Here is a 144,179-nt window from a genome sequence, read left to right as displayed (position 1 = left end):
GCCAACAAGGTTCCCTGGCTTACGCCACCCAATAAAGTTATTCTCCTGTGCCACTGACGAGCAGAGACACAGAAGTGATCTCCGGGGTGTATTTCCTATTTCCCATCCACTCATCAAGATTTTTCTTGAAGAGTGCTAATGAAGAACTTTGCTTGACATAGATGGGTAGCCTGTTCCAGAGTATGGGAAGTCTCTGGGATGGGAATCTATTCCTCCAACATGATCTGTTTATTGTGGTGACAAGGTTTAGGTCCCTAGAGCATGTAGCTCGGAGGGATTGGGATTTCTTTAGGTGTAGCATGTCCAACAACTCTGGGTTTGACATAGCTTTATATGTTAGGCAGAGATCACCTTGGGGTAGGTGGTATGCTACAGAATACAGCTGGAGTTTCAGTGTAGGGCATTTGTTTGAGTCCAGTAATCCTCTTTGTGAGGTACTTCTGTGGCCTTTCCAGCTGCTGCAGATGTCTTGTGAGGTACATTCCAAAAGGGGCGTTGTACTCTATAATGGATCTAATGAATGATGAGTAGAGGGGAACAATGACCTCTTTTTTCCTGGATGAGAACCCTTTTATGATGAGGTGTGCCACATAGAAGGACTTCCTGACTACTGTGGCGATGTGACTATCAAAGGAGAGACTACTGTCCACCTGGGTCCCAAGGTCTCTTATCACGCATTCGGTGTTAAGTAGATTGCTGCCTATGTGGTAGTTCATGGGTACAGAGTTTTTACCAAAGGGGATGACACTGAATGTTTAGGCATTGAGCTTGAGGCCATGGCTCTGACACCAGGCATCTGTCTCAGAGAGGCCCTTCTGTAGGATGTTCACATCATTTGGGGACTTGACTATGGCTCCTAGTTTGCAGTCATCTGCGAACTTCATTAGCCAGAGGCCTTCTGAGTTAGCCTGTACTTCAGAGAAGTAGATACCAAACAGGAGCGGTCCCAGGATGGAACCCTGTGGTACTCCACTTGTCACTGGTTTGAGGTCAGATTTAGAGTCTGCAACTTTTACAGTGTGGGTTCTGTCAGTGAGCCAGTTGGCAACCCATCTTGTGACGTAGGGATTTATGCCTAGTTTATTGAGTTTAGCTATAATTCCAGAATGGGGGATGGTGTTGAAAGCCTTGGCGAGGTCAAGATTGGCTGTATGAACCACTTTACCCTCATCTACGGCTTTGGTGACTGCCTCAAAGAAGTCGATCAGGTTCAGGAGGCATGATCTGCCTTTCACAAACCCGAACTGGGTGGGCTCCAGAGTTTGGAGGTTACCAATGTCTTTGTTTATGAGTTCCATGATGATACGTTCCATTGCTTTGCAGACCAGGCTCATCAGGCTAATAGGTCTATAGTTCCCGGGATCAGTGATGGCTCCCCCTTTGTGGAGTGGGATAACTGTTGCTGTGTGCCATTCAGTGGGCACAAAGCCTGATGCGAGGCTATTATTGAACATGGTGCTTAAGTGGGGAGCCAGTTCATTCTGAAGTTCGTGTAAAACGCAGCCTGGGATGTTGTCCTGTCCCATGGATGCTGTGTTTTTGGCTTTAGAGAGTGCAGCTTTCACCTGCGTAGTTGTGATTACAGGGACTCTGCATTCTTCCTGTATAGATATGGGCCCTTTAGGGGGTGGGGGTGGAGGGTAAAGTTAGCACTGAACCTATCTGCCAGGATGTTGACAATATCAGTTGGTTCTGTAATTTTCATGCCTTTGTGCTATAACTCAGAGCAGAGCTGGGTGTTGCCATTGAGATTCTTGACATAGCTATAGAATGCTTTGTGGTTGTCCTTGGAATTAGTGGCAATTTTATTTTCGTAGCTTGCTTTGGAGGATCTTATAAGGGATCTCAGCTTCTTACTGAGGCTAACCAGGGAGCACCTCCACTCATGGGATTTTACTCTCTTTTGCAACAGTTTCTTCCTTCTGTGGTGCAGTTTATTTATGGCAGGGGACCACCAGATTGGCTTCCTTTTTTTGGAGGATAGCGTCTTGGTTCTGTTAGGGATAGCACGATCCATGCACTCATGTAGGTGCTTATAGAGTGCATTTGTGTAGGATTCAGCAGTTGTAACTGTATTGTCCATCTGCATGGGTGTCATGAAGTTCACTACTTCTGTCTTAAGAATATGAAGTTGGCTTTGGAGAAATTTCTTACTGTGGTTTCCTTAATGTGGGGTGGGGGTGGGATGTGGATATCAAGGGTGATTAGCTTATGGTCGGATTGGACCAATGAGGAGTTGAGTTCAGATGTGGAACACTGGTCACTCATGTTGGTAATGACTAGGTCTAGGATATTGTTGCCCCTGGTGGGGGTGTGGATAAGTTGATCTAGGGCATTGGAGTTTATGAATTCCAGAAAGCGTTGCGCTAAGGAGTTGGTACATGAGTAGTTTTCCCAGTTAATGGTGGGGTAGTTGAAGTCGTCCATTATTAGGGTGTTTGGTTGACCCTAATATTTTCCAGTACATCAAGAAAAGAGGAGTGGGAATCCTGGGGCATGGTGGGGGATCTGTAGCAAGCTACAATTTGGATTGCAGTTTTGCCAAGAGTTAGTTGCACTTGGATAACCTCGGATGCATTATGCTGAGCAACTAGCCTGGAGGTGTGGATATCCTTAATGAATATGGACACACCCCCACCTTTGGTGTTTCGGTCCAGGTTAGATGGCCGAAAAGTGTGGTATGAGTTATAGCCTGGTAGTGCAGGGGTGCTCTCTGGAGCCTTGAACCAGGTCTCAGTCACTGCACAGATATCGATGTTCTCCATTTTAAGGAGTGCCTCGAGTGAGTGCATTTTGAAATTTAGACTTCTAGCATTGAGTAGCATTGCCCTCGGTTTTTGCTTGCCTGTTCCTGTTATGGTGGTGAATTTGTTACTTGAAATTTTGGTGATCTAATGAGGCTTCATTGCACACAAATCTGTGTAAGTCACGAAAACTGATATCAAGTTTGAGGGGGGATTTATGAGGTAGGTGCAAGGGTATTTTTCTTTTCCAAAGAGTAATATGCAACAGTTTTAGCCCTGGGTGTGAGTTTGCAAATGCAGCTCAATGCTAGAAGTCAAAATTTCAAGATGCACTTGCTCTAAGCACTCCTCAAAATGGAGACCATCGACATCTGTGCTGTAACAGATGATCTGGTTTAAAGCAGCAGAAAGCACCCCTGTGCTACCAGGCTATAACTCATTCCACACCTTTCAGCCCCAGAACATGGACCAAAGCTCCAAAGGCAGTGCTGTCTCCATACTCATAAATGATATGCACACCTCCAGACTAGTAGCCCAGCATAATGCATCTGAGATATGTCAGGTACAACTAACATTGGGTAAAACGGTGATTCAGGTCATAGCTGCTATAGGTCCCCAACCATGTCCCAAGACTCCCACTTCATGTTCCTAACCACCCTGGAAACTATTAGGGTCCAACCCAACACTCTCTTACTAGGTGATTTCAACTACCCCTCCATCAATTGGGAAAACTACTCATGCACTAATACACAGGCCCAACGCTTCCTGGAATTCATCAGTTCCAGTGCCCTGGGCCATCTCATTCTTACCTCCACTAGAGGACGCAACATCCTTGACCTGGTTATTACCAACATGGGCAACCATTGCTCTACACCAATACTCAATTCCTCCCTAGTTAGATCTGACCACAAACTAATCACCTTGGAAATCCACATCTCACCCATGCCCCCCTGCAAATATAACCACCATGAAAAACTTCTACAAAGTTGACTTTGAGCTCCAAAAAACAGAGGTGGCTAACTTCACGGCACCCATGCAAATGGGGAATAGTTGCATGACCGCCGAATCATACAGCAATGGACTGTACGAACACGTACACAAATGCATGGATCTCGCCATACCCAATAGAACCAAGACGCTCTCCTCCAAAAAAAGGAAGTCAATCTGGTGGTCCCCTGCCATAAACAAACTCTACAACAGAAGGAGGAAACTGATGTGGAATAAGGTGAAGTCCCAAGACTGGAAAAACTCCCTTATCAGCTTCAACAAAAAGTTGAGATCCCTCATCAAAACCTCTAAAGCCAGCTATGAAGGCAGAATTGCGACAGATACTAAAGACAACCACAAAGCCTTCTATAGTTATATCAAGAATCTCCATGGCAATACCCAGGTTTGCTGAGTTACTGCACAATGGTGCCACCTATACTGAGCCAACAGATATTGCCAATATACTGGCGGAAAGATTCAGTGCCAACGTTACCCCTCCCCCCCCCAAAAGACCAATCACAATACTGGAGGAATACCAGGCACCCAGCATTACTGCAGTACAGGTTAAAGCTGCATTGTCCAAGGCCAAGAATACAGCTTCCATGGGGGACTCAACACTATCCTTGGATGTGTTCTACGTGAACTACAAAGTAAACTGGCACCACATCTGTGTACCCTTTTCAATAACAGCCTCACCTCAGGCTTTGTCCCTACTGAATGTCGCACTGCTACAGTCCTCCCTCTCCATAAAGGGGGAGTGACTACAGATCCTGGGAATTATCGCCCCATTAGCCTGACAACTGACAAGTCTGATATGTAAGGCTATGGAGCGCATCATTGTGGACTTAATTAACAAGGATATAGGGAATCTCCAAACTCTAGATCCCGCGCAATTTGGTTTTGTGAAAGGTAGATCATGCCTGCTCAACCTGGTTGACTTTTTTGAGTCAGTCACTAGAGCTGTGGATGAGGGGAAGGCAGTTCATACAGCCTACCTCGATCTGGCCTAGGCCTTTGATACCATTACCGACTCAGGAATTATTGGTAAACTCACCAAACTAGGCATCAACCCCTATATCACTAAGTGGGTTGCAAACTGGCTCACAGATAGAGCCCATAGTGTGAAAGTAGGGGACTCCAAGTCAGACTGCTGACCAGTCACGAGTGGAGTCCCACAGGGATCATTCATGGGTCCTCTCCTGTTTGGCATCTACTTCTCAGAAACAGGCCAACACGGTGGGACTCTGGCTGACCAAGTTCACAGATGACTGCAAGCTGTGAGCCATTATTATCTCCCCAAGTGATGCAGACATCCTACAGAAAGGCCTCACTGAGACCAATGACTGCTGTCAAAACCATGGCCTTAAGCTTAATGCCAAAACATGTGTTGTCAGCCCCTTTGGAAAAAAACTCAGTTCCCACTAATTACCACATCGATGGGATCCCACTGAACACTGAAGGCGTTATAAGAGATCTGGGAACACAGGTTGACAGCAACCTCTTCTTCAACCACCACATTACCACTGTGGTCAAAAAGTCCTTCTATGTGGCACATCTCATTACTAAGGGTTTTGCATCCAGGAAGAAAGAGGTCATTGTCTCCCTCTACTCTTCCCTCATTAGGCCAATCATTGAGTACAATGCCCCATTTGGTATGTACCTCACTAGACACATGCAACAGCTGGAAAGGCCACAAAAGTACCTCACGAAGAGGATCCTAGGCTTTAAACACATGCCCTACATGGACAGACTCAAAAAAACGCAGCTGTTCTCTGTCTCATATCGTCTACTAAGAGGCGATCTCTGCTTGACTTACAAAGCCATGTCTGACCCAGCTCAGTTAGAAATGCTACATCTAACAAAATCCCAATCCTTCCTTACCACACGCTCCAGATACCTCAGCCTCATTACCACAATCAACAGAACATGCTGGAGGGACAGGTTCATAACCCAGAGACTGCCCATGCTATGGAATAGACTTCCCATACATGTCAAGCAGAGCACCTCACTGGCTGTCTTCAAGAGAAATCTTAATGAGTGGATGGGAAATAGAAAGTTCACCCCGAGGATCACTCCAGTGGCTCTACTTGATAGAGGCACTGGGAACTAATATCGGGCGGCATAATGTCAGGGCACTTCTATGGGCTAGGCTTGTAAAGGCTCCAGGACCATTAGCCTAGCACAAACCTATGAAACTGTGAACCTATGACACAGGGAACTACTGCAGTTTAGACCTCCTTACAGGTTATGAGGATCAGTCGGAAAGTTAATGACACCACTGAGTTTTCAGTCATCAGGCTCTTGATATTAGCTTGTACATGACAGAAGAATATGCCAAAGGGGAGGAGTCACAATACAGAGTTCTGTGGGATGCCACTAATTACACATATTTTCAGAAAAGTATAACACTGAGGGGTGGGTATTCAGGTGGGTGAGCTTTTTAATAGTGTGGGATAGTATCAAAGGCCTTAGCTAGATCCATTTAGGCAGCATGCACTGTTTGGCCATTATCCAAAGCTTCACTCACGTACCCAAAAGACTTTCACCAGATTCAGTACACAGGACCTACCCTTTACAACACACTACATGACCTACAAATAATATTGGTAAAGCAAATTGGCCTGTAGTTCACAGGGTCAGTAGGCCAGCCTTGTGTAGGTTCACCACAGTGGCTGTTCTCCAAACTTTGGGCACGTACCCAGTGGATAGGCTAAGAATGAACAGATTAGAAGGGAATATGTGACACTATGTTTAGTGTTAACAGATACCCTGGTATATCTATCAACTGTCGAGATGTTCCCAGAATATCCAGATTTTTTTCCTCTGTTACTCATAAAATTTGTAGTTTTCTGGCAAATCATTGAGGATTGAAGTAACTAAATAATAACAGACATTTTGAGTTTCAGAGTTCATACCCTTCAGAAAATGCATGCTAACACAAAACATGTCATTCTAGCAACTGTTTAAAAAAACAATATTTAAAATCTGTCCTTGATTTTGGACCTTCCCCACTAGGGGATGGCAAAGTTGTCATAATAGTTAGGGTGTTTACCTCACAGACACAAGGTACAGGGTTTGATTCTCACCCTGGCTTGACTTAAAATAGTCCACAAGGGCAGCTAGCCTAGTATGACCTATGAACCTATATTATTTTTGAACGTATGAGCACACAACAAACTGGAAAGTGGAACTCAGACCAAAAGCTGTAGATGGAATGAAGGAGCCCCGTCATTCCATCTACAGCTATATTATTTTTGGTTTTGTCCAGTTTCTTGCACTTAGAGGCTGAGCGGTATGCACTGTGGAATGTTGTCAAACCCTATGCAGCTAGTGTATTCAGTTTTGAAGAAAGCATTTAAGATCTGCTCAAAGGCAGTTATGGAGGGAAGTACAGAGGCTGAAATTAAGGAGGAATTTAGACTAAATTGGTCTGCAATTTTATAAGATATCTTCTGGGTCATAGTAGGTTGTGTCATTTGAAATCAGTTCTGGGAAATATAGGGTATTACTTCTGATTATTCTAACATAGCTAAAGAAAGTCTTATGATATTAGGAGTTACCAAACCCAATGAGAACTTGAGAACTCAGGGAATCTTATGACAGGATTAACAAATAAGAATGTGACTCGCCACACACATTTTCTCGCCATCCAGTTATTATGACCCCTTTATTAACACATGCTCTGACATATGAAGAAAGGACATCACACATACACTCCTCACTATCTTCACAGCTGCAGCTGTCATATACGCAGTTCTGGAAAGGAAGCATATGCATTACCATTATTATAATGTGTACCATTTTGTGCTTTTAATATTTATTTTTCAAACAAGCTTTTGAACAACTTGCCTTGTATTCAGTTTCATATTTACTAGGCCTGAAGCAAGCAATTTAGAGTGAAATCCTGTCTCCCCACATGATAATGACCCTAGTGTCCCATAGAATGGACACACAGCTAATTGATATTCCAAAAATAAAATAAATAAAACTTCATCAGTAACATTTTTATATTTTCATGTGAAACATTCTTTTTTGTTTAATAGGCCACTGTCTGTATAACAATAAGCTTCTTCTGTTCCCACATTTTTTAAGAAATTATACTTTAAGTCAGTTCTGTAACATGAAGAGATGAAGATCTGACTCTGACACAGAGGGTTGTGGATCAGCTAGTGACAGAGGCCCTGGAGAAGCCATCAAGGGATTGTGTTTATGAGTGGCTGATGCTGGTTTGCCCATCTCAGGTGAGAGAGGCCACTAGACTCAATGTTCCACTGACACCTAACAGAGGCTGAATGGACAATAGATATGCCAGAAGCAATTGGGCCACGAGGAGTGGGTCATGCATGGCAAACAGTATATGCTGAGCTGGATTCAGGCATGTCCACGTGTACTCAGGTCCAGTGGCCAGTACTGAAAGCTGAGCCCATCAGCTGCTGTGGGGGACAGGGCAGTTCTGGCTTTATAGAAAAACTCAAATGGCTGCCTTGATACTAGCTCACTGGGATAACTTCTCAGCAAAAGGGGAAGGAATGAATAAAAATATATTTAAAAAACGAACATGCATTACGTTATGTGACTTTTCTTGGAAAAGTAAGACTTTATATATATATTATAAATGTCAAATTCTATGATCGCAAAATTTAATAGAAACTTCCAGACTAAAATCACCATTTTACACAGATTATAACTACAATTGAATGTGCTAAGACTCAATGGTCAAAAATTCCAAGCTACACAAATTAAAGAAAATATTTTTAAAGAAAACCTTGGCGTTAAGACATACTAATAGTAGCCAAGATAGGAGATTTAGCAGTATCAAGCCAAATGGTTCAAAAGCAGATGGTAAGCATATGAACTGCCAAGACTCATAATACTGATTCCCAGAATGTGAACACTGAATGATTGGAAATCTGGACTCGTATATAAGTCTGTGATGCCATTTCTCAGAGCATTCCCTTTTCTCAGAGGTATGGTGATCTTGGAGTGGGTATGTATATGGTTCTACTTTCGAGTCTCGAAATACTGAAATATCAAATTTCAGTATCTTGAGATGAGAATAACAAAAATCCACTACAATGAGAAATTAAACAATGAATCTCGCTATACTGAAAGTTCATAATACCGAATTTTCAGTATGTGACCTTCTTTTAATGTACCCTTCACCACACAACAAAAACACAAACATGACCTTCCTCACTACACCATCACAAACCAAAACAACACACACACCAACAAAACCTAAACAATAAATGGTTAAGCAGGGATAAAAGTCCCCCTGCATCTCCATCTGAGGGTCTGCGCCCCCACAACCCCACTACTTATATATACCAACTCCAAGATCACACTACCACAAAAAAACAACAAACCTACTATAACGCACCCTACACTTCCATTTCACACTGTCAAGCTTATATCCACAAGAAACACACACACACTACATATGTAATAAAATCACCACTTTCAACACACACACACACACACACACACACACACACACACACACACACACACACACACACACACACACACACCTACCCACCCCCCCACACACTCACCTACCTACCCCAACCTACTCCTAAAACTTTGCAACAAATTAAAACACATTTTTATCCAAAACCCTTACACACTACAAACCTGCCCGAATCTCCAAACATAACCACACATCGGCTGCCATGTTTACAACCCAGAAACCATTAAACCTTAAACGGACAGCATACTATGCATTACAGACCACACCACAACTACTTTGGATTTGGCAACCTCAGATTCATCATTATGCAGTTTCAAACAACTGCATTTTATTCTCATCTCGGGATACTGAAATCCAATATTTCACTATTTCAAGATTCAAAAGTAGAACTATATATATATATATATATATATATATATATATATATATATATATATATATATATATATATATATATATGTTTGGTGATGCGGTGCAGGGGAGCTTGTACCCCTGAAAAAACAAGTTTAAAGGAGAAAAGCAATGTTTGTTATTGACTCTTCTCCTGTATATTCATTTTTTTTTAATTTTATTTTCACATTTTATGACTAAGGATTGCAAGTCTGGACATTTTAAATGGAGCCAGAGGAGCTCCAGGATATCTCCAGACATGGCCAGAGGAGTTCCAGGATGGCTCCAAACATGGCTTTCTACCATATCCAGGAGCTGATAGTGGACCTGGGAGGTACTGGAACAAGACAACTATCCACTTCGCACACACTGGGTGTGTTAATGCATCATCAGGGCGAATGGTTTAGCAAAAATACTACTGAACAGCTGGAAGAGAAGAATTTACTGCACATACTGACATCACATCTCATGGTAGCACCTCAGCATAAATTATATCCCTAAATATGAACAAGTACCCATTCATACCTTACACTTCCTTACTCTCCCATCTTTACTCACTTCCTTATATCAATAAATTTCTCTCCCTTAAAACTCTTTTTAAATATGCCATAACCTTTGTTGTTTTTCTCCCACTTAATATTGCAATTCCTATTTATATTATACTAACTTACCCTTCATCATCATCATCTTCTTTTGGCTGTTCCCATTAGGGGTCACCACAGCGGATCACCTGTTTCCATTTCTTCCTGTCCTCTGCATCTTGCTCTGTCACACCAACCACCTGCATGTCCTCACTCACCACATCCATAAACCTTATCTTAGGCCTTCCTCTTTTCCTGTTACCTGGTAGCTTCATCCTTAGCATCTTTTTCCCAATATACTCAGCATCCCTCCTCAGCACATGTCCAAACCAACATAATCGTGCCTCTCTGGCTTTGTTTCCAAACCTTCCAACCTGGGCTGACCCTCTAATATACTTATTCCTAATCCTGTCCACCCTCGTCACACCCAGTGCAAATCTTAACATCTTTAATTCTGTCACATCCAGCTCAAACTCCTGCCTTTTTGTCAGTGCCACTGTCTCCAACACATATAACATAGCTGGTCTCACTACCCTCTTGTAGACCTTCCCTTTCACTCTTACAGGTACTCGTCTGTCACAAATCACTCCTGACACTCTTCTCCACCCACTCCAGCCTGCCTGTACTCTCTTCTTCACCTCTCTTCCACACTCACCGTTACTCTGAACTATTGACCCCAAGTATTTAAACTCATCCACCTTCACCACCTCTACTCCTTGCATCCTCACCATTCCTCGATCCTCCCTTTCATTCACACACATATATTCCATCTTAGTCTGGCTGACCTTTATTCCATCTCCTCTCTAGAGCATATCTCCACCTCTCCAGGGTCTCCTCCACCTCTTCTCTACTCTCACTACAGATCACAATGTCATCTGCAAACATCATAGTCCACGGGGACTCCTGTCTGATCTCGTCTGTCAACCTGTCCATCACCATTGCAAATAAGAAAGGGCTCAGAGCTGATCCTTGATGTAACCCCACCTCCACCTTAAACGCATCTGTCACTCCCACCGCAGACCTCACCACTGTCACACTACCCTCGTACATATCCTGTACCACTCTTACATACTTTTCTGACACTCCTGACTTCCTCATACAATACCACAACTCCTCTTTAGGCACCCTGTCATATGCTTTCTCTAAGTCTACAAAAACACAATGTAACTCCTTCCGACATTCTCTGTACTTCTCCATCAACACTCTCAGAGCAAAGATCACATCTGTAGTGCTCTTTCCTGGCATGAAACCATACTGCTGATCACTAATCATCATGTCCCTTCTTAACCTTGCTTCCACTACTCTTTCCCATAACTTCATGCTGTGACTGATCAATTTTATCCCTCTGTAGTTACTACAGCTCTGCACATCACCTTTATTCTTAAAAATCGGTACCAAAACACTTTTTCTCCATTGCTCAGGCATCCTCTCACTTTCCAAGATTTCATTAAACAATCTGGTTAAAAACTCCACTGCCATTTCACCTAAACACCTCCATGCTTCCACAGGTATGTCATCTGGGCCAACAGCCTTTCCATTCTTCATCCTGTTCATAGCTATCCTTACTTCCTCCTTGCTAATCCATTGCACTTCATGATTCACTATCCCCACATCATCCAACCTTCTCTCCCTCTCATTCTCTTCATTCATCAACCCCTCAAAGTACTCTTTCCATCTCCTCAACACACTCTCCTCACTTGTAAGTATGTTTCCCTCATTATCCTTTATCACCTTCACCTGCTGCACATCTTTACTAGCTCGGTCCCTCTGTCTAGCCAATCGGTACAGGTCCTTTTCTCCCTCCTTAGTGTCCAACCTTTCATACAACTCTTCATATGCCTTATCCTTAGCCTTCGCCACCTCTCTCTTTGCCATGCACCTCATCTCCTTATACTCCTGTCTACTTTCTTCATCTCTCTGACAATCCCACTTCTTCTTTGCCAACCTCTTTCTCTGTATACTCTCCTGTACTTCCTCATTCCACCACCATGTCTCCTTGTCATCCTTCCTCTGTCCAGATGTGATACCAAGCACCTTTCTAGCCGTCTCCCTTACTAGCTCTGCTGTAGTTACCCAACTATTTGGTAACTCTTCACTGCCACCCAGTGCCTGCCTTAACTCATTCCTGAACTCCACCTCACAATTACCCTTTTTCAATTTCCACCACTTGATTCTTTGTGCTGCCCTCACACTCCTCCTCCTCTTCTTGATAACCAACGTCATCCTACAAACCACTATCCTATGCTGCCTAACTACACTTTACCCGGTCACCACTTTACAGTCTTCAATCTCCTTCAAACTGGCCCTTCTACATAAGATATAATCCACCTGTGTGCATCTTCCTCCACTCTTGTATGTCACCCTATGCTCCTCCCTCTTGTTAAAATATGTATTCACCACAGCCATGTCCATTCTTTTCGCAAAATCCACTACCATCTGACCTTCTGCATTCCTTTGTTTAACACCATACCAACCCATCACTTCCTCATCCCCTCTGTTCCCTTCACCAACATTATGTAACATCATGCCCATTGAAATCTGCTCCAATCACCACTCTCTCACCCTTGGGAACAGTCATCACCACTTCATCCAATTAACTCCAAAATTTTTCTTTCTCATCCATTGCACACCCAACTTGTGGAGCATACGCACTAACAACATTCATCATTACACCATCAATTTCCAGCTTCATAAACATCACTCTATCCAACACTCTTTTCACCTCCAAAACACTCTCAGCATACTGTTCCTTCAGAATAACTCCTACGCCATTTCTCCTCCCATCCACACCATGATAAAACAATTTGAACCCACCTCCGATACACCTAGCCTTACTCCCCTTCCATCTGGTTTCTTGCACACAAAATATACCAACCTTCCTTCTGTCCATCATATGAGCTAGCTCTCTCCCTATACCAGTCATACTGCCAACATTCAAAGTTCCGACCCTCACTACCACAGTCCTAGCCTTTCTCCTCTCCTCCTGCCTTCGGGCATGTCTTCCACCTCTTCTCCTCCTTCAGCCAACAGTAGCCCAATTTCTGCCAGCACCCTGTAGGCTAACAGTACTGGTGGTGGTCGTTGTTAACCCGGGCCTCGACCGATCCGGTATAAAAATTTTTCTTGGTGACTGCATGAAATGTTTTGGTGAAGTTTTACGCCGGATGCCCTTCCTGACGCAACCCTCCCCATTTATCTGGGCTTGGGACCGGCACAAAGAAATGCACTGGCTTGTGCATATACTAACTTACCCTTAATCTCTCTAAACTGGCTAAAATTTCTCTAAATATTAAATAATTTTCATATAAATTTTATCTGTTCTTAATGTATTTACACAATGTCTAATTTGTAATAAATATTTGGACTGGTTAAAGGGGTTATTCAATGCATACGAAAAGGTATTAGAGGGGGAGACCTGGTTAATGAAAGTGAGTTTCAGGAATCCAAATAGATAATTGAACTTACAGCTCATAGGCCACCAGGCCTTAATGATGTCATCCTTTTAAAACCAGCCTTAAAAAAGAGGAGGGTAAATTATTGATTTTGATTGATTACATACATCTTATAAAAAAGGTTTTGTTTTGTTAACAAACTATCTGAAGAAGGGTTTTAGCCCGAACGAGCTCATCACAGTTTGTTTTTGTTTTATCAGTGTTTTATGCATTAGAAATAAAACATTGGATTTTATATCTAGTGGTGGTTGTAGCCCTTTTTTCATTTTGTACAGACCAGATAAATATTCGGCTTAATCAACATCAAAGCCTGACGAGAGGTACTGGTGAGCTTTGTCTATCTTATCAAATTCAGCAAGATCCGGATGCTTCTCACTGGCAAATGACTGCCAGCATTCTATATGGATGTTCAAGGTACAGAGTATTGAGTTTCCAAATGGAGATCAGGCTAGGATATACTATCATCCCAGCCTCGCTCCCTATTCCCTTTGTTTTACAAAAGAATACCATGTCAGGGGTAGCCACTTGGCTGCATAAATAATGGCCCTAGGTGGTTTGGTCACACTGACTAATGTTGATGTGACACCCCAACCCCATGTAAAAATGGGGAAAAGCAGATTGAGGATAGTGACCTGCTCATTTGGACTGATGCAGAATACAGATTACATGGAAAACTCTTCAGCAATAGTCATCAACTTTCAAAGATAAGTGTTTCCATGGTATTGATCTTTGCCCTGTCATCTGCTGAAGGCGTCATTGTTACCTAATCTGGGAACTGACTCAGCCTGCGCTAGATATATTATCAAAAATCTTACCAAAGGCTGGAACTCTGTTTCAACCTCAGAAAGACTAAAGTGTTCTAGCAGACTGTTCAGGATATTGTAAATGCCCATCACATTTTACCGTAAAGGGAAAGACCCTGAAGAAAGAAAAGCATCTCCCTCTGTCTCAGTAACTAATTTTCCTTATCAACAATAGGACAGTGACATTTAGATTAGAATCCAGTGAGTGAGCACCTCCTTTTTGGGGGCACTTTGAAGTATCTTCTCCATCTGTGACTTGTGAAAGGACACCAAGAAACAGCTATAAACTTCAGTTATCATCAGAACCCTTCCTTATGGATATGAAATCTGAGTGGCTTACATATATTATTTAAAGAGCATGGAAAGGTGCCAGTGATCAGACTCCCAGGAAACATTCTACTTTAAGGGAAAAGACCTTTGCACTAACACCAGTGCTCTTACAGAGGCCAATATCACCAGTGACAAGGCAATGATCCACAGATATCAGTACTACTAGAATAATGGCATGTTTGGATATCTGAGTCTTCTTCTTTTGGCTTTTCCCGGTTAGGGGTCACCACAGCAGAACTCCGGTACACTAATGATTGGCAGTAGATTTTTTTACGGGTGCCGAGGTGCTAGCTCGATGCCCAACCTTCAGTGAAGGCACGCCCATTCTACCCATGTCTTTCGAATGCCACTCGACTGTGGAGAGGACATGCAGACTCCACATAGAAGGTGCTCCAGCCGAGAATCGAATGGGAGAACCTTTTGCTGTGAGGCAACAATGCTACCACTGTACCATCTGATTCTACATTCAGATATGGACTGCATACTCCTATCTTGTTGCTACCAAAGGAAACACCAAAGCATATACTAGAGGCATCCTAAAGAAAGCATATAGACATCAAGAGCTGGGAAAAGACTGGTCAGAAACCAGTTTCATTTGTGCCACAATCTCCATCAACCACTGCCTTACTCCAAAGAGAAATGTTATGATTTCAAGACTAAAACGAAAAGGAAAGGAAACTCCAAAAAGGCAGCTCTCAAACATGGGTACCTATGCAGTTTTTGTGAGCACATGTGAGTGGTTGACATAATGGTTAAGGTTTTAACCTCAGACATATAAGGTAAAGGGTGTGATTCTGACCTCTGGTCATTGGCTAGGCTTGTAGTAGTCCTTATATCCTAGTATGAACCTATGAGTCCAAGCTGAAATGATTGCATCATTTCAGGACTCACTAGTAAATCCTGGCAGAGACGATTTTCATACTGTAAAACTTTCAGTAAAAGTATGTACTATGGCCCACTTTGAATATCTTGCCTTATAAAAAGGCACTGTATAGCATGGCTCTATTCTGATTTACAAATAATCCAAAAATAGGCACTGGAGACCAGCAGTTCCAACACACAAATAGTTTAATGCTCAAACACAGCAAAATGAACACACAAGTACATATTAGCATTAACACAGATAAAAAACACTTCCCCTTACTATTTGTCTCATAGAACTTCAAATTCAGTTACAATGGTTTTAATATATTTAATTACACTAGTACTGTCATTACCAAAGGGCATTTTAATTTATTTTTAAAATGATTCACCTTTATACCCAGGGTAAAAACAAATTTGGTGAATTTATTAGTTGATTTTAAATTATTTATCAGACAAAAAAATTTAGAATTATTTTTTAATGGACAAGAGAAAAGGAATATTCACAATAGACTAGTGAAGAAAAGCACTTTTAACCCCCACTGCACCCCCAACTTAGAAATGTTGAACTGGTGGTAGAAAAAGAATTAAGGGAACTGCTTAAACATAATAGAGTGGCTCCAAATGTAACCAATGAGGAGAAGGACATTTTATATGATTTTAAGGAAAATAAAAATCTTAGAACCATGAAGCCTGACAAAGGTGGAGGGGTTGTTTTAATGGATCGCATCAGCTATGAAAGTAAAATGTTTGACCTGCTTAGTGATGATGAGATATATGCAAGAGTTTCTTTAAACTAAATTAATATTGCATATAAAAAGATTTCCATGTGCCTTAATGATCTAGTGATAGAGGGGCTCATAGATATTGAGACCTATCATTTTTTTAAATGTTGATAAGCCCAGAGTCCCCTCTATCTTTGGTATACCTAAGGTCCACAAAAGTACTACTGACCCACCCCTCAGGCCTATTGTCTCAGCTGAAGGATCAGTAGCTACACCTATGGCAAGATACATATATTATAATTTAAAAAATACAGTACTTAAGAATGTAAACATTCTGAAGGATTCATGGGATATTTTAAGATGCATAGACAATGCACAACAATCCAACACAAGTACTTTTATTACACTTGATGTAGTGGATTTGTTTACATGTATTCTACATGATGTGGCGCTTGGTTAGTTTGAATAATTTTTAGCTGATTGTGGGGATATTTCCTTTCTTGTATTTCGCACTTGTCTAATTTTAATGGACCTAGTTCTCAAGAATAATTTTATATTCTTTCAGGGAGAATATTACAAACAATTGAAAGGTGTGGCAATGGGGGGACATTGTGCCCCTACTTATGCCAACATTATTCTCCTATATTAGGAAAACATATATGTATTTACTTCAGAGTATAAGCAACATTGGAATCTGTATGGGCGCTTTTTAGATGACATCTGTCTTTTTTGGACCAGTACTGATAATCATTTTTTAGAATTTTTTTAATACATTTCTAAAGACTACTAAATTTTTAAAATTTACATATCAACTCAATAACAAGGAGTTGAATTATCTTGATGTAAATATTCAAAGGGTTGGTAATGGCTTTAAATCTAAAATACATAGAAAACAGACATTCTCAAACTCTTATCTTCACCACACCAGTGCTCACCCTCCACACCAGAAAAGTGGGGTGATAAAAGGTTAACTGGTCCGGGCTAGCAGAATGACATCTGATGACCAGGATTTCAAAAGAGAATGTGATTTTATAATAGAGATGTTTAAAGCCAGGGGGTACCTTTTAATCTTATTGAATGATGCACTGGCAGAAGTCATTGATAGTAGAAAATCCAGGTTTGCCCCTATTTTGGGTAAAAATCAGCCTTCTGAATGTGTAAGTCAAGGCAAGAGTCTAGATGGGGACCCCTATCAATCTGCTTTAACTATCACATATGATGGTGAAGCCAATCTGGTTAAACAAGTTATAGAAAATGAGTGGAAAAAATTTGCAGCTTTATCAGATTTAAATTGTATATTTGATAAACCACTCAAATGCATGTACGAAAAAGGACAAAATATCAAAAATATTCTGGAAGGAGGTTCACATTATAACAATTATGGAATTTTTACCAGTAACAAAAAAGGTACGCACAAATGTGGAAATTGCACCCAATGTATGTACATATGGATTGGGGACATTTTACAGTTAAAATGTAGAAACAAGTATATAACAACCAGAGGGTATGCAAACTGTAACATCACAGGTGTGGTATACATTGCTTTGTGTGGGGCATGTGACTCCTTCTACGTGGGTAAGACAGAAAGTTAATACAAAGAATGTATGAACACAGATACGATATAAGGAAGAAGAATGAGAACAACGCCCTGTACAAACATTTCCAGACATGTGAAAAAGCAGATTATTAATTATTGTGATAGAGGTGATCCCTATAGACCCTAGGGGTGGGCCATAGGAGACTAGACTCGAATACAGGGAATTATATTGGCAACTACTCCTGGATGCTTGTAATAACCCAGGACTAAATGACATGGTGTCTTTAAAACCTGTACTAAAGCTCAGGTCTGCAAAATTCTAATACCCTGATGTATTTATTTTATTTTACTTCATCCTTGTCCATTCATTAAGTGATTTTTCTGATTTTATTCTTCATGTGGCCTTCCATGGTGGTGCAACGGTAGCATTGTTGTCTCACAGCAAGAGGTTCTCTTGTTTGATTCTCAGCTGGAGTGCGGGGAGTGCCTTCTGTGTGGAGTCTGCATGTCCTCCCCGTGGTTGGGTGGGCGTTCGAAAGACATATGTAAATGGGCGTGCCTTCGTTGAAGGTTGAACATCGAGCTGGCACCTTGACATTCGTGAAAATCTACTGCCAATCATTAGCGGATCGGAGTTCCGCTGTGTGGCGACCCCTAATGTGAAAAGCCGAAAGACAGCATTCTTCATGTGGTTCATTATTTTCTCCACTAGATGGTGCCAGACCACTATTTTATGTCATTTTATGTGATATTCTATACACCTTTTAAATTAGATATTTAATAAGTATTATGTATTTGTAGTTTTTACATTTACATATTGTACATTTTTACTTCTAACATGAACAGTTTTAAAATGAACATTTTAATGTATTTTATTCAACACTGTTGTTGTGTCTTTCGGCTTTTCCCGGTTAGGGGTCGCCACAGCGGAACTCCGGTCCACTAATACTGTAAGACTTATATATGTAATTTAAAATCTAGTCTTTCTGCATCTTGGAAATAAATTGATTCACCCATTTCATTGGTCTATTCAAATAGGAAAAGATATTTAATGAGGTAATCATGATCATGATGTATTGGCCCATCTGATGAAGTTCTATGAGACGAAAACGTAAGGGGATGTGTTTTTATCTGTGTTAATGCTATATGTACTTGTGTGTTCATTTTGCTGTGTGTGAGCATTAAACTACTTGTGTGTTGGAAGTGCTGGCCTCCGGTGCCTATTTTTGGATTATTTGTTATGTTTTGGGCACTTTTACCACATTTCTACAGTTTATGTATTCTGATTTACCTCACAGGGTGTATCAGCCCTGTACTAGATATGCCTTGGTTGGATTTACAAAGTCAGTACAGTTGCCATTATGCTATCCTAGCAGCATAGTCGGTACCACCAGACATGAATGAAGTGGACCAGTGCACTACTCCATGCCAGTGTTTGTAACTTTCATTTTATAAATATCTGCATTTTTGACAAAATTGACTAAAGTATTTCTAGAAATGAAATAAGCACAGGATGGGATATCATATATTTATTTTCATTTGATATCATAAAGATTTTACCACTTAGTCAAAATTACCGTTTGGTGAAAACATATTTAAAGAAACATAAATTAGATTTTTGGTGTTCAGTATTTTAACTTCAGCATACTGCGGCGGTGGTGCTGCGGTAGCGTTGTCGCCTCACAGTAAGATGTTGTCCTGTTTGATTCTCAGCTAGAGCATCTTCTGTGTGGAGACATGCGTGAATGGGCGTACCTTCATTGAAGGTTGTGCATCAGGGCTGGCAACTTGGCACGTAAAAATCTACTGCCAATCATTAGCGGACCAGAGTTCCACTGTGGCGACCCCTAACCAGGAAAAGCCGAAAGACACAACAACATCAACAAAAGTATTTTAACTTTAGCATCAAAATCAGCTAAAATAATTTCTCATTAAAGCAAATTCTCCCACATTTAATTATGTGATCTGCATGAAAGAATGCAATCCCCCAGATTCGGCAAGCCCTGCACGGTGTGGAGGACTAGTGCAGGAGCTCCAGCAGGCAATATGTCTGCTGTGCGATCCAGGAATAAGGATGTGCACGAGTGCTGTTGCACTAGTTCTGCACGGACTCAGCCCCTGTATGCAAATTACCTCATTTGCAGGTGAAATCCATGCAAATGAAGTGAATTTGCAATCCAGGAAGCTGGAAGCCGGCCCTGCAGGACTAGTGTAATCTGCAGGAATGTACTCCACCAGTAACGGAGTACATTTCTGCAAACTACAAAACGGAGCCATGACAACTCCACATAAAGAGTGGATATTATGTAGAAAGCATGCCAATGGCCAGGTATAAGGCCATTGGCATGGAAAACAGTTGCAAAAATAAAAAAATCAACTTTTATTTTTTTTAGCCAATCTCCGCTGTTTAAGCATAGGGCAGCAGTGTGCAAATGGGATTGGGTGAAAAATAAGAACAAAAAAACTAAAATAAGCATTCTAATCAAAATCACTATTTTGCCATTATACTCAATAACAGGCAGAAGACAACATGGCCAGTTAACAGTGGTTGCTAAGGGGAGAGGCTCAGTGCAGGACCTGTAACTATGCATCAGCAGGCAATCCTATGCAAATGAGGGGAATGATACTGAATCCCTGATTTCCCCTGCATGCTAGTCAGCACCCAACAGTGTAAGAGCAGGAATAGCTTGGTGCAAGCCTAGGAGTTAGCTGACATCATAGGGGTATGTGTCAGGCATACTGTTAGTGGAATGGAGCCCTGTGGCTCAGGTTTTCCCTTAGCTTAGCAGAGCTAAGCAAGGGGATGTGTCTGAGGCTCCCTAGCACTCTTTACATTGTCTAAGCGGGTGTGCATGCCGCACCGGGTTTTAAAGGAAAAAAAAAGTAAACCAGGAAATAGCAGCTCTGTGCACATTTGAGCACTGTGTTTGCACGGCACACTCCCTCGCTTAAACAGGAAGGCAATGGGAAGGGAAAACAGCAGTAGGAAGGTAATCTAGGAGAACTAGCATAGCTGGTAGGTGAAATGTATCAGATTCAGCCAATTAAACAGGCAGCAGCACAGCCCAGCTCAGAACACAACTATAAACTATGCAAACACCTTTCCCTCTGGTTTTTCCCACATACTCTACACCACTGGTGTATACAAGCAGGGAACTTTTAACAAACAAAAACAAATAAATGATAGGGGCTGCAGCAGCTATCAGACATCAACATGTGGAAGAGGCTGAGGGTGGTGAGGATGAGAATGCTGTCAACCAACCCACAGTGAGAGACAGAGAAGGTTGTACAGACCCAGAATAATGTACCAGGGGCTACATGAGCTGGAGATAGTCGAGCACTATAGGGTGGACAGGGACCTCCTACAGCAAATTGTTGATCTGTGCTGGCCACGCCTCATGCACAGAACTAACAGAGGGGAACCCATCCCAGTGGATACCAAGGTATGTGTAGGCTAGGAATACTAGCCACAGGTACCTCCCAAAGCATAACTGGGGATATCATGGGGATCTCACAGGCATCAGCATCCAGGGTATTCCACCAGTTCCTGGATGCCATGTCAGCACATGCCGTTGAGCATGTATATTTCCTCAACACCGTGAGGTGTTGGCCAGCAATATGCATCTCTTCCACCAAATAGCAGAATACGCTGAGGTGGTGGGTGCTATAGACTGCACGCACATACACATCAAAGCACTACAAAGTGAGCAGGGTAGGGTCTACATCAACCGCAAGGGCTTCCCCTCCATCAACTTCCAGGTCATGTGTGATACCCAGGACATTATAATGAATGTGTGTGCTGGCTGCCCTCGAAGCTATCACGATTCCCACATCTGGCATCTGACGCAGCTGTATCAGAGATTTGCCAATGGGGACATCCCTTACGGTCACCCAGTGGGGGATGCTGGTTACGCACTGGAGCCGTGGCTGATGACACCCATCAGAAATGCACACACACCCGAACAAGAACTCCATAATGAGGCACACGCACAGACCAGAATCATAACAGAATGTGTGTTTGGGATGCTCAAGTCATGGTTCCGGTGCCTGGACACATCCGGTGGAGCATTGCAGTACTCACCAGCTACATGTACCCAAATTGTTATCGTATGTGCCATGCTACACAATATGATTCTGTGGAAACAGCTGCAACAGGAACAGCATGAGGCAGGGCCACACAGCCCCTCACCAATGCCAAGGCCTGCACAGGCACAGAGTGACTCGGAGGAATAACAACCCCGAGCCTGTCCCAGTAGGCAGATGGAGGCATGCCCAGTAGGCCCTGGCCTTGGCAAAGTGGCAATGCATAGCACATACACTGGCACAGTAGGGACCCAGGGAATGACACTCTCTCTGACTCGCACATACAGTAAAAGGGATGCCAAACATGACACTACCTGTGCTCAACCATGTATAGGGAGTGTACTATGTGCATCCAACATAGGCAGCCCTCCAGCACCATCCTCAATACTGGCACACCCACAAGGTAAGTCACTCTCCTTACCAATTGTGGATTGGAGTAGTATGTGTGTTACTTGTATCTACAGTATGGATGTGAGCATGCAAGGGAATCAGCTGGCTGAATGGGATGCCAACAGATAGTAGACACCTATAGGGGCAGCATGAGACCTGTAACAAATACTGGTGTCACCATAGTAGCCAGCACTACACATGGTGACAAAACCCACTGCAGGAAATGTGCTGGGCCACATGAGTGTCCATATGACACACAAATGCCAGTCAGGAAGTCTCAGCCAGCAGGACAGGTGTAGACAAACTCAAACAAAGGCTGTGCCAAGGCCTCTGAATGATGCCTATGGGTAACCTCCCACCCCCAGGCCTAAACAGACATACTACATCAGGTTAGGCAGTGGGATGTTAGTTCTGAAGGGTAGGAAGTCCGAAACTAATATGTAGGTCAATCAAACCTTAGACCTGTAATACACTGATATGCCTGTAGTCAGCATGATAGGTTAGAACACAGAATGAAATTGAGTACCTGACATAGCAAATGTGTACATGTGTCAGGTGTGCCCCCCCCCAATCCTATGTAGAAATGTAGAAACACTCAGGTGTGTCCCCCTTCTCCTGTGTAGAAATGTAGAAACAGTCAGGTGTGCCCCCTCCCCCAATCCTGTGTAGAAATGTAGTAACAGTCAGGTGTGCCCTCCAACCCTACTTAGAAATGTAGTAACAGTCAGGTGTGCCCCCAATCCTATTTAGAAATGTAGTAATGGTCTGGTGTGCCCTTTCCAATCTGATGTACACATGTTGTAATAGTCAGGTGTGCCCCCCAATCCAGTGTAGCAATGTAGAAACAGTCAGGTGTGCCCCCCATATCCTATGTAGACATGTAGTAATTGTCAGGTGTGCCCCCCCACTCCTATGTAGACATGTAGTAACAGTCAGGTGTGCCCCCCAATCCTATGTAGAAATGTAGTAACATGTATGTGTAGGTATAATACCAGTGGAGCACAGATGACCAGAGGTGGCCAAGGTAGCAGGATAGATTATAGCATTTGTACAATATGCAGGTATGTGTGTATTAGGTTGGTGTGTTTCATATTGTGTAAGAGTGGTCAGTATGTATGCATGTTGAGGTATGACCTGGTGGCCATTGCCCACTACTGCTGATGACAGGGCCAAGTCCTCACAACTGCAGTGCCAAAGGCATTTCTCACCAGTATAACACATGCTAGCAGTAAGCCATTGTAAATGTATGGTGATAATATGTGCCACCATCTGAAAGATTGACATGGCATGGCTGTTGGGCTAGATATACAAGCAGTGCACAGGGAAATGTACCCCAGACATACAGTATATAATGCGTAACTGTGAAATGGGCACACCCTTGGAATTGTACATACAGATATGCATCACATTATCTGGACCTGTAGTAGGGAATACCAGTGTCGTCTGCCTGAACACTTGCAGATCACAAAAGTGATAGGACTGATGTATTGGGAAACAGCTGATGTACCTGCACATGCTAGCATAACTGGAATGCCCCATGCATGTCTGTGCATCAGATGCAAGTAGTGTCCATAGCACTCATGCACCCAGTTCACCCAAACACCACCCACAGGTACCTCTCTGGTTGCATCCCTGCTGTTGGGAATGGGTACAATATGACCCCCACCTGTATATGGAAATAGCAAAAAAATGCAGGATGCAGTGCAGGTGTCCCATGCAGATGTGTCCCTAGCTGTATGTAGCACCCTGCCAGCATCCACACCACCTGATCAATACTGATAGAAAGTATTGTCATGAACACCTAGCACACCTACCCTGTCACCCTAGGGGAATATACTGTATGGTGGTCTGGGGCTGTAGGATTGACAGAATGCAATGGCCTGCCACAGCTAGTCCGCATCACCCCCAAATGGCCTACAGGCCTCTGCCAAAGGCCTGTGTCTCACATGTACTGCCAATGCATGTTATCTCATGGACACCCAAATGACAACATAACACACTCCACATAAGCCATATGCAAGGCCATATGGACAAACCACAGTAACACGTCCACCATGTCCCACTGCATGAACTGTGGACCAACATCAAAACACAGCTGTGATGAGGTGATAACCGTAGGGAAGGTATCAGAGAATGTATGCATAATGTATGGAAGAGGATAGAATAATAGAGGGGGTGAGAGCATAGGCAGCATGGAATGTGCAAGGTCCGACACACAGCTGTGTGCACACACTATCCCTGGCTGCAAACACATAAATGGGTGGCTACAAACCTGCCCGTACACCACAATAGGGGTAATGTCCTAACTTATGACCCCTGTCTCTGGGTAACCTGTGTGAATCTGTACAGCTGTTAGGTATTGCCAGAGCAAGATAAGGCCATATTGTCTTGTTGATGGATGTACAAATATGGGATCCTCTGCCAGCACTGTACCAAGGTGCTGAACCAGATACACAGACCCAGCAGCAAGTGTCTGCAGCTCCCTCTGCAGAATGACATAACTTTCCATGAATATGTAGGCATTTGCCCACAATACCGGATACAGCTGCATTCACCCTTGTTCCCCAGGACATCACTGTGAGCAAGAATGTCCATCTGACAGTACTTGAGGACATAAAACATCACAGTGTATAACAGTACACATGTCTGAATATCTCTGCTAACAACAGTACCATGTAGCAGAAGCAGCACAGACACAATCATATACAGTACACACTATCCTTTGCACAGTTTGACCCCATATTGTCAAATGATCTACAGATACCCTGCAGAAACAGTTTGCTACCTGTAGGTGTACAACACAAAGGTCTGCATTGGAGTACAAACTACCTGGAATGGATCCACACATTCAATACAGAAGGGCATACTGGGCATGCTCACACACTTAAACAAATGAAGCCTATGTCTGCAAACAACAGTGGACCATACATATCTGACAGTTGCAGATGTTAGTGAATACACTCCTCAGTATGCACCAGTCATGCTTTGCACACACATTGGATAGGAATACAGACATATATCTAAGGACAACACACTATAATATGCCAAAAGTAGACATACATAGATGTGTGGAAGAACGTGACTGTGACAAAGAGCCATCCATTATGAGGCCTGTCCCACCCAGCACACAGCCAAATGGCTACAACCACATGATGTGTAAATGTCACACACTGTAGAAATTAGCCACTGGTATCCATCAGCATTACAGACTATGTGGTGCAAGTGGTGGCTGTGCAACATGACTGTACAAGGCAGTAGTCATCTAGCACCTGTATACACATACCTGCAGAATATAACCCTTTGTGTTCCTGCATGTGGTGTGTCAACCACTAGATGAATGGGTTATGGCCCATGCACACACACACTCTGCCCTCCCCTTAGCCCTACTATGACAAGCCTGCTGATGTCATCCACTTTGAAATACACATTTGGGAATAGAGTAGCCCAGTAATCTCTGTGGCATGTCCTAAAACTGTGCAATGCTGTAGTGTGATAAACTAGTTAGGTAGGAGTTCTAATCCCAGACATGGCAACTGTGTGTTTGTGTGTGTGTCTTTGTCTGTGTAGGAAGCAATACTTTTTAGGCTATTCATACTCACTATAATACAAATGCCCTTCTTTGGCAAGGCTGCTGATGTCATTCACTGCGAAATACACCTTTGGGAAAGAAGTAGCCCAGTAATTTCTGTGGCGCATCCTATAACTGCGTAATGCTATAGTGTGATAAATTAGTTAGGTAGGAGTTCTAACCCAGACATGGCAACTGTGTGTGTGTCTCTGTGTAGGAAGCAATGCTTTTTAGGCTAGTCACACTCAACACAATTCAAATACCCTACTTTGGCAGGGCTGTTGATGTCATTCACTGTGAAATACACCTTTGGGAAAGGTGTAGCCCAGTAATCTCCATGGTGCATCCTATAACTGCGTAATGCTGTAGTGTGACAAACTAGTTAGGTAGGAGTTCTAATCCCAGACATGGCAACTGTGTGTGTGTGTGTGTGTGTGTGTGTGTGTGTGTGTGTGTGTGTGTGTGTGTGTGTGTGTGTGTGTGTGTGTGTGTGTGTGTCTGTCTGTGTAGGAAGCAATGCTTTTTAAGCTAGTCACACTCACTACAATTCAAATGGCCTACTTTGGCAGGGCTGCTGATGTCATTCACTGTGAAATACACCTTTGGGAAAAGTGTAGCCCAGTAATCTCTGTGGCGTGTCTTATAACTGTGTAATGCTGTAGTTTCATAAATTAGTTAGGTAGGAGTTCTAATCCCAGACAGAGCAACTGTGTGTATCTCTGTCTGTGTAGGGAGCAGTTCTTTTTAGGCTAGTGACACTCACTACAATACAAATGCCCTACTTTGGCAAGGCTGCTGATGCCATTCACTGTGAAATGCATCTTTGGGAAAGGTGTAGCCCAGTAATCTCTGTGGTGCACCCTATAACAGCGTAATGCTGTAGTGTGATATGGTACTTTGGTAGGGGTTCTATTCTCACACATGCCAAGTGTGTGTGTTACTTTGTTTGTGTAGGGAGCAATGCTTTTTAGGCTAGTCACACTCACTAAAATTCAAATGCCCTACTTTGGCAAGCCTGCTGATGTCATTCACTGTGAAATACACCTTTGGGGAAGGAGTACTCCAGTAATCTCCATGACGCGTCCTATAACTGTGTAATGCTGTAGTATAATAAACTAGTTAGGTAGTAGTTCTAATCCCAGACATGGCAACTGTGTGTGTGTGTGTGTGTGTGTGTGTCTGTCAGTGTAGGGAGCAATGTTTTTTAGGCTAATCACACTCAACACAATTCAAATACCCTACTTTAGCAGGGCTGCTGATGTCATTCACTGTGAAATACACCTTTGGGAAAGGTGTAGCCCAATAATCTCTGTGGTGCATCCTATAACTGCGTAATGCTGTAGTGTGACAAACTAGTTAGGTAGGAGTTCTAATCCCAGACATGGCAACTGTGTGCATTTGTGTGTGTGTGTGTGTGTGTGTGTGTGTGTGTGTGTGTGTGTGTGTGTGTGTGTGTGTCTCTGTCTGTGTAGGGAGCAATGCTTTTTAGGCTAGTCACACTCACTACAATTCAAATGCCCTACTTTGGCAGGGCTGCTGATGTCATTCACTTTGAAGTACACCTTTGGGGAAAAAGTAGCCCAGAAATCTCTGTGGTGCATCCTATAACTGTGTATTGTTTTAGTTTGATAGACTAGTTAGGTAGGAGTTCTATTCACAGACATGGTAAGTGTGTGCATGTGTGTGTGTGTGTGTGTGTGTGTGTATGTGTGTGTGTGTGTGTGTGTGTGTGTGTGTGTGTGTGTGTGTGTGTGTGTGTGTGTGTGTGTGTGTGTCTGTCAGTGTAGGGAGCAATGCTTTTTAGGCTAGTCACACTCACTACAATTCAAATGCCCTACTTTGGCAGGGCTGCTGATGTCATGCACTGTGAAATACACCTTTGGGAAAGGTGTAGCCCAGTAATCTCAAAGGCACATCCTTTAACAGCGTAATGCGGTAGTGTGATATAGTACTTTGGAAGGGGTTCTATTCCCACACATGGTAAGTGTATATATTTGTGTGTGTGTTTTCTATGTCTGTGTAGGGAGCAATGATTTTTAGGCTAGTCACACTCACTACAATTCAAATGCCCTACTTTGGCAAGCCTGCTGATGTCATTCACTGTGAAATACACCTTTGGGGAAGGAGTACTCCAGTAATCTCTGTGGCACATCCTATAACTGCATAATGCTGTAGTGCAATAAACTAGTTAGGTAGGAGTTCTAATCCCAGACATGGCAGGTGTGTGTGTGTGTGTGTGTGTGTGTGTGTGTGTGTGTGTGTGTGTGTGTGTGTGTGTGTGTGTGTGTGTGTGTGTGTGTGTGTGTGTGTGTGTGTGCGTGTGTGTGTGCGTGTGTCTGAGTTTGTCATTTGTATCCTGTATGGAGGAGATGGGTGGGAACTACATCTGGGCTTGCTGGCGATTTGTGGTTTTGAGTACTTTCAGCAGTTCCTTTCAGTTTATTTGTCATTTGTATCCTGTATGGAAGTGGCTGTGAGTGTGTAATAACTGGACTCATTGTGGAGCAGGTTTTGCAAATTTCTTATATGGTGGCCCTATTATATGTCACAATGTCCACCTTACAAGGATAACAGATGTGAAATAGCTGAGAGGCTGGGGTGGCAATCCATACCCCTACATGTGACATCAAGACCTTGTGAACAAAGTTAGCACAACTTGTATTAAACAGAGAACACTCTCAACCCATGTCACATACACAAACACACTTGCCTAGGCAACAACTGCTATGTTGGTAGTACCCTGCATATAGCCCACAGATAGTAACCATGGTATGATTGCAGAGAATGACACAGGGCATGGCACTCTGTCCATCAGTAAACTATGCACGTACATGCAGCCAATGTGCCTTCACTATGCTCCCCACTGGATGCCTGCAACACCTGTGGTACCATCAAATGTGACCCACAAAGGACATACCATGCCTTATACACATGCCCTGTATGGACAGATGCCACTGACACCAGGGAATACCTGTATCATGCTATCAATGTAGGTGCAGGGTCAACCTGCTGTCCATTACCTGTTCCTAGCACATGAGGCTAGGACAGGCACATCTGATTATAACATTCTGTGTACACAACATGGGCCAGACACCCCAGGTGCAGTTCCACATGTCACTGTACATGCATGTGGGACATGTGCACATCCCAGACAGCGTCCATGTCATGGACGAAAGAGCACACACATGGCAAGCATTGAACAGCAATGGCCACATACAGTAGTTACCCAGCTGACTGGATGGTGAATACAATACCCACCTGTGTGGGCCAATCCAGACACTACACCCCTAAGCCACACTGCAGACTATTGTCATGTGGCCTGATGCCAAGGTATACCCTTTATCTAGCCTTGTATAGCTTTCTGGCACAGTCAACCACTACACACCCATGAAGCAATGCATGCATGCATGTCAGTAGTGGCAACATGTGTCTGTCTGTGTGGTGTATGATACTTTTGACTACAGTCACACTCACTACAACCCCCGTTGGCATACTGAAGCATGTTGTCTGATGTCAGACTCCTCCACATACCCTTTGCCCATATAACCTCCACATAACCCCTGTGGTGCATGTGATACCTGCACAGCACTGTATTGTGGCAAACTAACTAGTGAGGAAGTGTATTCCTGATCCTGCCAAGTGTGTCAATGTGTGTGAGTCCCTGAGAGAGTGTGGCTGTGTTGATGCTGACACCTGTTCATGCAGACAGGCACGTATACTACACCTACCGTATCACTACCATATCACTGTTGCAGATGTCACTCACCATCACATATACATTTGGAGAGCTCCTCAACATGTAAGCTATGTGGCACATCCAATATCTGCATAGACAATAGCAATACATAGTCAGGGGTTTAATATTCTGTACTGGTGAGTGTGTGACACAAACATGCTTAGGTTTTACTCTCCCATCCCCTCCCTGACTTATCAGTACCTCTGTCTGCCTCTCTCACTCCCTCTGTGGTGGATGTGGAGAACTACACCTGCTTTGCTTAGGCAGCAGCATGTGTTTTGTAAGTGATGCTCATGATCAGCTGATGGCCTCGTCATGAATTGCAGCCCTCCTCTAGCTGATTGCATGTGGAACAGCTATGGTAACATTCCCATAGCCAATTGCATGGAAACACACTCCAATATCTAGGAACATCATGTTGGTATTGGGCCTTTTCATTTATTGTGAGCAGGACCTAGATCTGGTGTTTGGCAAACAGCATCACAGATGGATTGGGGATTTACCTCTAACAACACACATTGTGGAAACCAGCCAACACACAGGAGTAGGATGTGCCTGACATGACTACAGAATGTAAGTGTTGCTATTCTGCATTTGGAGTAATGATGGTTTAACAGGGTGTGTGTGGATATGGCTGATCTACATGTTTTAATAGTTGTCATGACAGTGCTGTGTTTCTGAGGAAACCCCCATCTGTAGGGTCATCTGCAGACTGGGCAATGTGTGGTGCCTTTTGTTTCTTGTGATACTCACAGGGCACCTATCTGTGAACTGTAGAAGCATAGTGTGAGGATTGTAGTCAGTACATGGTGACAGCCATGAGAGTTACTGACTTCATATCCCTCGTAGGACATATGTCACAACAAACCCTGTTACAACAGTAAATGTATGAGGTTATCACAGCAACATGTCAATATTGGCCCTGTGTTTGTGCCTCCAGCCACAACTCTGTCAACCTTTGTACATATGTCATGCAGTAAGAGGTGCATATGTTCTGTACACCGTAATTTATTGACATCATATCTGATAACAAGTCAGTGAGATATCAGACTGCTACACATGTTATGTATAGTAGGGGTTATATTTGAGGACATAACCTAGGCATTCTGTGGTTGTGTGTACAGTACTGAGGTTTGTGTACTTATGGTGATTGTTGACATTGTGTGTATTGTGAATATGTACATTGGCCTGTGTACAGACTGTGGTAGATGTCATTGTTCTTGGTCCTGTTCTATCTGATGTTACATGCTGCTCCACTGTATGCTACCCTATCGGCTTACATGTTTGTAGGGCCAAACACACACATGTCCCATACCACAGACAGGCATCAGACCACACTGTGTAATGGCCCAGTATATCTAGGGTTAGTGTGTGAGTGGCACATATGAGGATGGTGTTGATCAGATAGTCCATATACTGTAATATTACGCTAGCTTACCATATGTGGATGTGGCTGTGTTCACATTGGTTGTGGTTATGCACTTTCACACAGGTGTCTGTTACTATGTGCTGTGACATGCCTGTAGAGCCTGCTATATATGCAGGTACATGTGTATTCCCCCATAATAAATGCAGGCCAATGTTGTGGCAGTCTGCCTGTAGCCTGCACAGTCCTTTGTTACATGCCTAGTAGCTTAGTGTACTTACCCAGTGTGATGTTATGTCCAGATACTTGCCAGATGTACTGCTGCCAGGCCACCATAACAGTCATGTATGTCAGACAAAGCAGTGGGATGCTGTACAGATGTATGTCACTAACTAGTGGGTAGTATGTGGCCATGGAACCTCTGTACCAGCAGTTATTATGTGTCAGGACAGACAGGGGTGTGTGAATGCATAACCTATAGGGGCAAATGTATACCAGTATTTATGTGATATACCCATCTACATGGCTGTTAACATCCACATTGTCAGGCTTGGTCCACATGTATTGCACTAAGGGGTTCTGCATATACCTCTCGACTGACCAGAGTGTGTCAGACTGTCCACATTTATTGGCCATATCTTTGCTGTAGTCCACAGGATCATTACTGTGCTAGCAGTGGTACTGTACTATGATGTCCTTAGGATGTCTGTCAGTAGCCAATGGCACACTTGTTAAAAGCAGATGTGACCTCCCACACACATGTCTGTGAAAACAACCCCTATTTCAGTAGCAATAGTCTGCATATATACCTGCAATACATACCTGACATCCCCTTGCACTAAGAGGTTTGGACTATTGGGGCTGAGGTAGGGCTCCACTCCATGTTCAGGACATATGGTGAACATATATGTATATATAATTATCCAAATATCTATATAGATATATACACATATACATATCGACATACATAGATGGATATGTATATGTACACATATATATATATATATATATATATATATATATATATATATATATATACATATAAACACTCAGATATATACATATACACAGCAATATATGTCAGATAGAGATACATATGCATATACTTATGGATATCTACATATATATTGACAGTAATAGGTATATCAGAATAGATATGTATGCACATATAGTTATAGATATCTACATATATATCTACATAAATAGACATATCTGTACGCATAGGATGTGCGTACAGATATGTCTATTTATGTAGATAGACATATCTGTACGCATAGGATGTGCATACATATATAGCTATATATACATATAGCTATATATACATATAGCCACATAACGCAAGCACTCAGGTCTCTCAACAGCAGGTACAAATACGACTCAGTCATTGTCCACGCTGGTGTAAACGACCTGAGATGTACCTCCTTGGACTACATGAAAAGAGACATTGAGGAGCTCTCTGATTATGTAGCCCAGGCAGGTATGACCCTGACCTTGAGCAGTATCCTACCTTCACCAAGAATGATGCCACAATACAGAGATAAGATGATCAGCTTTAACAATTGGCTTAAACTCTGGTGTCATTCAAAGGGGATCCAATGTCTGTCTGCCTGGGATGACATGCTGGACAAGCCACGCTGCTTCGCAAGGATATTGGCAAAGGCTCTTGCCACCCCCATAGTGCCTTTTTTAGGCAAGGCTCTAATTCTAAACCTACCACCCTAGAACACAAAAAGGAAAAAATCTAAGGGTAATGCTGCTCAATGCCAGAAGTCTAAATCTCAAAATGCACGCACTCGAGGCCCTTCTCAGTATGGAGAACATCGATGTCTGTGCAGTGACAGAAACCTGGTTCAAGGCTCCTGAGAGCACCCCAGCACTATCAGGTTTTACCTCTTATCATGCGTTCTGGCCCCAAAATCCGGACAATACCAAGAAAGGAGGGGTGTATCCATATTCATCAAGGACACCCATACCTCAAGACTGGTGGCAACGCGATGCATCGGAGACCATCCAGGTGCAATTAACCATAGGCAAGACTGCTCTGCAAATTGTAGCATGTTACAGGCCACTCACAAACTCAGGAACCTCACATGGCCTTCCTGAAAACACTAGAGGGATAAATGTATCACCAAACACCATCATACTAGGTGACTTCAATTACCCTAATATAGACTGGGAACACTACTCAAGCCCAAACACCCTAGCCCAAAAGTTCCTGGAATTCATAAACTCAAATGCCATGGAACAACTAGTCACCATCCCCACAAGAGGAGAAAACATACTTGATCTCATCATCACGAACATGGGAGCACAATGTTCAACAACGGAAGTATACTCCTCACTGGTGACTTCAGATCACAACTAATCTCGCTGGAGGTCCTCATCCCACCCCACCTGAAATAAAAAGACCATAGTAAAGAACTTCTCGAAAGCCGACTTCACACTTCTAAAGACTAGTGTGGTCTCCTTTAAGGCCCCGAGCCGGCGGAAAACAGTACTCAAGCCGCTGAATCACTTACAAATGCCTTCTACCAGCACCTGCAGGACTGCATGGATAAGGCAATCCCAAGCAAAACAAAGACTCTTTGTACCAAAGGCAAGCGCCCAGTCTGGTGGACCCCAGCCATAAACAAACTCTACAACAAAAGGAGGAAGCTACTACAAGATAGAGCAAAATCCTTAAAGGTAAGACACCCTTGATCACTATAAGTACAAAACTAAGAGCTCTCATAAAATCATCCAAAGCAAATTTTGAGAGAAAAATAGCTAAAGACTCAAAAGACAATCATAAGGCCTTCTTTAGCTATGTTAGAAACCTGGGAGGAAACTCCCAGATATGCTCAGAACTAGTTCAAAATGATGTGAAGATTACTGATCCTACAGACATTGCCAACATACTGGCTGACAGGTTCAGTGCAAACTTCTCTCCCCCCTCCCCCCCAAAAGGAGAGATATCTATACCTAGCGATTGCAGCCCCCCAAACATCTCCAACGCCCAAGTGAGAACTGCTCTAGCCAAAGCATAAACCACATCATCCGTGGGACCTGATGGTGTCCCGGCTGTGTGCTCCACGAACTCAACGAGGAATTAAACCCACAGCTAGGACAGCTGTTTAATCATAGTCTTACCTCTGGATACGCACCCAGGAGTGGCGCACTGCAACTGTGGTCCCACTTCACAAAGGCGGTGCCTCCACCGACCCTGGAAATTACCGCCTATTAGCTTGACAAGCCTTATCTGCAAAGCCATGGAGAGGATCATAATGGACCTCATAAATAAAGACATAGGAATTTGCAGACTTTGGATCCATCCCAGTTTGGCTTTGTCAAAGGCAGATCATGCCTTCTAAACTTGGTTGACTTTTTCAAACAGTCACCAAAGCCATTGATGAGGAAAGGCAGTCCATACAGCCTACCTCGATCTGGCTAAGGCCTTCGATACAATACCCACTCGGGTATCATTGAAAAACTCATCAGCTTAAATGTTAACCCATATATCACAAGATGGGTTGCAAACTGGCTGAGTGACAGAACCCACAGGGTCAGAGTTGCTGGCGCCATGTCAGACTCAAAGCCTGTCACAAGTGGTGTACCACAGGGCTCACTCCTGGGCCCACTCTTGTTTGGCATCTACTTTTCAAGTACAAGCAAACACAGGAGGGTTATGGCTGACAAAGTTTGCAGATGACTGCAAACTGGGCGCCATAGTAGAAAACACATCTGACACAGATATCCTTCAGAAGGGTCTCACAGAAACGGATAACTGGTGCCAGAGCCATGGCCTAAAGTTAAATGCCAAAAATGCATAGTCATACCTTCGAAAAACAAGGTTACCTAGCTACCAAATAGGTGGCAATCCACTGAGCACAGAAGAAGTTATCAGGACCTGGGGACCCAGGTTGATAGTAGTCTGTCATTCGACACCCATGTAGCTAAAGTAGTTAGGAAGACCTTCTACATTGCCCACCTTATCATGAAGGGATTCTCATCTAGATCAAGGGAGGTCATAGTCTCCTATACTCATCACTCATCAGACCAATGATTGAGTACAATGCCCCATTTGGAATGTATCTGACCCGACACTTGCAGCAGCTGGAGAGGCCACAAAGTTCCTCACCAAAAGGATAAAGGGTCTCAAACATCTGTCCTATGCTGCCCGACTGAAAGAACTCCAGCTCTATTCAGTCGCCACCGCTGCTCAGAGGTGACCTTTGCCTAACATACAAGGCCATGTCAAACCCAGATTTGATGAATATGCTTCACCTCAAAAATCTAGATCCGTCAGAGCCACAAGGGCGGAGACTTAAACCTCGACACGGCTATTAATAGGACGTGCTGGAGGATAGATTCATCACCCAAAGACTCCCTATGCTGTGGAATAAAATCCCGTATATGTGAGGCAGAGCACTGGCCTTGTTCAAGAGAAATCTTGACCAATGGATGGGAGATCGCAGATATACCCCAGGGATTACCTCAGTGTCACTGCTTGACAGAGGCACAGCAAAATAATGGGTATAGTTCCCCATACTAAAGGGGTGGCGTAAGCCACAAAACTATGGGCTAGGCTTGTAAATGCCCTCGGGCAGATAGCCTAGTATGAACCTACAGAACAGCAAATTTTTTCCCTAGGGAAAGAATTCGCTATTCCAAAACACATACACACAACACAAGTTCACCAAAGAAACAGCAATCCACACACACATGCACCTAAACTCTTACACCTAACCCTACACTAAACTATACATACACCACTACGTATCCACTTACCTTACCTTAACCCAAACCCTAACCTTAAGGTCCGTCACTATCACACAGTCACCTGTCCCGTGCCCTAACCCTAACTCACCTACCACGTCCTAACCCTCACGTCCACACAATCGCACACTTACCTGACCCGCGCCCTAACCCTAACTCACCTAACCCACAATAACCCTCACGTCCACACAATTGCACATTTACCTGAACCCGACCCGTAACTTTCCACCACAGTGTTGAACATACCGAAGTAACAGAAACGGAGAACCAAATTCTTTCCCTAGGAAAAAATTTGGTTTTCTGTTTCTTCGATATTTTCAGCCTTTGCTGAAAACGGGTCGATATTAGAACACTCAAAATTTTGAAAGTTCGGTGTTCTAATATAGACCATATATATATATATATATATATATATATATATATATATATATATATATATATACACATTATATATATATATATATATATATATATATATATATACATATATATATATATATATATATATATATATATATATATATAGATATATATATGTGTACATACAAAGAGATGTACACATGGCCATATGTATGTTGCACTATACAGATGTGTATACAGGCATATGTATGAATATACATGTGTATGTACATGTAGACATATATCAACCTATTATATGTATATATATCCATATTCCTGTCATGTGTAAACCTCACGGTTTTATATACCCTCCCCAATGTATCTCACCATATGTATCTGCTATGGGTACATTATGATAAAACAACATATGTGATGAAACAGTCATATTTATAACAAGTACTACACAATTGTGGAAGTAAAGGCAATTGTTCAATACTAATCAATATGTGTATTGACAGATATATTGGAAAAACAACAGCTGTCTTCACAGTGGTCATGGCGTAGTGGTTCATGACCTGCAAGGGCTGTTTATTTTGTTGCTGGGCAGAACAAGGGCTGTCGGATACAGAGTGGTTAAGGCAGTTTTGAGCAGCTTTAAGTGGGTTTGTGTGAAGCTAAGCAGTGCTAAGCTACTGGTAAAGATACGGACGCGTACACAGTGTAGATTTCACTTACCAGTGTGTAAATCAGCTTAGCTATTATATTGCAGCAATGTTGATACCTGCTAAGCATGTCTTAGCCCTGGTAACCAGTTCACACCACCCAGTCTGATAACATAGCAGGGTAATGACATCTGTAATAAGTGTATGTAATGCCATGTACAATACATATGCCTATGTGCTGTCATTACAGCAGCAAGGGTTGTGAGTGTAATGTGTGGGACACATGTATCTGAGGCCTGTACAGCACTGTTATCCATGTGAATGTGTTACATACAGGGATAGTAGCCCAGGGTATGTGCTGTCACATTGGCATATAGTGTATCATGGCGGTACTACTGTTGACAGTGCTTACCCAGGCAAGAGTAGAGTGCTAAATGTAGTGCTGACAACAGGCACACCTGCAGGCATAGCTGGACTCTGAGGCCTCCCTGTTGTATCCCTGGTGTGTGAGCTGTGTCACAGTATATAACCCCTACTGAATAATGATCTGACATGTGGAATGTTAACTGTGGACTACCGTCTGTATCGCACATGTTAGTGAGGGCTTCTGACGTGTAGTTATGGCATACATATTGTTGTCAAACATCTGTCTGTCAACCCATTCATCCTACTGCACAGCTACTTGCCAAGATGATGACTGTCAGTCCCTGTACAGATGTTCAGATGGCAGGTATCCAGCTGGGATATGTGCAGGCAACCTAAGCTTGATTCACACTGACATGTCTGCCCAGCTGTGTAAGAACTGGCACATATAGGAGATAACACCCTGTAAGCATGACATGCCACAGGTACCTCCACTACACTATCACAGTCAACATAACATGCTTGGGTACAGATCTCCATCACAGACACTAACCATGTGTTGTAATGCATGTTGCATACATGTCAACTTGATCACCTCAGTGGCCATGTGCAGGAGGCACCCGAAGGATTGGCTGATGCATGTCACTCTCACCCTGAGGGTCACCACAGTAGTGTCTGTCAATAGATTTCCTGCTGCCATATGGCAGGTGGCAGGATACCACTGTACACACAACCCCTACATAACCCATCTCTCCTTGGAGAATAGCTAGGTACACAGCTATGACCACCTGCAGCGATGCACCCCAGTACTGACACATGTGTACATGTGCATGACTGAGTATAGCAGTGTCCATGTGTTAGCACACCTGTGCTTGGGAATTCCATGAGGGCCTTCACAACCACCGCAACACCCATTGCCATAGTCAGTTGTGGCTGCTGCTGTATGGGACATTACATGTACCCTGTTAAGCTCTTGTCCATACCGGCTACATGAGCCTTGCAGTACCAGCACAACAGTGTTGTACAAATGGGTTGATAGGCATGGGATACCCATTGTGTTCTGGCAAGTGTGTGTATGTGTGCATGTCCGTATATCTGTAGGGTACAGCATTCTGAGGCCACATACTCCTATTACAATACCCATTGCCACACAGTAGTACAGATAGTGTTGTTGCTACCCATAGGTGAGGCATGACAATGCAACACCCTACTATGCATGTGGCATGTGCAGTAGTACCACTGTTGGGATATACAATGGGTTGTATCACAGTCATGGCCAATGTGTGATGGTGGGTATGTCAGAGTGTCATCATGGGTTTCAGGGAGTACAATATCCACTGTCATTACACCAAGGTACACACGCTATATGTCCCATGTACCACGTTATGGTTACCACTGTCACCATCAACCATACAGGTAACTGATACCACAATCCAGGCCAGTTATGCATGTGCTGTGTGCAGCCTACCTGTAACACATTGGACACATGGTCAATTTAGTTAGCAGCGATAGGCCCAGGTCTCCCAGATGTTTGTCTGCCTGTTATGTGTCTGTTAATGTGTATATGAAGGTATGTCACACTATGTATTGTCTATATACACTCTTTACATCCCCCATTAGCATACTGTACATGTCTGGGGATGTTCTGCATGTAACATGTAACCTGGAACACACCTCACCCTAAACACTGTGTGGTGTGTGCAATGAAAGCCACACACTTCAGTATCACTAGTATCACTACATACCTAGGTATGGGTCTAGTCCCAGTGTTGCCAAGTAAGACTATACATGTATATGGATGGGTCTACATCAGGTTGCAGATTATAAGCATCCCAGAGGGTCACCTGTCCATGTGGCACATGCAATAACTGTTATACAAACCTGTGACATGTGTTCAACTGTACCCCAGATATGTCACAGCCATGGTGTCACCACAGTGCCATACGCCATTGTGGAATATGACTGAAGACCATTCTCCTGCTGACAAATGTACACCTACAACACAAATGGATAACATTATAAAGACAAGAATTAACCAGTGTTACTAACAGCTATAATGCATCATTGCTGGATGGCTACACTACCTGACATATATGCATTACACTTTACTCCTTACAACATGTTACACTGCAGTACTGTGGTACACTGTAGTACAGTCACTGTGTGCATCAGAACCATATTAGCCTGTCCCTGCATCAATGGTATGGATGACAGGGATGTGGCACAGGTATCATCATATGCACAGGGTGTATTGTTGGTTTGCCAGAGGCAGAGGGTGGGCCATACATTTGACAACATGTGTGTGGGTGAGGGGTGTAATGAGGTGAACTGGGAATGGTGATGTGGTGTGTGAAGGTATGGGAATGCACCTAGATGTGTTTGTATATTGTGTAGGTATCCATGCATGCAGTTCTGCTATGTGGCTACCCTACACAGATGTTTATGGACAGCTGCAGACCATACCTGGCAGAGTGTGCAGTTCATTGCCTCTGACCACGGACACATGGACTGTGCCTGCCAGGGGTTCCATGGGCTTGTCCAGGTACAGGCCTTGATGTGCTACTCTCACCTGATGATGACAAATGTCTGCTGGAACCAGGTCCCTCCTGGGACTGGCCAGGATCACATGCTCATGGTCTGCTCTAGTGTGGTGTGGACAGTACCCCCCCCCACAGTGCTGGGGCTGTACTGCCACTACGGGAGCCCCTTGGTATCCTAGCACATCCATGTTGACTGTCAGCTGTTGGCATTGCTAGCCTACGTCCACAAGGCCATCGCCGTACTCCCACCACATGTTCAATAATGGACAGACCATGGTCGATGAGGGCCATCATCTCACCAGACCGTCTATCCATGAGCTAAGTTAATGCACGGATGGCACCAGACAGTTCACAGGAGTTGTCACTTGCAGATGTGAGAGCAGCCCTCTGCAGCTTCAGGCCCTGTCTGGTGTAACATTCAATATGTACCTGTGCCATCATGACAGCCTGAAACATGCACCTGCTGGTACCAGCTGTGCTGCATCTGCCAGGAGCATGATGACCAGTGGCCCTACCACAAGCACCCTGGGACATCTGCCTATGTGGTGCCCTGCCAGACATCCAGCTATGCCTGCTGTGACCAGACACAGTAGGCATGGTTACCACACTTTCCTGTGCACTGCCACCAAATGCCAGCTCTCCCTCCGCTATGGCCATTGGTGATGGGGTATATATAGGCACTGAAACTATGTGCAGGGTTGGGGTGGCTAAAAGGGGGATGTCAAATGATGGTGCTGTTTCAGCCCCTGACAACCCCACCTGTGCCTCAACAGTACTATCATCATCTTCTGTGTCTGTATGGACACCAACATCAGATTGCATGCAGGAGGGACCCTGACCCACCTTGCCACCTGTGGGGGAAAACAATAGACTCACTTTAAGACCTGTACAGCATTGAATAACAGTACACAAACTCACACACACACACACACACACACACACACACACACACACACACACACACACACACACACACACACACACACACACACACCACCTTAATACCTACCTGTCCGTGACTTTACAGACAGTCCTGCATATATTCCCATGTCTTCCCCATCCTGCATCACACTTGGTAACATACATTCATTGATACCACTCATTAACGTATCAGTCCTCTAAATGCCTAGACAAGTGATCACAACACAAGACCTGTTACTCCATTACCTGCCTGACCTGTGTGGAGTGGTTTTACATGGCCTCACTGCTGTCATTCAGTGTTCACCCGGTGTATGTCCGGACATCATGAGCATGGCCCCTATATGGGTGGGCTACTATGTTCACTCCATAGTATCACGCACTGGAGTGTCATGTGTATGTATTGCTCAGTACATGCCAGATATGCTGCTCAATCATAGTATCATGTGACAATTGTCATATATGGATACACTCACTGGTGTTGACTAGTAATTCCCCAATGCATCCGTAGTGCTGCATACATGGGTTTTCGGACACCTCTCTGCTGAATGCGATATTAAGGGTATACCTGGTGTCTATCTTCCCTCTCAATGCCTGTTCCATACTACAGAGCTTATTATACTATCAGCTGCCCTGTGGTTACATACATGACAAGTATTCCTGGTGTGTAATGTGGCAGTCCATGTACTGCATGATCCCAAAGGGAGGTACTGCTGTATGAACAACCCCACAATCACACGTGCATACATGGCCACCCACACAAATACACACACATGCACACACACGCGCACACACACACACACACACACACACACACACACACACACACACACACACACACCCTACATGCATCAACCTCCCTCCACTTCACCAGAGTGACCCTACAGACAAACTAACTCCCCACCGGGATGCACACACATATACAGGTGATGTTGCAGAATGATAGTACACACAGTCCTCCTATTGCCCATCTGTCAACATGCATAACATATGGTACACAACAGCATGCAGTGCAGCTATAGTTAATCCATGCTAGCAACAGTATACATGTGTCTGATGCATGTGCTGTGTCACTAGGTGATGCCCCTTCCCCTGGATACCACTGCACCCATGTACACAGTATTGCTGTGCACCTGTTCTACACCCTGCCATGTACTGTGCACCACACCTCACAAGTGTACAACCCATTGCTGAATGTGTAGTACTGTGTCAGTTATGTCAGCTTTAATGCTCACAGCCCCTATGTTTTTCAGCAACACATACCTGGGATGATATGTGGACAGATGTCATTTGTGAATGCCTGATGTCTGATTTACAGCTCTCAATATCAGTGGACCATGTATGACCAATCCAATACTATTACACTGTTAACCGTCAGAGCATACCATGGCTATGGGGTGTGTACACACCCTTATTGATATGACGCACCCTTCCTTGATCTGCCATGGGACCACATCACCGCATATGTTAACAGTACATGAACCTGATATGTGACTTATTTCCTGTACTTTCACATGCAGTGTCTACTGAATGTGTTAGGTGTGCGGATGCTGACCGCGATGCATACACTCCGTGTGGGCATATGTGTGCACACCCTTATCATGACGGTTTGTTGCACCTATTTTTATGTGTACTACAGCAGTCACTACTCATGGCAAGGGTATACTAGCGTGGGCCATCTGCATTTGCCAGTTTATGTTCAGTCTACCCTACACATGTCCCCCTAATCCGCCTAATTTTAAGGTCTACTCATGTACACATCCCTTGGTGTTCACACACTGCCGTCACTATTGGTGAGGGGGTAGGTTTACATCTGCCACAGTTCCTGAACCTTACTATGTGCAGATACAGCCATTCTTAGCATCCTTAGGATCCCTGCTACAGTGCACTGGTGTGTCATGCTGACACCTCCCAACCTTCAGCCTTTTTGCAGATGCTTGACAAGTAAGGCCTACACATGTGTCAGTTTGTAGTGTCCCATACACTGAACACCACATGTTACAGGCTAGTCCCAGCTAATAATGTGGACCACAGTAATACTTTATGCCAGAGTGTAAATCTGCAACAGTTGCCATTGTCCTACAGGTATATAGACTGGTGTTGCACTGTATACAGGTGTTGTTCCAAACATGTCCCTACTGTAGGCCATGTCTCCCACCATTATATTACTCCCTGTGGATGCATTCCACAATGACAGGATGTTAGTTACCTTGCAAGTGTCTGACATACCCTTCCAATACCCCATCATGGTCACCACTGTGATGCCATGCATTTAACAGCAACAATATGTGCACATGTACAGCATGCATTCTGGGTAAGTGCGTTAGATGTGTGCATGGTTTATTCCATAGTCATTACATGCCCGGTGTATTGGCAAGCATCTACATAAACCATACTCACCAGCTACAGGCTGCTGCCTTGGTGGTATACTGGAGGGACCTACATAAGAGGGTGAGAGATGCAAAGTCAGTAGCTACACCTGTGGCATTGCTACAGGGTGGGTGCAGCATTACAATACATCAACAGTACATGTCCACAATAGTACCACATATACACATCTGTTTATCACTTCTATGCAGCAACAAACTATATCTATGACATGTCAGATATGCATGATCTACCTGTACAGATGCAGATGTATACACAACAGTGGTCTACTGATGTGCCCTATGGCCTTAACTACACGCTCCTCAAAAGGTGTGTGGGTAGCACCCACCTCCACAAAGGTGTCCGGCAGTTGTTGGCTATGCGGACGGGCAGGTGCCACAAGGCTGGCTAGGATCTCCTCCACATGTGTCGGAGGGGGTGGATGGCATGGACCCCCTGTTGTGAGGTGATTCCCCCAGATGGCAGCAGCACACTGACAGGCATTGTGAAGCAGGTCAGAACAATGATGCCAGACTTGCTCATAACTGCGGTTGTGCAGTCTGACATCAGGACTAGGTCGTTCCACAGGGCAGTCTGCTCCTGCTGATCATGGGTGGCCTGGCCAAACAAGACAGGGTAGTGTTGTATTAGGTGGTTTACCACAATGTTGTTCTCAGTAGCTGAGTAAGCCAGAAGCCTTCCATGGGACATCTTGCCTGAAAGACATAAAGATGGACACAGGTGTGAGCAAGTCATGCAGCAAGGTTACCACAGTTCTTAATACACATCACTGTCACCCCCCCAACATATTAGCGACAACAAACTGTACACACAACTCAATAGGTATGGCTACAGCTTACCTACCAGTGGGGCAGATATTGTATTGTACCACACTTTGTGCACTGTGTTTGTAGCCATGTTCCATGTGTGGACACTATCATTGCTGGCCTGTTACAGACTATTCACCTGCATGCCATTGTCAGGGCCACTATGGTTCCATATGGTTAATGGCACAGCATGATGCTTCAGAGATTATCCACGTGCAACTAACAATGGGCAGAACTGCAATTGTCCCAGGACCCCAATTCCTCATTTCTGGAAACACTGGGAAACATAAAGGTCCTACCAAACACCCTGATATTGGGTGATTTCAATTACCTAAACATTAACTGGGAGAACTACTCAAGTACTAACTCCCTTGCCCAACATTTCCTAGAATTTATAAACTCAAACACCCTAGATCAACTGGTCAACACCCCCACCAGAGGTGACAACATATTGGACCTGGTCATCACCAACATGGGCGACTGGTGTTCCACACTGGAGGTCAACCCCTCGCTGGCTAGATCTGACAATAAACTAATCACTCTGGATATCCACATTCCGCCCCCACCCCCGGTCAAAGAAACCATTGTGAAAAACTTTTCAAAAGCAAGAGCAAGGGAATGTAATTTGTCTGAAGAAGTGCAGATGTTGGACTTGCACAAACGCGCTTACAGTAATAATAAAAATGTAGAGGGAATTTTCACTACAAGCTGGGTTTTTTGTGTTTAAAAAGTTTTTGTTTATTGTTTATTCATTACAAGTTTTTGTTGGGCAGCATTGTTGGTGAAATGCCCCAACCACTATTTTCCCAAGAGGAAGTTGGATTAACTGCTTCCTCCACAGGATTAATTTCTACAGGATCTGTTAATACAAGTAATGGCACTCTATCATTAACAAGTCTGTCGGAGAATTGACAATATTAGTTCAATGCCTTTTGGAGCGAGTTGATGGGTTAACTAAGAGGCTGGAAGAGGGGAATCCCTGTCCGGTGAATGAAATGCCGAATACGGCTGGTATCAGTGTGATGTCTACAAGGGTAAGCAGAAACTCTTCCACTTATGCTTCAGTTTCTGCTTTACCCAATGACAATGCTGAAAATAGACCAAATAGTAACTCAAGTCCAAGGGCTATGTTGAATCAAAATGAAAGTAATAGAGATGTACATGGTAATAGTTATGGCTCACAACAACCGTTATTGATTGACTATTTAAAAGTACCACAATTTTTTGTTGCAAGCAGGAATGACTTGCGTGGTAATGGGTTACAAGAAAATATTAACAATGTATCCATTAACAGTATTGTTAATAGTTGAAACTATTTGACCAAAAGCTGCTAAAATGTCGATAGCTTATTTCCAAGAATGCCTTATGAAGAAAATTGTTCCAAAAGGTTTAAGACGATGGCGTTACCCCGTAGGGTTAATAAACAAATCTTCATTCCACTGGGAATTGATAGCTCTTTTTGATCAGCAGGGCTTCGATTTTTTGGATCTACTCATAAAAAACTATAAAGTATAAACACAACTGTTGCAGAGTGAATTAGAGACCCTAGAGCATGACATAACAAATGATATAGACTTTGGCCATTATAAATACGACTATATCCAAATTTTTTCAAGTATAGATCAAGCAATGAAGAGGTCAGTGGAAATAAAAAAGAAAAAGATTATAAGGGATATGAATGATTATGCAAAAGGGGTAGCTTATCCAACCCCAATCAGTTATGTAATGTGAGGGGATTCTCAAGCTAATGTAGCTATAGCAACTGAAGGAAGTGAACGCCCTCGAGATGACGACATACAACAGAGCGACGAAGAATGTGAAAGTCAAATGCCTATTCCTAGGAGAAGCGAGAGAATACTTTTTAACCAACAACAAAAGGGGTCATAATGACCAAAATGGATATGTACAGGCAAATTCAAATCAGGATTTTCATGAGCACAGGAATTATGGCAACCAGAATCAAGGACACAGGAACAGGAGCCAGAAATGCCGGAACAAGAACCAGAATCACAGGAAGAGGTAAATACTAATACTTATCAAATAATAGCAAACTCAGCAGGAGATTTTAAGGCATACAATTTCTCTTCGGTGGTTATAAACTCTGAAATGGTGGATACTTTAACAAGGGGACTTTCTTTTGCTCCAGATCGGAGGGCCGATTTGGCCAAAACCCTTATAGACCTGAAGTTATACATCAGGAAAATGAACTTAGCAGTGTTGTTTGTTAACAATGTTCCACTGAATAATAATTTAAGAGTTTCTAGTACCTTTAATCCACCTATACACGAAACTCTTTTAACATTTGAACATATATGTGAGATGGACATTAGAAATGTTTTAAGTAAAAAACATTCATATAATTTTGTCAAAAGATGAATTTGATTTTCTTAAAATGTTAAAAGTATGTAGAGTAAGGATCATGAAGCCAGATAAAGGCGGTGGTGTGATCTTTATGAATGAAGACAATTATACTAATAGAATGTTCAATATACTTCAGTGTGATAGATATAAAAAAGTAAGCATCAATGAAATGAATATTGCATATAAACGTGTAAAAGATGTGCTAAATGACCTCTTGTTAGAGAATAGCATAGATGTGAGTATGAACTATGCGACCACCATTAACACCAGTACTGTTTGGTTCGCCGAAAATTCATAAAAATTTGGCAGATCCATCTTTCAAGCCAATAGTAGATGGTAGGAAATCTATAACATATGATTGTGCAAAATTTATAGATAGCAAACTCAAAACCATTATTAGTAAGGAACCACAAATATGTAAAGATTCGTGGGATTTTTTGAAGAACATGAATGGTCTGGATTTTAGTAGTGATTTTAACTTCCTCACTGTGGATATAATAGATTTATACACAGTTATTCCTCAAAAAACAGGTCTTGAATGGGTAAGGGAATTGCTTATTGCACATAAGGTGGAACATGACGAAATTAATTTGATTGAAACTTTATTGGATGTTGTTCTGAGTAATAATTTTATGTTGTTTGATAAGCAACTCTACCTGCAAAAAACAGGGGTGGCTATGGGGTCCCCCTGTGGGGGAACCTTTGCCAACTGTGTAATGGCGTTTTGGGAAAGAAAGTTTTTGTTTAATAATGGTATGTTTAAGGAAAATGTGGCCTGGTACACTAGGTACCAGGATGATATGTTCTTTATATGGAAAGGCACAAAGGATTCTGCCATTGAATTTATATCTAGCATTTCTGAATATACACAGTTCCTAAGGTTTACATATCAATTTGATTGTGATACTATTAATTTCTTGGATGTGAGACTTACCAAAGATAGGAATTTTAATAGGTATAAAGCTACAATATTTAGAAAGCCTACCTATTCTAATGTATTTTTACATTATAGCAGCAGCTACCCCTACTTTTAAAGAACAGTGGTGGTAAAAGGCCAGTTAGTAAGGGCATCTAGGATGGTTTCCTCTGAGGATGATTTCCTACAAGAATGTAATAATCTGAAAGGAATGTTTGTCTAGAGAGGTTATCCCCTAGTATTGTTTGAGCAGATTTGGGAGGAAGTAAAAATGAAAAGAGAAAATGGACACTTCCAACCCATTCTAAGTAAAGGATTCTTAGAGCAAGGGGATACACTGAGGACAAACCAAGTAGTTATGCCTACTCAACAAGTTAAAATTAGCTATATAACCACTTTCTCTATAGATTCAGATACAATTAGATGATTTTGCATAAGAACTGGTCCTTGTTACAGGAAGATTCAAATATCTGGAAGAAGGTAGGGACTAGTCCTTATGTAGTGTATAGGAGATGCTTTAATTTGAAAGCAATGCTTGAATATAAGAATACGACCAGGGCTACATATAATGGAGGGGCTATAAAAATATGGAAGATGTCAGCAGCGTCAATACATACATGTAGGGAGTAGATTTACCATAAAAGAAAAAGATTATAATATTTATGGTAAATTTAATTGTGACACAGCATGTGTGGTATATATGGCTACATGTCAGCTATGTCCTAGTTATTATGTTGGAAAGACAGAGCGAGCCTTGAAGCAAAGAGTGTATGAACACCAATATCACATTAGTAAGGGTACCACTACAAATGCCTTAGCTAGACATATTCTGGAACATCCAGCGCATAAATTTAAATATGTTGTTGTTGAACACATAGATAAGAATATTAGGGGTGGCCCTTGGCAGCTTACCCTAGAAGAAAGAGAGCTTATATGGCAAATTAATACTAATGCCTATATATATCCAGGTCTAAATTAATATAGCTGTATTAAATGTATTTTAAAACTCAAAGCCTTGGACAGGTGAGCTCACATTAGATAAAGTAGTATTGATACATAAGTATAAATATAAATTTAATTGCTATGAATAATTCAGAAATAGCTGATCTTTAGTTGTGAAGCTAAAAAATGCAAATAAATGTATTTATTTTAATGAATTTCATCTAAAGAAAAATCATGCAATATAAAAATGTGTATTTTGTGTGTGTGTATATATATATATATATATATATATATATATAAATATATATACATATATATATATATATATATATATATATATATATATATATATGGTCGACAGTTCATTTGACCGACATTCATTTGGTCGACAATTCATTTGATCGATAAGCAGTTTTATGTGGGGGGCAAAGCCCCCCACACCCCCCTAACTATATATATCATCTCCAGGGTCGCACAACATTGGGGAGGGGGGCAAATCTGCCTGTCGACCATATGAATTGTCGACCAAATAAATGTCGATCAAATGAACTGTCGACCATGTGAAGGGGACCCATATATATATATATATATATATATATATATATATATATATATATATATATATATATATATATATATATATATATATATATATATATATATAAATTATTTTAAAATATGAAGGTTATTTAATAGTACTCTTGGAAATGTGGATTTAATATATTTCTATGAAGGTTATTTAATAGTACTCTTGGAAATGTGGATTTAATATATTTCTAAAGTGTATATAATTGAGTGTGTATATATGTGTATTTTTAATGTAATATTTAAATGTATTTTAAATATGGTTTTGATAGAGTATGTCTTTAAGTACCTGTTTTTGAATTTAACTTTAAAGCTTTAAGTTATACTAATTAATTGCTTGATTAATGACATTATGATTGTATATAAAGGGATGGGCTTTGGGAATTTAATTTGTCTGAAGAAGTGCAGGCAATGGACTTGCACGAAAGCACTTACAGTAATAATAAAAGTGTAGAGGGAATTTTCACTGCAAGCTGTCTTTTTTGTGTTTAAAAAGTTTTTGTTTGAGTTTATTCGTTACAAGTCATTGCATGATGAACACGGTCATCCTGATTATGACAGAACTATGGGTCTGGTACAAGACAGGATCTACTGGCCATGCATGAAGCAAGATGTTGAGGATTATTGTCATACATGTCTTCATTCCATTAGACAGGTTCTACTGGCCATACATGAAGCAAGATGATGAGGATTATTTTCGTACATGTCTTTGTTCCATTAGACAGGTTCTACTGGCCATGCATGAAGCAAGATGTTGAGGATTATTGTTGTACATGTCTTCATTCCATTAGACAGGTTCTAATGGTCATGCATGAAGCAAGATGTTGAGGATTATTGTCGTACATGTCTTCATTCCATTAGACAGGTTCTACTGACCATGCATGAAGCAAGATGTTGAGGATTATTGTCATACATGTCTTCGTTCCATTAGACAGATTTTACTGGCCATGCATGAAGCAAGATGTTGAGGATTACTGTCGTACATGTCTTCATTCCATTAGACAGGTTCTACTGGCCATGCATGAAGCAAGATGTTGAGGATTATTGTTGTACATGTCTTCATTCCATTAGACAGGTTCTACTGGCCATGCATGAAGCAAGATGTTGAGGATTATTGTCGTACATGTCTTCATTCCATTAGACAGGTTCTACTGGCCATGCATGAAGCAAGATGTTGAGGATTATTGTCGTACATGTCTTCGTTCCATTAGACAGGTTCTACTGGCCATGCATGAAGCAAGATGTTGAGGATTATTGTTGTACATGTCTTCATTCCATTAGACAGGTTCTACTGGCCATGCATGAAGCAAGATGTTGAGGATTATTGTTGTACATGTCTTCATTCCATTAGACAGGTTCTACTGGCCATGCATGAAGCAAGATCTTGAGGATTATTGTCGTGCATGTCTTCATTCCATTAGACAGGTTCTACTGGCCATGCATGAAGCAAGATGTTGAGGATTATTGTTGTACATGTCTTCATTCCATTAGACAGGTTCTACTGGCCATGCATGAAGCAAGATGTTGAGGATTATTGTTGTACATGTCTTCATTCCATTAGACAGGTTCTACTGGCCATGCATGAAGCAAGATGTTGAGGATTATTGTCGTACATGTCTTTGTTCCATTAGACAGGTTCTACTGGCCATGCATGAAGCAAGATGTTGAGGATTATTGTTGTACATGTCTTCATTCCATTAGACAGGTTCTACTGGCCATGCATGAAGCAAGATGTTGAGGATTATTGTCGTACATGTCTTCGTTCCATTAGACAGGTTCTACTGGCTATGCATGAAGCAAGATGTTGAGGATTATTGTCGTACATGTCTTCGTTCCATTAGACAGGTTCTACTGGCCATGCATGAAGCAAGATGTTGAGGATTATTGTTGTACATATCTTCGTTCCATTAGACAGGTTCTACTGGCCATGCATGAAGTAAGATGTTGAGGATTAATGTCGTACATGTCTTCGTTCCATTAGACAGGTTCTACTGGCCATGCATGAAGCAAGATGTTGAGGATTATTGTTGTACATGTCTTCATTCCATTAGACAGGTTCTACTGGCCATGCATGAAGCAAGATGTTGAGGATTATTGTCGTACATGTCTTCGTTCCATTAGACAGGTTCTACTGGCCATGCATGAAGCAAGATGTTGAGGATTATTGTCGTACATGTCTTCATTCCATTAGACAGGTTCTACTGGCCATGCATGAAGCAAGATGTTGAGGATTATTGTCGTACATGTCTTCATTCCATTAAACAGGTTCTACTGGCCATGCATGAAGCAAGATGTTGAGGACTACTGTCGTACATGTCTTCGTTCCATTAGACAGGTTCTACTGGTCATGCATGAAGCAAGATGTTGAGGATTATTGTCGTACATGTCTTCGTTCCATTAGACAGGTTCTACTGGCCATGCATGAAGCAAGATGTTGAGGATTATTGTCGTACATGTCTTTGTTGCATTCAGGGAAAGACTCTGCTGACCAAAGCTGCCTCATTGGGTCAAATGAAAAGTAGTGGACCCCTGGAACTGGTCTGTATAGATTTTCTGTGCATTGAACCGGATGAAGGTGGGATCAGTAATGTGCTGGTGGTGACAGACCACTATACCCAATACGCTCAAGCATTTCCCACTCGTGATCAGAAAGCTATTACAGTGGCAAAACTACTAGTTGAGAAGTTCTTTATACACTATGGTCTGCCAAAAAGGATACACTCTGATCAAGGACATGATTTTGAGAGCAAGCTTGTCCATGTACTACTCACTCTGCTGGGAGTCCAAAAAAGCCACAGCACTCCTTATCATCCTCAAGGGGATCCTCAGCCTGAGCATTTCAACAGAACTTTACTAGACATGTTTGGGACACTATCTGCTGAGAAGAAGAGTCAATGGAGTAGACATGTAGCCACAGTGGTGCATGCTTACAACAGTACTAAAAATGATGCTACAGGATTCTTGCCTTACTTCCTAATGTTTGGAACAGAAGCTCGTCTTCCTGTTGATGTCACCTTTGGAATCACAGCTGATGCTACACCAGTGCAATCTCATGGCAGTTATGTGGAGAGACTCAAGAAGAACCTCAGACAGGCTTATGACCTTGCTGAAAAATCAACAGGACAAAGACATCAGCGAAACAAGGCTCACTATGACAAAAAAGTAAAGATGCATGACTTGCAGCCAAGGGACAGAGTTCTTTTGAGAAATTTGGGACTACAAGGAAAGCATAAACTAGCTGACCACTGGGGATCTGAGATTTACATAATTTGTTCTCAGCTACCTAATATCCCTGTCTCCCAAGTTTGCCCTTAGGGGAAAGAAGGACCCATAAAAACCTGGCACCGAAACAACTTAATGCCTTTGGCAAAATCAGTGAGACTCATGAATCTGGAACCCAGAATGGCTCAGTGGAAGCCTAACTCAAGGCAATCCAGAAGGCTAAGGCAGAGAGGAACTATCCTCTCCAATATTCAAGAGCCTATGCTTCCTTCTGCTGAAGGAGAGGAGGACAGTAATGATGACTGGGGTTTCAGTGGGCTTTTTTATGAGGATGTTCAAGACCCTGTGGGCTTTAATCTCAATGTAAATGCACCAGAATTCGTTCCTTGTCATTTTGAGCAGCCCAGACCTAACAATAGACTAAGCAATGTTTCTGTGCCTCTTGCAGAACCTGATACTGATGGAGGCCCTGCTATGCAAACATCAGAAAATAGTGCTGAGGATAGTCATACTGTTATGGAAAATGAAAGTGAAGTTATACAAGAGGAGATCTTAGAAGTAGACAATATGCCTACTGAAGAACTAAACATTGAATGTGATGTGAGTGACAAACCTTCTGAGCAAAATTCCTTAGCTGTCTCTTCAGAACCAAAACTGCAGAGACTGATTCGGCCCCCACAGAGACTTACCTATAAGAGTTTGGGACATAGTACACAGGAACCTGTGACCACAGCTCATCGGAGGGTCAGCGCTCATAATCCCTATGCCTCCTACTCCAGTGGTGACACCCCATCCCAAGTTAAGCATAAGACTGATTACCCTTGGTGGAATGTACCTTTTGAATGCAGAAATATTGTTCAGTTGATGGTGCATTTATGTTTGTAAATATTTTCTGCTTTTCAAGTGGGGGGAGAGTGTAGCTCCCACTGTATTTCATTGTAGAAGTAATAGACTGTAGTTTGCCATTACATGACAAGGTGGAGCTCCTTTTTAGGAATATAAAAGACAATTTCGAAAGTGAGAGAAGAGACTGGAACACTAGCTGAAGGAGGGAAGACTGAAACATGCAGCTGAAGGAAAAGGGCCTTGCAGCATGACTGGATTTTCTTTTCTAGTGCTTTGGGACAGGGAAGTGAAGTAGCAGATTGTGTCTGTCTCTGTCTGAAGTCCTCGATGATGGTATTTTGTGGAATCAGGAGAGAAGTCTGAAACCAGTAGCTCCACACCTGCTATGATTCAGCAAGAAAAGGAGTTCCCTTGGGCCTAATACCAAGAAGCCATAGATGATTACCAGAATTCTGGTAGGTGATTTTCTACTTTTCACATCAGATAAACCACAGCGCCTGGTCACTAGGATATTCTCGACAGAGTGATGAGAGGCTCTGGCCGTCATTTTATATTTTTATAAGATTGTGGTCCCCCCCAAATGCTTTGTGGATTACAAATAACTGGGATCCATATGAGCTCCAACTTGGGCCCCATCATGCCAGCAGCAAGACTGTAAATAGTCACTGGCCACTGAACAGGGTATATTAAAATGTTTCATAGTTGGTCTGTTTAGAGTTGATCAAGGGGGTAGAGGTTGTTAGTACTGCTGAATGACATTGCATTCTCTCATATTTGTATTGTTACATTATAAATCCTCATTGTTCAATGACATTGCATTTTCTCATATCTGTATTGCTGTATTATAGGTTCATAGGTTCATAGATTAGTACTAAGCTAACTGCCCTTGCAAGCCATTTTAAGCCTAGCCAATTGTCCCTTGAGAGACTCAAACCCTGCACCTTGTGTTTGCAAGGCAAACACCTTAACCATTAGGCTACCCTCCCCACCTCTTTTATTGCTTAATGACATTGCATTTTTCCCGTGTTTGTATTGCTGCATTATAAAGCTTTACTGCTCATTGATATTGCCCTCTTTGTGCATGTTTGAATGTCAAGACCTTCTTCTGTTGAGTCCTGGGGAAGAGGGTGAATGTATGTTTTCATTGCATGCATATCTCACCTTGCTTTATTGCTAACTGGTGGACTGTTTGTAATAATTTGTTTATGGTTGTGCTATTGCCTTTTTAAACTAGATGGGTCACCTAGAATAAAATCTGTCCCTCTTGCCACCTTGGTGTGTTGGGCCTATAGGAGTGTCACCAGAGTCAGGTAAGAAGGAACCCATATCTCTTCAGCTACACCTGTGGGTGCACTACATTTATAAATGGGTAAGACAGATATCCCTTCCCCTGTAGACATGCACAAACTGGCAGCGTTTTTTTTTCCTTTATTGATTCATTTGAATGTTATTTTACCTAAAATGAAGCATCTAAGGGATTTTTTAAACCAATCAAAGCTTTAATTGATTTAGGACTGTATATACTCAGGTTAAATGAAGGAGTCATAAAATATTTTTCAAACTATTAATTCTGAACTATTAAAGCAGCAATATCTATAGGTAAGGAAAAATGTCACATATTCTTTCAGAATGAGTTTGATTTTTGTATTTTACGTCTTGACTATAATATTCTCTCAATATCCTTTTTTTTTTCATTGTATGGTATGCAATAAAAGAGTGTCCCATTTGTCAAGACTTAGTCTAGGCGTATTTTGTAATATGCAGAGCCTTTTGATAATATTTTGCATAGTGACAGTAGTTAACTAATGCAGAGCCAATTTTTACTCTTCAAAAATAACATTTACACAATAAATGTATTCTATAAATATATTAAAAAAAGACATTTATATACATCCATATACACTTTTTCTATGAGAGAGCTACATTTATTAGAATGCAAATTGCCCATAAAGTCCAAGGTAGATTCCCTAAAGTAACAGCTTCCAGAATGCCTTAACATTGTTTGGCAAAATCACAGTTGTGCAAGCCAGGTTTCACCCTTGATGGTTATTTTTCCTCAATGTTATGTAACCGTGGATATATATATATATATATATATATATATATATATATATATATATATATATATATATATATATACATACATACATACATATTATTAGGGGATGTGCCTTACAAGGTTCTCCCATATTGAGTCATCCTTCATATAAGGAGTGCAGGGGTCCTGACATTGACAAAAAGCTTTTAATGACTTTTCTGTGAACATTAAGTGGGTGTCTGTGTTTGAGCAGCTTGCTTTCATTAGTATGTAAACTGTCTGAGTAATTTTCAGTTTTCATAATGAATCTGTATTATATTTAATTCAGACACTGTTCACTGGAACATGTGTCATTTCTCTATATGACTGTACTGGGCTATAAAGGTGCTTGAGCAGATGGAATGAAGATATCGAATTGCTACAAGGGCACACCCTTTAGAAAGAATGTTCTTCCCTTTGTGCAATCCAAGGCCATCAGCTGAGAGAGTGTGCCCACATCAGGCAGGACATATTTTTTTGTGCTCACATGTTGCCACAGTGGCACAATGGCAGGATATCTACCTAGGATACAGACTACCTGGGTTCAGTAAGTGAGACCAGGTTTGGATTCCCCAAGGATGACTCACATCCCCTGGATGGAGGGCAGAAGCCAGAGGCATTACTGCTTCCACATATGGATATGATGGCTGCAAGTTCTGTATCTGTATTTAAAACATCTGTTTATGTCCCTGTATGTGGCTCCACACTGTGGAAGGAATCATAGTGGCAACAGAAGTGGGGACATATGAAGATATTGATGGCATCTGAGGGGTAAAGAGTGCTGTAGTGATGGGAGGGTTGTCTGGAGCAGCTGCCTATCAGTCTTTCTCTGCATTAAAAAACTGTTTTATGTAAGCACCAGACTTGCTTTTCTTTCTTCATTTTATAAACAAAATGGCTCCATTATTCAGTCAGCAAAGTAAGAAGTAAATCAGAGAACTGATAACATGTAAGAGAACTACAGCATAATGTGCGTCATATTCTGGGATTCAGTCCTGATTTCCAATCTATATGGAGATTGTATGTTTTCACTGTGTCTGTATTGGGTTTCTCTGGGTAAGCTGGTTTCAAAGGTTTACAGGTAAGTACTAGGATAGCTGCCTTGTGGGTATTTTAAGACTAGCCAGTTTCCCTTTTGGTGCTTGAATTAACCTATCTCATTTGATGCTAGGTTGCCTTTATCCATCCCATGGTCGATAATTATGTATTACCCCTAGTGATAATAACTGGGATCATACCATGTATAATCTGAGGGGACCCATGCATGGGATAAAACATTTAGGAGCTGCCTCTGTCCATTAGGATTACAAGAGGCAGTCCTGGGGTAAATTTCTTCCAATCCATACAGTCAAGTTGCATTTGAATATGGACAGAGATGAGTTTTATTTTACGCAGACAGGGAGCCTGTACCACACAGCGGTATCGTCTGTGAGATATACCTGTTCCTCCAGACCATTCTTTTGATACTACAGAAGAGGTTTAGATCAGACATAGGTCACCTCTTAGAAGTCTACAGGATAATGAATATAGTGACAGAGCCTTGAGTCGGTTCATGTGCGACATATTGTTTAGGCCTTGAATCATTTTAGTAAGATATGTCTGTGGGTGTTCCAGTTGTTGCATATGTCTGGACAGTCAGATGTCAAAGGGGGAATTATAGTCAATGACTGACCTAATGAAGGCAGCGTAAAGGGTGTTAGTGACATCCAAAGATCTAGACACAATCCCTTTGTTTATAAGCTATGCTATACAGAAGACCTTTTGTATGAAAATCAACACATTTTGATCAAAAGTTAGGTTACTGTCCACATAACTTCCCAAATCCCAAACAATTGAGTCAACTCTTATGGGTCTGTTGTCAGTGTGGTAGTTACCCAGGGTAGATGACTTCACAAATGACACAATAATGCATTTTAACACCAGTTATTGATGTGGGACAAACCTTCCTGCAGGATGGCTAAGTAATTTTGGGATTCAATGACTGTTCCTAGCTTACTGTCATCTGCAAACCTAGTCAGCCAGAGCCCTTTGGTTTTCTCCTAACACTAAATTGTCTATTAATTGTATTTGTCCTTATTACCCTTGTCAGGGCTAAAAGGGTCTATGTACTAGCTTAGTTACCTGGTAAGTTATAAAATAAAGTAATATCTGGAAAGTGCTTTAAATACAATCCTTTCTAGCATTTCTTTCTAGAAAATGAAACAACGGAACACCCGAGAACCTAGTCTGGAATTAGAACATTAATAATTTTCTTTTTTTTTTCAAAGAATTTTATTAAATAATTATTAAAATGAACACATATTTCCATGAAATTATAACATTTTTTCTTTAAAGTTAAAATACAAGAAAATAAAAAAAAAAAACCTTCTAATATATAAACCAATGTAACTAAACTATGTACAAAGACGTTCATCATGCAAATAAAAACATTCTTAATGTAGCTGTAGGATTAATAAAAATCATCTGTTTACATAAATTAATAAACTATTTTTCTATAAGTTCATAGATGATATTCCATGAATTATATAATGTAGTATTCCTATATGATCTAGATAAGTTAATATTTCCAAATTACACATTTCAAGGAGTAGATTTTTAAATTCCAAAAATGTAAGTGCTGTACTAGATTTCCAATTCTTAGTGATTGTTTTTCTAGCTATAGATAGTATAGACCAAACCAAAGGGTACGTATTCTCTTTTACACAATCAGGAACAGGAGTATTAAATAAAACAAGTGATTTAGATATAAAGAATTTATCAGTAAAAATTGTTTGCAACAAATTATTGATATCATCCCAAACTTTTCTTAAATATATGCAATTATAAAACATATGAGACCAGTCAGCATTCAATTCAATATTACATCTCCAACATGTTATATTCTTTTTAGAAAATATACTTATATTATGAGGAGTGATAAATGATCTATTTAAAAATCTCCATGTGAATAATTTCCATTTTAAAGAAGAAGTAGCCATACTTGCTGATTGTAAAATATTCAATTTGTCTTTCTCAGAAGGGGGATTATTATTAATTAAAGAAAAATATTTCCAATAATTATCTGAATGTGTTTCTAAATCACATTTAATTGCCCTATAAATGTTTGATAACTTGTTATTAGCAGGAGATTTATGCAAAACTGATAAAATCATATATTGTATTAGCTTGGGAATTTTTTTCCTAATTATAGGAGACATAGAATCCAATTTATTTAATACATATTGTCCAGCTTCTTGAAGCTCTAACCATAAACAATAATCAAGTCTATACTCTTCCAAGAGTAAACTATAAGGTTTTATCTCATTATTTATCATCATTTGGTGCCAAAATGTTAAATGCTTTTGCTGAAATATAGATGCAGGGAGTAGAGTTGGTAAAGGTGGATGTGTTTAAGTACTTGGGATCAACAGTTCAGAGTAATGGTGAATGTGGAAGAGAGGTAAGGAAGAGAGTACAGGCAGGGTGGAATGGGTGGAGAAGAGTGTCAGGAGTGATTTGTGACAGACGAGTACCAGTAAGAGTGAAAGGGAAGGTCTACAAGACAGTAGTGAGACCAGCTATGTTATATGGGCTGGAGACAGTGGCATTGACAAAAAGGCAGGAGTCAGAGCTGGATGTGGCAGAGTTTTAAAGATGTTAAGATTTGCACTCGGTGTGACTAGGATGAATAGGATTAGGAATCAGTATATTAGAGGGTCAGCTCATGTTGGACAGTTTGGAGACAAAGCAAGAGAGACGAGATTGCATTGGTTTGGACATGTGCTGAGGAGGGATGATGGGCATATTGGGAAAAAGATGCTAAGGATGGAGCTGCCAGGTAAGAGGAAAAGAGGAAGGCCTAAGATAAGGTTTATGGACTTGGTGCGAGAGGACATACAGGCGGTTGGTGTGACAGTGCAAGATGCAGAGGATAGGAAGAAATGGAAAGAAATGATCCGCTGTGGTGACCCCTAACAGGAAAAGCCGAAAGATGATGATGATAGACATTTTTGTATAATCTGAAGAGAAAATAGATCTGTGTGTGCAGGCTATAGGTATAGGGAAGAGTAAAAAAAGCCAATCCTTATATATATTATATTTAAATATAAATTTTTTAAATGATTTTAAAAGAAAACCTATATACTTAGAGTTAAAACTCAGATAAGAAAATTTAGAAATATAATCTTTTAACCTCCAAATAAATGGATTATTCATTATATTTAGCTTATAAGAACTGTTTATATCTTTGGTATTTTGTGACAATACCTCTATAAATTCTTTCCACTTAGCAGTGTATTCCACATCAATGAGCTGTGAGATTGTATTGAATACTGATGAAATTGAATACATTTCTAAATTTGGTAAGGCTATACCCCCATTATTCCAATTATACATATGGTATGTTCATAGGTTCATAGGTTCATACTAGGCTATCTGCCCTGAGGGCATTTATAAGCCTAGCCAGAATGTGTTTGGCTTTCGCCACCCATTTTAAATTTATTTTGCTATGCCCTTTTTAGAGGTTAGTATACTGTGCCTCTGTCTAACAGTGACACAGAAGTGATACCCGGGGTAAACCTACGATCTCCCATCCACTCATCAAGATTCCTCTTGAAGAGAGTCAATGAGGGACTCTGTTTAACCTGGACTGGGATTTTATTCCAGAGTGAAGGGAGCCTCTGGGTTATGAATCTGTCCCTCCAGCATGTCCTATTTATTTCAGTGCTGAGGTTCAAGTCTCTCGAGCGCATAGCTCGATGGGATTTGGATTTTCTGAGGTGCAGCATGTCCATTAATTCTGGGTTGGACATGGCTTTATACATCGGGCACAGATCGCCTCTGAACAGGCAGTATGCCACTGAGTAGAGCTGGAGTTTCTTTAACTGGGCAGCATATGGCATCTGTTTGAGCCCTTTGATCCTCTTGGTGAGGTACTTTTGGGGTCTTTCTAGTTGCTGCAGGTGTCTGGTAAGGTACATCCCAAAAGGGCAGTGTACTCAATTATGGGCCTGATGAGGGATGAGTAAAGAGGCACGATGACCTCCCCTGATCTAGATGTGAATCCCTTCATGATTAGGTGGGCTATATAAAATGTTTTTCTAACCACTTTGGCCACGTGGTTGTCAAATGAGAGATTGCTATCAACTTGGGTCCCCAGGTCCCTAATTACTTCTTCTGTACTTAATGGATTACCACCTATGTGGTAATTTGTGGGCACTTTGTTTTGCCAAAGGGATGACTATACACTTTTGGCATTTAGCTTGAGGCCATGGCTCTGGCACCAGTTGTCTGTTTCTATGAGGCCCTTTTGGAGGATGCTTGTGTTGGCTGGAGAGTCGATTATGGCGCCCAGTTTGCAGTCATCTGCAAACTTAGTCAGCCACAGTCCTTCCGTGTTGGCCTGTACCTCTGAGAAATATATACACTGAACAAGAGAGGTCCCAGGACTGAGCCTTGTGGGACACCACTTGTAACTGGTTTGGAGTCTGACATGGCTCCAGCAATTCTAACCATGTGGGTTCTGTCCTTGAGCCAGTTTGCAATCCATCTAGTGACATAAGGGTTTATATTTAAGCTGGTGAGCTTATCTATAATGCCCGAGTGGGGTATTGTATCGAAGGCTTTTGCGAGGTCCAGGTAGGCTGTGTGGACCACCTTCCCCTTGGCAATGGCCTTGGTGACTGTTTCAAAGAAATCAACCAGGTTTAAGAGGCAGGATCTGCCCTTAACAAAGCCGAACTGTGTAGGATCCAGTGTCTGTAGGTCCCCAATATCTTTATTTATGAGGTCCATGATGATCCTTTCCATAGCTTTGCAGACCAAGCTAGTCAGGCTTATGGGGCGATAGTTTCCAGGATCCATTGAGGCACCACCTTTATGGAGAGGGACCACTGTTGCTGTACGCCACTCTTTGGGCACATATCCTGCAGTAAGGCTGAGATTGAACAGTAGTTTTATGTTTGGGTTTAGCTCTTCTTGGAGTTCATGTAGGACGCAGCCGGGACAGCGTCTGGTCCCATTGATGCTGTGTTTTTGCTTTGGAGAGGGTGGCTCTTACCTGAGCATCTGAGATGTCAGGGGGGCAGCACTCTGCTGGGATAGATATTTGCCCTTTTGGTGGGGGGGGGAGTTTGTGCTGGACCTGTCAGCTAGGATGTTGGCAATGTCTGTGGGTTCAGTGTATTTTTCTCATTTTGGACGTATTCTGAGCATATCTGGGAATTACCACCCAGGTTCCTAACATAACTAAAGAAAGCTTTGTGATTATCCTTAGTGTCCTGTGCAATTTTTCTCTCGAAGCTGGCCTTAGACAATTTTATGAGTGCCTGTAGTTTTTTGCTAATACTGATCAGTGATGCCTTCCCTTTTTGGGATTTTGCTCTATCATTTAGTAGCTTCCTCCTTCTATTGTATAGTTTGTTTATGGCTGGGGTCCACCAGACAGGACGTCTGCCTTTGGAGGACTGGGTCTTGGTTTTATTTGGGATTGCATGATCCATGCATTCCTGAAGGTGTTCATAGAATGCGTTTATAAAGGATTCTGCGGTCTGGGTCATATTTTCCACAGGCCCGGGGGCTTTGAAGGATTCCACCTCGGTTTTGAGGAGTGTGAAATTTGCTTTAGAGAAGTTTTTCACTGTGGTTTTCTGGGCAGGGGGTGGGGTCAGGATGTGAATATCTAGTGAGATTAGTTTATGGTCTGATCTTACCAGTGAGGGATACACTTCTGGTCTGGAGCATAGAGTCCCCATGTTGGTGATGATCAGGTCCAGTATGTTTTCCCTCTTGTTCGAGTGGTAACAAGTTGTTCCATAGCATTTGAGTTTATAAATTCTAGGAACCTTTGGGCTAGGTGTTAGAGCTAGAGTAATGCTCCCAGTCTATGTTTGGGTAGTTGAAGTCGCCCAATATAATGGTGTTTGGAGAGACCTTCATATTTTCCAGTGTTCTCAGGAAGGCCAAGTGGGGTTCCTGGGTTTGGGAGGGTGGTCTGTAGCAGGCTATAAACTGGAAGGCAGTTTTACCCACTGTTAGTTGCACATGGATAGTCTCTAATGCTTCGTGCTTTGCCACCAACCTGGAGGTGTGGGTATCTTTGATGAATATCGATACTCCCCCTCCTTTTGTGGTTCGGTTCAAGTTTTGGGGCTGAAAAGCATGGTATGAGGTATAACCTGGTAGTGCTGGGGTGCTCTCGGGAGCCCTGAACCAGGTTTCTGTTACTGCACAGATATCAATGTTCTCCATGCTAAGGAGAGTTTCGAGTGCGTGCATATTGAGGTTTAGACTTCTGGCGTTGAGTAGCATTACTCTTAGTTTCTTATCCCTTGTGATACCTATGGAGGTGGGTTTGTCTTTTGAGCCTTGCCTAAAAAGGCACTATGGGGGTAGCAAGAGCCTTTGCCAATATCCGAAAGCCCAGGGGTGACAGGTGCAAGCCGTCCCTAGCGAAGCATCGTGGCTTGTCGAGCATATCATCCCAAGCTGATAGGCATTGGATCCCCTTTGAATGACACCAGTACTTAAGCCAGTTGTTGAAATTGATCATCTTGTCTTCATATTGTGGCATCATTCTTGGTGAGGGTAAGATGCTACTCAAGGTCAGGGTCATACCAGCCTGGGCTACATGCTCAGCGAGCTCCTCTATGTCTCTTTTCATGTAGTCCAGGGAGGTACATCTCTGGTCATTCACACCAGCATGGACAATGACTGAGTCATATTTGTACTTGCCTTGGAGTGACCTGAGTGCTTGTGTTATGTGGCAGATCCTAGTGCCCGACAGGCTGCTCACCGTGACCCTCTCCTTGTTCAGCCTGGTGAGCGGGACGTCAGTGTGCCTGACGATAGAGTCACCTATTACAAGTGTATCAGGTGTGTTGTTTAGTCTTAAGGGCTGTGACTGTTTGGCACACTGGCTTTGTGAGATATATGTTGCACGTGTTAGGTTTTGGGGTAGCGGTTGCTTGGGTGTCTGCTTTGGAGGTCTCTGCTGTTTAGGCAGATCTTTATTTAGAGCCTCCAAGTGTGTTTTTGTGTGATTATGTGTTTGGTTTGCTGTCGTGGTAGGTCTGTGTGAGACTGGAATTGTAGTGAGTGTGGTTTCCTTCTCCTCCTGACTGGTTATGCCAGTAATGCAATCCTTGGCTTATTTGGTAACCACAAGCATTTCTGAATCATTGAATTAATTTTTTTAATGATTTGGTAAGAAGGAGGTATAGATAAAGATTGAATTATATATAAGATTTTGGGGAGAAGGATCATCTTTATTATTAAAAGTTTATCATCCATAGAAAAGGGTAATTTGTTCCATTTATTTATTACATTTTCTATCTGTAATAGACTTTTATTATAATTTATTTGAATGATATCTTTAATATTGTTAGTAATAATTATACCTAAAATATGCTATTTGTTGAAACTGAGCTATATATTCATTATATTCATCAGGTATATTGTATTTTTTGGAACCTGTTAAAAGAATTTGTATTTTATTATTATTAAAAGTAAGGCCGGAATTTTTTTGAAAATATTCCATGTTTTTAAAAAGTTTTTGTATAGATTCCCTTCTACTCCCAAGAGTAATCAATATGTCATCTGCAAACATTTGTATTGTAGATGATATAGTGGGGTTTAATTTGTATCCTTCAATATCTGTATCATGTCTTATTAAATTTGCCCATGGTTCCATAACTAATGAAAATAAAAGAGGGGATAAAGGACACCCTTGCTTAGTACCTTTTACTATTGGTATATTTTGAGATATACTAGTACCAATTTTAACATAAGCTTGGCTACCTTCATATAACAGAGTGATAAGATTGATAAAATTATTGGAGAAATTTAATTCCTTTAATAGAGTGACCAAATATTCCCATGTAACTGAGTCAAAAGCACAATTTATATCTAAACTAACTAGAGTTAAATTTGTTTTAAGATTTTTCACCGAATCAATTAAAGTTAATATTCTTTTAATGCTATCATATGAAGTTCTCTTTATTATAAACCCCGTTTGATCACTATCAACTAATTTGGGTAAAAGTGTTTTAAGCCTTTCTGCATAAATGGACATACATAATTTGTAATCAGTGTTTAATATGGAGATGGGTCTATAGGAGGCACACATACAGGGATCTTTGTTAAATTTTAAAATAGGAGAAATAAAAGTGTATTTCCAAGAAGGTGGAATTAAGTTTTTGTCCTGAACAAGATTAAATACTTTATAAAGCAATTTTAGAGCATTTATAGGTAGTAATTTGTAAATTTCAGGAATAATGCCGTCATTACCTGGTGCTTTATTTTGCTTTAATTTGGTAATGTGAGTTTGAAGTTCTTTGAAAGATATTTGTTTATCAATAGAAATCCCTTGTTCCTCTGAAAGTCTTGTTTTAGTATATTTATTAATAAATGTTTTTATTTCCTCTTTAGAGTTAATTTCAGTAGTTGTTTGGTTGATGTTTATAAAAAAACTCTTTAAATTCAATTAATATATTATGAATTTCCAATACCATTTTTCCTTTTTTAGGGGAAAATATTTCATTAATATGATTAAATCTATTTAATCTTTTTGTTTTATTAGCAATAATTTTTAAGGATTTAGGGTTAGAAGAAAAATTTATAAACTTGAATTTTTCTATATTGACCATAGTTTTATGTTTCAATATTTCTAGATATTTATTATTTAACATATTTATTTCTTTTCTTTTATCTGATATATCTTTATCATCCATATTACTAAGTTTTAAAGTGTCTAATTTACATTGTATATCTTGCAGCTCTTTATCCCAAGCTTTGTTTTTTTTTGGTGTACCAATTCAATATCCTACCATATAGATAAGCTTTTAGGGCATCCCATATGTAAATTTCAGATATATCATTAGCATTGTTAAATTCTAAAAAAAAATCTGTACTTCTGTAGAAATGAAATCATTAAAATATTTTAATTTTGTGATATAAGCTGGGATCTGTTTTATATGAATATTAAAACTTGGATTGACTACCTCTTCAAAAAATATAGAATTATGATCTGATAAAGGACATGAAATTACTGCTGATTTGTTTAAGGAATTTGTTAAATTATTAGAAATAAAACTCTATCTATCCTCGAGTATGAGTTATGTCTATGAGAAAAAAAAGGTGTAAAACAAAGATGTAGTATCTGCAAAATAATTTATATCTTTCAAAAAATAAGTATCTGAAAAGTCTTTTAATAATTTAGATGATGTAGATATTCTTCTCTTCCCATTAGTACTAGAGTCTTTGTAATCTAGAATACAATTGAAATCTCCTGCCAAAATAATGTTCCCTTTAGAGAATAGTACAATTTGATCTAGATGTTGTTTCACTGTGTTTATCCCTATCCCTGGGATCCAATATATGTTAATCAATGTGAAAATGTTACTGTTTATTTCTATGATGACTGCACAAAACATTCCTTTATTATCCTTATATGTATGTATCTATTATTTTAGGGAAAGGCATTATGCTGTTCCATAGGATAGCTACTCCTCTCTTTTTCTTAGTATGTTCAGAACTTACTAAAATCTTATATGTTTTAGATTCAAGTCTGAATATACCCTCTGTTATTAAGTGAGTTTCTTGTAAAAATACTAACTGGGATTTATGTAACTTAAGATATCTAGTTAAATTCCTCCTTTTATTAGGATTATTTAAACCATTAATGTTAACTGATATACCTTTTAGTGTAGTCAATGAAAATTAAATGATGTAAATATAAACATACTGATCTAAGAAATATACAAGAATATATCTAATAGGAATACTATTATGATCATTAGAACAAACATAGTGTAAGAGTATCATATTCTTAAAATTAAGGTTGTTTCCTACTACATAAGATATGAACGTCTGAAAAGTTATTAGAAAATATTTATAACATAAACATGAAACAAAATAACCAACCTGAACCCCTCTGGAGTTTAAAACTCCTAACTCGAATGACATCAGTCACTCGAATCGACCTCCTATCAAAAGCAGCATCCAATCAGCACCTGTCTAAATGTATATATTCATAACTATAAAAATAAGACTTCTCATCAATAACATAAACAATTTTTTGTATGAGCCAAATATATAGATATAATGTTGTATCAATTAGTAAACTGATGACAGCTACATCTTAGGAATAAAGTACAGAATTTTCTTACATTAGTTAGTAGGTTATTAAGAACTACTATGATCTATTAGTTCACTCTTCTTTTTAAAGTAATCACATTTGATAAGAACCTTAAAAAGAGACTATGGCATTCTTTTATTACCGAAATATGGCTAATAAAGGCTGAAGTGTGATATATAGTACTGCCATAGGTGATCAGCTAAATGGAACATAGTTGTAAATGAATCACCTAAGGGCCTTCAGTAACCACTAACATTGGCAGCTAATAAATAAGATGCTAATAAAAGTGATTTTACTAACAATCAACTAACATACTGATTGTTCTGAAAGAAATGAACACTGCATTTCTTTGCCAGAAACCAAATATAGTGATTACTCATCAAGAAGTAAAACCAACAACATCCTGCTAGTTTTTTTATAACCAAACACCCCGGTGCAGTCTCTCATAGAAGAGTGACTAATAAACCTTAAAAGTCTGATCTTCCATTCATTGCATTAATTTGAGTTACCTCAAAGGGTCCATCACCATACTGAAAACTAGTGAAAAGGTCATATTAGTTCAAAGAAGCAAGGTGCTTAAATAGTTCCTGTATACTATATAAAAGCCGTATTTAAATATAATAAGCTTTTTATTATTCAATTATGGCTTACACTATCTTTGAATTTTGAAAAGCTATTTCATTAATAAAACAAAAGATGAAAATTTCACATTTTCTAATGATAAACAGATCTAACTATTTTTAAAGCACCTGTCCTTGCAATATTATTGCTGCCTTTGTGGTACATCCCTATCAGCCTATTACACAAATGCATTCATAAAATAACTGAGATAACCTATTATATACATCTATACATTTAACATTTTGATAAGTGCTTCATGAATATTTTCTCACAAAGTCAATAGTTATAAAAAAGTACATGTAACACAAGTATATAAACAGCTTGTAGCATTATTAAATCTTCCAAAAATGCACAAATCACAACTAATATTTCTCATCAAGATATCGGCACCCTTGTCATACATAAAGGAAATATTTTATGAAAATACTATTCGTATATAAATACATAAGGCTCAAAAATACCTATGATGATCAGAAAAAGTATTTAGGCTACATGCGTAGTATAATCCCTATTTATTTAAGAGATTATTGCATATAATGTCTAACAATAAGTTGAAAGTAGTAATCTAGTTATAGCTTCTTTCCGTATGCTGTATGAGGAAACAAATTCAATTCAGTAGCTTCCCGGTGAGGATCAGAAGATCAATTTACTTCCAACGCCTTCATGATGACGTTTTAAGAAAGCTCCGAGCTTTCCAGCTGCGATGGATACCACAGTCTCAAGCTCATCATGAAGATAAAGCTTTCAAAGTGAAGGGAAATAGTAAGTAAAACATTACTTAACTACATATAAGGCAATGTCTCGAGACTCCCTGTATACCAAGAGAGATGAGAAAGAAAGAAAAAAAAAAAAAAACCTCACATACACAACACAAAGCAATGACAGCTATCCAGCAAAGCTTCACCACGCTATCAACCAGACTCTCCAGTTAATCTCCGACCAAAGCACACAGGCACCAAAACATACAATTAACACAAACAACACCACACATGTCTCTACAGTGCTAGAGCACCATTCCAGAGCCTCCAAATAAACACACCAACTCAGAAATGACAACAAAGCCTTACCATTACTCCAGCCACACTGCCACTCACATCTTGGGTCAGAAGTACCATCACTAGCACAGCAATTCTGCAACTATACATCAGGCCATCATACAAGATTCCTTTATCAAACAATTAACCATAAATCAACTAAAATAGAAATACAGCAATTATAACTAAATAAAAGTTTTCCAATCACTATAAGAACCAAAATCAAGATAAACAAATACGCCCCCCTAATGATAAGCACCACTAAAAGACATCCGGAAGCATAGAGAATCACTACATCCATGGGAATCAAACCAATAAACATTAAGATAATTAATCTTAAACAAATAGTACAAATGAAAAAAATCCCAACAAATGACTATTCTGCAAAACAAAATAGACAACTATTTAGTTAACCAATTTACATTATATTTATGGATGTCCGGTTTCATTTCCCCAACTGAGTGAATCAAGTGCAAATATGTACTTGTTATGATTCATCTTTTGATTTTTTTTTTTAGGGTCAAATGTTTTCCAAGTGATGTTCTCAGCATTTCTTTTAAGACTAGGACTGGCCCACTCCATTTAATCTACTTTTTCCAGTATGTTATTAGATTTTATATAAGTTATTGCATTGTCTAGGTCATCAAAAATTTTAAAACCATCTTGATAAAACATTTTCAGTCTTGCAGGAAAAAGCAAATGGGTTTTTATTTTATTCTTTATAGTTCTCTGATTAAAGGCAAGAAAATAATTTTCCTTTTTGATAATACTGAAGAAGAATAGTCATTATCAAAGCGTATAATATTGTCCTTCAGTTTGATTGGGGATTTTGCCCATGCAGTCTTTAGTACCATTTCCTTATCATGGGCTGAAAGGAACTTTACAATAACAGATTTAGTATAATTACTCTTGGTGTTTTTAGATGTCACCATTGATCTATGGGCTCTTTCAATACCATATGAAAGAGCCTCCGGCAGTTCAAGTACTTCAGTCAACCAGGAAGATAAAATTTTTTCCATATTATTTCCCTCTATGTTATCCGGTAAGCCAAAAATTCTCACATTATTCCTATGGGACCTGTTCTCAAGGTCATCAACCTTTGTCTGAAGAAGAGAATTTTGCTTTAACAGGAACTCAACATTATGTTCACTCTCCTGAAGTCTGTTATCCATATCACTTAATGCAGTTTCCATTCCAGAAATCTGCTTCCTTTGTTGCAGTAAATCTTCATGTAGAATGTCCATTTGGTGAGAACACTTTTTTTTGAAATTGTCAGTTTTTATATCCATTTTGTCTATTTTGACATTTAGTTCTTGAATAGTAGTTAGTAATGACTGTAGTACTTTTTTAATAGTTGTCTCTTGATGAGAAGATTCAGTGAAGCTCATCCTGTTCTTTTACTGTAGTACTTCCAAGTGTAACTTTGACAGGAAAACTTAAAATCTACTTGAAGTTTTTTATATACTACCCTAATATATATTTTAAAGAATTAATTAAAATAAAAAAACTATTATTAGGGAAGTTTATATCAATATTTCCTGTCAATAAAGTTCTGTAAAGGCAGAGCTGATAAGAAAAGCTGCTATTCTGTGCTCATCTTGGCCACACCCCTTCAAGAAAACATCTTAATGACTGGATGGGAAATAGGAAATTCACCCCAGGGATCACCTCTGTGGCTCTGCCTTGACAGGGGCACAGAAAAATAATTTTCGTGGGTGGCAAAATCCAGGGTACCTTTTTGACTGGGCTTGTATAGGCCCCAGGGCCGATAGCCTAGTACCTACCTACCTATGAACCTATGAACCTTCTAAATGGTTTAGGGAACCAGATTCCTTGCATGAAGATTCCTTGCCTGGTGAGGGAATTTTGTCCTCTTCTTCACATATGCCTTTGGCTTGTGGTTCTCAGTCTGCTCACCCTGAGTCTCCTTTTGAGGCACTGTCCTTTGAGGACACAATTTCTAGGATTATGGAATTCTTTAAGTGGGATTCTTCTCAAGTGTCAGATATTCAGAGAAGATATTATGAGTTGCTTCAGCTGGATCCTCCTAAACCATCAGCAGTTCCTCCTCTGTTGGTTGCCTCATTAGACATTTTCATTGCTGCTTCCAAGTCTCCTGATTCTCTGCCTCCTGCTACTAAGAAACCTGACAGGTTCTATAAGGTCCCTGAGGATGGTCAATTTTTATTTAAATGTCCTTCTACTGATCCTGCTGTGGTGACAGCCTCTTCTGACAAACATTCCAAGCTCTTGCCCTCTTCCAAGCCTTTGTCCGCTGATAAGGATGGCAGGGTAATGGAGAGAATTGGCAAGAAAGTTTACAGTGCTTCTACTTTGGTCTTTAAGGCTTTTAATTACCAGACCCACATGACCAGGTATGCTCTGGCTTTGATTACCCTGGCTTGTCAGGTTATCTCTGCCCTCCCTGATTCTGATGGCAAATCCTCTGGTTTAACTTTTTTAGGTTCTGCTTCTCAAGTGGCTCGCCACTCTATTAAGTGTAGCTATGATGCTGCTGATGTCTCTTCTAGGGTTGTGGCTTTTGTAGCCATCATAAGGCATTAGTCTTGCCTTCATCTTCAGTCTCTTCCTGAGGACATTAAGGCCAAGTTTTTGGATGCTCTTTTGGATAATACTCATTTTTTTGGACCGGTGCTGCTGACTTTTTGAGTCTCTTCAAGAGAAAGGCAATGCCTTGCAAGATGTTAAACATATTTTTTGTCTCTCCTATCCCTAAGTCCCAGAGAAATTATCCTTCTAGATCTGCTTTTATGTGCAGGCAACCCCACCAGGCCTCTAAAGGCAGGAGGGATGGGAAGTGGCTCAAAAGACTTGCTTGACTGAAAAGCCTGCTTTCTTTGACAATTCATCCCCCATGCCTTTATACAGGGTTCCTTTGTCTCTTCATCTCTCCCTTTGTCTTCCAAATTGGCATCTCATCACTTCAGACTCTTGGGTTCTTTCTATCATCCATCAGGGTTACTTCATGGTATGGAAGTCTCTCTTTTCTTTTTCTGGGATTCCTCAACCTCCTCTAGCACAACTTCCTCATTTCCCGGAGGTTCTAGAGTTCCTGTTGGACTAAAGGACCATTTGAGCTGCCCCCCCCCAAGTAGGATGGGGATTTTATTCCTGTTCCTTTTGTTCCTGGTTCCTCAAAAGGACGGGACTTGGAGATCTGTTTTGGATCTCTCTTGGCTCAACACCTTTCTCGAGATCCCTTCTTTTCAGATGCTTTCTCTTCAAGCTCTGTTACCTCTTTTATTACCCTAGGCTTTTCTGGTGTCCTTGGATCTGAAAGAAGCTTACCTTCATATCCCTATTCACTCTCTCTACAGGATGCTTTTACATTTGTCTGTGTCTTCCTCTCATTTTCACTTCTCTCCTTTGCCCTTTGGCCTGTCTAGTGCCCTAAGGGCATTCACAAAATGCCTAACTCATGTGATTTCCTTCTGCAGACTCCAAAGCATTCAGATTTTTCCTTATCTAGATGACCTGCTGCTTCAGGTGCCACCTCCCAGTCAATTGTTGCAGGATATGCAGTTCACCATCTCTCTTCTTCAGAGTTTGGGGTTTACTATCAACTTTCAAAAGTCTGTCCAGTCTCTCTCTCGGGATCATGTGTAATTGGGTTGTAGGATGCAGATGGTACCAATGTTGCTCTCTCTTCCACGCCAAAGGTATTGTTATTGACAGCCTTCTTTCAGTCTCTTCTTCCCCTGACTGCCATGTTAGCCAGGGAGTTTCTTTGGGCCCTGGGATTCATGGCTTTTTCTATTCCAATGCTTACTCCTGCCAGACTGCATACACAGAAGCTTCAGTGGTATCTCAAGTCGGATTGGCTGCAGCAATGTCACTCTCAGTGTTTCAGTGTACCACTCCTTCCCTGTTTCAAGAAGGAATTTGAGTGGTGGATTTGACAATTTGCTCTCAACCCAGGACATCCCTTTCAGCCTCTAGTCCCTTCTCAAGGGTTGTTCACTGATGCCTTGGCCATGGGGTGGGGGGCATCTCTTGGTCACCTTAAAGGTCAGGGTCTTTGCCCTCCCCATCAGATATAAGATGATATCAACATCAAAGAGATGAGGGCTCCTTTTTCTGGACCCTCAGGCTTTTTACCCCATGTTGTCTCTGGCCCCTTGAAGGTGTACATAGATGGCACTACAGTGACGTGGCATGTCAACAAGCAGGGGGGCATGAAATCTTACCTCCTCTGCAGGATGGCACTTCGGGCTTGGAAAGTGACTCTCACTTATCAGTTAACTCTTCAGGCAGTCTACATTCTTCAGAGTAGAATCTTGTGGCAGACTCTCTCAGCAGGTCCAAAACACAGGCTCACGAATGGATGCTTCACAAGAGATGTGTTTACGGACATCGTTCATCAGTGAGGTATTATGTTCATCGGTGGGGTATTCCTCAAGTAAATGTTTTTGCCTCCCCTCTGAACAGGCAGCTTCCTCTCTTCTGTTCCAGAGTGCCATGCCATCTGGCCAGGAATATGGACACCCTTGCCTTTCTATGGAAGAGGGGTTTTCTTTATGCTTTCCTTCTTCTTCCTCTGCTTCCAAGAGTCCTGCAGAAGATTCTGCTGAACTCCCCAAACATCTTGCTAGTGATTCCCTTGTGGCCACCACATCACTGGTTCCCCATCTTAATGCATCTGGCCACAGGTAGTCGTCACAAGTTACCTCACCAGCGGGATCGCCTCACACAGGGCAAGGGGTCTCTCATCCATCTCCACTTGTCCACTGTGCAACTGACATTGTGGGTGACAGGGTTTTGATTCCTTTCTGGCACCTCTTTTCTGAGAACATGCTCATGGTTTTCCTGGCAGCAAGGAAACCCTCAACCAGAAAATCTTACATGTCCAAATGGAAGAGATTTTATGTCTGGTGCCATGTTCGTAACCAGGACCCTTTTTCAGTGGGGCTCCCTCTGTTCCTCTCTTATTTGTGTAAGTTGCTCCAGTCTGCCTTGACCTATTCTTCTGTGGAGGCTCATTTGTCAGCCATTTCTGCTTATCTGCCCTTGACTCCTCTTTTGACTTCTTGTTTTGAGGTCAAACAATTTCTTAAAGGCATCCTGTATATTAGACCTCCAAGAAAACCTATTCCTCTTCCTTAGGACCTTATTTTTGTTTGGAAAAATAGACTCAGGCTCCTTTTCAGCCTGTAGTTTCTGCTTCTCTGCAGCATTTTACCTGGAAGACTGTTTGTTGCTGGCTCTTACTTCTGCTCGGATGGTTTCTGAGCTCCAGGCACTTATGGCCATTCTTCCTTTTGTGTTTTTTTTTACAGGGACAGGGTGTCCCTTTGTATTAATCCTTTTTTATGCCCAAGGTGGTAAATGAGTTGTCCTTAAATCAGTCAGTACAACTCCCTTCCTTTTTCCCTTTTCCACAGTCTGCTACTGACAGAGTCCTGCATTTCTTGGATTTGCACAGACATCTCACGTACTATTTGATAAAACTAGGACTCTTTGTACGTCTGATCAGCTTTTTGTTTCCTTTCATCCCAGATCTTTGTATTTAGCTGTTTCTAATCAAACTATCTTCTTCTGGATATCTAAGGCTATTTCTTTTTTTATTCTTTTCATGGCAAGTCTCTGTCTGCTTCTGTTAGAGCTCATTCTACTAGGGCTATTGCCTCTTCTGGTACCTTCTTCAAGGGATTGGACATCAATTCCATCCTTGAAGCTGCTACTTGGTCTTCCATGCATATCTTTTTACTAAACATTATGAGTTGAATAAGGTTTCTAGGGCCAGAGCAGGTTTTGCTGAAACCATTTTATGTGGGTTTGTTGAGGGCTCCTCTCAGCCTCTCACATCCCATTCTGTTTTTTGAGCTTTTGTACTCTACCCTCTTTCAAGAATAGTGCAACAGTGATATAGAAGGACCCAGTACAGTTGTGTAAAATCTTGCCATAACCATAGATGTCCTTCTCCTCACTGTTGCGGTATTTGCTCTCTCCCTCCAACCTCCTTTTCTTTATTCTGTTTTTTTTTTTCCTTTCTGGATGTGCATGGGCTCCTTTTTCCTATGAGGATTGTTCTCTCCTGGGGCAATTCAGTTCTGGGAAGTTGCATTTTACTTTCCCTTTTATGCCCTATGTATTGTGCGATAGTTATGATAAATAGGATGTATGGTGCAAACAAGATCCTTTTCAAGCTTTTCAATACTGGCCAAGCGATGGGCTGCCCAGGATGGGACATCCCTTCTTTCAAGAATATTGCAGTGAAAAGAACGACATCTACTGTTATGGTACGATTTTACACAACTGTAGATTCCTTCACAGCTAAGCTGCCATCAAGGCAGACAGCTTTTTGTGTGGCCGAGGTGCTAGAGACAAGATCGACTTTGTGTGATTTGGAACTGTTTTTCTGCATTTTATAATAAATCTCTAAAAAGCACTTCAGTGGAACTGGTCTACAATTTGTGGTATACAATTTGGCTTCTTTCTAAGGGTTGTGGTTTATCAAGCTTTTTTTCTTCTATGATAAGCTCAGTGGGAGCCTCTAATGATTACATGGAGTCACTGGCTTGGAACTGGTATACAATTCATTTGACTGACTACCCTGAACGTTTTTCTTTAATTTCAGGTACGTGACCTATAACCTGCAATCTATAGTCTGCCTAGAAAAGCTATGAACTGTTTTGATGTGCTTCCTTGATTTCTGGGATTTTTCCACTTACTTTAAAGGAGGAACTAGTTATCTAAATTTTAAAGGAGGATGGTTGAGGTCTTGACGAGTTGGATAATTTTCACTCTATCTCTAACTTTCTGGTTATAAGATTAATGAGAAGGTTATTCTTAACCTGAATCAATCCTTGAGGAATACAGCATTCACAATGCATTCCAGTCTGAACTTCACATTAGATGTAGCACTGAAGCAACCCTTACAAGTGTGTTTAATGTTCGAATGATGAGGGATCAAGTACTACTCAGTTTCGGTCCACCTTAACACCTCTTCCACATTTGACACAGTACATCACAGCATTCTTTTTGGTCATTTCCAAAGCCTAATGTAGAGCCACAGGAACTATTCTTAGGTGGTTTGCTTATTACCTCTAAGAATATACTCTACAGATTGTGTCAGCCATAAATTCTTTATCCTCTTATCCTGTCATATCTTGAAGTCTGTAGGGTAACATCCTGGGCCATTTGCTGTTCACATAAGAAAAATAAGTTATACGTTCACCATAACATTCCATCTGTGTTGTCCATTTTCATTCTTCCTCAACATATGGGTTTGGATCTGACTCGGCCGCTAATCTACAGCTCTCAAGATCCTCCATTACCCATAATGCTGTTTTCCCCCTTCTTCCCCAGATCTTGTTTGCAGTTCTCTATTGTAAAATGTTACTACATTTTCATATTACTATGGAAAATCACTTTCTGGAGCTCAAAAGAAAGGAACTTGGCTCTCATGCTGTACCAGAAGTCATCAAAGAAACATGGCAGTGGGCTGGAGGGAGGGGAGTTGAGGAAGAATTAAAATGGACAACACAGATGGAACATTATGGTGAGTACATAACTTCTTTATCTGATGTTGTCAATTTTCATTCATTCCTCAACACATGGGACAGAGTTCCCAGCTACCTGAATTCCAGGGTGGACTCTAAAGAAGGATATTCCTGAGTACTGTAGAACCGAAGGTTGCTATTCCCCTTGAGACCAGATTCAATTTGTAATGAGTAATACAGGTATGAGGGTTAGCCCAAGTTGTAGCTGCACAAATATCATCCATGGAAGTTCTAGATAAAAAAACTGGTTGAATGGGCTTTTAAAAGCTTTGGAAAGACCAAAACAAACTGTTTATAGATGAAAGAAATACAGTCAGCCAGCCATTTTGATAAAGTTACTTTTGAAACCAGTTGACCCTATCTGGCTTCTGAAAAGGGTACAAACAACTAGCCAGATTTCCTAAATTTCTCAGATCTGTGCAGATAGAAACTTAATTGTCTGTGAACATCCAATAAGTGTAACATGTTCACCTTTGTTTGAGAAATTTGGAAAGAATACATGGAGATTAATATCTTGATTAATGTTAGATCCTGACACCACCTTAGGAACAGAGGAAGTATTGGTTCTTAAGTCTGTCCTTATGAAAGATTAAGTAAGGAGGCTTAGAAGATAAGGCTTGAAGTTCTGAAACTCTGCTAGCTGAAGTTATGGCTATGAGAAAAAAAAGTCTTCCAAGTCAGATATTGCAATTCACATTTTGCAGTGGGTTCAAAAGGTCTCTCAGTTAGGGGCTGTAACATCAAAGTAAGATCCCATGGTGAAGTAGGGTCCTTGAAGAGGGGGCTTTAGTAGAATGGTTCCCTTTATAAAGGCCTTACAAAGACACCGGTGTAGAATTATCATCTTCGATATGGAAATTGGGAAATAGCAGCTAGCTGAACCTTATCTGTAGAAGGACTGGCTCATTCATTAAAAATGGAAGTCAGAAATTCATGAATTGTATGTACTGCTGCTGAAAAAGGGTCCTTATCATGTTGTTGTGCCCAAGAACAAATCTATTCTATTTTCTCTTGTAGATCTTCCTGGTGGAAGCCTTGTGAGAAGATAAAATGTGGCACACCAGAGTTGATAACTTTGGCTGTCTGGCCCAAGATGTCCGGGTGAGTCATGTCTGTTGAGTGAGACAGGAGGTCTGGAAATGGATCCAGAATTCAAGGTGAGTAAAGTAGATGAGGTCAAACGAAGAGAAACCAAATCTGTCGAGGCCAATAAGGGGCAATGAGGATGACTTTGCTCTTCAAAGAGGATGCTTTCTGTAGAAATTTTGGAATTAGGTGAGTCAGAGGCCAATCATGAAGGAGAGTGTCTCTCAATAACTCCCCTAGCAGGGGGATCAGGACAAAGAACCTGCTGCATTTGTTGTTCAGAGGGGATGCAAATAGGTCACAGCATGGTTGACCCCACTGGTGGAAAATCATTTCTGCGAACTTCTTGTTGAGACACCACTCATGAGGTAGTAGAATGGACCTGCTCAACTTGTCTGCTATCACACTGGATTTCCCAGGAATGTGCATTGCTATCAGAAATCACTTTGAAGAAATTATCCATTGCCACACACTCATAGCTTGTCAACACAAGGGGTAAGATCTGGTTCCTCCTTGTCTGTTGATGTACCATACCACACTCATATTGACAGTTTGAATCACAATAGTCCCAGAAGGTAGACAGTCTTGGAATGCCTGCAATGCTAGGAATACTGCTCTTATTTCCAGGACATTGATATGCAAGTTTGCCTCTTTGTGGGACCATGTACCTTGAACCATCTTCCCTGAGAAATGCCCCCCACCTGACCTGGGAGGTGTCCGTGGTCACTATGATCTTGGGTTGAGGGAGGATGAATGGACAATCTTGCAATAGTTGATCTGATGAATCCACCACCAAAAGTATATTTTGCAGACCTGAGTTATGTTGATCTTGGTGGACATAAGTTGATGCAGAATGGACCACTGGTTGTCAATGTCCATTGTAGAATTCTCATATGTTACATTGCTAATGGAAGCAGAACTATAGACATTGATATTGACCCTAGGGTCTGCAATACCTTGTGGGCTGGTAGCGATGAACTCTGAATTATTCTGCTGACTTGAAAACAAATGGCTTGAACCCTTGGCAAGGACAGAGATGATATAATTGATGTTGTGTTGAAAATGGTTCCTACGAATTCTAGTGTCTGAGAAGGTAGAAGTTGAGGTTTGTTATGGTTGACCAGACTGGAACAAGTCTGGAGTACATAGTTTTGAGCTGTTATCAGTAGATGCTTGGTCGAGGTGGTAAGGAGCCAGTCACTTGGAATCCCTGCAGTCTGAAGTGAGCTGCTACCACTGCCATGCATTTGGTAAACATTCTGGGGGGCTGTGGGCTGTGGTAAGACCAAAGGGCAGTGCTCTGAACTGGTAGTGGCTGGCTCCCAGTCAGAAGCATAGGTATCTCCTGGACCGTCTGTTCATTTTTATGTGATAGCATGTATCCTGGAGATCTACAGAGCACATCCAGTTATCCTTGTGCAGGAAAGGTAAAATTGTCTAAACCGTGACCATCCGGAACTTGGGTAAGCTGAACTGACTTATTCGGAATGTTGAGATTCAAGACTGGTCTCCAGTCTCCTGTTTTCTTTGGCACTAAAAGGAATCTTGACTATGTTCTGGGTTCTTTTTGGTCTGGGGACCTCTTGAATGACTCTTTTGCCTAACAGCTTTTGTATTTCTAAAGCTGCTGTCTTTCTCTGACTGGGTGGAACATTGGGAATTTTGTTCTGAAATGGCAGTGGTATGGAAATGGAAATTATATAGACTCTGGAAATACTCTTCTGTACCCATGTATCTTTTGTTATGTCTAGCCAGGCTCTCTGGTGCAGGGATAATCGACCCACAACTACCTCCAGAGGAGGGTAATTGCTGCCTCCAGAGGGGGGTAATTGAGCCTCCATTCAGGAGTGCTGCTAGGGGCTGTCAGAGAAGGAATCTCTGGACCCTTGGTTCTGTGAGCCTCCTCTGCTGTGTGGGAGGTGTCTTCCATTCAAGTTCCCCTCTCTGCCACTGGGGGAACTTTCTCCACGTGGATCATGGAATGGACTCTGGGATTTCTTGAACCACATCTTTCGACCCCCTCATTTATTCTTGGGAAAAGGTCCTTTGAGGAGTTGTAAAATGTATGCCAACAGCAGACTGGGTCTTACCACCTTTCTCACACCTGGAAAGTGTGTCTTTCACCTTGGGGCCAAATAACAAACTTCCATCAAAAGGAGTATTGATGAAGGATGACTTGAAGGGCTCCGCAAAATAACACAGGCACATCCAGGCATGTTTCCTGATGGAAATGCCTGAACCCACCACTCTTGAGGGTCTTTCAGCTGCATGTAAAATGAGCCTCATAGATGAATTTGAAATGGTCTGAAGAGTCACTAACTGTAAAGCAATAGAAGACTCTGGCTCAGCAGTACTAGTCCCTTAGAGGGTTTTGAGAGTTCCTCAATCAAATCCCTCTGTAATCTGGTAAAGTGTGCCAGGTAATTCAGTGATCTGAGTGCAGAGGCGCTGATGCATACACCCACTTCCCAAATCTGTCCAGAGCCCTAGACTCCCTTTTAGGGGGGGTGGACAGAAGAACTCTGTTCCGTGAGTTCTGTTTTGGTGGCTGCTGCCATGACCATAGCATCTACCGGTATGCCTTTGTTCCAAAATTCCTTCCTTTCGGTGATACCAGGATCTTATCTGGTCTCTTGGGGATCAGCTCTACAGAATCTGGTTCTTTCCACGCCCACTGAGAGATCAAGTCAATGGCCTCAGCAGGCAGAATCACCCAGGAAGTAGATGGGCCAGCAGCAAATGCCTCCAAGCATACTGATTCCTCTTGAGAAGGGTTGTTGGAAGACCCACCACCCCATTGTTTCAGGATCTCTAAAATGTTTCCAAATGAGGTGTCATCAGCTGATTATCCTAGGGATTGTTTCCCTTCATTGAAATCAGTATATTCCATGACTGACTCCTGAGGAGAGTCCAAGTGTATCCTCTTACATTTTCCCTTCTTATGGACTTCTTCAGTGGGATGTTCAGGAGAAGTATCAGAAGACATAATGTCCTGTGGGGTCACCTGGAGACTGTGGGCTGGCTGCCCCTGTGGAGTAGAATGCTAAGGCTCATGAGACAAAAACATCTGAGAACCAGAAGGAAGATCCGAGTTAGGAGGAGCCGTCTGATCTCTAGATAGGAATACTCTTTGTACTACCTCTAAGGTAGAATGCCCCAAGGAGAAGGAAACCATCGGAGCCAAGAACACATGCTTCTGGATCGACAGCTCCCTTCAACTCGAAAACACCACCCCCCGAGGCAGGAGTCAGACCCAAGCTATCGAATGCCAAGGCTCAGAGAGGCAGAAATGGCTCTGACAACTTCAGAGTCAAACCCAACCACTCTCATCTGACAATGAAGCTTTGGCCCGAGAGCCCTCCAGCTCTGACATGCGTGGAGCTGGTACACTCAGATATGACATCCAATCCAAAACAGATGGCATCAGGAGACTCAGATCCAAGGACTCTGAAATCGAAGGATGGATCAGAGAAGGAGCCAGAATAGGCAGAGTTGTACAAGCTAAGGCCTTTGGACCAGTTGGGGTAGGGGCCAGGAAAACTCCCATCTGAATTTGTGTCAAAATAAACTTCCTCATCATTCTTTCCACATCTGCATCTATGAGACGTCTGCATGAATGGGAAGAGGTGATGGAGGGAGAAGAGCATCTTTCCAGGAAGGGCAATGGGAGCTGAGATGGGACTGGATCCAGGGAAGATGCATACCTAGTTCTAGGCAGTGGTTTTGGCTCTGAGGAGATGGACCTCTGAAGTTGTAGAATCTGAAGACTTGTGGTGTGTCAGATCCAATGTTTTTATGGTTTTCTTTCTCATTTCCAAGGTCAGATCCAAAGAAGAATGACGTACACCAGTTTGTTCAGAAGGCCCCTTTTTTGCCTCCTTTTTCTCAATTTGGGAGGTTTGAGCTCCTGCTACTAATTCTCCAAAGCTAAAGGAATAAAGCCTTTAAGTATTAACTTGCGTTTTTCTATCTAAAAGAGCTCTTGGATTGAACAACTCGCAAATAGAGCAGGAGGCCTGTAAATGTTCTGGTTCTAAGTGATAAACATAGAATGAATGGGTGCCATATAGGGGATTCTTGTGCTCACATTTACTACATTTTTTAAAATTCTGAAGGTTTATCTGCCATGATGCCTTCCTGTAACAAACAGAGACAAGAAACAAAAAAATAGAATACTATAGTAGAAAAAATAGATCTTTTCTTTAATTACCACCAACAGAGAAGAAGAAAAGATTGACAAATACCAGCAATGGTATAAAGAAAATACTGACAAGCAGTAAGGGAAGGTATACCAGCAATGGTAAGAAGATTACTCACGTAAAGAAAGGGAGAAAGAGAAAGTTAGCCAATAAATGGTAACAGAGAATAAATGACCAACTATGGTAAATAGTTACCAATGGTAAAAGAAGATAATGGGTAAAGGGAGGGTAATAATTAGAGATATAATCAAAGATATACAGCAAAAAGTGAAGCACTTATCATTTTTGAAGAAAATTCACTCGAGAGCTGTAGTGACCACGTATGTTCACAATAGCGGCAAACAAGATCTGGGGAAGGAGGGGGACTACAGCATTATGGGTAAGGGAGGAGCTCAAGAGTTTGTGGTTTCCATGAGCTCTAGAAGAGCAGCCAATTGAGATCCGAGGATCACATCTGAACCCATATGTTGAGGAGTGAATAGAAGTTGACAGCATCAGAGCTCATTGTTATGCTTATGACTCTCAAATTTACCTCACCTTCCCCTTAAGAAAAATTTGTCTTCTGAAAATCTGTTAGGTGCGGATTTGGAATATGTCCATAGAATTTTACTAGGTACTAAATTGGGTAAATCATTTAGAGCCTAGCCACTGCAATTCCCGCTACTGTATTGCTCCTTTCCATGAGGGATTATGTGTTTAGACCTCGGGTGTAAGTGTATTTACGATTGCACATTCATTCATCCAGGCTGCATTTCAATAGGCCCTTTGTTTAATATGAAGAGGAAATTTGTTTCAGAGGACAGGAATTTTTTGAAAGAGGTATCTATCCCAATAACAGTTTCTGATATATATTTTCAAATGGAGATTTAGATCTTTTGTATGGGGGGGGGGTTGCAGTGTTAGAAGGTTTATATACATGTACATGTTTACTTTGGACAGGGTCGTTTGAGGACTTACAAGCTAGGCAGATGTCATCCCATAGGAAATCTGTATGAGGTGGACAAGAGAGCTTTAAGGCATTTTGCATAGGTCATGGAACTCAGGTCGTTGATTTTCCAATTGGGAAAATATCCTGGTCTTCCAACCTGGATCATGTTTGGACAGGTACAATCATAAATCTTATTATTTTTAATAGTGGTACATGCTAATGTCTAAAAAGATCAAAAATCTTGTGATCACTGATGACACACCGGCAATTGGGAACCAGATTGTGAAAACATCTTGTGCTCATCTTTGTAACATTGATCAGATTAAGCACTTCCATCCCCTGGAAAACCTTTTGGTAATTCTGCATGCTCTGATGTTTTATGTTTCACTTTCTACAACTTACTTTACCTGGGGTCTTCCTAAAATCAGACCGATCATTTGCAGTAGGTTCAGGATTTTGTAGCTCAGTTACTCACAGGTATTCCAAGTTACCCTCACATTATTCAACATTTTGAAGAGTCCTCCCTGGCTGACAGTTCATTCTTGTGTCACTTATAAAGCACTGTTACTTTATTTAGAACTACACAACAAAATGGGATTCCCATAACCTCAGGACCTCTTGGTCTGTTATTGTGTGATTAAGCTCCTCTATATTCACCTTCCATGAGGTCACTGGAACTAAATAGCATGTGGATTGAAACCATGTATTTGGCCTTTGTTATCAAGCTGCACAACTCTGGAAACTTCTCTCCCAGTAGCTGACAGAGTGTCCACTCTGTCAGGTTTTAACAGGTCTCTAAGAACCATTTGTTTACGTTGGTGTATGATACTGTTCAAGTACAACATTACCCTGTTATGTTATTAGTGATTATATATTTGCATTGTTTGTGTTGCTGGATTTTCATTGCTGTTGTTTATATAACTGCATAAAGCTTGGCTACAAGTAGCTTAATAAACTTGAACCTTGATTGATCAAACCTTAGAAACATCTGATACAATAAAAATGTACTCATTAAACTTCACTGAGGACCCTTCTTGATGGATCCATCCTTTGTTTAGGCAGAAGGTCACTAAGGCAATGAATGAATGGACAGTGGTGCATACTGCCTACCTGGACCTGGTTAAGGTACTTGATGCAATACTGCAATAACCTATTAAACATATGCAACAGTTGGAACACCCACAAAAGTGCCTTACCAGTAGAATCCAGGGTATCAACACATTGTCCTATATGGACTGCCTTAAAACTACTTCTCTGTACAATATTCTTACAGGTTACCAAGAAGCAATCTATACCTGACATACAAGGCATCCTCAGATCCAGCTTTGATGGACCTTTTGCACATCCACAAAACAAACAACATCAGGGCTCCAGGTAGTGAAACTGTGCCGCAAATTTTATTGTGGAAGTAAGGAAGTGGTGTACCTAGCCCAGTGTGGTGATTGTTCATAGGTTCATAGGTTGGTACTAGGCTATCGGCCCTAGGACCTATACAAGCCTAGCCATAACAATTCCCTGGATATTTCTTCCCACAATATTTACTTCTCTGGACCCCTGTCTAGCAGGACGACTGACATGATCCCCGGGGTGAATTTCCTATCTCCCATCCAATCATCAAGATTCCTTTTGAAGAGGGCCAAGGAGGCACTCTGCTTGACATGTATGGGCAGTCTATTCCAGAGTATGGGGAGTCTCTTGGTCAGGAACCTATCCCTCCAGCATGTTTTGTTCATTGTGATGACAAGGTTTAGATCCCTGGATCGTGTGGCTCTGAGGGATTGGGATTTCTTTAAGTAGAGCATGTCCAACAGCTCAGGGTTTGACATGACCTTGTATGTTAAGCAGAGATCACCTCTGAGTAGTCGATATGCCACAGAGTATAGCTGGAGTTTTTTTAGATGGTCAGTGTATGGCATCTGCTTTAGACCTGTGATTCTTTTAGTGAGGTATTTCTGTGGCCTTTCCAGCTGTTGCAGATGTCTTGTGAGGTACATACCAAATGGGGCATTATACTCTATAATGGGTCAATGACCTCCTTTTTTCTGGATGAAAAGCCCTTAGTGATGAGGTGTGCCACATAGAAAGATTTCCTGACTGTTGTGGCGATGTGGTTATCGAAAGTGAGACCACTGTCCACCTGTGTCCCTAAGTCTCTCATCACACTTTCGATGTTTAGTGTACTGCCACCTGTGTGGTAATTCATAGGTACATGTTTTTTTTCCAAAGGGGATAACTATACATTTCTTGGCATTAAGCTTGAGCCCATGGCTCTGGCACCAGGCATCTGTTTCTATAAGGCCCTTTAGTAGAATATCCACATCATTTGAGGATTCAATAATGGCTCTCCGTTTGCAGTCATCTGCGAACTTTGTTAGCCAGAGTCCCTTAGTGTTGGCCTGTACTTCAGAGAAGTATATGCCAAATAAGAGTGGTTCCAGGACTGAACCCTGAGGTACTCCACTTGTCACTTGTCTGGAGCTGGATTTGGAGTCGGCTACTTTTACAGTCTGGGTTCTGTCAGTAAGCTAGTTGGCAACCCATCGAGTGACGTAGGGATTTATGCCCAGCTTAGTACGTTTATCTATGATTCCAGAGTGGGGGATGGTGTCGAAGGCCTTGGTAAGGTCCAGATAGGCTGTGTGGACCACCTTACCCTTGTTCACAGCTCTGTAGACTGATTTGAAGAAGTCAATCAGATTCAGGAGACAAGACTGACCCTTCACAAACCCAAACTTAGTGGGGTCAAGTGTTTGAAGGTTGCCAATGTCTTTGTTTATAAGTTCCATGATAATGCGTTCAATGCCCTTGCAGATCAGGCTTGTCAGACTGATGGGACGGTAGTTCCCGGGATCTAAGGTAGATCCTCCCTTGTAGAGTGGGATAACTGTAGCTGTGCGCCACTCAGTGGGCACGAAGCCTGAGGTGAGGCCATGATTAAACATGATGCTTAGGTGAGGTGCCAGTTCATTCTGTAGTTCATGTAGTACACAGCCTGGGATGTCATCTGGTCCCATGGATGCTGTATTCTTAGCTTTGGAGAGTGCCGTTTCTACCTGTGTGGCCGTGATTACCAGAATTTGGCAATCTTTTGGTATTGAGATGGGCCCTTTAGGGGGGTAGAGGGGGGTGAAGTTGGCACTAAATCGATCTGCCAGGATATTGGCAATATCCTTGGGATCAGTATATTTAATGCCATTCTGTTGTAGCTCAGAGCAGATCTGAGCATTGCCATTTAGATTCTTGACATAACTATAAAATGCCTTGTGGTTGTCTTTGGAATCTTTGGCAATTTTATTTTCGTAACTAGCTTTTGAGGATTTTATGAGGGATCTCAGCTTCTTACTGAGGCTGGTGAGGAAGTTTTTTGCATCCTGAGATTTTCCTCTTTTCTGCAACAGTTTCTTCCTTCTGTTGTATAGTTTGTTTATAGCAGGGGACCACCAGGTTGGCTTCCTTTTTTTGGAGAAGGGCATCTTGGTTGTATTTGTGATGGCACAATTCATGCACGAGTGGATGTGCTCGTACAGTGCCTTAGTGTAGGATTCTACAGTTGAACTTTCAAATCCTGTCGGCATGGGTGTCATGAAGTTTGTCACTTCTGACTTCAGTAGCATGAAGTTGGCTTTGGAGAATTTTTTTAAGGAGGTTTCCTTACTGGGAGGTGAGGGTGGGATGTGGATGTCAAGGGTGATTTGCTTATGGTCAGACCTGACCAATGAGGAGGTGACCACTAGTGTGGAGCATCTATCTTCCATGCTGGTAATGACCAGGTCTAGGATATTGGAGCCCCTGGTGGGACAATGGATTAGTTGATCCAGGGCATTGGAATTTATGAATTCCAAGAACCGTTGGAAAAAGGAGTTGGTACCCAAGTAGTTTTCCCAGTTAATGGCAGGGTAGTTGAAATCACCCAGTATTAGGGTGTTATGTTGTATCTTAATATTTTCCAGAATGTTTAGAAAGGTGTAGTGAGAATCTTGGGGCATGGTTGGGGATCTGTAGCAAGCTACAATTTGGATTGCAGTCTTACCTAGTGTTAGTTGCACCTGGAGAATTTCAGATGCATTGTGTTGGGCAACTATCCTGGAGGTGTGAATATCCTTGGTGAATATGGACACTCCTCCACCTTTAGTGTTTTGGTCTTGGTTTTGTGGCCGAAAAGTGTGGTAAGAGTTGTAGCTTGGTATTGCAGGGGTGCTCTCTGGAGCCTTGAACCAGGTCTCAGTTGTTTGGCTTTCTACATAGAAAAGACAAATTTAAGTCTCAGGAAGCAAATTTATCAACACAATTACGATATTAGTAAAAAAAGACCTTAGGAACACTTTGTATAAACCTTTGCTGGAGAATCCTGGTCATAGATTTAAGTTTATTATCATTGACCAGGTAAAGTTAGGGCAGAGGGGTGGACCCGTTTACGATTATCTGGAATTCCTGGAGCTGAGATGGCAGCTTAGAGCTAATGCCACCCTGTATACAGGACTGAATGAAGCAACTTTTTAGTCCAGTGTTCTTAAATTAAGGGCGATTGAATTCCTCTAGGGGGTAGGCTGAGTATAGGCTCAGAGTGTTGGGTGTTTATTAAAGACTTTATAAGTGAAGGGGGTGTTTTTAGATATTTATCATCATATTACATTTTTGTATTTTTTTTCTTAATTTATTACATACTATTACATATTTTTAGGTGATCATAAGTAGTGGCTTTAGTTTTTTATTTGGGGATTGTGTATTTTTTAATTGTTGATTGTTTAATTGTTTTATTAGCTTATCAGCTGTTTGGTGTGACTATTTAATGGTTGGGAGGGGATGTTTGTACTATTCTGAAGAAGTCTGATTATTGTCAGGATGAAAGCGTTCAATAAACTGTTACTTTGAGACTTCGGAGTCTTCACCTTCATTCTTTTTCTAGGTTTGTGGTTGTTCAAGTGTGTTTTAACTGCTTAAGGTCTATGCAAACTGATGCTACCGGAGTAGCAACTTAGAGATTAAAGTAAACATTTGTTATGCAGCTCAAAGACTTAGTGTAAGAATTAAACTGATAACTTTGTTTTAAGGACACAGCAGTAATAAATATATTTTATAATCCATCGCTGTCCCGATTCCTGCTGTTGCTGTTCTGCATCTTTGTTTGGTTTTCTCTTCCCTTGCTCATGTGCATGTCTTTTGTTAAGATGAAACTTTAACTTGCAGACTGCTCTCAGAGGACACCAGGCTTGAAAGCAGAGATGTGAAAGTGTGAGGAAGACATATAATAGAATAATGCACCGTCATTCTAAGAACTGCAATACTCATTAAATGAAGACAAACGGAAATTTAATCTAACTGTAAAATATGGCTTTTTATGTTGTCTATAAACAGTCTCTTAATGACAGCTTGTAAACCATCAAACTGTTTCGTCTATAGGCGGCAACACATTATTAGATTGCTGTTAAGAAACATACTTTTTATAAACTTTGTTTTTTGAAAAAATAGACTTCAAGCTGGTGAACCCTGAATCCCCAGTCCTGGTGGCATTTTGATCTCTGCCCATCAGCATTCTGCCCCAGTGTTGTGATATGTGATATACATATCTCCAAATCCAAGGTTACACAAATTTGTTGGAAGGGGAGAAAACTGCATCCAAGATAATGCTTGAAATTAATATTTTGTTTTGCCATTTATCTTTCAGTACTGCAGACTAAATTCCAAAAGGCTTGTCCTAATTGGAAGTATCATACTCCAGAGTATTGCACCAGAGTAAATCACTTACAGCGAGAGCAAGTCTTTTGGAATCTGGCCCTGCTTTGTAGGTAAGTCTTAAAACCAGAGTAAGTCACTTAAACTCTGGGGAAGTCTATTGAAATCAGGGCAGGTTTACACCACAGTAAGTCACTTAAAATGAGAACAAGTCTTTTGGAATCTGGCCTTGCTTTGCAGATCGGTCTTACATTGGAGTGAGTCACACTGAAAGCACATCTTTTGGTATCTGGTCTTATATATTTGTTCCTGGATCTATGACTGAATTACAACCAATTTTTCAGCAAAGGTCTGAGAAGAAAATCTCCATTACTTCCTGCACCGCAAATACAAAATTACAGACAGCATTAGTGTTGCTCTTTACAAAATACATGATAAACAATTTCAACTAAAATATAGAAGTTTATGTGCCAGGAGATGGCACAGAAATAAATGTATTTATTACTGCTGCTACCTTAGAAAGTTTAACTATGCAACTCTCACAATAGGTGTTTGAACTGCACAAGAAATGTTTAATCTGAAAATTGCTATCCACTTAATGTTAAAGACAAGTTAACCTATATAAAAAGTGAAATACCTCATAACAGACTGAAATAAACCAGTGGGACATACAACTAGGTATATGGTATGCACAAAGAATCATCTCAGCAGGGGAATTTTACAGGGAAAAAAAGCTAACACAATAATCAAACACAATTGCCTTATGACAATCTGACAGCAGATTCACTTTGGTGGTATTGTACAAACAGAATATCAGAATTTTAATTAGAATAAAGATTTAGGTAATATGATATCACAACAGTACAGTGAAAAATAGGTGACTGGTCAAGGAATAAAGCAATAATAAGAAAGTTTATAAGACGAATGCTAGGATATATAGATTTGTGGGATAAAGAGCAGGGTGGACTGAGGTGACACATTTCTCATGCAAACTGGATGGAGTTCTGTGCAGGAATATGCATGCAAGGAAGTCTCCACAAAACAGAAGTACCTGGAACTGGAACAGAAATCCAAGAAAAGAACAAAGAATTGACCAGGAAACCAAAGACCACAGCAAATGAATCCAGCAATGGTAGAAACCACTCCAATTTACAGTTGTTGTACAAATAAACAATCCATCATTGGTAAAACCACTGTATTTCATGGTTAAGCGCTTTTATACAAACAGAGACTTCTTCAGAACACAAATTAGTTTGTTCATAACAAGGTTTCTATAACTAGTTAAGCGACACCTATACAGCTAAAGCCACTGTTATGGTTAGACAAAGGTCCTGAATTCTGGTCTGGGAAAGTGTCTAAATATCAGTTATGGTTGACCTCCTAATGCTAAAAGATGATGCATTTGACAATCCACTTTGAAAGCTTCTGTATAGATGAAGGCTGGAAGCTCAAAGACCCTGTGAGCAGAAGTAATATCCTACAGTTTGGGGATTAGTATAGTAGTTAAGGTGTTTACCTCACAATTACAAGGTACAGGGTTTGATTATCACCTTTGAAAGGGAAACTGGCTAGGCTTAAAATGGCTCACAACAGCAGCTAGCCTAGTACTTGTCTGTGAACCTATAAGAAAAGTGATTAGGAGATGAGGTTTAATGCCACCAAGCCACAAGGCTCAAATGTTGGCTGGGCAAGCTAGACCATCATGAGGCTCAAATCCCATTCAGAGTGGCACAGTTCTTAAAAAAAAAAAAAAAAAAAATATATATATATATATATATATATATACAAATATATATATGTATATATATATATATATATATACACACACACACACACACACACACACACACACACACACACACACACACACACACACACACACACACACACACACGTATATTTAATAAGGTAAGCTCACCACTCACTACCTTTTATTTACTCAGCGCCTCAAATATACAGTAGGTTAATAGCTAGATGCAGGACTTCTTCAAGGAACAATTTTGATTTGGTGGCATACATGTGTCAAAAGGAAGGCTTCCTATTGCTTTCCCTAACCTTTGTGGTTCCATCTGGACAATCACATGGCCTAAAACAGCCAAACCCTGAGGTTAAGCCAACTTGTCACCCCATTCATGGGGGAACACTCTTGGCTAACACTAGGACAGAATCCTATCAACAGGGATGTAACTGCCTGAAACCATTCCTTTTTTGTCACCAAGATGTGAGCAAAATGAGTTTGTTCTTTCTTCCCTTAGCAATTCAGTGATGTGTAGAATTAGCAGGCTTGGCAGGAATGCATACAGGAATCTCCAAGTGTCATGGCACCGAGAATACAACCACTACCATCCTTCTGCCCTACTGCTCCAACCTGGACAACAGGAAGATCACACAACAAGGCATCTGTCTTCAGGCCCTGCAGTGAATTTGGCTGCAAAAGTGAGAAGCCTGGACCCAGAAGGTTGCTGGAAATTTTCTTCTACTCCAGGGCTCAACAACAGGTAGTCTGAAATAAAATAATCTGTGAGCACATGACAACACTAAAACCAATGACACTTCTCAGTCAGCTGCAACACAAGTATCCTCATGCATGAGAGCAGCATTAAGTTAACAAGGACATTCATCAATTCTTGAAGGCACAATGGCATCTTAGTCTGGAGTCTACAATGCATCCTATTCAGGATGCCAAAACTATGACTTCTGGGCACTTTCACATGGCAAGCATGACCACTATTACAGAGTATATAACTCCATTTCTATAAAATAAGTTCTTTGCAAAAAAAGACAGAGAAGACATCTCTCTATTTATATTCATTCCCCACAGACTGCAAGCATACCAGCACCCATTGCAGGGACATTTCTAAAGGCTCTCAGGGCTGGGTCACTAGAAGTCAGTCATCCAGACAGGAATGGACCTTTGTGTTCCCTTATCAAGGATCTGCCTATTATTGCCAAACCTTTGGTAAATACTCTGGGCCATGAAGATGCTGTCCAAATGATACCTCCCAGCAAAAACAAGAAGGCTGTCCTGTGCAGATTATGTGCCAGAAGGTGACCGTCATGTACACCACCACCACCATCCAGGTCCATTGCAACAGCAACATAACCCCCTTGTAGGTGGTCAACATTAGAACTGAGCACAGTGACAAGACTTGTTGAAGCTAGCCAGGGTTTAGAATGAGCAAAGAGCAGGAAGCCTCTACAGCCCCAGAATGGGCCCAGGGCAGGAAGCCTCTACAGCCCCAGGATAGGCCCAGGGCAGGACATTTCTACAGCCCCAGAATGGACCCTGATGAAAAAGGTAGCTAACTGGAGGTATTACTTGAAAAGCATCTATAAACTCTGTGATGTAACTGAGAGTGAACATGTGCAGATACCAGTGGACCTGGGTGATGGCTGTCCAAATTGAGGCTAACTTGAAGCACCATTCCCCTTTCAAAGGCAGCCCCAGATGGCAGTCAATGTGACAAGGCCTTCTCTTTGACAGATTTAGTCAGCAAACGAGGAAGCAGGACTGTGCAATATTTCAGAGCCTTCCTTAGGTGGTTGAGGAGGCGTCATCCTCTTTACAGTCAGTTAGGTTTGGAATAGGAGGACAATGACAGAGCATTATACAGTTCCTCCACAGTTCCGAGAGTCTTTGCCCTATTCATGTCATTACTGACCAGATCTTGGGTGTCTGCACCAAACAATTCCCCCTTAAACTGGATACTCAGGACACTGTTCCTGCATACCTACTTAAAGCAGAATAACCTCAGCTTTGCCACTCTGCACAGGAATACAAACTGAGGAACATTAAATCTCACTGTCAAAGCAATACACAAGTCAGGATGTGATCCTCTTTGTGCCCTTCAGAAAAGCCTGTAGATCTTACCACTTCCTAGTTAGTGAAATAAATCTATGTAGTATTTAGGTGAGACAAACAGATGAGGACATTAAGCCTCAGCATGGCAAAGGAATGTGCTTTCATATCACACTTAACTACTCTGGCGGCAGGACAGCAAAATACTGTGGTCTCTGGGACCTATAATGGCTCAAAAAGGTCACAGAGGAGTTAATATGCTGATGCTTAGAGATTTGTAAAAAGCATCCACCTTCTTTATGGTATCAGAATAGTGTTACAGTACTAGCAGGCTTCTAAAGTTACATTTTTGATACAACATTCCATGGCTGGATTTACCCAAGGCTCTCAAGCCTTCTCTCTTTCCATGCAGAGCTAGGATTTTCTAAGATGTGATAGGAATGCCACACCAGCTGGCTTTGTGAGCCTAAATGTCTCACTAGAAAAGAGAGGGGATCAACGAGTTGGGGTAGTCTTTGCCTGACTCATAGAATATTGTCCCTACCATCAGATGCCTAAAAGAACTCTCAGATGAAGGGAATCTCAGCTAAGGCTCAAGCTCATGTACTATGAGCAAGCATGCAACTAAAGCATGTTAAGCATTAAGTGATAGTTTCCATGAGCAAGTGAGCATTTATTACAAGGGGCACACAGGGAAATAAAGGTCTGCTCAGGTCTGGGGCTGGCATCATACAGTGTTCCCACAGAATAAAGCTTCATTTCTAGGCCTTGAGTTGTGAGAGCCCTTGTGAAGAATGACTGGCTAATCCTCCCCCAAATGGAGCTGAAAGACAATATACTGACCGGAGGAGTGAGACCTAGAAAGGAAAAACTTCAACTCTTGTGTCTCACACCCCTGACTGGCAGCCTTAAAAGACTATCTCCTGAGATTAGACCAGTTGGTCTTAGGCTCCAAATATTCAAACAGGGTAGAGTGGTGCCAGCAATGCCCACCTCAACCCCTGCAAAGCACACCACAGGATGAAAGTTGCAGGGATACCTCCCTCTAGGTCTTCTCACTGTCATCTGAACTGAAGTAGCAGTACAGATTTCAGTTCTTGCGAACTGTAGATAAGCTATGTACCTCTGGGGTCTGAAAGATCATTTTATACAGAAACTTATCATAATGAGGGCTAGGACACAACCTACCTTCGAAGTTTTATTCTTCTAGTGATTCTGAAATGATATCTGGGGTCATATGAGAGAATCTCAAGCTAATCACCACACAGGATCCATTGAAGTGCCAACATCCTTCTGGAAGTGAGGTGCAGTACATGTTTTCCTCCTGGTACAGCATGATGTCATACTCCTTTCCAAGACAATATGATGTCATACTCCTTTCCAAGACAATATGATGTCATACTCCTTTCCAAGACAATATGATGTCATACTCCTTTCCAAGACAATACAGGCAATGGTGGTCAAAGCCCTTAGCAGGTACTCTGATTTCAACATATACATTTAATCGACTTACTTCTAAGAATGCGCACTCACAAACTTTCGCTTGTGACAGCTACATAAGTCTTTTGTTTAAATGCATTCTGACAAACATCCATTCATTGTACTGTTAATCCATAATATGTAATATTTCAAGGCAGCACTTTTAAAATGGACATTCATCCTCACAGGTGCACAACAATTGAGAAAAGGAGACATTCTAATTATGTGCCAGACACAAGTATTCCCTTTTTTTTATGGCTGTGAAACTCTTGCGTTAACAGATTTAAGTTAAGAGGGTGTGGGGGTAAATCCCCCAACACTGCTCATGGTTCTTCTGTCGTTCACTAAATTAGTGCTGATAAATGTAAATTTATTTTATTTTTCTGTTTTTGAAATTGAGCCCTATACAGAACTGAACTGTGTGAGCAGTAAACCAAAAACCAGGTGGGCATAGGGTCAGGCACATTTACAAAGCTGGTAAGTGAAATTACACACACTTACACACACACACACACACACACACACACACACACACACACACACACACACACACACACACACACACACACACACACACACACACACACACCTTCTACGAAACTTTGATCACCATAAATAGGTGGAAAGAATGACTATAACAACAGGGGTCATCAAGGAGACTCCTAGATGCTAGATCACTATATCATTATGGGAGGTTTCTGCTGTAGCGGTTTAACATGATAAAATCTGATCTGCCCCACGCTTCTGCCAGTAGTACACTTCTAGCACACCTTCGCTAATTTCAGCAGGCCATTAAGCATACAATATTCACCACATTCTGTAGAATGCTGCAGAGTTACTAAGTGCTGGATTTCTGCAGTATCCCTGTTTACAGTTTGATGACTTCACTCACTATCTACACTATTATAGTCTAAAAACACTTTGTGACAGACCTAATTTTACAGTTGTGGGCAACTTGTAACATGATTATTCTGATCTTCATACTTACTAATTTGCTTCGTATTAGTGACACAATGATTAATAATTTCACTCCAGAGATTACAGCAGGCGAATGAGAGTCATAAACAAACGCTGCCACACTTCTGCTTGTGCATAACCATATCTCCATTTTAACACATTAGTTTTGCAGATTTTATAGTTAAGCTGAAGTACTTGTCGAAAGTGTATTCTGCACTATTTCTGAAGTTTCCCACTTTAAAAGACACATTAGGGTTTCTACTGCCTCACAGCTGCTTTTGCTGTAATTTTCATTTGCGAATAAGTCTGCTTATCTTCAGTAACAATCACATTCTTCCTCCGGCTTCAAATGTCCCTCTCTGCAACCCTTCCCAAGTTTACATACTGACAACCATGTACTGCAGTTTAAATGATACAATTAGCTACAGCTGAAGAAAGATACAACAAGCATCATAAAATGTGTTACACGTGCAATTAACAAGAAAACACTGTAAATCTGTTCATTTTTAGTGGTTAAGCCAGTTGGCTGTGCTTCATCGCACACAGTGAACAATGTATTCCTTTTTGAGTCTTATTATTCAGACAAATAAACACATATGCAAAATCTAGAACTTATTTATTTATGAAAAATAAAATAATCCAATCATTTCCTTCTGAAACACTATATGCAGAGATGATGAACAGGATAGTCTCGTGATACATCAGCTGTCATCCAGTACTTGAAACATGCACCTTGCTGTACACGATTTACATAGCAACTTGTGGAAACGCCACGCCACACTGTCTCCGAATCTCATACAAAATGCTCATTACAAGTTCACTATCTGCCAGGGGTATTATAGGGCTCTCTTTCATTCCTGCAATATTAAAAACAAATGGCAGCATTACGGCATTGGCATCTGAAGACATTCGGCAGAAGTGTGTGCAGCAAATTTCTTCCAGTCCATGTTGATGGTACAGAAATGACTGTCACTTTTCTAAAAATGATGACTTCCCAATATCACAAATAACCAAGTGCATACTGAAATATTACACGTGACCCCTTTTTCTTCCTCATGAAATTGTTATTGCAGCATTTCAGAAGGTGAGTAGTTTACTAAAAAATGTTACAATATCTACAGCCACTAACTGTTCGCTAACAGTATCAGCCAAGTCTAATGAACACAAATGGGTTAAGTCATACACTGAGCTACCAGCAAAACCACGACACAACTACAGTTTTTCTGTAGGTACTTACCAAATGCATTATAATGCATGTAACAGCAGTGCAAAGATAAAGCAAGACAGGAACTCACCCTAGTGGCTTATCTTTATTGGTTCATGCTGGTTTGATACAGTAGTACACATAATGGGTAGATCTTCCACATACTCCCGAGTCCTTTCCAAATACAAGTCCACCTTCCTCTACATTCTCTAACAGGACCTTATTCTCAGAACAGGATATAATATGTAATACAAATCAAACAAGCTCACATAGTCTTCAAGTACACAACTTCACAAGAAAAAGCAAGTTACTGCAAAGGACATCTTTGAAAACGAGCTGCTATAGCAAACTCTTAATATAATTTCTCTGTCCTACCTCATGGTGTCTCCTGCAACAGACCAAAACTGGTGGGACAAAATCTGAAGCAATAGCCAGTAAAAGGAAGAGGACCAAAAACTAAACTTCAGTAGGCCCAAAAGAAACAAAACTAAACTGGACAGCTTCCTTCACAGGATACATTACAGCATAGTCCTAAAGGATGTTGTCTCTCTATAAACCATATCCAGTTTATGAAAACTGGCAGATGACTTCTTTACAAAAAAGACAGAAAAGACCTCTCTCCATTTATGGCCATCCCCCAGGGAGTGCAGCTATTTCAGCACCCACTGCAGGGATACTTCCAAAGGTTCTCAGGACTGGGCTACCATACAACAGTCAACCCGACAGAGGAACACAGAAAGGCACTTTTCTAACAAGGATATACCTATTATTGCCAAAACTTTGATAAATACTCTGGGCCATAAACATGCTGCCTAAATGATAGTGCCTAGGACAAATAATGAATCTGCACAGATGCCTGTCAATAGTGCTGTGACACTGCCAGCCCAGCTAGATAGAATTTTCTAAATAATTCTATGTCCTTTGTAAATAGTAATATGATTTGTATACTTGCCTTAAAAATGTAAGAAAACTATATGTTCTGTACTGAGCTTCAAGGTTGTAACCACAGTGCTGGAAAAGAGCATTAATATGTATAAATTATATGCCAATGCAAATGTATGGTTTCACAGTAAAAGTTGGAATATAAAGAGTTAACGTGCAAACTCTAAGACAATAAATAAAGAATTTTACGAGTGTGTTTACCAGAACTAGAAGACAGAATGTCTGCAGCTGGAAATTCTTTCTATTGTTTGAAACAGAGGTAATTACAGGTTTCCAATGTAATTGTTTTATTACTTCCAGTTCCTGGCAAGCTTCTAAGAGAAAACTGTCAGCTTCTAAGAGATAAGTATTTTTCATAGAGACATGTTAAATTCTGTTGGTATCTGTTTAGCCTGGGAACTAGATGCAAGTGGCAAATAGTGATGTCATCTAGCTAACCCAGCAGTAATGTGTATTATTAACTTAAGGACTATCTCAGAGAAAAAGAGTGCATATTGCATATTGTTCTGGACTTGTTAACAACTCACCAGCACTTTGCCTTGCTCTGTAAGTAAGTTATTTAGGTACAGTGATTTTTATTCTTAGAAACAGATACTAATACAGTAAGATTAGTCTGGATATTTTCTGTATTTATGTGAGACTGTCCGGCAATGTTGTTTTAAAGTATTTCCTGTGATTCTGAACTCTATTGTCATTGTGTTGAGTTAATGAGTATTGTCTTGTGCTTTTATTATTTATTATTAAATATTTTTAAACCTATTAATTGTGGCTGGCTTTGTTTAAGAGATATTTAAGCTCTCTTACAAGCCACTCTAATAGCCTTGGCCTTGGACACACTTACTGAATGGATAATAGTTATATTGCACAGTAGAATTGGTCACCCTTTGTAAGGGCCTTAGAGCAGAGTAAGAGTGGTTGGTGGTAGGTGGTACTACTGTACACTCTGGGCACAAGAGGCATAGCTAGTGAACCTGTGCCAGCCTTCCCCAGGAGTGTATGTGTGTTTGCACATAAATCAAATCTCAAAGTGTGTGTGTGTGTGTGTGTGTGTGTGTGTGTGTGTGTGTGTGTGTGTGTGTGTGTGTGTGTGTGTGTGTGTGTGTGTCAGCTACTTGGGCAGGGACACAAAGCACTGCTTGGACAGGGAGGGTGCTGGAGGTTTTGGCTTGACCACTTGGCTGAGATCTGAACCCTATACCTGTGCCAGTGAGGAGTCTTATTGGGGATCGGGGAAGAAACCAGAAACCAGCCCCCAGACTGACTGTGATCTCTGTGTGCTCTTATGAGAAATTGCACTTTACTGTGTGTACTGTTCATCCTCCCAATGTGCACGTCCCTCACTGAAGTTAGTGATGAGGATTGAGGCTGCTCGATTACTGGGCCAGTGCACAGGCATCACAGGTGCATTCAAAGGAAATTATTCAGAAGACAGAGGTCTTATAGGATGATCCCTGAACCACCCTTGGGAAAATGGCTTGCTGAACTTAGCACAGACACAAAGAATGTATTTCTTAAGCCATAACATAAATACACAACTTTTGAGTCATTTATTTATTTTATTTTATTTATTGGCATTTGATTACAGGGAAAGTCAACTGGGCCAGTGAAAGCCCATTTTTGGTGGAGGCCCAGGGAGAAAAGCTCCAGGTAATACATGTAACAGAGATTAACAATTTTCAAAATAACAGTTTTCAAGAATTACAAAAATAAAATGCATGAAAATTATACAATAAAATAATCATAGAATTGCATGAAAATCATATAAAATAGATACAGCTGATAAGCCTTTATATTAACAACAGTGAAGTATTGGTTAGAGTACTGGCCATCAGACCAGTTAACAAATGTAAGATAGACACAGACTATTAGGCAAATACAAGCTGGGCAGAGGGGTTAAATATTGTGCAGGTCATGAGCTGCACGGTAAGCATGCAGTAAAGGATTTACTAGTAGTGAAGAGTTGTACTATAAATATATGTAGAAGTAGAATGCAAGTTGAAAAAAAAAGCAAAGAGAAAGAAAAGGTGCTTAGGAGATTATGATGAGGCGAGAAGTAATAATAAATAGTAACTTTTTTAATACGATTAGGCAAGCAAATGAAATATATTAGCAGGGGCTAGAGATGGACAGATTACGTTCAGTAAGCATATTAAGTAATGGTAGAGGAGGAAACTGAGCAGTTACATATCCAGTTGGAGAGGAGATGATTTTGAAGTGCAGTTTTAAAGTTGCAGGGGTTATGCTGTAAGTGGATGAATGTAGGCAGAGTATTCCATTTTTGGCCAAGATCCATGAGTATAACTTCCCTGCAGGTATTTTAGGTTTATGGACTTGAAAAAGCTGTTGTTGTTCAGAACGCAGAGGCCTAGTGGGGTTACAGAGGGTGAGTATTGAGTTAAGTGCAGGGCAGTCTTGTGGTTTATGAATAGGTTTATGAGTAATTGTGAGTTAGAGGAGTAATAGTGGGGGAGTTCGAGCCATTGTAACCTTTTTAGGGCAATACAGTGGTGAGTTGAATGGGGGGTGTTTGTAGTGAATTTAGCAATTTTATTGTAGCATATTTCTAATTCTGATTGCAAGTAAGACTGCAGGTTGGTTAGCAAATGCACGACATAGGTTAGAGATGGTAAAAGGTATGATTGTGCTAGAGTTTGTTTAGATGGGAGGGAGAGGAACTTACTGTGTCTGTAGAGCAGCCCTAACTTCTTATGTATCTTACTTACATTGTTTTGAAAATGCAAATCAAATTGTTGGTGTTCACTGATTATTATTCATAACAATTTGGTGTGGCTACTAGTTCAATTTTTGTAGAGTTGAGATAGTATATGTCGAGATCAGCTTTGTTTATATGGGGTTGTCTCTTGGGTGTAAAAATCATGAGTTTAGTTTTATTTGGGTTTAGAGAGAAGTGATTATTGTGAAGTCATGTCCCCACAGAGGAAAAAGCTGCCTAGGTATTTTGTTCTAGTATTTTTGTATTAGGTGCAGAGTAGACTATGGTGGAGTCATCTGTGTATTGGACTACGGAACCCTGTGGGATAGACAGGTGGAGATTATTGATAAAAATATTAAGTAGAAGAGGGGCTAAGACTGAACCTTGGGGGACACCTGTGAGGTTACGAAGGTAGAGGGAAATGGATTGTGCCATTTAACAGTGTGTTCTCTGTTGGAGAGATAGCTTTTGAACCAATTAAGTGACTGGGGAGATAACCCTATATTTGAGAGCTGAGATACAAGAATAGAGTGAGAGATGGTGTCAAATGCTTTTGACACATCTAAGAAAAGGGCAGACACAATGTGTCTTGAATCCCTCTCTTTGTTAACTGTGTCTAGGAAGGAAGTTAATGCAGTGGATGTGCTGTGACCTGGGCAGAAACCATGCTGTGTTGAGGAGAGGATTTTGTTTTTAGAAGATAGGCTAAAAATTATTTTTGTACACATTTTTCAAGGATTTTAGAGATGGGGAAAGCATAGCAATGGGTCTAAAGTTGGAGATATCAGTTGAAGGGACACATTTATGTGCAGGAAGAATGATTGCTTTTTTCCACAAACAGGAGAATAGGATTCTAGGATTGATCTATTAATCAGAATTTTAATGGGGTAGACCACAGCGTCAGCAGCAATTTTAAGAAACTTGGCTGGAATTTTGCTGGCTGAGGTTGAACAGGATTTTAATTTTAAAAGTAATTTTTTTGATCAAAGTTACTCACAAATGGCTAATTCCCCTGAAGAGGTGGGGAACGATATCCCCTGTGCACAGAGCAGCCCGAAGACTAACAGCGGAACTGAAGTGACGTCAGATGCCAGAACTGAAGGCAATGTAGGTAGAGCAAGTATACCTACAAGAGAAGAGCGCTCGCGCGCTAATGGATCGTACAATCGAAGAAACAACAATGAGCAACACCTTGGGACTGGTGGTTCTGAGTATCTTTCCAAATATATAAATATCGATTTCAACAATTGGCTCAACAAATCGTTTTCGGATTCCAGCAGACGACCAGAGAACAGTCGGGGTGACAATATGGACTATAAGGAGAAATGTAAATCATTAAAATTACTTCTTACCAGGTACAAAAATTTATCTGTTGAAAACTGGTACTTTAACAAGTGCCTACAGGATAAAATTGTACCGAAGGGACTGAGAATAAACAGATTTCCTAACAATGTTAGTGGTAATATTGATAATGTATTTTTTAAAAATATTTGTGACATTTTTAATGAGTGTGGATTAACAGTTTTAAAAGTATTAATCAAACATAATGAACAGAAAATGGAGTCAGATAAACTAGAGATTGACCATTTATATAAAGAAATACATGATGATTTATTATATTCAGTTCAGGAGTATCGCAATGTATACTTTAGAACTTTATATGATGTTGATAACACTATCACACGTAGTTATAACAGGAAGATATCTAAACTAGAAAGGGACATCAATGAATATAAATGTGGTACAGCCTACAGTCCTGATAATAAGAATGGCAACAGATTTTACTATAAGGAAAACCCTTTACCATCCCATATACACGACAATTATAGAAGAAATGGAATGGTGAATTATAGAAGGCGAGATGTGGATTTTGTACAAGATAAACATGAATATACTGAACCTATTGATGTTTTGGGTGACAGCAGTGACAGGCTCCCTTTAGAGGGGGAAGGACCAAGGCAGTCGGAGAGGTTGAGAAATTGTGTCCAACAACCCTCATATGCCCAGATTACCAACAACAGCAATTACAACCAATACATGAGGAGACCCTACAGGTAGAGCAGGCCTTTGGTAAACTTTCCAATACAGGTTCCCTGATAGAGACAGATAATCAATTAATTATACATTCTAGGAATGATTTTTATATTTTAATTATACAGATATAAATATAAATGAGGTGTATTTTAAACTTTTTACAAAAGGTTTTACTTTTATACCCAGCAAGAAGACTAATATTGAAAACATTTTACTGGATGTTAAGATTTTTACAAGGAAATTGAATTTTTTACATATTTTTAAAGAGAAAGGAGACTTACATGATGAAGAAAAAGCGGTGTTGATTAGGCGAAGTACATACAACCCCCCCCCCTTCACCATGACATTTATAACTTTGAAAATACCCTCATCAGAAGGATTCGTAGTGAATACCATGATAATAAGAATGGAGATGGAAGTAATTTAACCGATGATGAGTACAAGCTTCTTAATGAACTAAGACGAAATGACATGATCCGGGTGATGTAACCGGACAAAGGTGGGGGGATTGTGCTCATGGATGAATGGGATTATACTAATAGAATGCTTAAAATTCTAAATAATGTTAGTAGCTACACAATAGCTTCCAAGAATGAAATTAACATCTCTTATCAAAAATAGATTTTATTATAGTAGATAATTTACTACAGGAGCTCATTGATTTGGATTTGTATAACTTCTTAAAAGTAAGTAAACCTGTCATCCCTGCCATTTTTGGTATACCAAAAACCCACAAAAGTATTACAAACCCCCCTATGAGACCCATTGTCTCATCAAAAGGATCCAAAACCCAACCTTTGGCTATTTATTTTGACACAAAACTTAAAAAGTATCACAGCAGATATCCACATATACTAATAGATTCCTGGGACTTTTTACAGAAAATCAATAATGTTTTATATAGTGATGATGTCAAGTTTATTACAATAGACGTTAAAGATCTGTTTTCAGTTATACCCCATGCAATAGGTATGGAATGGTTTGAAAATATGTTAGTAGAGATGAACTTGCTGACACCAGACGAATTTAAATTGGTACTAGAATTTATGGAACTGGTGTTAAAAAATAACTATTTATTTTTTCAAGGTGAAATTTACCACCAAAAAGAAGGGGTTGCGATGGGGGCAGCCTGTGCCCCCATCTATGCCAATATTATTATGTTGTATTGGGAAAGACATTATTTATTTAAATCTGAGTTTTTCAACTGGATTAAAAGTTACTACAGATTTTTAGATGACATCCTCATTCTTTGGGAAGGTTCTGAAGAAAAAATAAATGAATTTACTAAGTATATTAACAATAGTACTAACTTTTTAAAGTTTACACACCAAAGTGACTCACAAGAGATACATTTCTTAGATGTCAGGTTACAAAAGAACTATGAAGCCAAAAGTTATAAATCTACAATTTACAGGAAAGAATACCACTCTAATGCATATTTACATTTTGATAGTGACCACCCAACCCAACTAAAAAGAAATATTGTAAAGGGACAGATGATCAGGGCAGCCAGAATGACATCTGACAAAGATGATTTCCTCTGTGAAATTGATATGATACAAAATATGTTTCAAAAAAGAGGCTACCCTTTCGAGTTAACACAACCCATCAAAGAATATGTGGTAGATAGATGGGGTACAACCTATATACCCTTATTAAATAATGTTAACAACAATAATATAAACAATATAAAAGATGTGGTGAGTTACGGTAATGGAGTTCCTCAACAGGTGAATAGTAAACATACATTGCCTTATATGACCCTTACCTACTATAATGGTATAGGATGGCTCAAAAAATGCATTAATGAGACCTGGGAAATGTTCAAAGCTATGCCCACCCGAATTATGGTTTTCCAAAACAAGTTGACATACAGTTTTAGGAGGAATAACAACTTGAAGAATATTTTGGAGAGCAGAAAGGATAACAATGAGAGTGGAACTGTTTCCAAGAAAAAGGGTACTTTCAGATGTGGGAGATGCCTACAATGTCCATTCATAGCAGGTGAAAAAGAACTTTCAATTCCCACATTAAGAACAACATTGAGGTCTAAAAAGTACAGCAGTTGTTACACCAAAGGGGTGGTATACCTAGCTTATTGTAAATTCTGCTGGGCATATTACATTGGCAAAACAGAGCGACATCTAAGGAAAAGAATATATGAACACACGAGGGATATCAACCGGAAGAATGAAAATTATGCACTTTTTAGACACTCACAAACATGTCATGAAGCTAATTTTAAGTTCTGGGTCCTTGAAGAAGTCCTACATTTTGAGAGAGGTGGTGATTGGGAGACCAAACTAGCATACAGAGAAATGATATGGCAACTTAAACTTGATGCTTGTAGTGGTAAGGGTCTTAACGACCACATTTCAATTACACCAGCTCTAAAAATTTTATCAGAAGACCCCAAGAGACACAAATCTTAAAAAATACACCAAAAACACTTTATAGAATTTAGAATACCAATATTAAATATTAAACATTAAATATTTATGTACCCTAGTGGTTTGAATTTTTAGTATATAATTATTAATTTTATATTAATTTCATATGAGTTTTAAAACCTCTTATGCTGAACATTGAATGTCTGTATTTTTTGTATTTTGTATAGTATTTGTATTTATATTCTACTTAACATTTTATATATATTTATATATTTTTACATAAAAGTGTTGGTGCATCATGTGTAATACAATACATTAATTACACTAAACTCAAAGACAATTTTATAGAGAAGTTTTATATTTATATATATATATATTTTTATAGAGAAGTTATATATGTATATTTTTATACATATATATAGGTTGTATTGACATCTTCTGACTTCAACTGCATCCCACTATGTATTTATGGAATTACTATCTAATTGCTTAATTGTTTAACCATTACTCCCTAGTGTATAAAAGGAATGGGAGAGGTGCTTCTAATTGATTCTGAAGAGGTCTCCAGTGTGGAGACGAAAGTGCTAAATCCTATTTTGTTGTGTTCTATTTGTCTAAATAAATAGTGTTTTATCTGTGGAAAAGCGAGTGGACTTTGTGGAATAAGGCTTTGATTTTGTGCTTTTGGAAGACAGCCTTTATTGGTACCGAACTGTACTACTTTTTGTGGAAATGCATGACATAGGTTAGAGATGGTAAAAGGTATGATTGTGCTAGAGTTTGTTTAGATGGGAGGGAGAGGAACTTACTGTGTCTGTAGAGCAGCCCTAACTTCTTATGTGTCTTACTTACATTGTTTTGAAAATGCAAATCAAATTGTTGGTGTTCACTGATTATTATTCATAACAATTTGGTGTGGCTACTAGTTCAGTTTTTGTAGAGTTGAGATAGTATATGTCGAGATCAACTTTGTTTATATGGGGTTGTCTCTTGGGTGTAAAAATCATGAGTTTAGTTTTATTTGGGTTTAGAGAGAAGTGGTTATTGTGAAGTCATGTCCCCACAGAGGAAAAAGCTGCCTAGGTATTTTGTTCTAGTATTTTTGTATTAGGTGCAGAGCAGACTATGGTGGAGTCATCTGTGTATTGGACTACGGAACCCTGTGGGATAGACAGGTGGAGATTATTGATAAAAATATTAAGTAGAAGAGGGGCTAAGACTGAACCTTGGGGGACACCTGTGAGGTTACGAAGGTAGAGGGAAATGATTTGTGCCATTTAACAGTGCGTTCTCTGTTGGAGAGATAGCTTTTGAACCAATTAAGTGACTGGGGAGATAACCCTATATTTGAGAGCTGAGATACAAGAATAGAGTGAGAGATGGTGTCAAATTCTTTTGACACATCTAAGAAAAGGGCAGACACAATGTGTCTTGAATCCCTCTCTTTGTTAACTGTGTCTAGGAAGGAAGTTAATGCAGTGGATGTGCTGTGACCTGGGCAGAAACCATGCTGTGTTGAGGAGAGGATTTTGTTTTTAGGAGATAGGCTAAAAGTTGTTTTTGTACACATTTTTCAAGGATTTTAGAGATGGGGAAAGCATAGCAATGGGTCTAAAGTTGGAGATATCAGTTGAAGGGACACCTTTATGTGCAGGAAGAATGATTGCTTTTTTCCACAGACAGGAGAATAGGATTCTAGGATTGATCTATTAATCAGAATTTTAATGGGGTAGACCACAGCATCAGCAGCAATTTTAAGAAACTTGGCTGGGATTTTGCTGGCTGAGGTTGAACAGGATTTTAATTTTAAAAGTAATTTTTTTGATGAAAGTGGTGGGGATTGGAGAGAGGTTGAACTCTGCCTGGGAAGACTGTTGTGAACAGTTAGGTGGTAGGATATTAGTGCTTGGAGTAGCATGATCCAAGGTCTGTGAGGTATTATGAAAGTTCTGAGGAGAGGAATGTTGTAGGAGGGGGGGAATGAAAAGATGCAGTTGTGGGAATAGAATTGTTTGGGAGAGGTAAAGAAAAGGTGGCAGTAATGTTGGCAATCATGTCTATAAAGTAGGCATTGAAGATGTGGGCTATTTTTTCAGGAGGCATGTCAGGGTGTGGGCAGGGATTAGGTTTGGTGGCAGGGTTTCAGAGCTTATTTATGGAAGACCAGAACATTTTGGGGTTATTTTTCATATTTGTTTGCTGGCTGTAGAAGTACTGCTGTTTGTCTTTAAATATGACCTTTTTAACTTGGTTTCAGAGCTGTTTATAGTGAATGAGGTCTGATCGATTTTTTGATTTAAGCCAGGTTTTCCAAACTTTAGCTCTGTAAGTCATAATTTCTTTGGTAGGTCTTGTTAATCAGTGGGCATGTTTACTTTTGATTCTTTTGGTTCTGGAAGGAGCTAGACTCGCCAAGATATTTAGAAAGGTGTTGAAGTAAAGTAGAGCAACAGCTAAAGGTAGAGTTTTAAGACTATTCCAGTTAATGCTTTTAGGATGCTATTGAATGTGGGGGGGTTAAATTTTTAAAGATTTTGGATAATTTTAATGTTATGGACTTTATTGATGGATGAATAAGCATGGATAGCAAAGGCTGGGAGATGATCACTAATAGAGCTGGACATGGTGCCTGAAGCTATGTGTTTGGAGGGGTCAGTGAGTAGAATCCAGTCTAAGATTGTACCTTCATTAGTTCTGTTATTATACCTAGTAGTGGTGGAGATAAAGTGTGTGAAGTGACACAAATTTATGCAAGAAGGTGATTGTTTGGAGGAAATGGAACCCAATCAATATTCATGTCGCCAAGAAAAATAGTTTCATTTTTTATGGTGAAGGAAATCCGGGAAAGGATATTTTCTAAAACTGTTATGTTTTTTTTTTTCAGGGGAATGCATATAACAATAATACAGAGTTTTTTAGAGCAGTTGATTTCCAGAAAAGAATTGAGGAGTAGAATCTTTAAATTAAGAGATGTTGAAAGTATTGGGGTAGATGATTGCAATGTCACCTCCTTTTTTGTTAATCCTATCTGCTCTAATTATGTTGATGTTTGGTGAGAGAGTCCTGTATAGAAGATTTTAACCAGGTTTCTGTAGCAGCTAGGATATTGGTTTTGCTGTGACTGAGCCAGCCTTGCAATTCAGAGGATTTATTGCAGATACTCTGGAAGTTTAAAGTAGTAATATGAAGAGTTCTGGAACATTTAGGAGAGGTAGAGTCTAAAGGGAAGGAACTATTGGAGTGTCCAGGGTTAGGGTGGATGTCTCCGGAAAGGATGAGGGAAGAGAGGATATGGGAGAGATGGTATATAATATGAGATAGTTTAGAGGTGATACGGTGGGGGAACACAGTCAAGGGGATCGGGAGAATAATGTAAAGAATAGTTGATGGAGATGATAGATTTATTTGCAGAAAGAAGACAAGTTCTATGATACAGGCTAAGGCTAATGTTAGAATAGAAATTCTGTGGGGAGAATGTGGAGCTGGTTGCATAGTGTGTCCTAGGAGATAATGAGTGCAGGTTTAATGATGTCACATTTGAAAGAAGAACAAGTGTTAGGAAAAGAGGGAATAGAACTACTGAATGTGAAGAAAGGGGAGACATTTGGAGAGAGATAATATAGGAGTAGAAAGTGTGAAGGAGGAAGTGTGGAAGTGGGATAGGTCAGTGAGCACGGGGGTGTAGCTAAGAGCATATAAATGCAACGAAAGAGGGGTGGGTGGGGATGGGGGGTAGGGGGACAGAGTGATCTCGAGCGTAGTGGGTTGAACCCACCTTGTACACAGCAATCACAAAAACAATCTACAGGTAAGTAACGCACATGTCACAGGAGCTGTTGTTTACAGAGTAGCTGCTCTATTGATATTGTCTTGCTATCATGAACCCAAATATGCCATCTCACCCATACAGTTATTCCACTTGGATTTAAATTCATTCACTGTGCATTTCTAAAACAGAGTGGTAATGCATTCCAAGTAGGCACTATTCTTGTGCTGTACTATTTAATTTGTTTTTCTGTCTATGGATTATCCCTCTTTGGAACCAGCAAAACCAACAAAATGGTACAGCTCATGAGCAGCCATTTGTTAAGACTGCACCACTCCACAAAAACATGGGTATTTTTTTATGAAGTGTCTTAGTTCTCTCAATATAACAACTAAACAGTCAAGAGACAAGTCCTTCTGTGTTTTCACAGGATAAAGGACTGGATAATCAATTCATTAGTAAAATGTAGCAACCTTTGGTATAAACTTTGGATCAGCTTCCAGAGTAAAACCATCACTGCAGAAAGTGATAAAGGATTCCACCGATGCTGTCAGTATTGCTGAAATGCTTCCGCCTAATGTGACAGTAGAAACAGACAGATATCTTAAGCTTGCAATTGGCAGCAGGCTTCTGTATCATAAAATGTTGTAGAATTAGATTCCTGATTTGGGGAGAGGGACTGGAAATGCCTTCCACAAATAACTTATGAGGCTCAGATTAGAAGCAGATCACTGCATCTTAGATGGAAAATGGAAACAGCAACACAAATCAAATAGCAGCTATGTTAAGCCTTTGATGCACAAATGCTTCTAACAATAATTCCTGAGCCAGAGCTGCTAAAAGGATGATATATGGGATTCTAACATGCTAAAAGAGAAACTTTTCCATTTATCAAAGCACATTTTCAAAGATGGTTTTTAGTGTTTCTAAAATCTCCACAATATGCTTGGGAATGTATGGTACATGGACTACTGCCAGTGGCCCATTAACAAGGCACTGAGGTGCAGAGATTTCAGACTGTGATGAAAATTCTTGCCTAGTTCATTGCTAAGCCTGAATGTACAGGAAAGACTCACAAAGTCTAAATAGTCACAAAATGTAAATGAAAGAAAATGATTTGTTCAAGTTTTCTTTGCTCTTCTTTTTAGATGTCTGTATAACAATGAGACCTGGGGAACCTGGAAGAAGACATAAAGGGACATATTTCCACAGTGCACCAAAAAGCACTGACTGTACATATTCACATGTTTCACACCTTCAACAGTGAAGGACCATGAAGCTTGCCTTTCCTTACCTGCTCATCACAATCAGTCATACTTTCTGACATCCTGATGCAGCTAAGTTTCAGAAAAGGCTCAGTAAAATAGTCAGGCTAATATTATCATTGGTTTCAATTTTTGGTCCTTAACAGCAGCCTGATGTGCAGACACCACAACAGACTGCCATCATGTCCAGGGAAAACTTCCTACCTCACACCCACAGAGTACCAGGGCAGGATGTGACCGTCCTGCAACTATCAGCTGGATAAAGTGGGTAATCTGAGAATGATTCAATGATGGACAAGCATCTGTCTTAGTAGAGATCATTTGCAAATTATACATACCAACTCCAACAATGCACAATTGTGAGGAAAGAGGAAACTCCTAACTTCCCCCAAAACATCAAAACTCAGCAAAAAAGCTATTTTGATGCTCCAAACATTCAAGGGTTGGACATTTGACATTAGGAGCCTTTATTGTTTTGAACTAATCCCTTACAGGCAGATATAAATAAAAGATGTATGTACACACACACACACACACACACACACACACACACACACACACACACACACACACACACACACACACACACACACACATTTATGTATATATACACATGCATATATTGGAATTTGCCTTTTCCTCACTGTCATGTGATCCTAAAGTTCGTATATATAGGTGGGGGGGGCTGCAGAAGGATTACCCTCTACCTAAAACAGGCTTTATTTTTTGATATTAAGGGCTTAGATATTTTAGGGTCTTGGATATTATGACAAACACACACACACATACTATGTATATATATATATATATATATATATATATATATATATATATATATATATATACATGGGTCTACTTCAAAAGATCAACTTATCACATCATCAAATCTGAGTTCATCAAGACCACATCAGTGAAACCGTCAAACACCCGGAACTGCAAACCCTAACCGCAGGAAATGAACCACCTGGCCACCAGGACAAAAAAACAACAACACAGCAAGTAACACCCACCAGAGTGGGGAGCTTTGCCACCACAGCCCCTGATGTGGGGGGCTCTGCCCCCCACACCCCCTAACTTAATATACTAACTCTGAAGTTGCACTACAGTGGGGAAATGGCAAAGTTAATCCATGTGGCCAAGTGGCTCTTTTCCCGGGGTTAGCTTTTGATGTTCCCAGTGTTTGATGTTGTAAGGTTTCGCTGATGTGGCCTCAATGAACTTGATTCAAATATGTGTTAAGTCAATCTTTTGAAGATATATATATATATATATATATATATATATATATATATATATATATATATATATAATGTGTGATTTAAGAAACGATTATCATATACAAGTGTATAACTTTATGACCAATGAGCTAGCTTCAGTGACTTGCATGCCATGTGGTACATCCCTTATTTCTGAATAAATCTGTATTGATTTTATTAACTGTCAAAGAAGTTCCGATCATAAAAAGAAATTGTATGGAAGGTGTTTATAATAAGCACTCAGAGGAAGGTTATTGTTTAATTTCAATGGACATACTGTACTGATTTTTTTCCCTGAAGAGTATCTTAGAATTCAGAATGAGTACTGAGTGGAACATGGGTAGCCATGCTTCTCACTCCAAAGGGCTTATTCTCCAGTCTGGTATTGGCTCAGTGCGTTTTGCTGCATGCTTTCTCCTGTCTCTGACAGACTTACCTTACAATTTTGTTTCCTCCCACATCCCAAAGGCATGCTGTACGTAAACTGGATGTCTTTTAAGTGATCATAGGTGCAAAAGTTGTGTGTGTGTGTGTGTGTGTGTCTGTGTGTGTGTCTGTGTGTGTGTGTGTGTGTGTGTGTGTGTGTGTGTGTGTGTGTGTGTGTGTGTGTGTGTGTGTCCGCATATCATGTGATGCACTGGTATCCCTTCCTTATTACCTTCTGTGCTTTGCACTCATTGAGTTCGGGTAAAGGCCCAGCTCTCCAGTAACCTTGAACTGGATTAAGTATATAATCAGAAAATGAACTGTGCCATTTTTAAATATGCATTTCTGCAAATATAAGTTTCTCAAAAGCAGAATGTGTCACAATGTAATGCAACTCTGACAGCATACCTCCTCTAAAAAAGAAAAGTTCTTGGTTCATTTGGAATGTCGAGTATCTGTTTTTCTCCAAAGCTGTGAGAGTTTGCTGTTTGAATGTTAGTGTCCACCTCCTAGTTCAAGTTCCCTGGAACACTGAAGCAAAACTATGAAGCCAAAAGCAAAAGGGAAAATGGACTGCAATATCTCAATAACAGGTTGATGCTCTGACACCAAAATGCATACTGACATTCCGACCTTCAGTGATACATTCTGGAATTATGCAAAATGTGTAGAATTTGTAACCTTATTTATTTTAGATAAAGTTACGTCATATAGTCTTATTCAGTGTCAGAAACTCAACCATCAAGTGGCATGTATGGAACCACACACTTTCTAGTTTACCAAATTGTCTCCATGGACCCACTGTTTCAGCATATGGAAGTGGAGAGGTCCTTGTTCAGCTTCGGAAAATAAACTAATACTTGCTTATGTCTTTCTGATCCAAGGTAGATGTAACCTCCCCCTCCCCTTTTTGCCAATGTAAAAATTCCTATTTGATTGTATTTACTTTTTTGTTACAGAACAAGATCTTTGTATGTTACAGTTACAAGCCAACTACATTACACAGCATTTGACATCATTACTGTATGAAGATCAAAACCAATTCCATGACACAGAGATGAACCTAGACTACTGAACAGACAAATTCAGTCCAAATATTTATTTATTTATTTAACATTTGTTAACTGGGAAAGTCCGACTTGGAACAAACCCAATTTTCAGCGGCGGCAAAGGGAGAAATGTTCCACACGCATGTATTTGTAATGTGGGAGGAAACCGGAGCACCCAGAGGAGACCCACAGGAATGCAGGGAAGACATGCAGACTTCACACAGAAGGCACCCAAGCCAAGAATCGAACCGGACAACCTCTTGCTGTGAGACTACAATGCTACTACTGCTGCACCACTGCACTGTCCAGCCTGGGTGCGTAAAGAGGAGGCTGGGTAATACTCACCTCCATACCTCTCAACTGTCCCTTTTTTTCAGGGACATCCGTGATTCTGGCTCAAACATTAGCTCTGTCCCTGTTAGCTCCTCCCAAAACTGGTAACATTTGGAGAAAAGGTGGTGAATTCTATTTAACATATAATGACAATAAATAAAGGTACAGAGTTCTTTTATGTCAGAAAATGTATGTTAATTCACATTCTGTTATTCTGTCAATATCTCAGGTTAATAATAATATTTTAAAAGTGTCCCTGATTGTCCCAAACTATTTCTGATTTTGTCCTGGATTCTGTTGAGATTTGTCACTGATCCATTGAGAGCTAAGCTCATTTCTCCTGAGTTACATGTATCAATGGCAAATGCACAGTCAATGAAATCCTACTGGATGTTGGAGACATCATGGGAAACCAGATCTTAAAAAGAAGGGAGGGCTGGCTTGAGGGCTGTGTCACCTGTTCGTGTGAAAGTTGTCCTCAGGCCACACCCACTGCATTCCCACAACTGCTGAAGTACGCATGTGGGAAATTAGGAAATGCATTAAACATCCCTTGAAACAAAACTGAAACGAGAGGTGCCACAATTAAATTTTATTAAAAGACATATAAAATTATATAAAATCAAACAAGATGAGCGCTTTTAGCTTTTGCCTTCTTCAGATCTATCACTAGCCAATCAAGAACTCATTTAAATTCTAAAAACAGCCAACAGAATCTGATTACGTTGTTATAACTAGTATTGTATAATGATGACTTCAGTCCCATTCATAAGTTCCTTATTCTCATTCAACCAATCATAGTTTTAAATGGAGGGGATGTGCCCAATCAATATCATCGCTTTAGAAGATGCCTCTTCAGAATGGGTTTCATTGGTAGAATTTAAGCCAGATTCTTTATCCGCACTCAAGTCGGCTATCCACCTGATCTCTTCATATTCTGTTAGTTCTTTCAGATTCCCTCTTCTCATGTTATTGTGTACTGTTTGCAGAACCATAAAGTGGAAGGAATGTTCAGGATTCAGTCTTATATGTTTATACAGAGCATTTTTAAAATATGGCTCTAGGTGATTCGGTCATGTTGACTAATGTCGTCAAAAATGGGCATGGGTAGTTACCGGTGATAAGTGGGTTGAGGACCTGGCCTATGCTGGCCCATGCCAGGGACCCATGCTAGTGGTGGGAGGGTTATATGTGCTCGTATTGGCAGGTGTGTGCCCACCATAAAGCCCAGCAGCCCTGGGTCAATAAGCTACTGGCTGGCCTGCGTCTAGTTGCCCAGCCTGGGTTACCTGGGATAGCTCTGTTGAGCAAAAGCTGGATGTAAAACCAAACAACCTGCCAAACATGAACTGCGAATTGCTACACTTAATGTAGGTTCACTGACAGGATACAGCTTGGAAGTGGATTATATGATGATACGGAAGAGGCTGGACATCCTATTATCCAGGAGATGAGATGGAAGGGCAGTGCAGCAAAGCCACTTGGCTTGGGATCCAGACTCTACTACTCAGGTGGAGGGCAGGCTAGAAATGGTGTAGGAATTGTGGTGAGAGAGAGGCTTCAGAAGGCAGTGAGGAATATCACCAGAATTAATGACAGACAGATGGCAGTCAGACTCCAATGTAATGATAGGGCAGTACTCATAATCTCAGCCTATGCCCCACAGCAGGGTTGTAATAGTGAGGATAGCAGTTGCAGGACCTACTAGATAAAGCAGGACAACATGAATTAGTGTTGATAATGGGTGACTTGAATGCACATATCGGGACAGACAGAACAGGATATGAGGACTGCCTGGGTCAGCATGGGTGGGGGAACAGCAATAAAGAATGAGAAGCCATTCTAGACTTCTGTCTGGCAAATGGCTTAATAGTAGCCAACACATTTATTTTATTTTAAGTTTGATGACTGGGGAAGTCCACTGGGCCATAAAGAACCCATTTTCAGTGGATGCATGGGGAGAAAAGCTCCATATTATTGCAAGTTACATGTTACATGTTGCAAAAGAGTAACAAAGATTCATACAGAACAATTAAACATTTGCAGAAGAATAATACATTATGTAATATGCACTTAATGAGTTAACATTTAAAACATATGGTTAAGCTGAGTAGTTACAGAAAATACATTTTTGTCAATAAGCTTTTAAGTAAGTTAACATTTAAGCAAATTGCTAGTAGCCCTTTGCAGGTTAGGTGAACCATTTTGCATGGAGACAGTACCAGAATATTTGTCATGGAAAGTATAGTACATTAGATAGCAGAGATAAAATCAGTCCCAGGTAGGGGAGAGATTGTTTTAGGTTGTGATGAAGCAATAGTAGTGGTAATTGGTGATGATTTTAGTGCAGGGTAGAAAGAGAGGGGGTTGAGAGGGGTTTATGTTGGAGCGTGACATGGGCATTCCCATTTCACTGACAGATGAGAGAATAGCTGAGATTTGAAATTCATAAGGTTTGGTAGGTTGCATAGGTGAGGGAGGAGAGAGTTCCACTGTTTTGCTAAGAAGTAGGACAGTAGTAGATGGCCAGGACATCGTGCTGGTTTGTGGACCTGAAGGAGATTTTGGTTAGTGTATCTAAGTGGGCGGTTGTGTATGTAGGGTTTTAAGGATGTAGCGAGAGATGGGCAGTTTGCAGGCTTAAAGATGAGCTTGTGGGCAATGGTGAGTTGTAGGTAACTGAGGTAGCTGGGTAGTTCAAGCCATTTGAGGGTGAGGAGGGAGCAGCAGTGGTGGGATGAGTTTTTTGAACTGGTTGCAAATTTGCAGATCTTGTGGTAGCAGGATTCATGTTTAGATTATAAGCTGAGGTGGACATTTGTGAATAAAGGGGCACCATACATAAGGGAGGGAAGTAAGAAGGTGGATGCCAGGGTTTGACAGGTAGAGGGGCTGAGGAAGTGGTTGTGTCTGTAGAGGAGACCTATCTTTTGGTGTGTTTTGATGTGAGTATCAAATTTTAGTTCTTCATCAATGATGATGCCGAGAAGCTTGGCGGTGGGAACAATTTCAAGGGGGGTGTTGTTCTGGCTCTGTATGGTGAATGAGGTTTTGTCAATAATGGAGTTTTTGGTAGGGGAAAAGATCATTAGTTTGGTTTTATTTGCATTTAGAGCCAAGTGTTTGGACTGCATCCATGTTTCTGTTGTAGAGAAGGCTAATTGGATTTTAGTTAGGAACTTGGAGGGTTAGAAGGCTGAGCAGATGATAGTCAAGTCATCTGCTTATTGGATGACAGATGATTCTGGGATGGAGTGGTGAAAGTTGTTAAAGAATAGGTTAAATAGGAGAGGGTCAAGAACGGAACCTTGTGGGACACCTGTGGGTGTAGGTAGGAAGGGAGATGTTGAAGTTTTCCATTGGACAACTTGTTGGCAGTTGGACAGGTAGCTGGAAAACCAGGCTATGGTGGTGGTACAAAGATGTAGTGTGGAGAGTTGGGATATGAGTAGGGTGTGGGAGATGGAGTCAAAGGCCTTTGACAGATCTAGGAATAGTGTAGATACATATTTGCCTGAGTCACATTCAAGGTTGATGGTTTCCAGAAAGGAAAGAAGGGCAGTCATGGTGCAGTGGCCAGGGCGGAAGCCGCGTTGGGTGGAGGAGAGGAGATTGTTTTGGCTTAGGTGTGTCATGAGTTGTGTTTGGATGGTTTTCTCTAGAATTTTAGAAAGAGGGGAAAGGATGGCTATAGGCCTGAAATTGGTTGTGTCAGTATTTCTGCCACCTTTGTGGAGGGGGATGATGTAAGCATGGTGCCAGATAGAAGGGACGTATGATTCTTGTATGGATCTATTAATAAGAATAGAGATGGGATAGGTGATGCTGTCTGCAGATTGCATGAGGAAGGTAGGTGGAAGGTTATCAGGTGCATTGTGACAGGGTTTGAGTTAGAGGAGAAGTCTTTTCATAGTGCTTGTGGGAATGGGAGTAAGGCAGAAGGGTGTTGACTGGGGTAGGTGATTGGGGTGGAGGTTGTGGTGGGAGGGGCTGGGGCTGGAGGACGAGGGTGGGAACGAGATGGATAGTCTGGCTATGCAGTCTATGAAGAATGAGTTGAAATGGGTGGCTGTGTCAAGGACAGAGAGGGTGGGATTAGGACACAGGTTTTCTTTATTACCAGGGTGCAGAATGGATGAGATGGAGTCCCAGAATTTTTTGGGATTTGTCGGGTGCAAGGACTGGAGTTTGGAGTAGTGGGCTTTTCGGTCTTTAGTTATTAGCTTTTTTTGTGGAGTTTCAAAGTTGCTTAAATTCTAGGAGCTAGTTGGGGTTTTTATGTTTTTGATATTGTTTCCATTTTTTGTCCCTTTGTTGCATGGCTAGTTTAGTTTCTTTTGATAACCATGAGCAGGGACTGGTTTTGATGCAGAAAGAGAGACAGTCACAAGATCACATACAAGAGTAGTCAACGTGCACGTAAGGAAAAGGCACTGGGGCAGAATCCATGATTGCAAAGTCATCTCCAGTGAAACAGTCAGCCCACAGCATAAACCACTAGTTGCCACAATCAGCTGCAAGCAGTGGTCAGAGAAGGCTCTAAGGTCTACAGAGACCAGGCGGAAGACCTGGAAGTTGACTGGAGAGAAAGCACAACAGGTCAAGGAATTACTCAGGGCTTTAGCACCCCAATAAGAGGAGGAAATAGGTGGAGTTGAAGAAGAATGGCAGCGCCTAAAAACAGCATGTGTTAGAACTACAGAAATGATATGCGGCCGAGCCAGATATGGAAATAGGGTACATAAGGAAAGCTGGTGGTAGAATACAGAAGTCCAGGAAGTCATCAAAAGAAAAAAGGAGTGCAGGAAGAAGTGGGATACAGAAAAGACTGACCAGGTTAAGAAGGACTACTGGTTGGCTAACAAAGATGCTAAGAAAGAAGTTGCAATAGCAAAGAATAGGGCATCAGAGGCACTGTACCAACTTCTGAAAAGTGACTCAGTAAGGGGCACAAAGAAACTATATAAGGTTGCAAGGCAAAGACAGAAAGATAAAGAAGATAGTTAGACACCCTTCATAAGGGAAGGAGTATTTCCAGCAGCTTCTGAATGAAGAAAACCCCACAGAAGCTGTACTGCCCCAGAAACAGCCTACGACAAGAGAAGAAGAGGAGCCCACCCTAGATGAAGTAAGAACAGTACAAAGGAAAATGAAGCTAGGGAAAGCAGCAGGCTCAGATGGCGGTCACAGCAGGTATGATAAAGATGCTGAGTGAGATGGGGGAGAAATGGTTCCTGAGGGTACTAATAGCAGTATGGAGAGAAAGGTGTATCCCAGATGACTGGAGAATAAGTATACTCATGCCAGTGTCCAAGAACAAAGGGGACATCCACAACTGTGGGTAGTACAGAGGCATCAAACTCCTATCACACTGCATGAAAGTTCTGGAGAGAGTGATTGATGAACAGATACGCAGAGTAGTAGAATGTAAGATGGGAGATGAGCAGTTTGGATTCAGATCAGGATGCAGCACAACTGACCTGATGTTTGCATTGAGACAGATGCTTGAGAAGAAGCTAGAGATGAGGAGAGAGTTCAACTGGGCATTCCTAGACTTGGAAAAAGCAGGTCTATATTGGATCTGCGAATGTTCACAATGTCGAATCTGATATTGTCGACACGTGAACAGCGAAACCAAAGAATATCGAAGAGGTAAATGGAAATCTGCGTAAGGGGAGATTTCCATTTGCTTCAATGTAGTGCGGTCTCAGAGTTGGTATATTTAAGTAGCTGGGGGTGTGGGGGGTGCAGGGGGGCTTACCCCCCTGCTTACAGCAAGTAGCTTTGTTTTCTGACATTTTTTTATATTTATATTAGGTATTCGATGTTACTGGACTTTGACGATATGGTGTTGATCATATCATATTTGAAGTTCAGTAACTTCAAGTATCTAATATAGACCTGCAAAAAGCATATGACAAGGTCCCAAGAAAGCTGATCTAGGCAGTACTGTGGTGGTTTGAAGTCCCAGAAACATTAGTAGAATTAGTGCAGGCTATGTACAAGGATCCAATGACTCAAGTACGAACAGTGTTCGGTCTCACAGAGGGGTTCCCAGTGGGTTTGGGTGTACATCAGGGTTCAGCTCTGAGCCCACTGCTGTTCATACTGGTGATGGACTACATTAGGAAACAGGTTGGAGGGGACAGATCAACAAAGCTGCTGTATTGAGACGATGTGGCAGTTCAGGCAGACTGAGCTAGAACTTCAGCAAAGGATAGGAGAATGGAATTCAAATCTGAAGGCACATGGGATGAAACTAAGCACAGATAAGATGGTGGTAATGGCAGCAAATTGGGGAAATCAGAAGAAGCTGAGAATATTGATAGAAGGGAAGATAGTGGAACAGGTAAACAGCTTCAAATACCTGGGAGGAGTAGTTGAGGAGAAGGGTAGTCTGAATGAAGAGGTCAAAGCTAGAAACAGAGGGGCTGCAGCCATCTGGCATAGAGTATCAGGTGTAGTCTATGACAGAAGACTGCCAAAGAAGCTGAAAAGTAAGGTGTACAAGACAGTGGTGTGACCAGTACTACTGTATGGTACAGAAACCTGGGCAGTAAAGGCAGAACGGTTGAAGAAGCTAGAGGTGATGGAAATTAAGTGCCTATGAAAGGTGATGGGATGCACACTGTGGGACAGGCGAAGAAATGAGGACATAAGAGCAGAAGCCAAAGTATCTCCAATTGTTGAAAAGATCAAAGAGAACACGTTACGGTGGTTTGGGCCCATGTGTAGAAAAGCAGAAGACAATCGAGTGAAGCAGATTTGGGACAGGCAGGAAGAAGGTAAGAGGAAACGAGGACGTCCAGCAAAGAGGTGGATGGATTGTGTGAAAGAAGATCTGCGACAGTCAGGCATGAATGTTGAAGAAGGCAGGAATGTGGCACTGAATCGAAAGAGTTAGCAACAGTTAACACGATACCCCAACCCCATGTAGAAAAATGGGAAAAAAGGGGCTGATGATGATGATGATAGATCATTTGTCAGATTTTTATTCTATATGTCTCTAATGTGAACTTGCATCTGCACCCTAAAGGGACAGTTCATTTTTCCTATATAGAAACTCATGCATCACATGCACTTAGCAATATATATTATATTTTTCGTTCCACATTTAACATATGTTTAGGTTTTGCATGTTCTCCCTGTTATAGGATGCTGGAATTGCTGTTCCTGTGTTATATAATGACATGCTGTACAGTGACCACACTTAAATGTAACAGGTCTCTGTGTTTCCATCCTCTTTATCTTATCTCTGCATAATAGCTGTTTCAAGTTTCTTTTATTTTTGTAACAAAAACTCAGCATATCCCCTACTATGTGTCTGATGGACTCATCTGCTGTTAATATTCGCCAATTTTTCTTTATTATATCACTTATTTGCTTAGCATCTTGACTGTAAGTTAATGTGCATATGAGCTTCTTAGAGCTTAGGTCTCTCTTGAGTCTATAGTCATCATCATCATTATACTATACTAGTTGTAACAACGTATCCAGATTCTATTGGTTGTTTTTAGAATTTAAATGAGTTCTTTATTGGCTATTGATAGATCTAAAGAAAACGAAAGCCAAAAGCGCTCATCTTGTTTGATTTTATATAGTTTTATACGCCTTTTAATAAAATGTCATTGCGGCATCACCTCTGATTTCAGTTTTGTGTTGGATATAGTTCTCGGGAACTGATCTTATTGGTCTAATTTGGTCTTGTATTTCATTTGTTCACAAATCCCCTGATGCTTGCCTGGGTTACAATCATTATGTAATCATCTTTCTAAGAAAGAGGAAAAATGAACATGAGCACATCTGTGGACCTAAGGTTGGCAGGTATGGAGGGTGTTTACACTATTTGGCCTGCAAGACTGTACACTAGTCACTGAGCTTTTCCTTCAGTCAGCATTTGAAAAGCATTTTGTCTGTCAAAGAAATGCACGTGTAGATGATAACTACTAAACTACAAGATGAATAAAGCCAAGTAGTAAAGCAGTCCCCACTTTCGTTCACCTCATGGTTACTATCATCATGTCTACAAAACATATTGGGGCAACGTGTGTGAGAGGGAGTGAGCACTTAGGATGCAGATGGGGAATGTCAGATTATGTGATTCTGCACCGCACAATGGAAACATGTTTGAACTACACACTGTCTTAAAGACTACCTGTCTTGCCAGAACCTCTGCTTTTATTTGTACTCCTTTCTAGCTGATAGTTTTATATACATCATTTCTCTTGTAATGCATTTAGCTGCAACAACATACTGGTTTGAACAATAACTCATTCCCATCAAGCAGTTACCTTTCAGAAGACACTGTCGGACCTCTTCAGCCTCATAACGCAACCCTGTACTCTTGTTGTAGTTCAGTGGTAGAGATGGTGGTGGAAGTGGATACTCAATCTCTTGTCCATTTACAATTAAAGAAGTAGGGCACCACACAAATGTGGGAATCTAGGCAGCATAACAGAAATACATTTAAACAGTGTGTCTACAAACACCTCAGATGCTCTCTGTACATTTTCAGTTACACATTTCAGTTTAACAAAACAACTTTGTTTGAAGATTTATCATCTACAAGTTGTGTACCATTGCATAAAAATCCTACATAACCTACGGACATTTTGCTGTGTGTGAAATACATTAGACTTCACTTATTTAATATTAACTGCCTGTGTGTGGGTTCTAATTGTATTGCTCAAGTCAGGTTATTTTTGCTCTGATTTCCTGTTAGCATGTTGCAGCAGTGGTGCAACAGGTAGCACACTTGCCTTTCATGCTGGAAGACCAAAAGGCACTGGGTTCTATTCCCACTCCAGATAACAGGATTGTTGACACTGCAGCATAATGGGGAGCTGCTCTCCTGAGTGAGTTGGTCTTTGGATAAGACATTATACTGAGGACTGATCTACTTGAGTTGGTGGTAGCTCAGGTGGATGTAAAAGATCCTGTGGCACCTACTGAAAACAGTATGGGGAGCTCCACAATGTCTTGGCTGAATTTTTTTCTAGTAGTAGGAATTCTACCTTGTGCCTGTCATGAATAGAGGCTTCCACCCTAGTGGGACTATCCCAGTCAACATAAGATAGACTGACAAAGAGGTAGGTAGATTAATTAATTAAACAGTATGCTTAAATATATGTACATTGCAGAATGGCCCATTTCATCTTTATCCCTTTCTATGATAAGTATTTACGTGACATTTCTTACTTAAAGGACTCAGATCTGGCTTTGCTGATGGCAGTTACATTTCAAGAAGGTACAGTATTTCAGCATACTATATGAAGTACATCACAGACATCTCATGGAAATCCAAGGGAATCAAGAACAGAAAGCAGTTGAGTTGAGCCAGGAACTGTAACCCAGTTAAGAACGCATAGTAGTCTTTTGAGAATGTCAGGGGAGGCAGGAATTAATATAAAGAGTTGAAATAGATGAACTACAGTCAGAAGAAACAACTAAGCTTAGCGTATAAGGGATTAGCAAGGTAGTTAGAAAAACACATTTTTGCGAGTGTAGTCATCATAACACTTAGCAGTTGAATAACAGCACCATTGCTACACTAAGAAACAGGTAGACAACTAAGAAGGTAGACAGGAAGTCCCTCTGCCTGTTTTCAGCTTCTGGACATCCTTTATGGTATAGAGCCAGTCCCAAACTGTGACCAACAGGGAATCCAGCTTCACATGAGTGCGCCATATATCCTATACTGTTCCTGTTTGGTGCCGACAAAGTGACAAGGTCAGCTAGTATACCAAGCAATGTTCTTAAAGAAAGGCTAATGGGGCCATGAAGGCCTAAGCGGACTAATAAGGCATAAAGGTACAACCTTGTCAAAACACCATGCAATGCCTTCAGCTACAAATCTAACAAAAGAAAGAAATATAGCAAAACACCACAAGTTAAGTTTTCTTTGTTGTTCTCTACATTGGCTTGAATTCTACAATTACTTCTCCATGATCCAACTTCATTGCACCCAAAAACATTTATACACCACAAACTGTGCTTTCATTATACCCCAAAACATTTATATCCCAAAGTGGGAAATTTTAGGTCTTAATGTAAGACAGCGTCATGAGGACTCTCAGCTTGCTATATATATCTTCATGTAGGTATGCAAATTGTAATAAAAAAATGAGAGAGAGAGAGAGAGAGAGAGAGAAAAAAAAAGCATGATAATGCCCTGCTTGCCTGGAATAATTCTCTTCTAAATTAAGCGTAACGTTTCCCTAACACTTCTAGATTCCTTACACCGCTAAGTTCAAAAATAAGTTACAGATCCGTGTTTTTTTCTCACTGGAGGTAGAGGTGCAAGGCCACAAGGATGTTAGCTCTCTCTCTGTCACTATGTCTCTGGACTTCTCCTATATCCTCTCATTTTATTCTTCTACCGTTATCTTTCTCGCGTCAAGACAGACAAAATGTCCACTGCTACATCTTCCTTGCCCTGATGAACCAATTATAAGTGAAAAAGGATCATATTCCCATATTTGGCAAACAGGAATATCTTTGGAGTGCCCAAATACTGGAGGACCTTGACACTGTACAATTCTAAATCCCGAGATCTAAAAAGAGGACTAAAGGCATAGCCCAGAGCATCTGCCTGCTCATATACTTCCCCAGGTATTGGAACTGCTAAGAAAGGACATGCCTGCCTATGGCCCACTGCTAGACATACAATGCAGCTGTGCACAGAATAACCTTTTGGCCCCTGGCCTGCACCAGTATTATACAAAGACTGGCTACCTGACTGAATAGGCAAAGTCTCAGAAGCAGCCATTTCTCACATGCTTTCAGGGCCACAAGTACTGATCCAAGCTCCCAGTGAATGACGCGGAGCCCCTTGAGCAGCGTCAATCACACCCTCTGCATGATGTGAGAACCCAGATGAGCTTCTCAGCCCATTATAGAGAAGTCCATCATCAAGCTACATGATGGAGTTTGCAGAGAAAGAGGATTACTTAACTTTAGATTAATGAGGGTTGTTTTTCACTCCGAGGACCTGTAACACAGGTCTAACATTCTAAGCATAATCACAAGTATGTGGTACCTCACAGTCCACTGAAGCACCTACACGTGGTGTACAAATGAAACAACGAGGATCATGGCAGCCACTGAGCCTCAGAGTTACAGCAGAGTCTGGTCCTTCACCCATGTAGCCAAAGCCATATCCAAGCTTCTAGGTTCTTCCATCTTTTCTGGTATTTAAACCCTGTGTTTGCAGGGGGCTGTGCTTGTTTTTACCAGGTGGAGGAGTGGTGATTCATTACTGTGACACAGGAGAAATTCCCTGAGGCTCCAACAGCAGAAAAAGTGTTTATTTTTACATTTGTTTCATTGAACTGCACTTCCTAATGCTTATAGTTGTGCTATACAGCTAATCTACTATTTTACACTGTTATAAAGCTTTTTTTTACTGTTTCATTGCATGCTTATACTGTTTAAACTGTATTTTCATTGCTAAGTAGTGCTTCATTACTGTAACTGCATTTTTACTGAATTACTTAACTGTAAACTGCTTTTTTCATACTGAGAGTTGTATTTTCTGTTTGCGATTGCTCTATCTGTGCTTTTCTGTGGATTTTCTGGGAGGTTTCTGTGTTCTAGTCAAGTAGCATAGTCTGGATACAGGTTTGCTGCATCCAGGCCTGGTTGTTTTGCCTGCTGAGTTTCCTGACAGCCATCTTGTGCTGGTAAGGGACTGCCTTCTCTGTTAATGAGAGTAACAGGGCTGCCTGACCTTCTCTAGCATGAGCGATTGGTTGAAAGTGCTAGCAATATTGGATAGTAATCTGAGCTTCTAGATTCTTCCATCTTTTCTGGTAGTTAAACCCTGTGTTTGTGTACCACACACTGCCTCTGCACTGATTTAACCCTTGCAAGGTATTCAAATTCTCCCTTACTAGCACTCGCTCGATCCTGAGGTAGTGAAGCTTCTTTATAGCCTCTGTACAAACACAAGCTACTAGTATCCATCTCAGGTCTTTCCATCTTTGCCCCCTTAGCTCATCCCCCTTACTGATTCTGACAAATATGGACGAACAGTTTCCTACAGTTTCTCCTGCCAATATGGTTGATATGAGCATCCTGAGATAGTGTTGCAACTGTCTCATGTACATGGACAACCCTCTGTTACTACCACCTAGAAACACAATTTATGAGATGAAATTACATTAAAAACCTGGAGTCTATACTCTCTCCCTCACAAGCCAGAATACCTGGCACTGAGAAGGCTGTCTGCACAAACATCCCACCTCAAACATCACCCACACCAACAAAACACACACCCACATATGCAGAGGTTCTTAACAAAAACATACCTAAGCAAAAGAGACCTCTGAGACAAAAACACACACAAACTCCATAGCCTACCACACCACACATAGTCCACATGCATGTGTCTCACAGCCATTAAGGCTTAACCATAAACTCAATATATTAATCATAGGAGACTCCACTGTGAGACACACAGATGTGCCCCTCACCAGGCTGGATAAGGAGAAAGTTTTGGTAAGTTGTTTGTCAAGTGCCAGAATCCACCACATCACCTATGCACTCAAGTCCCTCAAACAAGTACTGCAATGACTGTCATTGTACATGTTGGCTTGAATGACTTGAGACAAACCTCTCTGGACTATATGAAGAAAGACATGATTGAGCTCTCCAAGTAAGTGCTCCAGGGAGGTATGTCAATAGCCTTAAGCAGCATTCTACCGTCACCCAGAATGATGTCTCAATACAAAAAAAAACTGATTGACTTTAACAATTGGGTTAGTTTCTGGTGTCATTCTAAGGGGATCCAGTACCTGTCAGCCTGGGAAGACATGATTCACAGACCATGATGCTTTGCCAGAGATGGCCTGCATCTGTCTCCCTTGGGCTTCAGGCTCCTAGCAAAGGCTCTTTCCTTCCCCATAGTGCCTTTTTTAGGCAATGTCTTGAGGTCAAAACTATCAACATGAGAATCTCATCTAAATGTAATTTAAAGGCCATGCTGTTGAGTGCTAGGAGTCTCAATGTGAAACTTCACTCATTGCAAGCATTCTTAACCCTGGAAGATGCTGACATTTGTGCAGTCACAGAAACCTTGTTCAAAGCTGTAGAGAGCACCCCATCCTTACCTGGTTACTCATCCTATCATACATACAGACCCTAAACTGAGGGCAGCAAAGCCAAAGGATGTGGGGTTTCAACATATATTAAACATATACACACCTCCAGACTGGCCAAACAGTATGACACACAGGAGATGCTCCAGGTACAGTTAATGGTTGACAAGACCCCTATTCAAATCATAGTTAGCTACAGGCCCCCAGTGTTGACTCAGGATGCCCATGCCGCCTATCTGGACCTCCTTGAATCTATTAAGATTCAACCCTATAACCTGATCCTGGATGATTTTTATCTACCCCACCACTGACTAGAAAAACTGCTCGAGCCAGAATGCAAATGCTCAAAGTTTCCTTGACTCTGTCAATGCCAATTCACTGGACCAGCTGGTTGACACCCCCACAAGATGTGACAACATCTCAGACTTGGCACTAACCAACACAGGAAACCAGTCATCATCCCTGGTAAGATCAGGCCACAAAGTGATCACCTTTGAAGTCATCATCTCCCTTACCCCCCCCCCACTACCCCACTAGGGTTAAACAAAAAAACTTCTCCAGAGCTGATTACAACCTCCTGAGGGAAGGTCTGAACAGCTTCACAGCCCCATCCCCAGCAGTTTGAACTGGCACTAATGTCTAAACCTACACTAAAGTACTATACAACCATTTATTTAAATGCTTGGATTCAACAAAACCTAAAAGGGCAAAATCATTCTTCTCAAGGAACAGTAAAACTGTCTGGTGGACATCGGCTATATAAACTCTACAACAAAAAGAATAAATTGCTGTGCAGGAGCAAGACGGAAGAGGTGCCAAACTGGAAGCAATCTCTCCTTGGCCTAAACAGGCAAATAAGAGTATTAGTGACATCCTCCAAAGCTAACTTTGAGTCCAAATTGGCTACATCTACTAAAGATAATCAAAAGGCCTTCTTCACATATGCCCTCAATCTAAGGAGAAACACACAAATCTGTTCAGAACTGATGGTCAAGGACACCACATTCACAAATGCCATGGATATAGCCAACCTGCTGACAGACAGCCTCAGTAAAAACTTCACCCCTTTGTCTCCCCATCAGTAATCCAGGATATCCCCCAGCACCTGCCCCCTACCCCTTATCTCTAGGGAACATGTCATTACCTCCCTCTCAAAGGCTAAAAACACAGCTTCCATGGGACTCAATACCATCCCAGGCTGCATCCTGCATCAACTCAGGTAGGAACTCGCAGCGCCATTAGGCACCCTATTCAACCTAAGCCTAAGTACTGGTTTCTTCTCAGCCAAGTGGAGGACTGCCACCATCAATCCCTCTGCACAAAGGTGGAGCACCCAATGATCCCTGTAATTATAGGTACATCAGCCTAACTAGCCTGATTTCCAAGGCCATGGAATGCATTATCATGGACCACATTAACAAGGACATCGGCAACCTACAAATGCTTGATTCCACACAGTTTGGTTTTGTCAAGGGGAGATCATGCCTGTTAAATTTGGTAGACCTGTTTCAGTCAGTCCTCAAAGCCATGGATGAGGGGAAGATGGTGTATGCCACCTAACTTGACCTGGCCAAAACCTTCTACACTATTCCCCACTCAGGCATAATAGATAAACTATCCGAGCTTGGCGTAAATCCATATATGACCAGATGGGTAGCTAACTGGCTCACGGACAGAACTCACTCAGTCAAAATAGGGGAAGCTACCTCAAAGTAGTCGACACATAATGAGCAGTGTACCCCAGGGATCAGTCCTGCAGTCTCTGGTATTTGGGATATACTTCTCAGAGGTGCAAGCCAAAACCAGAGGTCTATGGCTGACCAAGTTTGTAGATGACTGCAAGTTGGGCACTGTCATAGACTCCCCTAGTGATGCAGCCATACTACAAGAGGGTCTCACCCAGACAAATGACTGGTGCCAGAAGCACGGTCTCAAACTAAACGCCAAAAAATGCATCATCATCCCCTTTGGGGAGAGTGACATCTCCACAAACTATCATATTAATAACAATGTCCTAAGCATGCAAGCAGTTGTGAGGGACCTGGGCACCCAAGTTGACAGCAATCTAACTTTAACCACCATGTCACCTCCATTGTATGGAGAGCTTTCTATATGGCACACCTCATTAGTAAGGGTATTTCTTCCAGGAACAAGAAGTCATAACTTCCCTGTATTCCTCACAAGAAAACACCACCGAAGACTCTACTGATAACTCAAAAACTCACAAAGCCAATACCAGATGACGAGGAGACTGCAACCACAAAGAAATATTTAATATAAAAATATTAGTATGGAACATTACTATAATAAACAAAACCTTTACATATTTCATAAATTACATTTCAAAAAAATATATATATGTATATATATATGTATAAAATATGTTATTAAAAAACCTTAATGTATTAAAAATATATATATAAATAATCCATGTTAAAAACAATTTCATAATTTGGCAGCTTTTAATTTTAACAATAGAATGGATATGTGGTCATTCATACCAGGCATCCTATTAGCTTCCAGCAACACCTGCCAAGAGGTTTGCCGGTATTCTAACCGGGTCTCCCATGGACCCCCCCCCGTGGTCCCTCCTTTGTGTCTCAAGTACAAAAAATGTAAATGTGGCCTGTGGGCATGTCAGGGTATGTCAGTACAAAGCATTACTATAATTCTGCTTTTGTATTTCATAAAAATGTTCATAGATCCTTCGTTTCAAATGTCTTTCTGTTTTGCCTACATAAAACCCCTGACAGACCTGGCACATACTTAAATAAATTAATCTCTGACTATTACAATTAGAATAATTTGATGCCTCAATCCATCTATTTTAACTGGAATATAAACTTTATCAGTGTGTGCTATATATTTGCATTGTCCACAGGCTCCACATCTATATGTACCCTTACGTTGATTAGAGGTTACTTTAGTCTCCATCTCCCATTCCAAGATGTTTTTTTATGTTTTTACCCTTACGGAAAACAGTTTTCATAGTTTTCCCTTTTAAATTGGTAAGGTCAGTGATTTCACAAAAGTGTCCCCACTCTTCCTCAATTGTTTTGTTTTTTTAATAATGTATGAATTAGCACTGTAATCAGTGACAAACACTGTTTTATAACTTCCATTTAAATCATCAACATCAGTAGAAAGTGAAGGTGTAGTCAAATTACCTAAGCCTAAAATAGGCTGATATTTTGTTCCCCTGCAAGTTGGGCACTGTCATAGACTCCCCTAGTGATGCAGCCATACTACAAGAGGGTCTCACCCAGACAAATGACTGGTGCCAGAAACACGGTCTCAAACTAAACGCCAAAAAATGCATCATCATCCCCTTTGGGGAGAGTGACATCTCCACAAACTATCATATTAATAACAATGTCCTAAGCATGCAAGCAGTTGTGAGGGACCTGGGCACCCAAGTTGACAGCAATCTAACTTTAACCGCCGTGTTGCCTCCATTGTATGGAGAGCTTTCTATATGGCACACCTCATTAGTAAGGGTATTTCTTCCAGGAACAAGAAATCATAACTTCCCTGTATTTCTCCCTTGTCAGGTCTGTCATCGAATATAATTCCCCTTTCGGCATGTACCTCGTGAAGCACATACAGCAGCTAGACAGACCAAACAGGTTCCTGACCAGGGAATCCAGGGCTTTAAAAGTCTATTCTACATGGATAGGCTAAAAGCCCTGTCCCTCTACTCCGTCTCATACAGACTCCTTAGAGGTGATCTATGTCTGGCATACAGAGCAATCTTTGACCCCATCTTGATGAAACTGCTGGAAATCTGCAAGCCAAACCTCACTATTATTTATTATATTTATTTGTTTATTTGCAGTTGGTTTGCCAGGATGGTCCATTAGGCCAAAAAGAACCAGTTCTCAATGGAATCCTGGGGAGAAAACCTCCAGAAAGACAACACACGCGATCAAGATTATAGGTTACATAGTAATACAGAAGTACAGATAAAGCATAGGATGTAAACATGCAATTCATACAATCCAATGAATGAAAGTTATAAAACATAATTGAATATTTACAGTATATTTACAAGTATATTTTTCCAACTTGTGGAGATATAGCAGCATGGTATTGACTATGTGGTATGCTGAAGGTGTAAGTAGGGATGAGAGATGGGGAGAAATGAATACAGAGAGGGGAAGAGATAGCAGAAGAATGGCGAGAAGGAAGGAGGTGGGGAGGTGGTGGGTGAATGGGAGGTGGAAGAGGGGAGATGGAGGAGGGAGGAGAAGAGTGAAGAGAGAAGAATTGGGAGAAGATGTTATGTGGGGCGGGAGCAGGAGTAAGCTTTTGAAGGTAGAATGACTAGGGGTGGTGCGAATGTGTGGAGGAAGGGAATTCCGTTGGAGTGCTAGGGCAAAGGATAGGAGATTTTTGCCTGGAGGATGGGCAGGTTTGTGCAATTCAATTAGATTTTGATTATTGGATCTTAAGGGTCTTTCAGGAATGTGCCTTTTAAAAGTGGAGGAAAGGGAGGGGCAGAGGGATGGCATGAAGATGAGTTTCTGAGCATGGATGAGTTGAATGTAAGTAAGATAGTTGGGAAGTTGTAAGCAGTTTAGTTTACGAAGGGCAGTGCAATGATGGGTGGAGGATTTGTGGCCTACAGCAAACTTAGCAATTTTATAACAGGAAGAGTGGTTTGTCTTAAGGAAGGATTGTAATTTAGTAAGGAGTGGGGCACCATATAGGAGAGAAGGGGTGAGGTATGTGATAAACAGAGTGTACTTGGTAAAGGAAGTGAGGTAGTGATTGTGGTGATAGAGCATACCAAGTTTCTGGTGAGTTTTTTTGATGTTTGTTTGCAGGTGTGTCGAACTTAAACTGGTCATCAATGAGGACACCTAGTAGTTTGGCATGAGATACTAATTCGAGGGCTGTATTGTTCTGTATTGTTCTGACTAGTGATAGAGAATGAGTTTTTGTCTATGGTGGTTGTTTTGGAAGGGGTAAATATCACAAGTTTAGTTCTGGATGCATTGAGTGCTAGGTGGTTGTCAAGCATCCACTTTTCAGTGATGGAGAAAGCATCCTGGGTTAGCTTTATGAGGGAGGGGATGGAGGTGGTGGAACAGATGATAGTAGAATCATCTGTATATTGGATAATTTTGCATTGGGGATGGAATGGTGGAAATCATTTGTAAAGATATTGAACACCACACCAGGTTGGTGGCAATGCACGAAGCTTCGGAAACCATCCAGGTGCAACTAACCATAGGCAAAACTGCTCTACAAATTGTAGCATGCTACAGGCCACCCTCTCAAACTCAGGAACCCCACACAGCCTTCCTGAAGACACTGGAGGGTATAAATGTATCTCCAAACACCATCATATTGGGTGACTTCAACTACCCGAATATAGACTGGGAACATTACTCAAGCCCTAACTTTCTAGCCCAACGGTTCCTGGAGTTCATAAATTCAAATGCCATGGAACAGCTAGTCACTGTTCCCACGAGAGGAGAAAATATACTAGATCTCATTGTCACAAACATGGGGACAAAATGCTCCACACCGGAAGTATATCCCTCATTGGTGAGATCTGATCATAAACTAATCTCACTGGAAATCCACATCCCGCCCCCACCCCAAACAAAAAAGATCATAGTGAAGAACTTCTCTAAAGCAAACTTCACACTACTCAAGACTGGTGTGGTATCCTTCAAGGCCCCTGAGCCAGTGGAAACCACAACCCAAGCTGCGGAAGCCCTTACAAATGCCTTCTATGAACACCTCCAGGACTGCATGGATCAGGCAATCCCAAATAAAACCAAGACTCTTTCCACAAAGGGCAAATGTCCAGTCTGGTGGACCCCAGCCATTAACAAACTTTACAATAAGAGGAGAAAGCTATTACATGATAGAACAAAATCCATAAAAGGAAGTCACCCCTGATCATTATTAGTAAAAAAATACGAGCACTCATAAAATCAACTAAGGCCAATTTTGAGAGAAAAATTGCCATGGATTCAAAGGACAATCATAAGGCCTTTTTCAGCTATGTTAGGAACCTGGGTGGAAACTCCCAGATATGCTCAGAATTAGTCCAAAATGATACAAAATCACTGAACCCACAGACATTGCCAACATACTGGCAGACCGGTTCAGTGCAAACTTCACCCCTCTCCCCTAAAGGAGAGATAACTATCCCAGCCGAGTGTAGCCTCCCGGACATCTCAAATGCGCAGGTGAAAGCTGCTCTCTCTAAAGCTAAAAACACAGCATCAATGGGACCGGATGGTGTCCCCGGCTGTGTGCTACACGAGCTAAATGAGGAATTAAACCTGCACATAAGGCAGCTGTTTAATCTCAGCCTTACCACAGGATACGTGCCCAAGGAGTGGCGACGGCAACTGTTGTCCCACTCCACAAAGGCGCCTCACGGACCCTGGTAATTACCGCCCCATAAGCTTAACAAGTCTAGTCTGCAAAGCTATGGAGAGGATCATAATGGAGCTCATAAACAAAGATATAGGGGACTTGCAGACATTGGACCCGACCCAGTTTGGCTTTGTCAAGGGAAGATCATGCCTTTTGAACTTGGTCGACTTCTTCGAAACAGTCACCAAGGCCATTGATGAGGGAAAGGCAGTCCATACAGCCTACCTTGACCTTGCAAAGGCTTTCGACACAATACCCCACTCGGGTATTGTAGAAAAACTTACCAGCTTAAATGTAAACCCATATGTCACAAGATGGGTTGCAAAATGGCTTAAGGACAGAACCCACAGGGTTAGAGTTACTGGCGCTGTGTCAGACTCCAAGCCGGTCACAAGTGGTGTCCCACAGGGTTTGGTCCTTGGCCGCCTATTGTTTGGCGTCTATTTCTCAGAAGTACAGGCCAACATAGGAGGACTTTGGCTGACAAAGTTTGCAGATGACTGCAAACTGGGTGCCATAGTGGAAAGTGCATCAGACACGGATATCCTTCAGAAGGGACTCACGGAAACAGATAGCTGGTGCCAGAGCCATGGCCTGAAGTTAAACGCCAAAAAATGTATAGTCATACCCTTCGGGAAAAACAAGGTAACCCCAAGCTACCATATAGGTGTCAATCCACTAAGCACAGAAGAGGTTATCAGGGACCTGGGGACCCAGGTTGACAGTGGCCTTTCTTTTGACACTCACATTGCTAAAGTAGTTAGAAAGACCTTCTACATTGCCCACCTGATCATGAAGGGATTCACATCCAGATCTAGTGAGGTTATTGTTCCCCTGTACTCTTCACTTATCAGACCAATGATCGAGTACAATGCCCCATTCGGGATGTATCTCACCCGACATCTGCAGCAATTGGAGAGACCCCAAAAGTTCCTCACCAAAAGGATAAAGGGACTCCAAAATCTGTCATATGCTGCCAGATTGAAGAAACTCCAGCTCTATTCAGTCGCATACCGTCTGCTCAGAGGTGACATGTGCCTGACATACAAGGCCATGTCCAACCCGGAATTAATGGACATGCTCCACCTCAAAAAATCCAAATCCACCAAAACTACTAGAGCAAGCGACTTAAACCTTAGCATGGATATAAATAGGACGTGCTGGAGTGATAGATTTATCACTCAGAGACTCCCTATGCTGTGGAATAAAATCCCGGTCCATGTGAGGCAGAGCACCTCGCTGACTCTGTTCAAGAGAAATCTAGACCTGTGGATGGGAGATCGTAGGTTTACCCCGGGAATCATCTCTGTGTCACTGCTGGACAGAGGCACAACAAACTAATGGGCACAGTATTTTTTCATATAAGGGGTGGCGTAAGCCACAAAAATTTGGGCTAGGCTTATAAATGCCTTAGGGAGATAGCCTAGTATAAACCTATGAACCTATGAACCTATGAACAGAAGAGGACCTAGTATAGAACCATGTGGTACACCTGTAGAGGTGTTGAGGAAGGAGGAGGTGGCATTTTTCTATTTTACTGCTTGTTGCCTATTAGAGAGGTAGCTGGTAAACCAGTTGAGAGATGGGATGGATAGATTTAGATTTGAGAGCTTAGTTAGGAGAAGGTTGTGAGAGATGGTGTCGAAGGCCTTTGAGAGATCTAGGAGGAGGGTAGAGATGATATAGCAAGAGTCACGAGCTTTGTTAACAATTTTGAGGAAGGAGAGGAAAAGTGGTGGTGCTGTGGCCAGGTAGGAATCCATGTTGTGTGGGAGTTAGCAGGTTGTTGTCTATAAGATAGGGAAGAAGCTGTAGGTGGATGCACTTTTCAAGCAGTTTAGATATGGGAGATAGGATGGCGATAGGTCAGAAGTTTGGAATATTGTTATTCTTGCCCCGTTTGTGTAGGGGAATAATAAAGGCTTTTTTCCAGAGTTGGGGTACATAGCCTTCTTGGACTGAACAATTGATTATGATGCAGATGGGGAAGGCAACGGCTTCAGCCACTATCTTTAGAAAGTAGGAAGGGATGTTGTCAGGGGCATTACAGCATGGTTTCAACTTTAGGAGAAGTTTTTTTTTATAGTTGATATGGGGATGGGTCTTATAGAGAAAGGAGGTGGTTGAGAGGTGGAGGATTTTGAGGGTGGGGGGAAGGGGAAGGTACAGGAGAAGAGGAAGGGTTTTTTTTGTGAAGGATGATGTTAGTTTCAAAATAGAGTCATTAAAGAAAGAGTTAAATTGGGTAGCCAGATCCATGTCCAAAGAGTTTGGGTCTGGGCATGGATTTTCTTTTTTTGCTGGGGTTGAGGATGGAGGAGATGCTATTTCAGAATTTTTTAGGGTTTGTCTTGCGGCTTGTTTGGAGTAAGGAGAAGTAAGCTTTGCGGTCTGCTGTAATAAGCTTTTAGACTTTATTACGAAGTGTTTTGTATTCAGTGAGGGAGATGAGAGTTTTAATTTTCTGGTGGTGTTTCCAAGCTTTGTCTCTAAGGCGCATGGCAGCTAATGTATCTTTGCTAAGCCAGGGGGCAGTTTTACTTTTAATTCATTTTGTTTTTAAAGGGGCAAATGCATCTAAAAGGTTTAAGAATATTGTATTCAAATAGGTAATGGCGTCGTCCAAGGGGAGGGTTTTTAGAGGGCTCCAGTTTGTGGATTTTAGTGAATTTGAGAAGGTATTGGGATTAAAGTTTTTTAGGGAACAAGAGGAAATATAGTTATGTGACAGTTGTAAAGGAGAGGATAGGCGATGGGCAAATGTAAGGAAGTGATCACTAAGAGAGTCGGGAAGAGTGCTGCTATCTGAGATATAGTTTCAAACATGCGATTAGATACGATGTTCTTAGATTGAACAATACGTTAGATAGGTGCTTTACCTTAATAGAAGAGCACCAACTTTCATCTGTTATTTATATATCTATGTTATCAAGTATTCAATAAGGTGCATTAGTTTACCATACAGTTCTCCATTATATCATGGCGTTAAGGTGCATTTGCCTCAATCAAGCATGATTTTGGCTAGTGAAACATACACCTTATATTCTACCTGTTTTTCTGAAGTATTTTATATGTTTTTTTGAAGTTCTTGAATGTGTTACATACATTGTATATTTTGACTGTATTATAGTGCTCATGAAGCTTTGTTGCAAGAAATTTATACTGCTAACATTTCAGGTATCGAGTACTATTAACTGTATACATTTGTACCATTCAACAGTCAGTATATTGCTCGCACTTTAGGAGTGTTTGTCGTGCTCCTATAGTTGTATAGTAAGCTTTGAATGTGCATGAATTTTGCTTCCACGAGTGAATATTTTTTCACAGTTAAAATAGGGAGTAAATTCGTTTTTCAGTTAGATGGCATATATATCGGTTATATAAAATTTGGCAACTGCATACAATGTTTTTATCCTGTGTATCCACTAGGGGCTTTGATACAATGTAGCGATTTAAATTAGGATGTGATGTCAGAATTCTGAAACATTTGATTGGTTATTTTAGGTTTTTAAATGCGTTGTATACTGGTTTGTTTCATGGTCTGATGAAACTATTTAGTGAAAGCGCTTACTGATCGTAATTAAGCGTGGTTTTATATTTTATGACTGTGGCTGTTCAATTTTAGTCCTGTCCGTGGACTGCATTTATTATATTCCTAGATAACAATAACAACAATAATAATATAGAGAATTATGATTGGGAGCATGATTACAACCTGCTTATTGTGTGTTCAAGACGTGGATGTCAAGAAATTCACCTTGAGAGCAAACTCATAATTTTTATGATCAGTGATACAATCATAATTCTTTGTAGTGCATGGAGCTTTATCTGCTCCATGTATTACTAGTTACAGGGGGAAAAATAACTATCTGTTGTGCTGGCTTTCAAACCCGTAAAACACTTAGATGTCAGAAAGGCAATGTAATGCACACTCAGTTACACACACACACACACACACAAACACACACTCACACACTCACCTCCATGCCTCTCAATAGTCCAGATTTTTCACAAAACATCCAGATTTTTCACAAAACATACAGATTATTGCCTCATATTTTTGATCTGCTCCTCGTAACATCTGCGGTATTCAGACAAACCACCAAAGATTCCAGTTGCTAAATAGTGACATACATTTCAATTTCTTGTTATCTAGGAATATAATAAATGCAGTCCACAGACAGGGCAAAAATTGAACAGCCACAGTCATAAAATATAAAACCACATTTAATTACGATTACTTTCAGAAAATGCTTGCTACCACATTCTGTGATTCTAGCCACTTTTTAAATGTATTACAGAAAGTCAGGGGCACATTACCTGTATGGTAAGCAGGCAGAACATTTTTTTTGCTATGCTGCTGTCATTTACTGGTCAGTACAGGTAGATTATACTGCTGAGCCATAGAACTGGCGTTAACGACTTTAGTACGATGTACTTAACATATATTAAAGTTGGGTTGCATGTCAATATAACACTTAACTAGTTTGTCTTTTTCATTTTTCCAAATACTGGAGCGTAATCACCGCACTCCATGCTCTGCAATATTATTATTATTATTATTATTATTATTAATAATAATAATACCTTAAAAGTGAAAAACACACCAGAAATAAGACAGAGAAAGGACAGTGAACATCAAAGGCACTCTAAAAACACAATGTCAATGGCTGAAATGAATCCACACACTAAAACCTCACAAAGAAGGAAGAGGGAAAATCCATAGCCAACACCACACTGAAAAAACTAGCACTACACTGTCAAGGGAGAGAAGGACAAAAATATTCTACAGATATACGAGAAATATATCAAAAACAGTTGCACTTAACTGGAGCCTCTGACCCTTATAAAGGCAACTGAGATCTGGGGAGTATCGGACTTGTGCGGCATTATGGGAAAGGAGATGGAACTTTTGGAGTTGAAATCCTTGGTATGGCTGGTTATCAGATCCGAGGAACACACAGGTTGAGACAGACAGAAAAGAATGTCGGATCACATTCTTACATCCTTTTCCAACTCACTGTTACCGCTCTACTCCTTATTTTCATAGTTCATAGTTCATAGGTTAGTACTAAGCTAACTGCCCTTGTGAGCCATTGTAAGCCTAGCCAATTGTCCCTTGTGAGACTCAAACTCTGCACCTTGTGTTTGTAAGGCAAACACCTTAACCATTAGGCCACCCTCCCAACCCAATGTATCATAGGTTCATAGATTAATACTAGGCTAACTGCCCTTGTGGGTCATTTTAAGCCTAGGCAATTACCCCATGTGAGAGTCAAACCCTGCACCTTGTGTTTGTAAGGCAAACACCATAACCATTATACCAACCTCCCACCCCATGAGGCATTCCTCATCTTTCTAAACAGTATGCATCATTCTTCACTTAACATCTCCTTTATCCTCCTCAGTATAAACGTGTGAATTTATTACTTGATTTCTTAAGCAAGTTTTTTTTCCAATAACTAATGGCTACACTCCTTGGAGTTACCATTGACCAACAACTCAAATTTTAACAAGCACATTTCAACAACCACCTCTAAAGTCCACAAAAAACTAGGCTCCATCTATAGATGCAAAAGGTGCCTTACCTCAGAATCTCATGTAGCCAGAGCTAGAACTCACCTTCTATCCACCCTGCTATATGCCTCTCCCTCACTACAAACCTAAATAAAACTGACTCAAATAAACTCCCCACCTGCTACAATAAAATCGCCAGATTCCCTGCTAATGCCAAGTCACGTTCCCACCATTGCCATGCCCTACAAACCCTACACTGGCTAGAATTCCCCAACCTACTAACATATCACCAACTCAACTTAACTCACCAAATATTGTACTACCCTGAAAAAAAACCCTCCCTGAATGACCTCCTTAACCTCCACCATCCTCACAGACAACTACACTCCAGCAACAAAGCCTTAACTGAAACCGTCTCTTGCAAAAACAACTCAGGGGAATCTCTTTTTGCCCATGAAATTGCCAAGACCTGGAACAACCTTCCTGTTAGACCTTAGACTTCTAAAATCTACATCCTCTTTTAAGACTCTCCTGAAATCATATCTGTACTCCAACCATCTATGCAACTGTAACAAACCACCATAAACCCACATTTTACTACAGGGAAACCTTTTAACAACTCAGGTGCATGCTCTGTCAGAGTCATTATACAAATGTATTAGATGCTGTTCAGACTGTGCAACACTCATCTGGCTTCCTCTCAGTGCTCACTGTAAATTATTGTAAATACTTGTACAAATAGTCATCTGTTCATTGATCCATCAGTGTGAAAGCTACAAACTGATATTTTCCTTCTGTATAAAATGTCATTTTTTTATCCAATAATGGAATAGTCAGTGCTACTAACTAAAATATCTTTATATTCTGACAAACACCTGTAAACTTTATATCTGTGCTCCAACCTATTCTAAGCAATATGTAACTTTCTTATACTATGTTAATGTAATGTGCATTTTTTTATCTCATGTTAATGTAAATTGCATGCTTTTTTCTATTTATGTTGGATCTTTTCCCAGGACTACGCTGAAAACGGACACTTGCTGTCCAGTCAGATGATCCTGGAAAACAAATGTGAAATAAAATAAATAATAATACACAATGTAAAAACCTAGCTTATTAAACTGCATGTTTTATTTACTAAGTTATATGATCTTCAAGTAATTGTGCCACTTGAAGTATAACTAAATGTACAACGCATGTTGCAGTCCTTCTCCCTGGGCCACCACTGCCAATGAGCTCAACACAAATGGATAGTCTCAGCCAAAAAACAGTAGTATAACAAGAAATAAAATTAATATGTAGCGCATGGAGCTCTGTGATTACACTCCAAAAGCAGAAAAGAGACAAATCTGTAACATGCTTCTGTAGTGTGAGCAGTTTCAGAGGTATGTAACGATTGTTACAAATCCACTAAGTGCTGTTATGATCAGGTCACACTCAATGGATGTTCCCTTACTTTGAACTGCTCCAGAATATCTTGACTCATATTATCTCCATGGAACTTTACAGATGTCAGTCTATAAATAACTAAATTAGAGCAGTATTTAAAAACTTCCCCCAACTCTTTCCTCCAACTATACTTTGGCCAAGTGCTTTTCTGGCTTTCAAAGTTGGTAACACACTTTCATCTTCTTTTTCTTTTGTAAGTGGTAGTACATACGCACTACAAAGAGTTATGATTGGGTCTCACCAATCATAAAGTACAGTTGTGTACACTTACCATAAATGTAGATGATCCGAGTGTATTCACTGTTGCAGTCATTACATTTGGGTTATCTGCCTGCAGGTAGCCCTCAGCCGGCCTGAATACCAGAATTTTTGGATTTCTGCGTCAGATGCTGTCGGTTCTTCCTTGATGTCAGGTCTATAAAACATGCAGCCGATGCCATTACATCAGTTTTTCATGCCCCAGATGTCAGGTGCCCCCATAAAAGGAAGCAATTAAATGGTATGGTAAAACCTCCATCAAAAAGCAAATGCACAAGAAAAAATAGACATACCAACCATAAGGAGAGGTAGAGGCAAGAGAAGTCAGGGGGCTGGAGGGAGGGTAAACAGGACTGCAACAGTGAATACACTCGAACATCTACTTTTATGGTAAGTGTACACAACTGTGCTATGTTCTTCGTGTTTCACTGTTGCAGTCATCACATTTGGGTTGATTCCCAAAGCTAAGGAAGGGAGGAGGAAGTTAAAGAGCATTAGGGCCAGCTATTAATCCCTGCAAGACTGCAGTGGCAAAACCGGCTCTGTATTTAGAAAAGATAGGCAAGTGGTAATGCTTGGTGACGGTATGTACAAAGCTCCAGGTAGCAGCTTCTAGGATGTCCCTGGTAGGGACCGCTCTGAGAAATGCCGCAGAGGTAGATGCAGTCCTGGTGGAATGTGATCTTATCCCCTGTGGGGTAGGTTTTCCATGGTGCTTGTAGCAGAAATGAATGCAATGGGCTATCCATTTGGAAATGGTTTGCTTTGAAATGGCCTTCCCCTCTGCCCCTGCAGAAAAGCTAACTAGCAGCTACTCAGATTTTCTGGTAGGCTTAGTCCTGTCCAAAGAGAATCTAAGTTGTCTGTGCACATCTAGAGAGTGCAGCATTCGTTCCGCTTTATTTTGTGGATTAGGGAAAAAGTAGACAAATGAATGGGCTGATTAAGGGCTACAGAAGGCACTACCTTGGGCATAAAGGAAGGGTTAGTCCTGAGGGAAACCCTGTCCGCATGGAAGATAATGAAGGGTTCCACTGCCATGAGGGCCTGTAATTCAGACACTTTTCTTGCTGAAGTGATGGCTAGAAGGAAGGCTGTTTTCCAAGAAAGGAATTTCAACTCAGCTGTAGCCGCTGGTTCAAAGGGGGGAAGAGTGAGCTTTTCCAATACAAAGTTAAGGTCCCAGGCTGGCATGGGAGCTCTCCTGGGGGATCTTAAATTTTTGTCCCCTCTAAGGAATTGCTTTAGCAAGGTGAGAGAAAAGCGGTGGCTCTGTATTATAATGTGCTGAAATGGCAGAGGCATGAATTTTAATTGACGAGAAGGATAGGCCCCTGTGGAGCATTTCTGTTAAGTACTCTAGAATATGAGGTAAGCTGGGCACCGTTGTGCCCATCCCCTGAGCCAGGCTCCAGGAACAGTATATTTTCCACTTTTCAGCATAGGATTTTCTAGTACTAGGCCTCCTTGCCTCCAGAATGACAACCAATACCTGCTTACTGAGGGATGCTAAGGGAGAGCTCAAGGAATTAGCCAGGCTGCAAGGTTCAGGGTTTGAAGCTGAGGCTGCAGAATCTGGCCTGCCTGCTGGGACAGCAGGGAAGGGGTCTGAGGCAGGTGCCATGGTTGTAGCAGTGCCATACTGTGCAAGAAGGGGTACCAGTGCTGGTGTGGCCAGTCTGGTGCAATCAGTATTGTCCTTGGCTTGTCCTGTTTGATCTTTAATAGAACCTTCGAGAGGAGAGGCAGTGGGGGAAAGGCATAAACTGAGAGGCTTTCCCAGGTAAAGGACAGGGCATCCACTTTCCAAGCTTGGCTGTGGGGAGTTCTTGTGCAGAATTTGTTCAATTGGTAGTTCTGAGGGGAGGCAAACAGGTCTGTCTCTGGAATCCCCCATTTGTCCCTCAAGAGGTTGAATATTTTGGCTTCTAGTTTCCATTTGTGTGGGTCAACGAGATTTCTGCTTAAGTCATCTGCCAGTGAATTTAGTATGTCTGGCAGGAATTGAGCTTGCCGGTGTACTTGGTAGCTCAAGGCTGTGTTCCACAGAGCCATGGCTAGTCTGCAGAGAGGGTATGAGTGGGTTCCACCCTGCTTGTTTATGTACCACATAACTGTGGTGTTGTCTGTCTTTACCAGTAGTTGTCCTTGAAAAATACGGTCTTTGAAGGCTGTCAGAGCATTCTGTACAGCTAACATTTCTTTTTGATTGATATGCAGGTGCATCTGTCTCGAGTTTCATTTGCCCGGAATGCACTGCCCTGCCATGTGAGCCCCCCATGCATAGTCTGATGCATCTGTTGTTAGGGTTTGGGTGGCAGGGGGTAGAGTGAAAGGGAGTCCCTTGTTGTGGTAGTACCAAAGGAACTCAGTCTTTATACAAGGAATGACAGAAATCATTGTTTCCAGGTCCTGAGAATGTTGACACCATAGGCTTTTTAGATACCATTGGAGTTTCCTCATATGCAGTCTTGCATATGGAATTAGTAAAATGCAAGAGGCCATGAACCCCAGGGCTTGCAGTATTTTTCTTGCAGATAGCTGGGGTTTTGTGGCCAATACTTTGAAGTAGGTTGTCAAGTAAACTTGTTTCTCTGGAGTGAGGAATGCCATCTGGGAAGTTGTGCTGAAGCTTGCTCCCAGGAATACAATCTGATGGCAGGGTACTAGGTGAGATTTCTTTTCGTAGATGTTATACCCCAGTGAGGTTAGAAGTTTCTTTACGAATGCCAGATATTGTAATAGCAAGTCCTGGTTTTCTGCCTGAATCAGACAATCGTCCAAATATGGGTAAATTTGAATATTTCTCTGCCTGCAAAATGCAATGGCTGGAGTTAGGCACTTTGTGCATACCCTGGGTGCAGTAGATAAGCCAAATGGAAGTGCAGAGAACTGATAGTGCATGGAGCCTGCCCTGAAGCATAGGTATTTCCTGCAAGATTCCCTTTGTGGGATGTGCAGGTAAGCTTCCTTTAAGGGGTCTATATTAGTACATCGAAGTCTTACTACTTAGAGTGTACTAATATCGAATCCTTTGCATCGAAAGCTGAAAATAGCAAAGCTGCAGAATATCAAATACTTTCCTAGGGAAAGTATTCAGTGGGCTGTTTCTGCAGCTTCGCTATTTCCTTGACTGTGGAGCAAAGGTTACGGTCCGGGTTAAGGTAAGTGTGTGAATGAAGTTGAGTGTGCGATAGGGACCTTAGGGTTAGGGAGCAGGTAAGGTGAGTGTGCGATAGAGACTTTAGGGTTAGGGAGCGGGTAAGGTGAGTGTGCGATAGGGACTTTAGGGTTAGGGAGCGGGTACAGTGAGTATGCGATAGGGACTTTAGGGTTAGGGAGCGGGTAAGGTGAGTGTGCGATAGGGTCTTTAGGGTTAGGGAGCGGGTAAGGTGAGTGTGCAGTAGTTACATACCTTAGAGTTAGGGTTGGGTTAAGGTAAGTGGATAGCTAGTAGTGTATGTATGGTTCAGTGTAGGGTTTTGTGAAGTGTATGTGTGTGGATTATGTATTTTGGTGTGCTTGTGTTGTGTGTATGTTTGTTGGAACAGCAAATTTTTTCCCTGGGAAAAAATTCCCTGTTCTGAGTGTTCGATGTTGTGGTGTTTCGAGTGAAATTGTTCAATATTAGAACATTCGATGTAGTAATATTTTGATGTTCTAATATAGACCCTCTTTTAAGTCTAGGGTTGCCAGCCAGGCATCCTTGGCTAGCATGTGAAGAAGCTGTTGCAGAGTTAACATTTTGAATTTTTGAACTACCAGAAAGGTGTTGAGAATAGAGAGGTCCAGGATAGGATGCCAGGAGTTGTCTTTTCTGGGTACCAGAAAAAGTCTCAAATAAAAGCCTTGCCCCCTTTGTTCTGCTGGGACAGGCTGAATAGCCCTGATATTGAGGAGAGAGAGAACCTGCTGTTGGGCCTCCGCCCATTGATTTGGGGGGAGGTCTGGCCAACCATTTGGTGTTGGTAGGGTGTGGAAGTGGAATTTGTATTCTTGGGAAACTATGTTCAAAACCCAATTGTCCTGGGTAATGAGTTCCCAGTTTTTTGCATGCAGGGCGAGCTTTCCTCCTAAGGGAGCAGGTAATAGAGCAGGGTTTGGAAGGGTTAAGGTTAAGTCATTGTGCCATTTTTCCATAGGGGGTGGCTTACTACTCCCTGCTTTGGAAGTTGGAGCCCCCCACTGCTTAGGTTTGTCTGAAGCCTGAGACTGTAGCCTAGGTGGTCTGCTGTTCCTGGGTTTGGACTGGAAAGGACCAGTTCTTAGAAGGTCAGTGCTTACTGAATCTGGGAGGCTGTACTTGTAGGAAATCCTTAACAGTTTGCATAGATTTAACGTTTTCCTCCATCCTTTTGAGTACTTCTTCTTCTTTGTTGCCAAAAAGGCGGTCTTGGTTTAAGGGAGCATCCATTAATTTAGTTTTTACATGATCTGGCAAGTTTTGTTCCTTAAGCCAAGCATGCCTTCTAAGTACAGACCCAGTGACAGCAGCCCAGCAAGATGCTTCTAAAGCGTCAAAACCACATTGCAAAGTATGTTTACCAACTTGTTCTGCAGAATGCATTAAATTCTGTAATTCTTTGTGTTCAGTACAGTCAGGAATCAACATCATTTTCTGTTTAAGTAGCCCGATAACATGCTGCTGATACTTTAACATATGAAACTGGCAATTTAAAGCCCTGATGGCCAAAGTAGCAGAAGTGTATATCTTCTTACCCTATCTGTCTAAGGCTCTAGAATCTCTATCAGAAGGGGTAGGATTTTTGGCAGCAGTAGCCTTAATGCCTTTTCGTCCTTGGGAAATGGTCTCTGGATCCACAGGATTCTTGAAGAGGAACTTGTGAGAGTCAGGTACTCTGTAATACCTGTCAGGTTTTCTGGGAGTTGGAGGTAGAGTGTTTGGGGCTAGGCTAGATTCCAAGAAAGCATCATCCACAATGTCTAGAACAGGAGGGATAGCTAAAGGCCTGTGTTGAGGAAGGAGTAAGAATTCCCTAAGCCTCTTTTTGGAGTCAGAGTAATCTTGGCTTTCCCAGCAGAAATGCTCCCTAAGAGTGTGCAAGGTTTCACCGAAAGAAAAATCTTCTGGAAGGGAAGCAGAGGGAATGAAATCCTCTACATCAGAATCCTCATAGGTAGATAAGGGCAAATCCTGGTAATCAGAAGTAACAGAAATATCATATTCCTGATCAGAAGAATCAGAAAGAAACTCAGTTCTAGGTCTCTTAGAGGGGGAAGGCTGGCTTCCCCTAATCAAGGTAAGGAGGTCTTCAACCAGTCTAAGCATTTGTTTTTTAGGCATATGGGCCTGGGCCTGTGGTTCGGTCATCGGTTTTCTAGGAGTGGTACGAGATTCAGGCCTGGATGAAAACGATGGTGTTGGTTTAATATGAATGTCTGTAGGCCTGAATACACCCTCAGAAGCCGGTGCCTGCACAGCGACTCCAGACCCATCCAAGGTAGAGACATCCACAGGTTCCATAATCGAAGAAGCATCTCACGGCATACTGGACTCCAAATAGATCTCAGTAGAGGCCTGTGAATCAGAAGTAGCGGGTATCAGGGGCTGCGAAAGTGCCTCACCGAGTACTGGCGGACTGGCGATAAGCTTAACGGAAGCATCATCGGCAGTTTTGGACCTATGCGGTCTGTCTCTGTCTTTATCCTTATGTTTTTTCAGAAGATCGGTAGTCAGATGGCTTGACGAAGCCATTTCGGAGTACACAGAATGAGTACGAAAATAATTAGCTGCAAACATAGCCTGTCGACGGGTAGTTCGGGTGTTGAATAAGGCACAAAACCGACAACAAGGGACGTCGTGGTCTGGGCCTAAGCAGGGGATGCAGTAAGAATAAAAATCTCTATGAGGTATTTGCTTTCCACAGGTAAGACAATTGTTAACTTTTACTGACATCGGTTAGAGCAAGAAAAAGGATCCCCAGTGAGGTACTTAGCTTTATTGAAGACTTCGGGTCTGAAACTTGAAAATGAAAATTTCAGGATTCGGCCGACCGGCACTTGCGAACTGCTTCTGCTTCGGGCACCACATGGCAAGAAAGACTCGTGTAATGGTGTCGGCTGCATGGTTTATACCCCTGATGACCTGACATCAAGGAAGAAGCGACAACATCTGATGCAGAAATCCGAAGACTCTAGTATTCAGGCTGGCTGAGGGCTACCTGCAGGCAGATAACCCAAATGTGATGACTGCTGCAACAGTAAAACACAAAGAACATCCAATTATGTGTTGTTGATATGGGAACGAAGATTCACCTCTCAAGCTTCGCTGTCAATGGCGAATTTCTTGGCATCCATATCCTGAACACATAATAATATGATTAAGATTGGAGACCTGATTATAAGTCTCTGTTACAGCGGAATGTAGCTAACAATTATTTGGCTTATCTTTTTGGCAGTCAGATATTGCTGGGGGTGTGTGGTTACAGTCTTGCACCGCAGTCACAACTGGTAGCCCATATAAATAACTGCACACTTCAGTCTGTTATTTTAAACATACATAAAATGTCAAACAGAGTAACTAAAACAAATAAGGTCTTAAGAATTCTACAGAAACCATGAAAGACTAACCCTCCCTGCACAAAAGCTGAGAATGGTAACTAAAGGTATAATTCTGCTAAAGTAACAAATACTACCCACATTTGACAGATCATGGATGTGAAAAAGGAGCATAACTGCTTATTGACAGTTAATTACAATAAATCACACAAAAAAAATCACAAAATATGAATCTGATACAGCGTTAACTACATGCAAAGTCCTCCACACTTAAGTGTACTGTAAAAGGGATTGTAGCCTGCCGTGCATCTATGAACCCAATACTCAAACACCTACTCTTATGCCAAGTAACATCATGCAATGGTTACTAAGCTAACCTTAAGGGTCACTTCTGCAAGAATTCATAA

Source organism: Protopterus annectens, chromosome 17.part0 (genome assembly GCF_019279795.1).
Source record: "Protopterus annectens isolate FY-2018-M chromosome 17.part0, PAN1.0, whole genome shotgun sequence".
NCBI lineage: Eukaryota > Metazoa > Chordata > Ceratodontiformes > Protopteridae > Protopterus > Protopterus annectens.
The sequence above is the reverse complement of the archived record's forward strand: the minus strand, read 5'-3'. Positions refer to the sequence as shown.